We start from the raw sequence: 144179 nt of genomic DNA, 5'->3' as shown, positions 1-144179 counted from the left end.
CTCCAGGCAGAGTTGGAACCGGGTAAGAAATGGTTTTCCTGTTCAGTAAACAATTTTAAGAGTTCAAAAATGTTCTCATGTAGCATCAGAGCATAGCTGAGACCTTGGGAAATTTTTTTGAAAGAAAGAGAAAAAAAAACCAAACCTCTACATGTGCCTGTAAAAAAGTGCTCGAAGAAGTCAGCACAGCACAACAAGGGCTCCTGCGACTGAGACGTTTCACCAGAGTCATGGTAAGCCCTGAGACGTGATATGGGCAAATTTCCTTCTCCGTGAGACTTTTATTGCTTATCGAGGGAGGAACAGCTTCAACAGCAGGGCCATAGAGAGGCACCTCCAGCAGCCCCGGCACAAAGGACCCCGTCAGCAGCGTTTCTGCAGAATGACTTCTGTCCGGGCTGGATCTGAGATATTTCCCTGGGTAGAATTTAGTCAAAATTGGCATGCTGCCATCCAAAAGCTTCTGACACAAGGAATAAAAAAGCCCTTCTGTCCAAATGCTCCCCACTAGCTCTGATTGAGGTTCAAGGGAAGGACCAGACACTCACTCCAGCTGTAAGGTCCCAAACCTGACCTAACGCTGCAAGATCTCACCAAACCTTATAACAGAAAAATAAAAATGGCAGCTATCCTGGCAGGCACTGCACTCCCAGCTTTTCCAGAAGCCTAGGAGGGAAAAAACCCTTTCCTTTCTACAAGGATTGCCCTGGGATCCACTAGCCAACAAGTTCAAGTCATCATAATCACTCCAGCTTTCGAAAACAAGTGGTTGTTCAAACACACGTATTTGTTGTGACTTGCTTCCCAATTGCACAGTAAGAGCAAGGGAATGAGCTATTCAACAGCCAAAAATTCAAGGAAGTCTCTTAACACCGCTAGAACCCTGCTGTTGGTACTGCCTGCTGGTCTGGCTCCAGGTGGCCAGGGTCTGCAGGGCTTTGCCGAGAACGTAGCCAACACCTTCAAACCTGGAAAGCACCTTTTCTTTGGGCCAGGGGTGGGAAGTAGGAGTGAGGACCCTGAAACGGGCTCTAAGGACACATCAGGCTGTAAATCCTTCCTGCTTCCCCATGCCTGCAGTGGGGTGAGCACGGACAGTCACCCTCCAAACTCCCGACTGGTCACCACGCTGCTTCTGTCAGAAACATTTATTGCTTCACCTCTCACTTCTGTTTCTTGTTGTTTGAGGGACAATGTTTTTAAAACTCAAAAGGTCCCTAACGAAAGGACTCCTTGGCAGAGCACATGCCCTGCAGTCACAGCTTAATGCCATTTTTGGCCCAGGGAGAGCTGGAAATGGCAGAACTCACCAACGTTCCCAAGAAAAAAACTTCAAATGGGCTTCAAAAAGACCATGCCCACATCCAGACAAACTGTGTGTTCATGTATCTCCAGACTGATGGTATTTAATCTTTCCTCCCTAACGATCATTTCCCAGTTGTCTCTCTAAACTCAAACAAAGAAGGAAAACTGATTCTTTTAACAGTTTCCTTCAGAATATGATTGGTAAAATATATCTGCCAGTTACCTGTAAAAATACCCTTTTGTGGTTTCTATGCCAGATAAACCAAACACATTCAGGCTAATCAATGCACCCGAGCAAGATTGGAGTGGGAAAAAAAGGCCATGAGTGCTAACTATGTCCTTTCTGATTTCTCTAAGCAGGTATTATTGAATTGCACATGTACCAACACCCAGCACTGCAGCAGGGTTTGAAAAAAAATTGTTGTGACTTACTGTCCTGGTTTCGGCTGGAATAAAGTTAATTTTCTTCCTAGTAGCTGGTATAGTGCTGTATTTGGGATTTAGGATGAGAATAATGTTGATAACACACTGATGTTTTAGCTGTTGCTAAGCAGTGTTTACACTAAGGACTTTTCAGCTTCTCATACTGCCCTGCCAGCAGAGGCTGGGAGTGCACAAGAAGCTGGGAGGGGACACAGCAAGAACAGCTGACCCAAACAAGCCAAAGGGGTATTCCATACCATATGACGTCATGCCCAGTATATAAACTGGGGGGAGTTGGCCAGGGGACACTGCGGCTCAGGGATTGGCTGGGCATCAGTCAGCGGGTAGTGAGAAATTGTATTGTGCATCACTTGTTTTGTATATTCTATTATTATTATTATCATCATCTTTATTATTATTTTCCCTTCCTTTTCTGTCCTATTAAACTGTCTTTATCTCAACCCACGAGTTTTACTTTTTCTTTTTTGTCCGAGACTCTCCCCCATCCCACTGGGGCGGGGGGGAGTGAGTGAGCAGCTGTGTGGTGCTTACTTGCCAGCTGGGGTTAAACCACGACACTCACATCTCTATGTTTGGACCGTTCTGAGTTCAAATGCCAACATGCAACGCAATAGCTCGTGGATGCCAGCTCTAATGTGGAAACACATTTACTAAAACAGTGTCATTGCACTCATCCAGCTAAATGCAGGATCTCCAAACCCTGCAGCTCAACTCCTGGCTTCATTGTGCTGTCCCCAAATTCCCCTCCTCAAAGGAGGGATAATAGCACTTCTCTCCTTACGACAGGTCTACGAGGATAAAGAAGTTCAAGATCCTGGTGAAGTGTTCGGTTGCCACAGTGATGGGGCTGTATACATCCCCAAGAGATCATTCTTTCTTTCATGTGCAAGACAAAATATGTTGAGAACGGCAGAACCACCCAGGAGGTCACGGCTGATGAAACGGTGCTTTATTTATCCACTTACCGCAGGGTTGCCCGCGGTGCAGAGCGAGGTAGCTGGTGCACAGGAGGCACAGGGTCCTCACCGCTCACAGCGGTGGCTGCCGAGGTCGGTGGCAGAGGCAGCATGTAGGTGACCCGAATGATGTTTGAGTTGGAGCCAGCCTGTGAATCAGAGGCGGCTCTTGAGCACAGCAGGGATGTCAGCATTTGCTCCTGCCATAGCTTCTCCCTTTCGTTTTCACCCCCAGCAGCTCCTCTGAATCAAAAGGATGGAGAAAATACCTCTGTGCCCATGACAGGGACGCCAGGCCCTGCTGTCAGCAAGGGAGGTCAAGGGCTGGGAAAGTCACAGCAGGAGGACTCGACTGAGAGCAGGAGCAGAGCATTGCAGCAGCCCCTTGCAAAGCCCCTCTGGAGCCACATGGCCGCTCCAGCAGCCCCGGAGCCTGCGAGCACTCCCAGACCCTTGTCCCACAGGGCAGGAAGGATGGAGCTGGGCAACACCCCGCAGAGGAGTGTGAGCTGAAGCACCTTTCCATGCACCCCCTGGACAACAGGAGCACGGACAGGCCTTAAAGCATGTGGATTTTGTTTTGGATTTACTGAAGGTCAGCAACTGCCCAAGAAGCATTGCTAGAAAGATGTCACTTTGTTCCTGTGGCTCTGAGGACATTATATCTGCTTAAATGAATTCATGGCTGGCAGAGAAAGAAAGGTTTTTCCTTTTTTTCAGTCTTTTTTTTATGTTGCTACTGGATATCACACAACTTGGTGCTGAATTCCCTACCTCTGGCTTTCACTTTAAGTGACTCTTCCAGGCAACCTCCCAGAAAAAGGAAAGCTCATTTCTCAGATAAAATGCATGACCCGCTCATGCCAGCCTACCCCATTTCGTACCGTATCCCCCTTAGTGCGAGACATTAAGGCAGGGACAGGCAATCCAGTCCAAGATTTATTCTGCTCTAATCAGCCCAGGCTTTGAGAATCTCCTTGTGGATTTGAGCCTGTGCTCAGTAGCTCATTGACTGCTGTTTTAATACCGAAGCCTTTCCAACCCAGCTGCAGTAATTACCCCCACGGAGCATGAGGAATCTCAGTTATAAACTAGCTGGCAATCTTGCAAGAATATGTCTCCTAGAGGACTTCTGGATATTTCTTTCTGAAGTTAACCCTGTTAAATCATTCCTAAACTGTCTTCAAATAAAGAATGAACCTTCAGAGTAACCCTTGCTTTGGTTTTAAATACTCTCTTTTCCCTGTGAAAGTCAGCTGATCTTTGGAGCCTTCAAACCTATCAAAGCTATTTCAGTTAAATAATCTCTAATGTTCTCCTGAAATGATGCAAACATTCAACAGGAAAGCTTAGGAGAGACATTAAGAGCTGTTAGACTCTAAGTCAAAGCTTAACACAGCTTGTGCAGAGAATATGTTCTGTTATACTCAGCCAGGCAGGATACTTTCACTCAGTTTATATCAGAGAAGCTTTACTGCACAGTAAACATTACATCAAAGCCTTGGCCAGCAGATCCAAATTCAGCTCTTGGCATTCATGTTCGGCCAAAGTTGGTGCAGGTCTACCCCTGGGTAGAAACGGCACTGAGCTGTGGAGCCTCTCTGCTTTAGCTGCATAAATCCAGTCTGGCTCAGAAGTGACTGTGACCCATTTGATGACAACCTAGAAGTAGCTGTGGAAAGGTGTGATGCCTGAAGGGTAAGCAGCCAAGCGACAAAAGCCATGATACAGCTGATACCCTTGTTGTCACTCAAAGGGGAGAAGGGATGGGTGGGGAACACAAACCTGTATGATAATCTGAGTCCTGCAGTCTAGGAGGCAACTGCCTCCAGGTAAGCACTGAAACCCCACTGGCAAGCAAGAGATGATGCCACCCAAATCTGTGTTGTTCTTTCTCTGCAGAAACAGAGCTCTTGGAGGCACACACTACTTAGAAATGTGCACCAAAGGCTAGCCTGCTGGGGAGATGCGGGACATAAAAGGCAACTAGCGCAGAACTTCCTTCAGCGGCGATTCATACTAATAAGGACCTTTTTTAAGCCCTTTTCGCTGTGAACAAGTAACTAAAAGTTAAACAGTGTGTCACCTAATCCCATTGCTGAGTCTGATCCCTGCATGTATAAATTTGACTAGACTGGGAAAGACCCCTAAGCGCTCTGGTCTGCCTCCAAGCACCTGGCAGGAGGCAGTGGGGGCTCCAGAGGTGCCCATGGAGGGAGAGGCTGCACAGCAGAGGGTTTCACTGCCACAGACACTCTTAAGAATGAGCTGGAGATAAAATGGCTTCTTCCTAGTCAGGCTGCTTTTAAATCCAGTCATGGTGAGTTTGGCCATTTATATTTTCAGATTGTCATACAAAGAAATGGAAGCAATTTAAAATTGCTGTTTTCATACTTCTCCAAGTGAAAAAATTTCTGTATTTTTCAAAACGTACCAGTTAGTTAGTCACCGTTACAGCAAATTCACTAATATCAAGGCCAGGTAATGTTACTGTCTAATGGGGAGGTAATGTTATTGTCTTTCCCAATACACTTTCTTAAGCTCAGTCCCACAGCGTCCTCCACGAGCACAGCTGCCCCCTCTGAGTCTGGGCAGACTCCATATGGACCTGTGCATTTTTCTTGTTGGTGGACTCTACAGAGAGCCGAGGATGGGATGAGCGAGCAACACGAGCACTGGCACCGCTTGTGGGGCAGCCGCGGGGTGAGGAGCCTTAGGGCCACCTGCGCTTCTTATAGACCAAATTCAGACCTGTCAGGAAGTCTACAGATTTTTCCGAAGCAATAAGACCTATCAAACTGCAGATAAGAGGTTGATAGAAAAAGTCCTGAAAGGTGATTCAACTCTCTTACTTTGTGGGGTGTCCAGCAGCAGTTATCAAAGCTCTGTAGCAGGCAGTGCTGCTAAGACTGAACTAGGGAGGTAAGTCATGAAATCAGCCCAGTTAATTATCTTGGCCCTGCAGTCGCTTTTCGTCAAAGTCAGGAAGGTTTAATTCAACATGCCAAAACCCCTTTCTATGTCAAAGAACATCTATCCTGACCTGGAGGGATGGTAGGAAAGGGAAAGATATTTTTCAATTAAAAAAAAAAATACCAAAAAAAACCCCATATACACAAAGCAAAATACCTTCTGTGTGAATTCAGCAGTTCCTAAGAGACATCTTGGAGCAGCAAGGGAGCTGGGTAATCTTTAATAAGGGAATTCTTCAGAGACTGCAGCTTTGCTTTGGTTGCCGGCTGCCTCCTGGGGAGAGAAAACAGTACGGAAATGAAATATGACCTTGCACCATTGTGGCAGAGTATTTCCAGTCCTTTCCCTTGCCCGTGTGAGTAACCCTTCGTTGTGTAAGGAGCCCCATTTAACGGTTACCTGCATGGCAGTGCTTCATCACAGGTGACATTGCTGCACTCTTACCTAACACAGACAGACCTGGAAGCTCTAACAAAACTACTTATTTTTCCCCAAGATTTGCAGGATGTAACCAATCTATAGTGTTTGCTCAGGGCATCAGAAATTCTTCCAAGTCTGAGTTGTGACACGAGGCTCTGCTCCCTCTCCCCGCTCACCCACACCCTTCCCCGCCACTCCTGCACGGTGTGTCCTCCCAGAGCAAGCACGCACGGGGAGAAGGGTGTCACCCCAGCCAGCCCATGCCCGTGCTGCAGAGCTAACCCCAGTATTGCAGCGTGCCCCTGCCCGTCTCCCGCCAGAGCAGCATGGGAACCACAGTATCTGGCCCCGAGAAACAGCTCGGTGTGGACAGAAAGCCCCACCAGCACTCCTCCCCATCCTTCCCCCTGACACAGTCATTTCCAGCAATCTGGTTTTCTTTTTTTTTTTTAATCATCTTGTCTAAAATAATTAAAGAGGAAAAGCATTCCCCAAATAAAAATATCAACAACACCTGAGCTTCCCCACTTTAATCTGCACCCCTCCGCCAGCTGAGATCCTCCTATTAGCACTGTGCCGGTGTGTGATTTCATTAAACGAATAGCTGATTGTACAGTAATTACAATCTTCCCTGGCCTGCTGCTTTTTTTTCTGTTTGTTTTAATTTCAGTTTCCGCAAATGGTGGGAAGCCCCTTTTTTGTTCCTGCCTTGCTCTGCTGTGGTCTGTTCGTTCCCAATCACAGATTTTTCCCCCTGGTGAAGGGAGGGCTCGATAACACTTGGATGTAATTCCTGCCCCAGTCATGTGTAATTTGCTACAGAATGAGTAAACGTGCCTGTAATTTCGCCTTCGTTGCCGTGCAGCTGTCTACCGTCTGGATGGCAGCACCGTGATACCGTTACCTGTTTACCTCCTGGAGGTACAAGTACTGCTGGCAAGCCCCTGCCCATCGCTGTTTATGTGCGAGGAGTTAATACCATAGCATTACAGTGCCCCTTGGTGAAACTATAATTAGGCAACGGTTTTATTTTACTGCTCGTGAGCACTCCCTGACAGCACAACCACTGGGTGCTTTCCAAACTACTACAGTTTCAGGCTCCAACCTGAAATTCTCATTTAGAGGAGGATTTTTACTACTGCTAATCCCTCAAGTACCTCTCCAAGGGCCTGGCTTGCACAGGGGGGGGGCCGGGGCACGGGGCTGGACTGGGCAGGGTTGGCAAATGCCAGGGTGAGTGTCTCTGCTCCATCAGCTGTGTGACGGCAGGACAAAGCACCCGAGGTATACGGCGATGCTCACGGGCTGAGCAGGCGGGGCAGGCGGGGGCAGTGCCCCAGCAGCAGAGGTCCAAGCAGCCTGCTGGCCCCGGGAGCCATGGGCGCAGAGGCTCGGCATCCAGCAGCGCCGGTGCCGGCGGGTAAGGACTGTAGGAAAGGAGGAGCAGCTGAAGAGCAATGCCCTTTTTGTCAGGGGAGCTATTTTAAACCATCTTCTTTGTGGGTAGCCCTTTTGGCTCCTAAGTCTGGCTGAGGCAGAGGTGTAGAAAATGTTGGAGGGCAGAACATCAGAGCAGCACTCCAGGAGGACAAAGATGGTCTGTCTGTGCGGGAGTGCAGCCTTTCACAGGACTAAGAGGCACACTCACACTTGCTCATGTGAGACTAAGGGTACAAACATAGCCAAAGCTTCTGTAGCTACCTCAGAGCTCCTGTTATTTAGGCATTTATTCGGGGTTTTTCTTTTTCCTCCAACACCAAACACCCCTCTTCTTGCACAAACTCCATGCAAGCCACAGAAGGCTGTATGGCCCTGGAGGACACCAGCTCACAAGACCCTAATAAAACAGCACTGACTGCTCCAAACCACTGCTTTTAGGGCTACTCAGATGTTAGACAGATGGGCAAAGTATAAGCATCTAGGGATAAGAGTTATTGGCAAGAAGAGAGTCACTAAATCTGTTGTCTACAGTGACAGGGAGGACGAAAGCCAAGAGCAAGGCAGGCACAGACTGCATCCCCTGGGACCGCGGACAGCCCTGTCGTCTCAGGGGTTGCCTAGTCTTGGTGAAGCACCTCTGCCTCCTCACTGGGGCTCATGCCACCAGATGGGTATCTAACAGCCTCTGGCCAGGGCTGGAGGTCTCTCCTGGCTGGAAACAAGGGCTGGGAATTTGGAGGGAAAGGGCAGACCTGAGCCCTTGAGGGGCAGGAGGGCTGCCACCCCATGGCGCTGCCCGGGGAGCCCAGTCGCCCTCTCCCAGGGGATGCCCATGCCAGTGGGACATCTGCTTCCCCGTGGCTACACTGGGCACTGAATGCACTGACACAGGGCACAGGACCTTCACACATGTTGTAGTCCAGCTTCAACTACAGCCGACCTCGTGGCAAGCTAATTCCCAGCTTTCAAAAGCCTCCCAGATTGAGTTTCCTTTAAGCAATCACTCGTAGCAGTGACTTACATTTCTGGCATATGGGCAACATGCCTGGCCGTCCCAATAAAATATGCCTATGTCTTCCCGTCTTCAGCAGAGAACGAAGGCATTTTCAGCATAAGGCAGAGCTGCAGCAACTTTTGCCTAAACTAACATTTCATTTCCTTGCTACAGCTCACTTCTATTGTCATCACTTTCATGCCTCTAATTAACTTGCATCTGTTTCGTGTTTGAAGTTTATAACACTTGCCCACTTTGGCTACAGTAGTTTATAACCCAACGCTAAACATATGTTTATGTTTACTGCACACTAGCTCTGAATCCTTTGACTTAGCGTTGTATCAGTTCATTATGCCTTTAATGGAGAGCCTCTGAGACAGGGCTGAAGCCTTTAGTGGCAATAAATTGGGGAATCGTTTGGAGATGGTTGAAGAGAGGTGGCCAGTGAGGACATGCCTGGCCTGACGTCCAGAGGTGTTGAGCACTTGCAACCCATTCTGTAACCACTGGGATTTTTAGCACCTCCAAACATGAAACCACAACAGCTTTCAGCAAAAGTGTCATGTGGATCTCAAAGAAGAGACTTCTGTGCCATCTTGGCTCCAGAGGCGCTCAGCACATCCTACCTACCTTTAAACTAAGTGCCCATTGACTTTGCATTAGGGCTAATGAGAGCTTCAAAAGGGTTACAGATGGCCGGGAGGGAGGGGGGTTGTATAATGTGCCATATTACATATATAATGTATAGCATATTGCTAAGTAATACTTAACACCTGCCATAGCTGTAAGGTAACAGGCTGGTGTCCTGGCACCAGCTGAGGTGAATATTAAGGTCCAGTTGGCCATTCAGACCACATTCATTAGAGTCAGTGGAGCTACTTCTGTTTTCCACCAGACATGATAAATCATGCCAACATCTGGGTGAAGTAAGCACACCGCTTCTTCATAGCCTGAGCCATTAAGGTGATGCCTAGATAAATGTGTTTATTTTTCATACAGATAACAGGATGCTCCTTAGAGCTAATAAGTATTTACTTTCTCTTGCATTGCTATTATCTCCCTGATTGAGAACTGTAATTAGCATCATTGATCATTTGTGTAGTTTGCCTTCTAATTTTTTTTGTGCTATGGTTGACTGAAACTGCAATGTGCATTATGTCAATACAGGAAAAGTTATGTTTGATCTCTGCCTTTACACTCTTTGGACTGATCTACCTGTGAGCTGTGCGTGAGCTGTGCATAAGCTCTTCCTGTGACACACCACAATACTTTACATTGTACATCCAATTTAAAAGGGACAACCATACATTTTCCATCCAACAAAAATACCCTCCCTGCTAATATTATCCCCAAACACTTGAATTAGCTGCTCTCACTTCTCTCATGGTTTCTTGATGGGGATAGACAGCCAAATCCTGAGGTTCTTGCTGGGGTAAGCTTCTATCACCAAACCAAAGGGCGGGTGGCATGCAGCTCCTGTCTGGGGACCCAGAGACGAGAGGACCTTCCCCTTGCTCCCCCTCTGCACAGGCACTGCTGTCAAGAGATGGTTTCACACAGGACATTTTCTGCAAGCATGTGATCTCTTGCTGCCAATTAAAAGTGTCACAAGAGTCTTCCTGTTATTGACTATATGTACAGCAAGGAATGAATAAAACCACAGCCATGACGCATAAGGAAATGCCCACTCACAGAGCCTGAGATGCGGAGATCGGTGTTGTCTTGCTGAAGTCAATGCCAGAAAGCTGGTTTGCAGCAACAGATATCTGACCAAGCATCTCCAGGACTGCTGTTCTTCCTGTTCAGGAGAAAGCATCAGTTTACATCCATCTACAGTCATCCATTTTTTTTCAGATAGCAAGAGCTACACAAATCATAGATTTACAATAATAAAATCTGAACAGCAAATTGGCCAGGGAAGTAAAATCCTTTGCACAGCTTTTTTTTTTTTCCCCTGACTTCCATACACCCACATAGGCGTGAGCACACACTGACAAAGGCACGCTGTGAAGAGCCTCTGCTTTCCAAACAGTCTTTGAGGGGAAAAGCCATCCCTAGCATAACTGCCATTGCAGAAGGACCTCAGCACCCTCCTCGGAGTGTGGCTGGAAGGGATGTCAGCTCCTTCAGCATCCCCCTGCAGAAAGGGCCATCACTAACACCAGACCAGGCCAGCCACAGCATCACCTAGCCAAGGACGATCCAACCCAAAGCAATTAAGCTTTGCTTCCCCTCTGTACCTGGCTGTGTGTGCCTTACACCTGGACTACTTTTCAGTAAGCAGCAAGCTGGAAGAGAGTCACCCCAGTTTTTGCCACGTCCACCTGCATTACTTCCTAATCTATTAGAAATCTGGAATAGGGAAAGACTTCCTATTTCTTTTGTTTTGCTTTTCTCTCATCTTGTTGGGTAGGAAATGCCCAGACTCTTCCCTAATTTGGCAGAAATTCAATTCACCTAGTCTGAAACCTTCAGAGCAGAGAAGAATCCATTAAGCTCATTTCCATTTGTCCTAGCAACGAATCAGTATATGGAGACATGAAGAAAATGATTTTGAATTACTTTTTCCATTATCTAGTTCTCACTTGCTGCCATTTCCCGTTTGCCTAGCCTGGCTTCTTTATTCTCCTTGCATCCGGCCCATAGCAATTATCTCAATATCTAGGAAAAAGCATTAGGTTTTAAGATTTCAGGCTCCATTTTGACAAAGGCTTTGCACTCCAGAGACACTAAGGGGAGAGGATTAAACTTCCATCTGTTTGCCTTGAGGGGGCAAAGCAGAGAAATCAGAGAGAGGTTTCAAAAGATGCTCGCGTGATAACATTTCACACTCAGTAGGCAGGAAAGTCTCAGGTAAGACATATCTGCTTGGGAGTCATCCCAGTCACCAACTGGAACAGGTTCTTAAAAATTCACTTTATACACAGCAGGCTGGAAAGATTCCTTCAGATCCCTTCCTCCAGAGTGGCTGATTGCCTCTCTAGACCTGTGCCATCTGCAGCTGCAATTTTTCGGACAGGAGTGAGGAAGTGGCCCAATCCTCCACCCAGCTGAAGCACGAACTGAAACACCAGCGCAGCATCGCCCAGAGGGAGCAGAGAGAACCTGCAGAGGAGCAATCCCATCCCTTCGTACGGGTGAGCATCCCATCGCACAGCTGGGGCAGGAAGGGTGGTAGGACCACCACCTGGTCCCCTGTAGCACCCCAATCCTGGGGCCACTGTCCCCAAGGAGAGGGGGTGCAGGAGCTGCTATGGTCTGGCCCCTGCACCGGGTGCTGGCACCGACTTTCCAAGGACAGAGCTGAGTGCGGCCGTGACTCATTAGCCTCCACTCCCCCACCAGTGGCTGGTGACTAATTGTATTTACTCCCATTCTTTGTGTTTTGGGGAGAACAAACATAAACAGGCTTAGCAGTAATTGCTGCTATGTCTCTACTGTTTCCTCCTTCGGCCAAGTAGGGGGTTTCCTGACACACACAGTTTTGGAGCAGCATTTTAAGTCTTTTTTCTTGTTTTTAAGAAATAGTATGAACATTTCTTGGCTGGTGGGAAAAGAAGGAAGGAAACTCCAAGGAGTCATTTCTGATTTGGTGCAGACTCTAGGGAGAAGTTTCTGTAACCTGTCTACAGAAGAGGGCTGGTCCACTCTGGACAGCAAGCATTGCCACAATGCAAAGCAGATTGCTTCCCAGTGCCCTAGAGAAGTCCCCATCGGCTCTGGAAAGATCAGCTGTAAGGATGACATGTCTAAGGACATGGCCCAGAAACACAGCACCCTTGGAAACAGGTCTCCTGGCAGGAACATCAAGCATCTCGAAGGCTGGTCTGGAGAACCAGCTGCTGTCACACGTCCTTGCCTGGGAAGCATTTATGTTTGTACGTACCCACCTACCTATAGTCCCTTGCGCACACTTGTACATATGCAGATATCATTGCACATAGATATATTTAGTGGGAATCTGCAGCTCGTGTCTGGAAATGGACCTGAAAAGTCCTTGAGAGGTGAAGTCTTCTCCCTGACTGGAGAACATATAGATTGGCCAGAGGAAGCAGGGAGAAGAGCAAAGGATGAGTGTGCAGTCAACTGGACAGGGCACTCAGATAACTCAGGTTCTATTGAATATCTTATTAATTATATAAAAACGTTACACAATTATAAAATAAATTATATACTACCAATGCATAAATTAATTACATAATTCCAGCCTCAGCCAGAAGACTCAGACGATTTTATTTGTAAGTTTTATGAACACATATTTTTATGTATTTTAGAATATGCATAACCCAAAGCTCAGCAAGTAGGACGCTTTCCTGAGAGACAGGAGACCTTTGGTCAAGCTTTCACTTACGCAAAACCCAGAGGACTGTTTAGCGACAGCAACAGCAGTGACGGTGACAGTGCCCCAGCAAGGCAACCCGACCCAGACTGGCCCTGAGCACAGGCTGCCAGCCTCTGCAGCCTGCAGTTAGGCATTTAATTCCAAGTTTAAGCTCATCTCTGTGCTCTGCCTGCAAGCTGGCCTGTTTAAGGAGCTGAAATCCTGCTGCGAGAAACGTGCCCGCGCTGGGCACCCAGCGGCTCCCACCGCCGCGCAGCTGGCTCTGGCGATGGCTTTGCCCCTCTCCGGGAGCTGTGAGCTTCAGGGGGTGATGCCTGCTGCCGTGCCTGTGAAGCACTAAGCACCATGAGGCCCAAACTCACCCGATCCACAGACGTAACATAAGTGTAATACAGCATCATCAAAGAAAGAGCTGTATGTAATTGAGTTGAACCCTGTACGCTTCCTAACGCTGGCTGCAGCCGTCTCGTCGGACCCTTGCCCAGTGCAGCCATCCGCAGGCTGCGACCAAAGCCAGACCTTCATCCTCCGCATGGGCACTGAAGGCTGGAAGCCAGCTCATCCATGCTGTATTTCAGTGCTGGGATGGGTTCATTTGTTGCTTTTTCTGTTAATTTTGTATAGCATCCTGATAGTCCTGATAATGCTATCGCCCTCTTTACACGTCACATCACAAGGGGCTTGCTTATTACTACAGCTACAGTTGTGACTATTTTCAGGGAAGAAAATAGATTTTGCATGCTCTGATCTTCCTTTTGTGCCGAATCCTTCCACTTCGGCCCAGGCAAAAACTCCCAGTGACTTTCTCTGGCAGGACTCCACTGTCCTGTTCCGAAGCCTAGTGTTTCATGGCAATTACTCTCCAATTACTGCTATTCAACCATACCAGCTTTTTAGAAAGCTGTTGGAAAAAAAATCCCAAAAATCAAGAAAAAATGGGTTTAGTATCTGTAAGTCCAAGTAGGCAACTTTTACTCAAAGGAGGAAAATGGCTGGTTGTGGAGGAAATCAGTGGGATAAAATACTTAAGTAAAGTAAAGACTGGAAACTATACCTGTATATTGTATTTCTGATTCATTGTCACTGAATCATATAGGTAGCAGATCCCTGTAATCTTGCTGTTGGATGTTCCTATCAAATTGTACTGGGACAAAAACCCACCGAAAGCATCCCCAGCTGTGATTAAGCAGACACCAGGCCATCTGTCCTGCAGCAGCGCTTTCCTTAACAGCAGACGACTCAGGAATCCCAATACTGGCAACTACTTACTTACAAATTTGTCGTATGTAATGAAATACTCTGGAAACTATTTGCGAGCAAACAGTTCCCAGGGTGTTTCACTACTCATTACAAATTTGCAAATTGTTCATGAATGATCAAATATTAATATGTAGACAGGGTGCAGTATCAGAAGAGATCCACTGTTTCGATAAGAGATTAGCCATGTTCAACGGGCACCCGCTCGGTGCCGTGCTCAGGACTGTTACGTCAGGCTCATCGACTGCCATTTAAAAACAGGAAATGTCATTGAATATTTGGCCATGTATTGAAGATTACTGGGCCATTATAATCTGCTTCCTAAGATGCTGACAGGAGAAAGCTGAATGCCTCCCGCATGCAAGGAGACGCTCTGTGAGTACAAAGAGCTCCTGGAGCCCTCCGGGCAGCGGGCGCACTGGCACCAGCACGCATGCAACCCCAAGGTGGAGCAGACTATTTTTCTGATACCGTGTACATAACACTCCACCCAAGCCTCCCTGTGTAAATAGAAAATAAAGCCAAATTATGCCAGTAAAGAGTGGATTACACTGGTCACCGGGAGTGCTTGTGTATGTTCAGCCATAATCTACGATAAGGTGCTTGCCATAAAATGCCTCCTGGAGGCAGCTCTCCTGGAAGCTGCAAGATGCCAGCAGAACCACCAGCATTTCGCTTCAGCCAGTGGGGACAGTGAGGTGGGGACTGAGGAATGGGTCGGAGCTGCTCGGGACCCCAGAAGTCCCTGGGGCCAAGGGGAGTCCCTCTCTCTTGCAGGAGAAAGACAGGAGCGTTGATTGCCACCAGCAGATATAAGGGGACGAAGTTCATTTCAAAGAGGTAAAGGGTGACAACCTTTCTACAGACAAAACTGTCCCGCAGTCAGTAAAGCACAGCAGTAATTGGGACAGAGATAACAGAGCATATAATGAAGACAGAGATTACAGAACCCCACAACCAATCCATCCTACAGCAAAAAGCTGCTGTAAAGCAGTTTTAACGCTAGCCTATAAACACAATTAGAAATGTAATGCTGTGGTATAGTATGTTTTTAAGAACAAAAACTTATGGCAAGTTTCATTGGCATTGTGATAAATAAAAGTCTGAGCAGGTCCCAAATTTGATGCATTTCTTACAAGCAAAAAGAAGAAGAATTTATTTCTGTCATCCATTGACGCAGAAAAAAGTATTGTCAGCTTCTGATATAAAAGCTACATGAAAAATCACTTCCAAGAGAGTTGGTTTTATACTTTTTATTTATGAAGAGGAAGACCCCGGCGTCTGGACCTGTCCCATGCCAAGGTGAGGCTGCTCGTCGGTGGAGGCTGGCAGAGGCCAGCTCCGCTCGCCCACCCAGGAGCCCATCATGGGGGCACCATGCTCCCATCTACCCTCCCACCGGCTAGCAGGCAGGTGGAATTGGGTTGGAAGAAACATAGCTGTGGCTGTCCCTTACAATCCCCCTAGGGAAAAAAAAAAATCAAATAAGGGAAAGGTTATTGCAGGCTGATAACAGCTAGGGAGGCTGGGAACAGTACCTGTTGCCAGGGAGAGTTTGCTCCAGCGAGGCAGGGCCCCCTGCGCCTCTGGCCCTGCGGGGAGAGGTCCGGGAAAGGCATCCAGGGGAGGGAGGGAGCCGGAGAGGAGCACTGCCGCTAGATGAGGAGCTGAAGAGAGACTGCAGCCAGCCAGACCAGGGGCCCAGGCGGTCAGGGAGTGAGATTTGAGGAGGGGGTTTTGCAGGAAAACCATTGCATGCGTTCATGTAATTAAAACCTTGGTTGTCATGCATGTGCGTGAAGGAGGTGAATTATGGCTGAATGTGCAGCTTTGGGCACTTGGTAGCCTTTGAGAGCTGGTCTTCTGCAGGCTTAGCAATCATGTGATTTCTTGTGTGCAACATAATAAAAGGCCATAGGTGATGGAAACTTTTTGCAGAGAGAAATGGAAAAGAGCAATCCCGCCAGCAGCGAGATTACTGCAGAAGCAGCCGTGCTTCTGCACTTGCTGCTTTATGCTGCTCTCACTTGTGCCATGAGCACGCTCTGGAGAGAGCACAGGCCTCCTGCCTGGGGGGTGGGAGGATGGAAATGCACCACCCCACGGCTGGAAATCAGTCACGTAAAGCCGTGGCTTGGCCTGGGGCTCCCGTGCCAGTGAGGTGCCCGTAAGCACAGGGCAGGGATGGTGTGGATTTACCAGGGGGCATTGCTTTGGGTTTGGGAAGCTAAACCAGGTATGACTTCAAAACCTTTAAAAAGTGCCCCCTCCTGAGTACAGCCTCACCGTGCAGTGGAGCCAGCCCAGCACCCCGTGAGCACAGCCCTCCTTTCCTTCGGGCTGTCAGGGTGCTCCTCCCCACACCGCCTGCGGGAAGAACCGGCTGCAGCCCGGGACAAGGCTCCTGAGCTGGGTGAGAGGCTGCCCCCGACGAACACACATCCATGCTAATTTGCACCTCGAATTGTGTCCAGCATGGGCCTTCGCTCCCCCGTCACCACCCCCAGCCAGGGCAGCGGAGCCAAACCTGTGGGGAAAACACCAACCCGATGGCCACCGGTAGTGTGATTGAACGCTGGCTTCGCGGCATCAACTCTCAGCCCCCCACCACCAGGCTTTAGTAAAGCAAATGCCATGGCAAGAGGGACCCCCCCAGAGCCTGCTGCAGCCCCCCAGCAACGGGCCCGCTGCAACTGCAGGTGCCCAGCGTGGAGCTCAGCAAAACCCTGCCAGCTGCCGTGACAAAACACCCGCCCTGGGACTGGAGTGAATTATGCACATCCTTAAGTATTTGCAGGATAGAGGCCTTAGTTCACTGGGTTAAAATACCAGAACAATATAAAACACCTCTGCCTCTGGAACCCACTGCACTTCATAAAAATGCTGGGGACCCTGCTGGAGCTAAGCCATTGTTGATAGCCATAAAAAATTGGTTAATAAATCTTCTTCCACTGATGAAATAGCTACTTCACAGCCAGAACTAAACAAATTGAGCATTTCAAAGCAACCTGCTTGACACAAGCCCTGATTTGCACACAAATACAAGCATCCCCACTGCCCAGCCTGGGCAGGACCCTGAGCCCGCACTGTTTGTCCCTCCCCGTTGCCACAGCCGAGTGCCAGGAGGAGATTTACTGCACCAATATTTTCCTCCCGAGTGACAGGAAGGGGATTTACCTCTGCAACCCGCAGGCCGTTAGGGTGAAACGATCCCAAAAGCAGAAACCAGCCTTACACGGCGGCCACGCTGGCTACCCCCACTGGCACTGCTGGGCCGGTGGTCCCCTGCCGTCCAGAGCCTCTGTCGCAGACAGATGCTAGAAATTCATCATGATGCCACTTTTACCTTTTTTTGGTTGCCCTCCTTTTAAAAATGGAAATGTAATTAAAAGAAAGGCAAGCGCTCATCCTCCTGCTGCCCCACAGACACTATCCTGAAAGTTTAATAGGTAAAAAGGCAATCAAAGAAGAGGCGCCGTTCTTAACAAGCTGTCAGTATTTTTTAAATGCAGCCGATAGCCAAGGGGAGGGAAATAATACATTTCCCTAGCTTTTCCCAACTGCACAGTCGTTGATGTATTATAATAGTGTGATAACTAGAAAAATACTTAAACATTCCAGTTTTAATAACAACTTCTTAAAAAAGAAAATCTCACCCTAAATTCATGCCAGTGTCTTTTTTTACGAAGTCAGGGCTGACTTATTCTCTTCCCTTCTGCCTACAGGGAAGAGAGCAGGGCTGGGCTGTGGGGCAGGACCTGCTTCCAGGCAGAAATATTCAGTGAAAAGTTGCATCTAAATATTGATGTTTCGACAGAACTCACTATTTGCTTAACTGGATGTCATATATTTGGCTAGAGAATCACACTGGGGAAGAAAAAGCACATTTTTAGGCCCTTTTAGCAACAATGGATGACTTGGAAACAGTGATGAGCAAATCCTAAATTTTTCAAAGCCATTTGATTTGGAGCTCAGATTTCCTGATAACTTGTTAGGATCTGGGTTCGCGAGACAGGTGTTTGGCATTTCTAACTCCCTGCTCCCTTTAGGAGACATCAAACCAAGCATTAAACTCCTACGGTCTTGAAAGTTCAAGTCAAGGTGGTTTTTGTTTTGCTTTTCCCCCTGAAGGTCAGTTCAGGATTGAATCCTTTTGTCAAGGTTGGCTGGAGAGCAGAAGGCTCTGTTAATCTGCAGGCACTGCGGCTCCCTCCTGGCTTCCTTCCCTTGCAGTTTGTTTTACTTCAGGATTCACCCCCTGGGATTGTAAGGGCTGCAGACAAGGGCTAGAGGTGAAACAAAGAAAACGAGTTTGGTTGTTTATTTAGAGGGAGCCAGAATTCATAATGTTGGAGACACTGGGCCCCTCCCAAGAGATAACTGTAATTTTACAGCACCTATCCACAACTTCTTTTTTCCAGAAATAAAATACAGTGACAGATCCAAAATACCATTTCCCCGAGTAACTACTAGAACCAAAACAAGAAAGAGTTTTCTCCTGCAAAGTGACCAGCCACTGGAACAAAACAAACATGCTTCCATTGATCTCCACATGGGAAAGCATCTGAAAAAAGAAATAAAGACAACTTTGCCTCCGTCAGAGACCTTCTTTTATTCACTCAACTTGTGCCTTATTATGGAGGTCTTTTTTTGACCATAGAACTTTTTTCCTTGGGAGATAATCTTCTTATCCCCCTCCTTTTCAATGAGAAGGCCAAATTTTGCTGTCATTTATTTGCTGTGGAACCCCACTGACCGGTAGCTAACAGGCACATCCCATCCCACACAGGCAGCCTGGCAATATATTTTCCCAGTGCATACCTTGTTTTAATGATCACGACAGCAGCAAGGGAAGGCGCAGATGCATCCATTATACCTGAGGAAAAACCTTGCTCTTTCCCCAGGCTTTTCTGGGTGTTTGCCCTCCAGGGCAGCATCCACTTGCAATGAGATCGCTGGATTTACAACAGAGCAAGTGGTTGTACAACAACAAAAACTGGATTCCAGGGTCCTGATAAGAGAAGGTAAGCCGTCCTGCGACCAGAGCCTGGCCAGTCACCCGACCACTAATCCGGGGTGAATCTGCTGGCGTCAGTGGCTTTATGCTAAACACACACTGGGGTGAAAAATGAGAGTCGCAGCTCAGCTCAGGCAGCCCAGCTCCAGCACTCTGCTACCAGAAGCGGCTGCTTACTTTCAAGCTCTCCACACAGCCTGTAATCACCCAATATTGAAACCAGATTTACAAGCTCTTTAGAGGAGGAGAAGTTTGTGATTTCCAAAGCAGACGCATTTGGTATTTCAGAAAAAGGTCAAGCCCCCTGTGGAGTAAGGGGGTTTTAATAGAATCAGTTCAGCAGGAGTTAAGAGGAGACATACCAACCCAGCGGCTCTCGAAGCCCGGAGAAGCAAAGACATAAGAAAAGCCACAACCATTATTGTTTTGAGGAAAGAATCAGGGAGAGAGAGGTATGGGGGACACTAAATTACATCTTGGACGTTTGATTTCATTTATTCCGATCCGAGAGACTTTTTCAGTTAGAGAGGGTTGTCCTCCTTACGCTCCAGGGCTTGCAGGGGTTTCAAAGAAAGGAGTGTTTGTTATTGTCTGCAGGGGAAATCTGAGAGTGCCTAGCACAATGACAAATCCAGGCTCCTAAGTCAAATGCATTTTAAAAGGATAGCCATTGCTTACTGTCTCACCTCTTCGGCCTCCAGCCTCTGGCCAGGCTCTTCAGCTACTAATGTTTGTTCCCTGCCTCACTAGGTCGCGTGCAGTGGGTGTCTAGGACTGCCTTGTTCCACGCCAGTACAGCACAGCCGGGAAGCCCATGGATCATCACTAAGGTCCCCCTTTGTCACAAGAATACAGGTTTTCTAAAAAGCATAACTGACAGCTGGTGTTGCTGAGGTCTGCAGGTAATATAAGCAGCCACTACATAAATACTTACTAGCAATGCAGATGGCTACTGCTTGCTCCAACACCGTTCGGACTCTGCAGTCCATAGTTTCAGCGGAAAGATTTGGGGCTTGTTCCATAACTCGCATAGCTGCTGCCAGACAAGACACCAGCACTCATAACAGTTTCCTGAATATGGGCTTTAAAATAAATTGGAAATCCAGATTTCACCCTTAGAAGACTCACAGCCCAGAAACTTCTAAGCTGTATCAGCTACCACACCTAAACTATACGCACCACACCAGATAACAGAACAGTCCCAGGAGACGGCAGCTGCTAACCCGAGCGCCGTCCCCAGCGACTCCGGGGCCCTGCTCCCAGGACTGCAAGGAAAGGCAAACAATCTCTTTTCTTCTTTAAAACATCTCCACAGCAAGGGGCCAATTAGAGCACCCTGGTCTTACTAGCCTTTTAATGGCAAGCATAAATAGGCCCTTATGTATTCAAATCAGCAGCAAATGAGTGGTGAAGGTCACAGGATGCTTAAATGACTATACAACATGCTCCCTCAGATTTCTGGGCTTGAAAGGTTTAGCCATCAGATCTTCTAACTTGTCTAGTCATCGTAACTACTGGTGCAGCTATGCCTGACAGCCAGTATGACAGGTTTGTCTCTTGCAGCACCAAGCTCCCAGCCAGTCATTCCCAAAAATAATACACTTGGCAGAGCAGACAACTGCCCCAGACTTTCAGATCGGTGCAAAGGAAAGGCAGAGCTCTTATAGGAAAGCAGCACTTTGAAAGGTCAGCCAGGAGACCACAGGCCAGATTCCAACAGCAGTTGCAGCCACGTCATTTCTTAAACTTTAGCAGCAGAAAAAGGTAGAAATCAGAGAATATAGTTCTCTGCATAAAAAGCAACTCTCCAAGCACTTTGAGGAAATAAGAGTCAGTAGCTTGAGGTGCATACATGAAACTAATCCTTCTAAACTACGTTTTAATATTGCAAACATGGGCATGGTGGGACCTTGGCGTCCCCAAGGCTCTCACTGCACTCAGCCAGTATGAGTGTTAACTGTATGGGTAATTTGCAGTATCAATACCTTCGTTTCCACAGCCAAGTGACCAACTTATCTCCAACAAGCCTACCACATAGTTTAAGTGTACTTTCAGGAACACCAGCTTGTGACCTAGAGGGGCAGGTTTCCCTTGCTTGCATCCGTTTGCATTTCAGGCTGCATATCGCAAAGCAACCTACTATAGTAAGCAGTACACAAGATCAGAGCATTGCTGCAAGGCTGTTGTAACCCCGCTTGTGCCATCCCCTTTTCACTACTGGCATCAGCAGGGACTCAACTTTACAACCAGAACAGGAGGCAGAAGAATTTCTAAAGCTATTTAAAACATAGATGAATACTAGGCTCTTGCCAAGTTTCTTCTCCTGCAGCAGCATTTTGGACCCTTCTTTCACCATGATGTGGCATCCGCCTTTTAAGCAAGTCTATCTTAATTACTGCAACAAAGTCTAATAAAGCAAGAAAAATAAATACAATAAGCTCCTTGGATAATCCAGAGGTTTTGTTTGTTTTTAGCAACTAGGCATTGAATAAACAAAATGATCAAGTGAAGCCAACTAGCTGAAGGAGTAAGAAACAACTAAGTGTGCAAATACTGGCAGGGAAGAAAAGCCACCTATGCAAGAATAGCATCAAGGAGGAGCCAGACATTAAAGCAAGTACACTGTTGATTCTTCAGTCCCACACAAAAGTAGCAGCATGTGATACCGAGTTACACTATAAAAGAGCAAGGCAGATGTTTTCCACTGTGCCCAGAGGGGTTATCAGCAGGAAAAAAGATACATACACAGCAGAATAGGCATCGTGGCTTTGGGGTTTCCCTCCCCTTCCCCCTCCACCCCCCAAAAAAATTGAGTGAGAGGTACAAAAGGAAAAAAGATCACAGAGAACAAGAACTGTGAGACAAGGGAGGAAAACCAACTATGAAGAATTAGGAGCCACTTTCTGATACGTTTTGCACAGAGAGAAGCAGCACTTCTTCATTAACAGAGACGAAGAAATAGTTATCACACAAAGCTGCAGAAGAATTCACTGATGTTATGAGCAAAATGCAATAGCCAACAATCGGGGATGTGGGTTCACTGCTACCTGAAGTATTAAACAATAAAGCTGCCACCTTCCTTCTGGAATAACCACCTAATTGCCCTCACAGAGTAGGGAAATGGATGGTTTTCAGAATCTAATTGTTATGCATGGTAATGCCATGCATACCACCTGGATTTGTCCACCACCCCAAAAAAAACTGTTTTCCAAAACAAAAGTCACAAGCAAGTTTCAGACAAAATATATATATTTTAAAAAATCTTTACAATAAGTCAGGAAACATAGGAGCTTGCATACAGTTTATTATAATAACTCACTTCTCAGCTCCCTACAGTTCAGATAACCCTGGTGACAGTGTTTACAACTTCTAATTTTTGCTTTCATAACTTTAAAGCAAACAATACATTTGAGTGTATTTTACTCTGTGCAAATAAGACAACTTTTGGAATCCTTCAGAAGAAATATCCAAGATTCTGTTTGCAGAGGTCCTTTGTTTCTCAAAGATGATGTATGAGAGTTTTTGTTTTAAGATAAAGTGCTCCTGTCCAGCAGAACCCAAAGGCCTTCAAGAGTTCAGAGAGTAAGTTTAGCTCAGATTAAAAAATAATTGGTCATACAAATTCCAGCTTCCCATGTCCGCTGTACATTCCCCAGTGGACTAGTGAAAGAATTTTATCATTGCTGAGGTCTGAATGTCTCATTTTATCACAGGTCATGCAGCAGTTCTCATGACCAGTCACAGGCACCATGCATTCCAAGTCCAATTTTGCCACCTGCCCTTTTTTCGAATGATGTCCATGAAAACTATAGTGCAAACGGGAGAGCATTTGCTGTCGTTGATCTTGCAGTCTCTTATTTTCACTCCTGAGCATCCGCAAAGCCAGCATGATAAGGAGCACCAAGATTAGCCCACCAGCTATAGGAACAGCAATTACAGCTGCCCTGAACCATAACTCTTTTGAAGAGGTCAATTCCTGCACCTTGGTGATGAGATTCCTGCTGCTGTCATGTTGGTATCTGCTCCCTTGTCCTGCAAAGGGGAAAGATGCAAAGCTCATTTCAGTATCAACAACTGGTTTATATACAAGCAACTCCCTTAAACACCACACTGACAAGTTTAAGGAGCCACAGCTACACAGTCTTCAGTACCTACAGAAAATACTCCTATAAAGAAAAAGATGAGTTTCTAAGGCTGTTTATAACATGGAATTTCTTACCCTGATAGTTGATTTAACTAGGAACACCACTGCCATTGCTTCTTAGAAGCAATGTCAAGTTGGCAAGACAGACCTCTAATATTAACGCAGACAAAAAAGCTACTCAACTGATATGCTCCTCTGCATCCAGCCACCCGCTTCTCCCTCTGGTGTCTTTACTTACATTAACAACTAAATCAATACCAGACATAGAAGGTTTTGACTGTCACCAGCCTGATGGCCAGAAGAGAGATCTCCCTGAAGCTTCCATGCCCTACCTGAAGTATCGCCCCTGGAAGGAGACAAAACATCATGCAGTCCTCTGTAATTGCACATATCTTCGTGACAGCATTCCAATGTGGACATGGTGGTGGTGCCAGAGTGGTTTTGTGCTTGTTTGGCTTGGCAGATATCAACTGTGCTTGCAATAGAGTCCAAGCAGCCATGAGTAAGTGGGGAATGTGTATTCTGAGGATCAAGCAGTCTGGAGAAGCAGGCACTAAGCTCAGATTTGCACATATAGCCAGTTGCAACACAGTGTGCAGCATCACAGTAGCATCTGATTTCACCTGAAAAATAAAAATTGTGCAAGAAAGGTAAGAATTTGGTCCTTTAAGGACACCTCACTAGGTATCACCTCTTATTAGCCACAAGCATCACACAACCAAACCCAGTGCCAGTTTCGGGGTACTCCTCTACACTAAATCCATGAGAGCAGGGTTTTTTTTCCTTCCCATCACTGTACAGCACCTACTTCACTGTAACCTTAATCCCTGCAAATGCCTTGGGGCACTTGTTTTAATTACTAGTACTATAGTCCTTTGAATTAAAGCAAAACCATTTCACTAAAACAAGAACTGGGGGGGGCAAGGAAGGTCACAGCTTTTTTTTTTCCCCAAGGTAAATAACTAACAAGACCATTTTATAGCTACTTCCACTCGCTATCAGCAGTTGCATTAAACCACATTTAAAATGAAATCCCAGTTTTAAAAGCAATACACACCTTCAGTCCTATAAGGAAGTCACATCTATGTTTTAAAGCATTACTACAGGAACAGCATTCTATTTTTATAAAGGTAACACTTCTTTTAAACTGGGCGTAAGCACACAACAAAAATACTAGGTTTAAATATTTGTGTGACAAACAAACAAAAAAAATCGGAACTGCTGAATTGTTTATTACCTCTCAATACTGTGCCAAAATTTAAAAGGTTTAACTAACACCTTATAAAGCTATTAGCTAGAACCATTACCATCTAAGTCTCCCAGTCAGGAAAGTTTTTACTGTGTGAAACTGGGCAACTATTTGTAATTTCTCCAGAAAGAGAGAAATTCTTTAAGTAGCCATTCATGCAAAAAGGCTTTTTTATCAGTATTATAAAACAGAAACAGTGTAGTTTATAATTAATCTGTTCGCCAGAGTCAATGTTTCTCAACTCAAATGTAAAGTTATTAAATGGGGTGAAACTGCAAGGCTAAAAGCTCCCCCTTGCCCCTCCCCAATTTTGCACGCAATCCAACATGCAGTCAAAAGGGGAAACACTTAGACCAAAAATCCTCTACCAGCTCTATGAAAAATCTCTCAGGAAACCTCAAAAATTTCTGAAGGAAGCGATAACAAAGTTCCCTTCATAAAACTCTTCATTTTGTGCTTTCCAAACTGCTCTGGTACGAATTATACATGTCCTGTGCTCTAGGGAAAACTTACTCTTTCTAGGCAAGTTGCAACTCAAACATAATTCAATGTGCCATCGATCCAAGGTTTAGGATGAAGCCAGTTTTTGGAGCCATCCTTAGAAGAGTGGACTTAAAAGTACTTCTAATGTGCCTGGTGTACTTGCCATCGTAGTGGCACCAAGGCTTTCAAAGTCAACTGAATTGTCAGATGTCTTCCTTCTACAGTTGGCACTTCAAAAATCAATCTACAGGCTTCCCTGCTGCCACCCTTTCGTATGATGCTTCCTACCACCCCATACCTAAAATGTGTTCTGAAAGATGTTAAAAATCATCCCAACCAAGTTAGCTTCCCCTCTTCAGCCTACCTTAATACTTTCCCGAAAACGCTACTGCGGGCTCCAGGCCTTGAAGTTCCCGCTGCTCTTTAATAACTCTGCTTAATAGAAGCCAAATGATGGAGTGTCTCACTGTCTCCAGTCCAATTCCCTTGGGCTTTTAGACCAAGTAACCTAATTTTTTGTTAATTCACACACACTGTCACCCAGCGTGCTATGGAAAAAAGACTCAATCATTTTCTAAGCATTCTATGCGAGGTCTTCCCCCTACCCTCTCTGAAAAAATAATTTCTATCATTTTCTCACTGTATGAGAGTTAAAAATAAGATGCAAACAAGGAATAGCACCAGAGCTGACAGTCCTTTCATGAGCCTCAGCACAGCACAGGAAGAAAGTGAAACAACACGCATACTTCCATTTTAACTGTTTATACAATCACACTTAAAATTCTACATTTTATTGACCTAAGACAATCTTATAAACAAAATCTGACAGGCTAGTCATCAGGTTAATTCAACTGCTTTTTAATTAAAGCCACATTTTCAGTGAAACAGAATGGACTTTGTATTACTGTATTAAAACTGTATTTCTGTCAATTCATAAAGTTTCTTCCTGTGCTATGCAAAAGGCCAGAAAGGGTATTTAGTATTTTGAAACAGTGAACAATGCCCTTCTGTTCCCTCCTCTTTCTTGTTACTGTATGTAGCTATTAAAGAAAAATGTCTGCTTTTAGTCAAGATGGCTACAGGAGAGACTGCAGGCTTCTCTTAAAGCTTTTGAAGTCAACAGCAGCCAGAAGTCTGTGATCCCCTAATTATATCATTATCAGGCACATAGTTTCAGTATCTGCGACTTCACATCACTCAGTCACTCCCTGTTCTGCCCGCTTTGATGGGGCCAGCAGGCTCCCCCCTGCACGCTGCAAGGGCTGTTATTTAGGGTTAATTACAGCCTTCCTTCCAAAATAAATACCGTCGCACATCATCACCGCGCTAACTTATCCTTTAACCTTCTCCCCGGAGCACGGCAATTACAGGCAGCCAGAGGGTCGCCTCTGCCCCGGCAGGGCGCTCCCCGGGCGGCCAGCCCCCAGCGGGCGGGTGACAGGGCAGGGCGCGGCCGCCCCTCGGCGCCGCGGGCTCGCCCGGGGACGGGCCGCCGCTCCCGCTTTGGCAACCGCGGGCCCCCGCGCTCGGGCTGACCGACACCGGCGGCCAGGTGGGAGGGGAGGGGAGGGACGGGACGGCGCAGCCCCGGCGGCTCCCCGCCGCCGCCCGCCAACAAAGGCTCGGCGAGGAGCTCCCGAGACAGCACGGGCCCCCCCACGACCCCCTCCCGCCGGCCTCGCCTGGGGGGCGGCCGCGGCATCGGCCCCGCCGCGCTGACACCGCCGCCGCCCGAACGACTCGCCCCCGGGGCCGGCTCCCCTCAGGCCCCCCGCGCCCGCCTTCCCTCAGGCACCAGGCCCCCTCAGGCGTCCCGTCTCCTCAGGCGCGGCCCCCCTCAGGCGCCGGGTCCCCGCAGACCCTGAGCCCCCTCAGGCTCCCCCGGCCCCAGGTCCCCCGCCGCGGCCTCACCTCTGGTGAGCAGGACGGCCATGGCGCACAGCTCCAGTTGCAGCCAGATGAAGATGTAGCTGGAATGGCGATCCATTTACCCGCCCGCCCGACCCGCGGCGCGGCGCCGCTCGCCACAGCCCGCAGAGCAGGCACGGCCGAGCCGCCGCCGCCGCCCGCCCCTGCCCCGCCGGAGCACCGAGGAGCCGGTCGCCCACGGGCAGAGCCGTTGCGCGGCCACCGCTGCGGCGGGCAGGGGGGACGGCCGCGGCTCTCTGCCTTCCTCTCCCTCCTCCGCCGCGGCGGAGGCCCCGTCCCCAGGAGCAGCACCAGGCGCAGCAGCTACGACGCTGCGGCCCGCCTGGCGCTGCCTCACTGACACGGCGCCGGCGGCTCCCGCCCCGTAAATACCGCCGGCGCCGGGCGCGGGCGGGGCCGCCCCGCCCCGCCCCATTGGCTGCGCCGCTCGGAGGCGGGCGGGGCCGCCCCGCCCCGCCGCCCCGCCCCCCGGCGGCGGCGGCGGCGGGCTCAGCCCCGTGGCGCGACGTGCGCTCCCGCCCGCGGCGCCCCCGGGCGGCGGCGGCGGCGGCGGCGGCTCCGGCTCCGGCTCCGGCTCCGGGCGGGCCGACTGCGCGGGCTATTAACCCCGCTTAATTCAATGATGGGCACTAAGTGCAGGTCCCCGGCCCCGGGCTCCCCGGGGCTCTGCCGAGATAGCGATCGCTGGCGGCACGGAGCGCCCTCGCTCGCTGCATTAGTTTCGGGGCTCTCCGGGGGCGGGAGAGCGAGCTCCGCCGAGATCCCTCGAAATAATCCCCTTATGGAGGCAGCAGCGCTGAGTTTCATAAGCAAATGTAATGGCTCCGGCTGCAAGCTTGGCGGAGCCGTGTTTAATGAATAAACAGCACTGCAAACCCCTTGCCTCATGATGAAAGGCAGAGTCAAAATGAAACGAGGCTGAATCCTCCCCGTCTGCGCTCACTGCCCCACGCTCACGGCGCTGCCACCGGGCCTTCAGCGCGTAATTGCTGCCAGCCCTTCCCCTGCTTTTCTGCTCCTGACACTCAAGGCTATACGAGGATGAAAAAGTGTTGCAACTCCCGGGATGCCAGAAGTTTCACTGCAGCTGGGGTTTTTTTTCCAAGGTTATGAAAAACCTACGTTTGGGCTTGACGCGGCGCAGAGCTAACAGCAACTCAGTTGAAACCAGGGTGCGGCTGCGGTCTCCATCCCCCCGGGTCCACGCCACTCTCACGGCCTGGGATGCACCGTGCGGCTCAGGGGGGTTTCTGTGCCTCCAGCTCAGCCCCCCGGGGTCTTCCACGCTGCTGTCACGTCCACGCAGCAATGGCAGGCCTGTGGGTCAGAGCCGTTAGCAAGTACAGCCCGCGGTAACTCTATTCTCCCTCCAACATTTCCTTTCGAAAAACAGCTGTTGGGGATGGAAGCACAAGGTGATGTTCCACCACCGGGCTCTGACACAGCTCCTGTGTGTCATGTTTAGCTTGGACAGTTTCCCTTCACGTGTTGGTCCTGAAAACAATGTGCCCCATAGTTAAAATTTCTTTGCTAACTTAGTTTTCTCCTTTCTGTTCTCATTACATTTTATAAGCCTTGATTTCTACAGCACTTGCACACCAACTGTTTCCCATTTATGGGCAAAATACTTTAAATACTTGGGTCCGCAGCTAGTATTAAAGCTGTTGGATGATGTGTAGATAATAAGTTAATAGCAAAAATGACTTTAGAATTTTAATTTGAAGTGTTTTGTGAGTCTTTAAAGACGTTTTCAATTCAGGACGTAATACCTTGTGACAGAGACATTCCTCCCCTGAAAGAGAAAGGAGGAAATATGAAATCTGAGATTGAGATAACTCCAGTTTACTTTGGCAGAGAGGAACAGACTGGATCTCCAGCTAATTAGTGCTGATGCCATCACACGTTATAATGGTTTTACTGTGAGTCTTGCGATTTGCATATGTATAAGATAGATACACGTGTGCTGCACCGCAGTCTTTACACTTATGTTATACATATTTGCACTCCACCACAAAGTAATTTTCTAATTCTTGTTTCTGTTTAGAAATTACAAAAACAGCGAGATCAGCCAAGCCGTATCTCCCACTCTGGCACCGGCTATCAGACACTCATTTGCAAACATACAAAAATATCATTCATTATAACTTAGAATCATTACAGCAACACGTGCAATTCTGTTTCTTCTGTTCCTACCACTGGTGACAAGCGCATTTAGCAGATCTCATTTGTTACATGCGATACCGACAGACTGGAAATGGCTTTTATTCGTGGAGCCACATTACTGCGCTAAGTAACATGAGAGACTCCCTGAGTATTATAAACATCCTGGCTGAGGGCGCATGGACAGACTAACCAGAAGGCAATGTGCTCGAGATCAGTTTTGAGCAGCAAATTTCATTGACAGCTGTCAAGTCTGAATTGTGAGGTACAATTTACTGTAAAAAATTGCTAATTCTGTATGCTACAGGCGTGCTTGAAGTACCACAAGTGACGGAGGGGTGGCAGGGATCACTCCCCAGCCTTAGTTCCTCTCAAAGCAACTCATTTAAAGACCCTTTTGGGAACCTGTGGATCAAGCCAGGGTGTCAGGAGGGTTTGACTGACTTACTGTGTCTCCTCATTTGCTCGTACTCTGCTCAGGGAGCTGCGCAAGGATTGCGTGGGGTCCTCTGACAGCCCATAACAGAAACAAAATAATTCAGCTTCTGCAGCGCTAATTTGCTTTTGTTTTAGAGGCAAGAGCAAACAGGGCCAGATTGGCCTGTAAAAAAGGGACAGGAGACAGACCCAGCACAAAGCAATAATAACAACATGTTCCGCAACCAGAAGGAATGTGGGATAATGACTACAAGGAACCATCAAGGAAAGCGTCAGGAGCCCAAGGTCGCGTGACGTGTCTCCAGCAGCCATGGGAGAGCAGCCTGGAGCCTCCACTTGAACAGACTACGCAGCCCCACAGAGCACAGGGCTGCTCCCTCCCACCAGATACGGTGAAGCCCTTTGAAACCAACACCAACGAAGGACCTGGTTGCAAAATCAGCTTCTGGGCACCTCAGGGAAAGGGACTGCTTTGGGAAGCATCTCACAGGAGCAGTTCCCCTCTGCATCAGCTCAAAACTGTGTCACAGACAGAAAATTTTTTCTTTAAGAAGATGAAATTGCCAACCAAAAGAAGAGATCCATCTAAAGAGTCTTTGCAGGCCACTCAAATGCTGGTGTGGTTCTTTTACTTCATTTTACAAGCCAATAGTTGCAGCAGCAAGTTTCTGCCAGGAGGACCTAAGAACTGATGAGTTCTTCTTAAAGACCAGTTCAAACAAGGTCCTGAACTATTCCAGACCAGGACTTCTCCTATCAGGCAAGCAGCTGCTCAGCACAGGGCCTGCCTTCCCCTACAATCACATTCAAGAAAAGCCTCACTATTTTCCACCAGGAGCATGTGAGCAGTGCAGCCATGCAAGAGTCTCCCTCCCAACGTCAGCTGGTGAAATGCCTCCAATGAAATCCCAAACCACATCCACCACCTTCTCCAGAAGCTCCATCTGCGTGAGAGCCCCAGCACAGGCATGAGAGGATGACAGGCATGAGGGGTTTAGGTCTTTCCTAACCAAGGAGGAAAATAAGACAAGCCAAGACAGAGGTCAACCTGACAGCACTTTCTGAGTACATAACTTTGAACAAGAGAAGAGCTCCTCTCTGGCTCTGGGAACCCAGCTTTAGAAAATTCAACTTCCTCCCTTTGTATGACTTCTTTCATATATTCCCTTTCCCTTTTTCACATGAATTGACATCAATCTCTGTCCCTGCTGCTCCTGCCTACAGTTTATGGGCCACCAGCAGCAGCGCGCCTGAAAAACTGACTCAGTTAAAACCTCAGCCTGCAGGTGCCCCTGATTTAAGCAACTAGCCCTAGAAAAAAGGTTTGCAGTGAAAAGTAAGTCCTCCATCTGGCAGCTTTGAACATTATCATGAATTCCTCACCCTTCTATAAACTTGCCTGGGACACTGGCAACTCACCACCATTTCCCGCAAATGTTTGGATGTAACCCTTCCATTTACTTCTATCAAACAAGAACTATGTTAAAGCGGTATTCTCCGCTTGTTTGAACCTTTCCACCAACACACCTCCCCCCCCAAAAAAAATCAGGCAAAAATAGAAATGGATAACAGCTGCAATTTGGAAATCCATTCCACGTTCACCTCTAATGTCAAGGCATCACAGCAGCCCTGTCCTGGGGAAACCCACATTCCTCGGGGAGCTGAGGATTTGCATACTGCTGGATTTGCATGTGCACGCTGGCATTTGCCAGTACTGCCACATAAGGTGCTGCTTTCACTGGCAAAGAAAGGTTAGTACTGCTGCACTGCAGTCATTTCAAATCGGTGTCAAAAGCAACGTTTGCGCACCACATCCATTCTTTTTTGCACCTTGCAATTATGATTTGGCTGGGAATTTCTCATTTGGAAATGGTATGAATTTAAAAGCATTGGGGCTGTTTAAAGCAGCTTTGGAGCAATATTAATCAGAGTAGTATTTTTTTTGTTAACTGCTCAACACTAGCCAAAAAACAACTTTCTTTTTCCAGTTATTTTGCTAGCATTTTGAATATGATACACACAAGCTAATTCTACTGCATTACCTTTATTTATGCTGATTATTGCCTTTAAAAAATAATTAAGGCTTTAGCTAGCATAGCTATGCTCAACATAAAGCCCAGGGGGCAGGGAACATAATATGACTGTATGCAATTTCTTCGGCTTTCCACTTCTGGGGCTGGCCATGGATTTACTGAATCAAGTAGCCAATTCAGGAGCTAAGACTATGCAGAGCCCAAAGCCTGGCTCCTTCCCCAGCCGCTCCCCTGTGACAGACAGGCTGCCGAGCAGGTTCCCGCAGGTGAATAACTCCCAGGGAGCTTTATCCCCCGTAACTGGGGCAGTTCAAAGAGGTGGATGGAGGCCTGCACACTACACGCCTGCTGACTTTCAGCAGCATTTAGCACGTCCCCAGTGAAACTCAGTTACCTGCAAACTGGAGGAGGGGAGCTGTGTTCCAGAGATGCTCAGTGATACCTGTTCACATAAAAAACCCAGGAAACAAGGCTAGTATCTGCTTCGCAGGATCCACCTCTCCATGCGCATGTGATATATCATGCAGGGGGCACCAATCTGCATCCCCCCCAGATACAGGTCATGATAAAGAGACACTTTTTAAGGGGCCCAGAAAGTGAAGCATTTCCTGCCATGCTCATCAGTTTCCTTTTTTTCATTTAAAACTAATCCTCCCTCCCCCAAACGAGCTGCACTCCTACTCCTCCCAATCAATAGGACGATTTGCATTTATCCTCCTGGAGGCATCGCTGCGAGGACCGGGGCCAGAGCGATCCAATCGATAGGGGGAAGCTGGAGCAAGGCTGGAAAAGAAGCAGCAGAGAGATTACCCCAGGGAGAAATGCAAAACACTGGAGAGAGGCAACAATTATTGTAATTGAAGGTAATGAGGCCGAGGCGCCAGCTCCAGCTCTGCTTAACATCATTCAATACAAAGTGAGACACACATGAAGGAGACAGCCTGAGCCCGGCTTGCCCCGCTGCAGCCCAGCCCGGCTCCCTGCCTGCAGCCCGCATCCAGCCCTGCCCGGCTCCCTGCCTGCAGCCCGCATCCAGCCCTGCCCTTTGCCACAGCCACAGCCAAGCCTTATCTCCCGACGGCAGCCTCCTCGGCTACAACCCCCTGCCTGCTGCAGCACGGATGCTCCCGGGACGGGTCTGTCTCCTGTGTAGACAGCCCAGCAGCACTCTAGATCTGACTGGTCTTGGGGTCACAAGAGTCCTCCTTTTCCTTTCCATAGGAGACTCCCGTGTCTGTAGCATCTTCGGTGTATTTATCCTCACTGTGCACTGAAAGTCACCCACTGAGCACCAAATCACTCGGCCAAGGACAAATGTTGTCCTGTCCCGTGGCAGGACAACAAATTCAGCCTCAACCCCTTAGCCTTCAGCCCTCCTCTGCACACCCGCCTTTCTGCCATCCCAGCCCCTCTCCTCCGCAGCTTCCCCGGTGTGCAAGGAGGGGTGGGGGGAGCAGGCTCTCCCGGAGGCAGAGAGGGATGCTGGAGAGGAGCTTCTGCTGCCCTGCGGCTTTCCCCTGTGACTCTGCCTGGGCACGGTATAGGTGTTTCTGTATCTCTGACACTGTACCTGGCCTGCACATTCGCTGATGCTAGAGCAGAGCTCACATCAGCTTTTGGCAGGGTCTTTGAAGGAGACACAACTGCATTTTCGCCTTTGATTCCTTAGGCAGAGACCCCCTCGCAGCTTCAGTAGCCGGGGTGGGGGTCAGTAAGCCGCCAGCACCGTGACGGGCTTATAGAACCTCCCTTGAGATTCATGCAGCCGGGGCCGAAACGGAGTCAGAAAGCCGGTAAGGCAGCAGCAGCCCCGGCGGGGCCCGGCTCCGGGCGGCGGCTCCCGGCCGCGGCTCCCCGGGCCGGCGGCTGCGGGCTCACCGCGGGCACGTCTTGCCCTCTGCTGGCAAAGCCAACCCTAGCAGGGAGGTGCCGGAGCCCTCTCGTACAGCCAGCCTAGTAACTTGTCCCGTGCAAATGCAGGGCTAAAAGGTGCTAGGTAGAGGTACAGCTGCTTTGTGAATGTGGGGATGCAGCTGCCTGCAGGCGTAGCCATAGGTAATCCCACTGCCAGAACAGCTAGAGCAGTGCAGGACCCGGCGGTACACCAGGGCTCACATCAGCTCCTACCCCCGGCCACGTCCTGCGCGCGGGAGTTAACATCCAGGATTCAGCCATCACCTTGTGAAACATCCACGTAAAGGTGTTACATGTCAGAATTCATAAACTGTACCTAAAAAGTCAAGCACCACCTATATCAGATCCGAGTTATCAGGTGTCTAGAGGTAAGGTATGGCAAATATTAGGAATTCACTTTAGATCTCAAGCACGAGAAACCATTAGTTATGTCCTGACATAGCATAGCGTGCATGCGGGAGAGGAGAGGTAGCACTGGAGTCACAACACGGCCAAAAAACCCTGGAAATTGAATATCACTGTAACAGGACAGAGCATACAATTCAAGTAACATTTATTACAGAAAGCTATAGTTTGGGTATAGGACATCTAGTGAAACAGTCATGTAGGCCAGTCAAACCACAGCCTCTTGTGAAAAAAAGAGCCTATTGCCTTTCTAAGGAAGTGTCTCAGGCTCATATTTGCACATGCAAGACAGACTGTCCATGAGGTCTGATCACAGCTGTCAGTTCCTTGGAGGACTTACACCCACAGTCAAAACCCGGGATGCTCTGCAGGAGCTGCGCTGCAGGGACTGGGGGCACCACGAGGCTGTTCTCTGCTCTTGCAAATAACTGTTGTCAGCAGCCCCTCCACAACGGCAGCTCTAAAAGCTTTTGATGCAGATAAAGAAACTCTCCAGTGATATGTTACTCAGTATTAGTCAATATTTATTGCTCAACCTCTATTTTCTGAGCCGCATATTTCAGAGCCAAATGCCAGAGACAAGGCAGTCAATGCAAGTCGGGAAAGCCTATACACATTATAATAGACCGGAGTCTCAGCTACTTAAGTAGGCAGCACTCTGCCAGTTTACACCAAGCTCCAGTTCTGACAGGCATTTGCAAATGCAGTAGAAAAGGCCAAAGGCAGATCTAGATCTCAGAGCAAGGACCAGCAGCTTCAAGAAGACGGATATGTATCTTAATAAGACCTTAATAATTCAGCCCCAGAAAGCTGCTGTTTGAAATAGAAGTCAGCAGGACATCTAAGCACAGACGTGCAACAAGAATAAAAGCTTAAGTCTCACTTTACCATGAAAAGCAGAAGGGACAAGAGTATTTGTGAGACAGAGGACGTGAGGAGCTGTGAGTCAGTAAAGGCTGTGGACTAGCTTAAATTCTAGCAGCATGTGGTGGTGTGCTCTGGGCTGGCCAGGGAGGCCACAAAGGAAGAGCGTGGAGGCTTCATTCCTCTGGCTCTAGGGCAGGATCAGTACCTACATCACAAACAGCTTGTAATTCTGATAACTGGCAGTCAGAAAAATTGTAAAAAGGGCAAATAACAGGGCAAAAGGAGCTGCAGTGAGCTTTGGCAAACACGCAACAGGCGGGAGGCATTGAATGCCCCATATGCCAGGCAGGGCAGCATCTGAAGACCCAAACCCACCATTTCTGGTGGGTTTAACCAAGGAGGGTGAAGGTTGTCATATCCTCAGCTTTCTGCCAGCCCTCCCTGAGGGACTCCCACCCTTGTGGCAGGGACTGCAGAACGGATCACCCATCCCTGCCATCCACAGCCCGGCACTAAAGCACCCAAGGAACAGGTTTTAGTACTGTCCTGCCACCCTCTGACAGAGAGGATAATCTCAGGCAGAGGAGAAGGATACACAGCTCTTGCCAGGAACATTTCAAGATGCCACAGGGGTTCATCTGTAGGAGCACTGCGAGATCAAAGGCAGATCAGGCAGAGGAAAGGATGGGTGGAGGGAAGCAGAGCATTGGCAGAAAGTGATACCAAGTGGAACAGAAAATCAAATTCCTCACAGTCCAGGGCTGAGAGGCAGCGAGGGGGCAGGGGAGATGAGTTGAGAGAGCTGATAATCCTGGAAGGGGGAAGAAGTGTGGTCCCTATGTTTTCATAAGCATTAAAGGGAAGAGTGCAAGACATTAGAGTTATACAGGACTAAAAACAAAATTAAGAAGCCCCAGAGTAAGAAAGCAGTCTTGATTATTCTCAGAGCATCCTTTATAATGCAGAGTATTATATAGCAGAGCAGGACATTGAACTGAGGTCCTCCCCACAGGTAAAGGCTTGCAAGGCAGTAGTGAAACATGAGAGTTAAACACGCTGGAGGTGGGGAGCGGGAGAGTGCTGCCCGGGGCCCCATAGCCAGTGCTGCTGGGCAGCCATCGCTGAGCCTTGCCTGCAGCCTCTGGCTCCACATCTCTGCGCTGCAGAAAGCGACTGGTGCTTGCCTCCTCCAGGCTGCCATCGCCTTCCTCTGCCGTACCTCCACCATGCTGCGCTTCCACTTTTTTGTGTTCAGTACTGTCACACATTTAGGGAGGGAACAGTTTTCCTTCACTTATTATTCCTCCTTTTTGTTTATAGACACAACGAAGTTATAAAAAGGAGGTAGTGAGAGCGGCTCTGTTGCAGTCTGAGAGCCAGTGTGAGCTGGGCTGTGAGGATGAAGCTCCAACGTACCAAAAACAATGAAGAGGCTGAATTATGGCCTTTAGCAAATACACCAGTCTGCTATAGACTGTGAACATGCTGGCCAACTGCTTTGTCTTATCTTTGTTGCCTTTGATACTGATGGTAGCACTGTGCCGCCTGTGCCTGCTGCAGCCCTGTCTGCCGCACACTCCTACCCTGGCAGACAGGACCATGTGCTCCAGACCCATGACCACCTCCTTTTTCAATCAATTCAATCATAATCTAGTTCTCACTTTTATCTTCACTATCAGCATCCTAATGAAACAAAACTATTTCAATCTCTTTAAAGACACATTCAGCCTGACATTAGGTGTGTCTCTTTAGCTCTGCTTGGAGAGCCTGGCAGGAAGACTGATAACGCACAGAAGAATGTCCTTTTCCCTCCCAAGCATAGATTTTAAACTCATCTTGTCCTAACCATGGGAGTAACAGAAGGGCCGGTATTAGAAGCCCAATTAAGGGAAACTGCTGCTGAACACTTAGCGACTGGCTATTAGTGTGACAAAAATCAGACACAACAATCTGCATTAATTAGTATCCCTGTCGTTAGCTGTACATACTTGCATTTCTAAATAAACACAGATTATATTAATCTGAATTGCATTCCCATAAATAAAGCTGGACTCAAGCTCTGTGCCAAGGGAAGGAGGACACTGTGAGCTGCTATTTTCAAAGCAGGGGCGGCAGAGGGGAGCACTGGCACTGGCTCTGCCCCGTGTGCCATGTCCAGCCAGCACCATCTCATTTGACCCAATCAATTTGCCCTTCCTGAAACCCTCAGGTTAAAACAACATCGGCTAATTCATGACGCAAATGCCAACTGAAACACTTCTAATTCCAGCAGCAGGAGGTGCCACGATTCAGCCCCGAGGAGCCTGGCGCAGGATTTCTCTGCCTGTCCACCCAGCAGCTCCGCCTGTCCCCCTTGCTGCGGCAGCGATGGCACTCAGATGCCCAAAGTCACCTTGCGTGCACTAGACGACATTTCTGTACCATTAAAGCAAAAGGGGAGCTCAGTAGGAGAATGATGGAGAGACAGAAATAGGGGAGAAAGAGAAAGGAAGGTCACTCACGAAGATGAGAACAACGCCAGTGCCAGCTGAAGATGCTCGGAGGCTGCGGGCGGGAGGCTGGGCATCCTGCCAGGTGAGCCTTCCTCCGGTGCACCGCACACCTCCTCCTCCTCCCACTGCTCCTGGGGAGCTAGCAGACTGCTCTACATTTCATCCCCTACATCAAGTGATTTACTATCCAACTACTTCTCCCCTGGCATTCTAGAGGAGAAGCTGCTGCCCTTGCACCTTCACCCTACCCCTTCGTTCTCTGCCTCCAGAGAAATATATTGAAAATGTATACCGGGACTCTTGTGCCAGCTGTGAAGCTCTGTCCTGTAAAGCTGCATGTGATACCATTTCAGGCTGCTTCCCTGTCACATGGGGGCTGCGAGACATGCCAGCCAGCATGGACATGCTGGGCAGCAGCAGGGCTCCAGGGCTTTGCATGGCTCCGGGCTGCTCTTCATTCAGTGCCAGCCTTGTGCTTGGGCTGAGGCTGGGTTACTCTCCCCACCCTCAGCAGAGGGGCTGGGTAAAGTGCTGAAAATATTGCAGTGGTGGCAAGTGGTGAGGAGCTGAGAATAACTAGCCACCCCCTTCCCTGTGCTGGTGGGCTCCCATGTAAATCTCTGCTCTTCACCTATGGTCAGCACCAAAGGAGCTCAAGATCATCCCTACTGACATGCTCTTCAGGCCTCTCCCCAGAAATCTGATCTCACGTTTGCCTCTCTCGCTCACACTATTTTTCCCTGTATTTACGCATGAAGCTAGAACGTAGCAACGGCAAGATGTACTGAGCTGTTGAACAAGGCGAAGTGGAGTGAAAACAGGCCAAAATGGAGAGGAGTCCAAAAAGCTAGCAGGGAGGAAGGACAAGAAATGAGCCACCAGAGTGAAAAGCAGTGAGTGGATCCGAGCGTGAACCCCGCAGTGAGAAAAGCTGGCCCCGGCACCGTGCTGAAGGAACAAGGTGTGACGTGCCAGGAAAAAGGGATGCGGTAATGAAGGCTAAGGACATGCTGACTGACAGGCACTGACACCGCCAAACACTCACACGTGAAAATTTGTCCTTGCTGTCCTCTCTACTGGTTTGCAACTTGACAAGCCGACAAGCCCAGCTGGCACTGCGGAGGTGCTGGGAAGCACTGGGAGTGACGGGTAGGTGCAGAGAGAGCACAAAGAGGCTGAGGTGCACCTGAAGTCTGAGGAGCAGGTGTTTGGCAGGAGGGCAGGAGCATTCAGGGACACCCCCTGTGCAGGTCAGTGCTGTCAGGATCCCTCTCTCTGCTGAAAGGGGCCCTCTGCGTCCTTCTTGGCAATTCTGCAACAGCGCTCATGCTTTCATTCCTAAAACCTGGTACCTTGCTCGAGAAAAAGATCATTATTTCCAGCATGCCACACTCACGATTTTTCACTGTGCCCAGAAAACAAGTCTCCCTGTGGCCTGCTCCATCCCTGACCATCCTGCAGGAACGCTTGGATGAGGAATATCTCACTGTGGCTGATCGAGATTTTTCCTTTCTGATTTCAATGATGTAATTAGGAAAGCACAAATGACGTGGCTTTTTCAGAAAGCATGCTCCTTCTTTCTTTGCTGGCACATCTGGAGCAGTCCTCCACACTATGTTTGTGTCAGAGATTTACTTCATTTGTGTTGAAAGAAGGGGTTGTCAGAAATCTGGAAATGGAAACTGTGCCAGGGTCCTACCTTAATCCTTAAAACTACACAGCTGCCTCAGACTCCCTCAACACAGATTGCTTAAAGACGTGGTGGTATGCAATGACTTCCCACCAGCAACCAGTGGGGATTGGCAGGTAATATGTCAGGAGATACCCTTGGCTTATAAAGCCTGTTTCTTCCAGAAGATCCCCAAAGCCCAGTACAAAAAACAGCCAAAATGATTAATTCTCGTGATATTTGATTAAAAGACGTATGCCTTCTCAGCTGTGGTGTGGGTGACAATCCTGAATAGAAATGCACATGCCAATTCTGAAGGAAGTGAAATAAATGGCAATTGATTCTCTATAAATTGTGAAACACGTAATTCTGTCACCAGCCCCCATGGCTCTTATCACAATATTAAACTTCACTGGACCATTACCAAGAGCAATCCTACAGCTGATTCAGAAAGCACAATAGCTCGTTCACGAGCTTCTCGCTTCTTCCAACCTTAACAATTAAGACTGGGATTCTTCAGGGGAATTTAATGGCGCTAAGCTCCCGTTTGCCACAGAAACGCTCTTATGTATTACCAAAGAGTGATGGTTACAAACCAGGTCTGAACATGGCAGACGTGGGAAGCAGAGCAAGTTGTCGGTAAAAGCCAAGCAGCACCTACAGCCAGAACAAGTCGGTGAATTTGCACGCCCAGCAGTAACACTCATGAAAGTGTCCCCATTGGAAAAAAATCACACTTACTTCAACAGATTGTTTCCCCTCAACAGAAGGCAGTGTACTGTGGACAGAGTGTTATACTGCAGGAGTCCAGTAGACCTCAATACACAAGACCTTCTCTTCTCCTGGCTTTCTCTTGAACAGTGCCCTTAACAGAAAAAGCATTAGGAAATACTAGGCATATCCCTGTGGAAATCATCAGATACCATCTTGTTTGACCCCTTAAGAATAGAGGAAAGGAAGAGAAATTAACCGTATTTCTCAATCCAGCTTCAGAAAGCATTCAGTTATACAAAATGCTGCCCTACCCCGCACTGGATTCCTGCTCCAGTACATAAAATAACGTGTGAGACTTGTTCAGCATCCAAAATTGAAGCCATCAAGTTCTACAGATGTTGGAAGTTCATATATAATCATCCAGAAATGACAAGGAAAGAGCTGCAGGCAGCAATAAAGTATCCCGGCATACATTATCACTTCAGAACCGAGGAAAAATAAAAGTAATGGTTGATGAAAAAAACCAAACATAGAGAAATAGGGCTAGGAAGGACCTTAAAAGGTCATCAGGCCATTCGCCTTGTCCAGAGCAGGATCACGTCTCCCTACACCAGATACGTGTCCCACATGCTCTTCACTGGTGCCCAGTGCAGAGGCCCCACGGCTTTCCAGGGCAGCTCTTCCCAGCTCTTTACTTACTGTATCTTATTATAAACAGTAACCCAAGTCTTCCTTGGTGCCACCTAAGCCGCTTATCCCTTGTACTACCTGCCAAGGACACAGAACACATTTTTCTTCTCGCAACAGCCCTGTGTATATTTGAAGATTTGCATATTGCATGTTTCCCTCTTTCCCCCTTAGGCTTCCCCAGGCTAAGCTACTTCTGTATTTTCAGGCCTCTCTGGCAGGTCATGTTTTGGAGATCATTGTCCTTGTTCTCCTCCAGACCCTTTCCAAACCGCAGTCTACAAATACAGACATCACGCTACACCTCAGGCCCTCCTTCCCTGATTTTGTGTATCTTGCAGACTGGAACGTGGTTTGTAACTCTGAATTTGCTGCTTTTCTGCAACAGCAACACACTGGGACATATCCTGAAAAGCTCTCCACAACGAAGAAGCTAATCTCTCTGTTGCAAACATAGAGGCTACTCCAGAGGATGTTCCTGAATAGTTGTCTAGCTAAAGCAGTCCAAATTTCTTTGTAGGAGGAGACTCTGCTGGCTAGAGAGGGAGTTTGGGAAGACCGGCATCACTAGACCAGCCATGTTTGACAGATACACCACCAGTGATCACATTCAGCTCGTAATACCCAGGATGGACTCTCAGACAACCCGCGATGTACTTTCTGCAGGCTGCTCCCCCAGCAGCTGCTCCCCAGCCGCATTCCTGCGGTGGGCTCTCCCAACTGAATGTGCGCATTTGCTCTTTTCACTGATGAGTTTCATCCCATGTTTTTCCAGAAACCTACTTTTCACTTTCTGTACACGCCTACATTGTAAAAGAAGAGATCACATTTTAGCCAGTATTGCCTCTTACTGCTTTTTCTTTTGTTCGTCCATGCCGGAACCACTTCTTTTGGTATTCTTAGCACTTTTTTTATTATTATTATTTAAAGGAATTACCAGTTCTGCTTAACTCCTTTTTCCTTTAGGCTTCCTCCCTAAAATTACCTACTAATTCTGATTTTACTCAAGACTTTTGTCTTTAGTTTGCTCTTCTCCCACTTTGTATTCCTGAACAGTGCATACATTACCTTTTATCTTCACAGCCAAGCTGTTTTGTTCTACTGGTTAGACTCAAACCTAGAATTTCTTTTTTGATTACTTTTTATATATATAAAGAAGGTGGAAAAAAATTCATTTTCCACCTCATTCATATAGGTAGGAATATACACATATATGTATGAAACTCATCATGGCAACAAGCACTGGAATTTCTCACTGCTCTGCATCCCACTCATTCTTTCCCAGCAGACATGCAGATGATTATAGCCCTCCGTGGCCATCATACTCTGTGCTTTGGATGACATCATTGCCAGTTGCTGAAAGGCAATCTGGTCCACCTGATTTTCCTGGTGTGGCAGCCCGCAGGAACATGTACAGCCATAGCACTCCTTCTTCCCCCTTTTGTCATCACTGATACAGCCAGTAACCCTTGCGAAAGCGGTGGAGGGGCTCCCATCCTTTGTTTCTTCTTTGGTGTAACAGCCACAAACTGCACAGAGGTTAAGGTATGTGGTGTTTCCTTCCACACCAATGACGTTCGGTCCTCACTTTGTGTTTGGGCAACAATCTAGTCAATCTTCCCTACTAAGGAGCAGGTACAACCACCAAACCAGTGACTGCTTTCTCTTTGCAGAGCAGCGTTTCCTCTCTCATTAGTGATGTTGCTGCAAACCTCCAGCTCCCTAGCTTTTGCCTTTGGAGGCCTCTACATCCACCATATGTGGGTCTTCGGGATGACGGACCTGCCTCTGACAGGTTTGATGTCATCTGACATTTCTCCCCATCTGACCTTTCCTCCCCCAGCTCTTGCACTCTGCTTCTACAGAAACTTCCCCAGCACTACTCTCCACACCGGAGGATGTTGTTCCCCTCACCCTCACCAGCAGAAAAATGTGGAGTTCAGCCCTTGGTAACCCAGCCCAGGATCCAGGCTGAAGTATGGCACGTTTGTAGTGACCATGTGGGCCTGGCCCTCACAGCTGTAGGTCAAGGAAGGTCTCAGCTCCAGCAGCACTGTTTCATCATTCCTGCCTCGCAGCCTGTGACCCAGCCCCAGCTGCTAGCCGTGTGAAACTCCCCCTTGTTGCCCCCGATTCACTCACAGCTGCTGGGGCTGAGGGTTCACAGACCCTCTCCCAGCCCAGCTGCGTCCTGCTCTCTTATTAGGTTGCAAAAAGAGGGCAGAGATGCTACCTCTCATTAAACTGATGCAGCTGGAGAGGCAGCAGCAGATGGCTCTGGCTGGAGGGATTATACGGCTGTGCTGGGATTCCCTATAAACTCAGCTCAGTCAGACCAGTTTTCTCATGATCTGGAAAGACTAAATGAAAAAGTGTCTTAAAGCAGGTGAAGAGGAGGAGCATCAGAGCCACAACAACCCCCCTTCATCTGTTCCTGAACAAGGGAATTGCTTCTGGCTGCCAGTGCAGCTTGTCTCACAACAGAAATTGGGCTAACTGCACCAATTCTAGAGATCAGCTCTTTTCACTACAAGATCGTCTTGTCAGAAAGAGAGCTGAGATTCACCTTGGTGAGCTGGTCTCTCCTTTAAGTAGGCACCTGCATGTGGGTAAGAGAAGCCCAACATTTCAGAGAGACGTTTTTTTCCTCAGCGCGCACACCATCAGTTTTGTTAGCTGTTAGTATGTGTGTTAGGCATTAAAAACACTAACATTCAAAAGGACGCAGGTAAAAGTTTTCGTCTGTGTTATTTTAGCTATTTTTCTTATCCAATTGAACACATATTGCCTATTTTCAATATCTCTGAAAACATAATGAAGTTGGTTCTTCCTGTGTTTAACATTATGAAAGAGATGGTAACTATGTCCCCCTGTTTCTTTACAGTCAGTTCTTCAGACAGTTCATGTTTTGACCTACTTGAGGCCACCAAATTTCTCCAATCTCAGAAGGACTGCGTTAAGATCAAGGTTACGCCTCCCTAGCCAAAATGTGGACAGGTGGCCAAGTGTCAAGCTTGCCAAAACAGGGCTGTTTCCAAACTGTGTTTATCAGTTGATGCTTTAAAATCAGTGCCAAAGAAACAGGAATAAATGACTCAAGTTTGTGTCTTAATGTCATCTCCACATTGAAAGAAGCATTCCTACATATTTACGTCAAAAGACTTCTGTCAAGTCTCCACATTTTTTGACATCTCCAGAAACTCTTTTTTTTTTTTTTCTTTTACTTGAACATACCATTGAAAATATTTTGTAATGGACATCTGCACTTCTTCATGGTACCCAACACTGCTGTTTTGGTACCTGCGCTGCAGGACCTGGGACCTCGGAAGCGCTGAACTCCCAGAGGGAGGGATTGCTGGGGGATGGGGGTGGGATAGGAAAGCGAAGGGAGTTTGTGGAGATGTCACTGATGGGTAACTCAGATAAAGCTACATGGGCATGTGGGGTCAGCATGCTTAGATTAGGAAATCCACCCCAAAATTCATGACTTCGATGCATGCTCCTGCTGTTCCCTTAGAGGAGCAAATGATAGAGGGAATTTTAGAAAAGCTAATTAGTCTAATACGCTAAGTTGTTGCAGGTAGAGGCTTAAACAGAATAATAATCAAGCTAAGATACCTGCTTGTCACAGCAGCTTCCTCCTTCCTTTCCCAGTACTTTTAGCAGCTGTCAGTGCACCTTGTTTTATAGGAGTGGGCTGTGCAGAGTGAGGGCCGTTTCCTAGTTTCTGAAACACTCCAAATCCTTTTTGGGACTCAGAAGCAACTATTTCCTGTTCTCAACTAAAATTATGAGGACCATTCCCATAGTTCCTCCCAAGGCTAGGTGATTTTTTTACTCAGCCTGAGCACTGATCAGCTGTTGGCACAACCCAAAGCCACAGAAGACCCTCGTGACCCTTTCAGCTGCTACGGCATGGCTACATTTGACCCACGAATGAACAGGTAACGGATAGGATCTCCACCCAGGTCACACCCAGGAAAATGCTTTCTTAATGCTAGACGTGGGTTTGTGGTACAGAGGAGATATTTTGGCAGAGAGACCAGCTTGTGTCCAAGCAGATTTGGGAAGTCAAACATACAGGAGCCAAGTCTCGGTTTTCACATTAAAATCAATCAGTTAGACTTCTTAATCATCTCATTGCAACATTCTGGTTGTGCTGCCAAGCTGCACTGGTCAACAGATTTTGTTTTCCCTCCAGTATACACTGGGACTAGCAAAACAGGCTGCAACATCCCACCTCTTCTGGGAGCTGCCAGGGCCTCTTCCTTCGTGAAGACAGATAGATGCAAAATAAGGCCAAAGAGCAGAGCAGAGAGCGGGCAGTCACAGCATTCCCATCCTCTTGTCCAAATTTTCTGCCACCCAAATTGCTAAGGCCTGAAATAAAATGAGCTTATGCAGCCCTCTAAGAAGCGTGGGACACTTAGACAGAAATGCAGAGGAGAGCTGGTGTCATGGAGCAACAAACAGCGCTAAATGAGAAGAAATATCCAAGAAAACAGAGCCACCTAGCAAGGTCCAAGGGGACAGTCCCACTTTATACCCAGTATGGGTATTCATCAAAAACGCTTTCAAAAGCGCATATTAACCTTCCTTCAAGAAATGAGGAATCCCCACATAACTGCTCTCCTCCATGAATCGAATCACCTTGTGAAAATGTCTTTCTGGGAGTCACTCAGTGTGCAGTCCCCCTCTCTCACCAGCTTCGCCCTATGACAGCACCTCCAGCAAGTGCCAGCAGGAGCCTCACCCCGGCAGAGGCTGAGCACTGCCACACTCTGCCACCAAGACTTCCAGTTCTTACTCCACAGAATGCCTTTGGCACAGGCCTTTTACCATTGTGTAAGGCATTATTGTGTGAATTATCACTGCAAGCATCAATTTAAAAAAATGAAACAAATCAGATTGCAAAATGATGCCTATGGAAGAAAAAGGAAGGAAAGGTTTTCTTTCTTAGGTGGTGTTGCTCTGAGTAGAGCTCCTATTCAAAAAACATTTGGAAGAAAGTAGCTTTGGAGGCTGACCCTGCAAGGTCTTGAACAGCATCACCTCTCCTCAAAGCTGAGCAATAAGCCATAGCATTAGTATATGGCACTCTGATCAAAAAGTATTCCTCTGTCCCTAGACACCTTCAGCCCCACGGTATATCCTCTCGTGGTCAGAAACTATTAGCTTCACATCACTGTTTTTCGGCATGGCACCTCTGTAATGAAACAGGTCGCAGCTGTGCCCAAGCGTCTGGCTTAGCTTAGCACAGCGGGAGATGCTGGAAGCAGGGGGTTAACGTGTCAGAGTAACCACAGCCCTTCAACTTCCCCTTGCAGCCAAACGCAGAACCTGCCAAGTGCTGCGTTCCAATAAAACGCAACTCACACAATCTGTAAGTGTAATAAAATAGCTGTTAACAATTCTGTAACTCTCTTTCTTTAAGCTTGTAAAAGCCTGAAGGTCAGCTGGAAGTCAAGCTGCATTTCTTTGGCAAGAGGGCAGGCCAGTCCCGGGTGACCGGTTCCTGTCCTTTTACCTCGTCCTCTGGGGTTTCTGAAGGGCAAGTACTGCACCTGGAGGGGTTTTCTGCCTTACTCCCACTACAGGAGAGCAAACAGACCAGAAGGGTGCGTGACCGGAGGGGAGTGGGTACCAAAGGACCCTGCCGTTTCAGAGCTGCTCAGATCTGCCTTTCATCAGCGGTGACACTGAGCAAACATCTTCTCAGTGTGGTGGTTTGGGACAAACAAGCTGATGGTTTCCGTTCTCTGGGCTTGATGCTGGAGACTCTCAAGACGATGGTGTGAAAAGAGAAGCAAGTTCAAACCCTGTCCCTCCAGGTAGGAGCAAGTCTTAAAATCACATGGTGACCTCCAGGCTCACTGGGGTTTAGGACTGGGTACGCAAACCCAGGCACAGCGCTCCTGCAGTCTTGTGTGTCGAAACGTAAGGCCACTGATCAAGGGAAGAAAGCGGCTCTGCCACGTACGAAAGTGGGGAAGCAGGATGGATGCGGAGAGGGAGAACAAGGGTAGGGGAGGCAGAAAAAATTCATCACCATTCTCTCATCACAAGACACTCCATTTCTAGTTTGGCAAACCAAGTGAATTTATTCATCATCTCCAGGGTCAAAAGCCGCCTCATTTAATCACCGAGATTTGGAGGGACAGAATGTGTCGACACTTAGAGTAAAAACGACCAACATGAAAACAATGTTTTCCCCAGTAATTTCCCAATTGTGTCCCCAAGTATATCAAATTCTTGAAAGAAAAAGCATCCAGACAGTCCAGACAGTGGGCCAAGCAACACTGCTGGAGCAGCCCTGGTGAAATCAGCAGTTGTTGCAAAATGGCGTAATCCGCTCCAGTCAATTAACGGTAGCAAGAATAAAGCCGGCATGGCTGAATCCTTTTATTGTTTTAGCAAGTGCTATGTTATTATATTTCTATTATATTTTACATTGAAACTCTGTTTATTTGAGCTAAGAAAGGAGGGAATCAAAGGGGAAGATAAAAGAAGTGCACTAACCTGCAAAACCAATTCAAACACAGGCTTTAAGATCAAGCACCTTTTCCAGGGTGATATAGGAGTACCCAAAGCCCCGCTCCTTCCTAACAGGCTTTTGCTTGCCATTATTTTACGGTAGCTGAGGCCAGGGTCTCCAGGGGCAGATTTGGATGAGCACTGTGAGGAGGAAAGGTGAGGCTGAACACCAACAGCAGGCAGAGCATCGCCCTTCCCTCCAGGTGCTGCAAGCCCTTGTGCACAGAGGAAATTCTAAGGTATAGACATACCTGCAACACTCGCACACACAGAGTACTGACTTTTAAAATTTATTTTATTTTTAAGAAGCACCCGTTAGAAATCCCATTTAGCCAAAACATCTTTTGCAGAAAGGGTACAATGGCAGCTCAGGCAACAGTAAGAAGCACAAGCAGCAGAAAAGAAATCACGAAACACATTCAGTTTTTCACCCAGCCTTCTGTCTTCAGTTCAGCTTTAATCAGGAAAAAGTTTGGGTTCCCTGGGGGTTTGGTTACAAGAAACCAGCTGTAGCACTGGAAGAAGATGGAGCTTTTCCGGAGGGAGCTGGTGGGGTCTGTGCCTGGTGAAGAACTGCCGAAGTTCAAACAATTGGCCTCAAAACGAGCCTCTGCATGCTCTCTTCTGGGAAACACCATGGAAATACGATTAAGGTGTGGGTGGTGAACAGAAGGGGAAACGCACATCAGCTCAGAAAACAACCCCCATGACGCCCCAAAGAAGCGCTGGCATCCTTTGACCTTCATATACTAGCTGTCCAGGGGACACCCGCCCCAGCGAGGATGATGTCCTCGGCTGTGAGCTAGCACAGCCCCTTCTTCCGCTGCTGCTTCGGAGAACAACACTGGAAGAGGTGAAGCTTGTCCCTAGCGAGCTCCGCCAGCGTGCAAGCCCGGCGGGAGCCCCCGGCCCCGCGCTCACGCCTCGCCTCCCGCCCTGCCGCAGCCCGGCCCGCCGTTCGAGCGGAGGTGGCGGGCGCAGGAGGGGGCGACGGAGCGGGCAGGTGGGGAGGGGAGGCCGGTGGCCCCCCCGCCGAGCGGGCCGGTGCCCGGGCAAGCACTGACACCTAGCGGCACCCGCCGCCTCCCCGCTGGCTTCCGCCTAACGAGGAACGTTTCGGGTGCTGCCCAGGATGTCTGGGGTGCAGAGCAGCGAGGGCTGGGAGCGCTCCCCGGGACAGTCGCTACGGGGAGAAGGAGCTTTCCTTAAAGACTGACACCCACGCTGCCCGCTGAGTGCTCAACGAGAGATTCAACCGGAGGGGGGGGGGGGGGGGGGGGGGGGGGGGAATAAGGGAACTGCCCTTAGGCGACAGAAGGACCTTGGGTTTTACGGGACACCGACCAAAGGAGGCGAAGGGCAGCAGGGAAACAAAATTAGACAGAGGAAGACGAGGCCGTGACAGTCAAAACTTCAGCGTGAAGATCGATGATAAAATCCTACCTGGAAGAAGAGAAATTGCATGACTGAAATATCACAGCAAGACACTTCTGGCGCAGGCTCTTACATGGCCTGAAGAGGGGATGCAATCCGTGACCAAAGATGAAGATTCACTACGACAGGGCGTATCAAGGATCTTAAGAGATGTAAAAGCGGGAGGGGGAAGAAAAACAAGCCTCAAATATTAAAAAGGAAGAGTAACATTTCAAATAAAATGGCCTGCATGGTTCAAAATGGACAAAATTAGCAGGGTGGTTTCTCAGTTCAAGGAAGTCTCTTTAAAGCCACTGCAGCCTACTTCTGCACTGATTAAAATGCACTAATAATCTCTGAGTTTTAGATTAATATTGAAAAGCAGATTCAGTTAAAACTGTTTCTTGTAACAGAAATATCCTGTTACTCATCCCAGGAAATTCCACAAAATGGAAAAGCACACAGAAAAAATGGTATTTAATGAAATTGAATCCAACTTCACTGAAAACTTCAAGCCTGTGCAGAATTCAAGTGTGTAACAAAACGAACAGGCAAATCTGATTTCATTTTTAACTTTTTCCTCCCCTCAGGAAAATTATAGATTCTCACAGCTTTTTCTGAATTTAGGGTTTTTAGGATAGACTGTTTATGAAGACGTTTCTCATTTATGTATGCTTTGCTTGATGTATACAAAAAAGATCAAGGCATTACGAAAGTACATCACAACTATGTTAGATTCCTATGTAGAAATTCTCTCTCTTGAATAACTCTGTGTAAGTGAATTAATCCTTCCCACTCTAAAGAGAAAATCTCATAACATCTACTATGAAGAGGTACAAAATATGAGGTTATATTAATATTTCTACTTGTCAGCCAGGGAAGCCATTGCTTTAAAAATGTGTTTAACAAAATTTCCCTTGTGAAAACTCTTGCTATAATCCAAATCCCACCAGAGTTGAACAAGGTAGTACAAAAGAGTAGAACGTCATTAAAAATATGAGATTTTTTTTAAACGACTATTTAAGAAGTTAATGGCAGGTTTCTTTTAGGTCGTCCTCATCTAAAACTATGTACAACTGCACAAGCCTGAAGTAGGTTTAAGCCTCTCTACATCTCCGTGTTTTCACACTAGATCCTCCAAAATCTAGTGCCCATGGCTGGGCACACTGGATGTGAGCAGAAGTTACTCTTGTGATATGAATAGCTTACCTAAAATAGTAGCAGCTATTTGTATCAACGCATGATAATGGAAACCTGTTTTCAGACTGCAAAATGCTTAATAATCAATCTATAGCATGCCTGAAGCAAGTCTCCTACTAAGTGCTATCCAGGGATGATGTTTATCATCCCATTCTCCACTGCACAAGAAAGGTTTTTGTGAAACTCAGATCACCGTCACGCTTTACCAATGCCATGAAGATCAGTCACGTGAAACTGCGAAAGCATGTAGCAAACTCCCATGAATCAGCTACCAAAATACTGCCTTCTGTTCAAGAAACTATTCCAAATTATACCTCTAATCCCAAGTAGCTTGGAACAACTGCTGCCATTTCAGACAAAAAAAAAAAAAAATCAGTCAGAAATCTACACCTAACATATGAACTCCACTTAATCTTATATTGGTCAAGGATGATCAGTACTGAAACTGGGCACTAGAGAATTAAACAAGTTCAAATCTATTAACAATTAAGAGACAAAGCCATGCATGGTAGCTAGGAGAAAAATACAGAGATTTAGGGGCTTATACTAAAAAATTATTCTAGGTGGGATATCAGAGCCCCAAAATTGGTAACATTGATTTTTAAGCAAAAGGAACCCAGTTTCCAGAGGAACAGGGGTCTGGCCTAGCATTGCCAAAATTAGACCTGAGTTGGCCATAGTAACAGCGCTCGATGCAGTTCAGGTGAGTACTGACACCCTGCTGTGCTTTTCTGAACCTTCATTTTGGTGGTTCTGTTGCTCTGAGCCTCCAGGGTTGGATCCCTTGCGGGTGCCAGAGAGATTCCTGCACCTTGGAGCTTCCTCAGCTACTACAGCACTAAAAACTCCAATTGAGTAAAGAAGTGCCAGCTGAAGCAGAAGCTTTTTACCAGGCCATGCACTAGTCTCTCTCTGCTGAGCCACGGGTAGCGGTGGATCAGCTCCGATACTGTGTTCTCCCCCGAGCAGGCACCAAACACAGCCTCAGCTGCCACAGAAATGAGGCAGGTTGTCTGGAGAGAAAGCACACACAGAGAAAGAGCCTGCGTCTCTCCATGTACCAGCACAAGGCAGAGGTCTGCCAAGCACCCGAGCTGGCCCGCGAACCGTGGGAGATCCCCAGCCTGGCAGGCTGCGTGGGACCCACAGCGAGGACACGTGCTTGCTCACAAGGCTCCCGCAGGGGAGCCTGCAAAATCCTCACGGAACAACTAAGGAGTTCAGGAAACGCTCCAAACTCGTCAGATGGCAGATGAGGGCAGCCGAGCTGATTTTTCCTCGTTCTGGAGAGAGGTTTGGTATCTAAAGAAACCATCCAGGGCGAGAATAGCAGCTCAGTGTTAGTTTAACAGGGAGTAATAGTTGAAGAGGAATAGCATCTCCTTGGATACACTCTTCCATTTGTATTCCAAACCTATTAAAGACACACTGTTTGCTTTGGGATGGGTGCTTTGTTTTAAATATATTATTGAGACCATGGTTGATAATTAGACCTTTACTCATGCTTAGCTGAAAATTCATGTAGCAGTTAATATGGCAGTTTGGTTGTTAGGTTAGGATTTTGCTCACCTGCACAACAGGTAAACATTCAGAAAGATGAAATTTTCAGATGAAAGCATACATGCATCCAAACCTCAGAAAAACATGCCTAACTCAGAGCAGTCTCCATGCCCCGAGCCCTTCTCCCTGCACAAGTACCTTGGAGTTTTAAGAGCAGGTAGTCTTTACAATTTGAGCTTATTGCTGCCCCAAGAGTTACTCTGACCTGCCCTTCAATGCCAGAAGGTGCCAGCCCTGCCCTTGCTTGGCCCCTTGGTGTGAGCCTCTTCAGCCTGTGAAGTCAGCAGACACATTTACCAGGCAGGTTTCTGCTGGGGTTTTGCTCCCTGAACTGCTTCAGGGCTGGCAAAAAGGACTCAGCAGGAGCACATCCCTGGGAGCAGGGAAGCAATAAGAAAGGGTCTGTTCTTTTTGCAGGGAGCTGGATGTCAGATAAGCTCTCCCACTGTGTGAAGCCTCACCCTCACCAAGCAATTCTTTCAATGAAACCAACTATGAAGCAAACAAGAGTCCTTAAAGATCTTGTCCTATCACTATGTGTTACATACATGCACTCTGCGCACACAACACCCCCAACACATCTCTAATTGTTCAGGTGAAGAGATGCCAGGTGACATGAGAACAAAATATACAACAAATTAATTAATTTTTTTTAATTAAGTGAACTTCGGATACCACCCTAGGTCAAAGTGAACTCTGAGAATTTTTATCCTAAAAAAAGAATAGTATCAAGAGGTTCAGTTATCCATGCTTCTACTGGCAATGTTATTGCAAGCAGAAAAGGCAGTTCTATTTAGCAGGTGAAGACGGGCACATGCTGTCAGTGGTTTAATAGCTTTCCCATTTAAAAAAAAAATAGAAGACTTACTGTGGAATTGAATCCCCAACAAGAAGAAAAAGTTCGATTAAACCTTTCAAAATGTGGAAGAAAAAGCCTTTACTCCGAGGATGCAGAGCAGCAGCTAAAGGAACCTGGATAGAGCTGACGGACATCAGAGCCCCTTGGCACCATCAAGTAGTCCAGACTTGCTGACAACACATTCACCTTCTGTAGCACCATCTGCCACGGGCTTCGGTCACTTTGCCAAATAACTCTTCTCAGTACACAAGCTTTCTGCTGCTAATGAGGATGCATCTAGCAGAAGAGCAGGAACCCCAGTCAAACTCTGACAGCATCCCAATTACACCGAAAAAAGATCCAATCACAGATTTTTGGATAGAGAAGAATGTAAGATCTTGACAGCAAATCTGCCAGGCCAGGCAGGAGAAGGAAGCTGTTCAGAGCTCTGAAAGGCAATACGCTAACAGACCTCCATGTGCCAACTTTAGAAATTTGGGAGAAATAGAGGAAGGGAATCAATATAAGTGACTTGCACCATTCTAGCTACTGGTGCAGATGACTGTGATAGTATTATCCATAAATAATTGGATGAATTTTCTTGTAACATACAGTAAAAGGAAACATGAGCATAACCAACCATTCTGAGTTTCACTATATTAACGCACACTTTTCACTCAGCCCAAATTCTGAGATTTCAAACTGGAGTAAAGGGACTCATATTTGAGCATGGCGCTGCACGGAGAAGTAGATGGCATCCCTTTGCAAATGCTCTCTGGCACGTGTGACTAACAGGTGACAAAATACTGTCACACGTATTGAATAACTGCTGGAAAGATAAGGTTGTTCAAACCATGTTTGCAAACCTGATGTGCAAAGTCTGGTATATGGAGCCACGTAGTACAGCTGCCATACGACACAGCAGCTCCAAGCAGGACCTGTCCGGGATGCAACAAGACTTGCCAGGATGGTACTAGTTCCTGTGGGAGACAAAACCTGGCAGTTCATTCTCTAGACTAAAGTCCTAGATCAGACGGGTTAGTGTCCTTATTAGGGAGGAGAAGAGTGCTTCATGACTTCCAGATCCTCAGCTAGCTGGAGCCCTAATTGGTAGAAAGTCTACATCAGTCCTTTCCCTCAGATAGGATCTTCAAACAAAAGGCCATGGTTGGGAAATACAAAAATCTGTAGGAAGGAGCATCTTCTAGGAACAATTCCAGCCGAGTTAGTACAGCAGCAGCAACACAGACATCCAGGAAGGTTAGAAGAATAGAGCTGGCATCTACAGCTATGAAAGACTGAATCTTTCCAAATGCCTGCTGTAGGAGACCAAAGAGATAGAAGATGGAGGAACTTCGAACAGATACCTGAAAAGAGTGATGTGTAACTGGAATCCAAAACTGTATCACAGCTGAAAACAGTTTTCTTTGCAAAAGAAGTCAGCATATATACGGATCTCAGTTGCAAATGAAAGCTTTTGCTTCACTAACTGCAAAAAAACAACTGCCAAAGAAGTTCGGCTAGGCAAAGAAATTCCTCCTACATCAAAAGCTCTGATTCTTATGAAATAAAATAAATAAGAAAACCAAACCAAAACACAAAAGAAACCCCCACATATCATTAATCAGTAATTATGGGCAGAAGAGCAGTGCTACTGTCAATGAGATGGCACTTTAGCTCAGAATACTCCTCTGCAGGAAGCTTTCAAAAGTCAAGGCAGTATTTTTAAAACATCCAGAATTGCCTCATTATCATCTTACGTCTGTAAATGAGATTGTGTTTCAGTGAGCAGAGAGTATTATTCCAGGAACAGCAATAGGGATGACATATTCACAAAAACGTCCAGCTCCTACTTCCAAGAATGGACTTGAAATTCAACTATATATTCAGTAGTCACGTGGTAATTTAGGGTTAGAGTAAGCGACTGCCTCTTATGCACGGCTGACTCATGAGTACCCCCAAGGCACCGTGACAGAGTGATGCTTAGGGCACATCGCTCCTTCTTTGTGGCAGTATTGGCCGCTGCAGCCAAACTCACAGCAACAAAGGACTCTGCTTTGATAAGTCCTCAGGATGTCATCATAGGTGACACTGGAATGAAAGGGTGACAGTAAGATATGGTCTTCTTTGACCCATACACTTAGGGAACATGGCATAATTACCCAGTATTTTCTCACGTATCTTTGGGGATACTCCTGGAATGAGGCTGCTCCAAAAAGAAACGGAAATGCTTTTAATTCTCTCTGGCCTCAATTATAATATAACCTTTCTGAATATGTTTTTAACTGCAACAGTAAAGACAGCACCAGTGTCCACCAAAAGATAAGACGCTACTACCAAAGGAGATACAATTAATAAAACAAGTCTGAAAAGGAGACACTACATCACTGCAAGAGATCAGTCTAAGCAGGGAAAGTTGATCAAAGTTGAGCAGTTGACCACAGCATCTTAGGATCAAGGCCAGTGAAAAAAAATACGCAGACCTTCAAAGATATCAGAGGGCCTTAATAATAATTAAAAAAAAAAAAGTGCAATTGTAAAAGCATCAAACATGGGAGTCCCTTGGATCAGTCACATGGTTTTATAATTATATGAAGCCCCTCCTTCTGCTGGAGTTCGTGAGTATACCACCACAGATGATAAAATACTGTCCCAAGTGCACTGCTTGCAGTATGATTGCACAGGCTCAGTCAATCTCTTAAGCAATTCTAAAGACCGTTTCTCTATTATACTAAATAATTGCTTAGCAAATGCATAACAGGAAAACCAAGAGCAATATACGCAACAACAGTTCTTTCATCACTTTCTCATCACTGTTCCTTGAGCACCCATATCAAGTAATTAATATAGAAAACACATCCCACAACTCCAATAAACACTTTCTGAACACCTGCCTAGGAAGAAAACAAGATTTGCCCCAGGAAAATTCACTTGATTTGACTTGCAGGTGTAGAATAATCCAATAAGGCCCCTTTCATTAAACAATGTCAACTACATTTGAAAGGATAGCATCAGTTTCAGGATGGATAATAAATGATAAGCTGGTAATCTAGTAACAGGTCTCAGTGCAGCTGCCCATTTCTTTGTTGTCCAGCTTCAGATAGAGATTTGATAGGAAGGAGAAAAATCTGGGAATTCCCCCCCCCCCCCCCCAAGCAATATACAGAGGGCCAGTTTCTGCATGTCACTGAAGAGGGTCTCCAGATCACACAGTAAGGCCAAAATTGCATTTGTGTGTTCATGAAGCCATTTTGAAGGACATTAACCCAGACCCTGCCATTTGGTTAGTGTCTACTTCAAAGCAGTGCCTGCAATCCTCTTCCCCAACTTGCCTAATGCTACTGAAAGTCTGGCATGCTGTCACTCCTCAGCTAACAACAGCTCCAGGCTTTGGAAGGGTGTGGAGGATGGGGGAGGAAAGCTACTGCACGGTGAGCAAATACAGAACCCAACAAGCCTTCAGCATGCCATTTGATGCTGACAAAGAAGTAGCCTTTATTGCATTAGTTAGGGAGGACATTACCTGAAGAGAGTGAGTGTCTCTCTGTGTGATATACGTATATGTATGCATGTATTTTTAAGGGCCTGAAGTAGCATGTTAATCCTTGTTACTCCCAAGTTATCTGTGACCATTCGTACATTATGAAAGTTTTCATGTGACTAGTACTCTTTAGGCTGGAAGAGAGACTCTTCTGTAAAACAATTAATAATAAGATCAACAGGCAGCAGCTAAGCATATAAGAAAATTCATTCAAACCAGAGGTTTAAAAAAATAATCCAAAGGAATTTTCTACTGAACGAAATTAACTTGTGAAGCTCATGGATACAGGATGTTATAGAGGGCAACATATGAATCAAAAGGAAACAAAGTAAGCTCATGGAAAATAGGCCCAGCATATCTATTAAGACAGAAGGAATCTTTCTTTGTCTCAGCAACTAACTAAACAGCAAAATACCAGAACTGAGGACAACCACTGGTGAAAGATCACCTGGATGTCCATCCATTTCACATGCTATTTCCCTATGCTTGGGCAACCTCAAGACAATAAGCATTACAAGAAATAGGACGTTAGGCAAATACAAGTCTCAGGAAGCCTTCTGTCACTTGGCCTTGGCTCTCTAAAAACGCAGAAACAATGTATGTTAAAATTAATTCATTCAAGATTATTCTATTCCCATTTTCTGAGCAAAACCAAACATTTGCATCATATGAAACACAACAGCACATACTGGGTTAAAAAGCGAGGAACAATTACAAGTTAATCTATCCCGATTTCTCATTTGTTGTTGTTAGTTAAGGTATTTCAATTTGCTCCATTTGCAATGTGTCTTGTTAGGACAGAGCATTCAGCTTCCACTGATGAAAAACTGATTTTAAAAATCAGTCCAAGCCCACTCAACACAAAACAAGGCAAAATAAAAATCAAGGAAAGTTTCTGGTGCTGAAAGACAGTATTCTGTAGGAACAAAACATGCAGCATCACATGTCAACACCTTTATCATTAAGTTCTTTTTTTTAATCCATCACCTACAATCTTTCTTACTTAACAGACACACATCTGCAAATACTGAACTAGTACTGCCATCACTATTTTTGTTGTTTTTAAGCAAAGAAAAAGTCACGTTTATTTTGTAGTAGCAATAGTTTCTTTTTTATTTTTAATATACTTTAGGAAACAATATACAAAGCTGAGCTTTGCCACCATTTTCAAATGGTGGGTTGCTCCAATTACACAAATTCAGCGTTTTGTGATGGTTAAGAACAGCAGTCAGCACCAGACTTAAACAGTTAGCTACAACACAAACATCCTTCGAAATGAAATGTCGTAATATCAAGACAGGTAAACCAGGAGTTAACATATGACAACTGTTGGGGAGGTGTCTTAAATCATTCTTGTTGAATTTTATATTTCATTAAATATTTTATACACATTTTCCTGTTTACAAGTTTTAAACAAAACCTCCCTTGAGGAATTATTTAAGTACAAAAATGTTCAACAAGAACAGTTCTAATAAGGAGTCCCCAAACAGACCAAATTTTAATGTGTTGACCAAAGGAAATGAAAACCAGTGTTTCTTTGTTTTAACATGTTTATTACAACAGATACAATTCACATCTGACTAGCTTTTTTTTTTTCCTCTTTCCCCTCCCACAACCATGTTAACATGTTCATTGGGCTATTTCCTTATATTTGAGCAAGTAATGTACTTTCAGCACACATGCCCAGCAGTACTATAAGTCCATTCTTACAGGGTGCAAATGGAAATACGTTTCAATAATTTATACAAACAAGTGGGTTATGCTCAATCACTGCAATTTTAAGCTACTGTACACAGGAATGAAAAGATTATAGAAAAAGTGCCATAGCAACAGTGCCTTAAGAAAAGAGAAAATTAGAAGCATTAAAAAACTGATAAAATCAGATTTAGGATTTCACGGGGAAATGGAACACAGAAAATGAAAAACATTTCTCTGTAAAACAGAAATGGAGAAGCACTGCTCTCGATTCGGTGCAAGTGTGGAAACAGTTGTTTCATGATATTTTGTACATTACCCAAATTGTTGCAGCCTTAGACACAGATCGCCTGGCGCTTGCATTGAATTTTAGGAAATGCAAGACTTCTGAATGATAAATTAACTAAAAAAAAAAAAAAAAAGAAAAAAAAAAGAAAAAAAAAAAGAAAGCTAATTTTGCAGACAGGTTTACATGTAAAAGGCTAGGTATTTAGCCACCTCAGCATTGATTAGTTTTGGATGTCTAAGCTCTGATACACATGGCTTCCCATGGCTTCACTCTACAAAACATATTTACAACGTGAAGAATACATCTACAAGAAATCTACATTTCAAGGGTTTTACAAATCATTCTTGTATCTTTCCCCTGAATTGGACTCCCTCCTGTCCCCTTCCCCATGTCAACTTTTTTTCTGCCCAGCTCAACGGTCCAAAGTCTACTCAAATGCAGCTCAAAAGTGTTAAGACTGGGCATCAGTTTAATAGTTCCTGTACTCAAAACCATGTGCAATTGTTTACAACTTTTCACACCATGAAGGAATTCTGATTCTTTAGCTTTTCAAGTTCTTTAATTTGTTGCCTCAAAAATAGTATCCTGCAAGAGAAAAGAAATAAATTAGTATAAACATTTCCATTGTACAGAGATATTAAATAAGTATCTACACAAGTACTTCTACAATTTCAGTGAAAGATACCAAGCTCCTTAGCTCTATTAATAAAATTCAGATATTTTAAAATTAATTCCCAATCTGTTCAATCACCTACAAACACTGTACGCAGATGCAGAGACCTTAGTTCACAAAATTAAGTTGCTCTATTTCATTATGACTGATACACAGTTATGTTTAAGCCTGCTCTTCACTTGAATTTAACTCCCAGAAAAAGGACGACACTGGAAGAGTACGTTGAGTAACTGAATATTATGCCTGTGTCATGCCGTTTTCCAGGCTGTACAACAACCCAAAGCGCTCATAAATTTTTTTAAACAAGCAAGTTTTCTTCTAGGTGCAACACTTTTTTCCTAGTATTTGGCTCTGTGGCTAGTGGTAGTCTCTAGTTATGGTGAGCTCCAATCTCAAAATATTTGACCATTAAAAGACATCTAAGGAAAAAAAATTGTAACTACACCTGGCTTAGAAATAAATTATATTGCTAGCAATTCCTTTATACATTTTTCCTTCTACTAACTGACATAAAAAATTATTGTGATTAATGAACATTTGGATTACGTAACTGTTTCCCAGAATTTTTAATGAATAATTTGAAACGACTTTTCATGATGCTGAAGTGTAACGCAAGCACGTGAATGAATTAAGAAAATATTCAGGGAAAGTTGAAGTATCCTATAAATATTCTATAAAGTCCAAAGCAACTTTAATTGATGCCGAAAAAGCATCCACTTCAGCAGACTTTTGTAGAACACTTTTCAAATATGTGCCCAGTTCAGTAAAAATGAATTTTCTACTGAAAAGTAGGTGAAAAATGATTAAGATAGACACACTGAAAAAAACATTAAACTTAAAAGGTGTGGGCATATAAAATATATTAATGAAAAGTGCCTTTTCCCATGCTGTTAGTTATGGTTAAAACAATATACTCGCTTTGCTGAGAGATAAAGTTCCCTCTTAGAACAAATTTAAATAGTTCTCTTCTGTGCAAAAGCATAGAAATAATATCATCATTCAAATGTACTGGCTTTGATAATCCCATCCTTTGCAAAAGCCTCCCCCCACCAACTTGTTACTTGTGCCATGTATTCCACGTCTTTGGGATTGCAGCAAAAACAGAAGATACATGTTATCATAGATTCAAAATCGTAATAATCATTATCCATTGATAGCTTAAGGATACACAGTGTACAAGAAACAAGGTGCTATTTAGTGAGCTGAACAATGACATTTGACATGTTATTTCAGATCAAATGTGCAGCCAGAGACAGAAATGAAACCTTAGGAAATGAAACCTGTAAGAAACCAAGCAGTTCATTAAATATACTCCATAAATTGTAGATTTATGTAATGAAGTTATGAAATAAAATTTCAGAAAGAATATTTTCAATTCTTTATTAGGAAAGATTTACAAATATATTATAGCCTACTTCTGACTAAAGGGTTGTACTAACTGCCAAAAAGGAAGAGCTTCTATGATAAAACTAGCTATTTAAACAGCATGCAACTCTATTAAAGCAGCTTAAAATAGTAAATCAGAATCACTGTATTCAAACTGTAATGTGACTTAATAGATAGGGTAACATAATTCAAAAAGGAAACCGAATATGAAAGTAGATTCAGGATCATGACTACTGGTGGAAAGTTTCAGCATGTATTGTAAGACTAAACTTTCAATCTTGCACAACAGTCTTCAACAACGTGGTTGTGTATTGTTTCAGTAATAGACAGCCGCTATTACTGACATAACAAGCAGAAGTCTACTTTGCTGTAATCAACATCTCACTAAAGAACCCCAAGATCTTCTCAGACACCTCCTACCTAAGTAACAAACATTAATTTTTCCTTAGCTTGTGATATCAACGACACCTGTTCAAACTTGCTCTGGCTTTAGAGCTAACAAATGTCTCATGCAAACTGTAGTGTTTAAGACCAGTGTAAACCGTGCAGATGTGTACCTATGTGATCTATGCATCATGTATGGACAGGTATTTTAGAAGTATGCTGAACTAGTGTGAGTTAGTCAGTTTTTCCTAATGCACTAATGTATCTGGAAAGATACTTCTCTTCTATCTAAGTGAAAATACATACAGAAGTTGCATATCTGGTTCTATTCATTGGAGCCTAAGAGGTATCTGTGTGTGAAACAGGTAGAATGTACACAGGGAAGACAGCTTGCAAACCTGGCAAGTATTAGCATACTTACAAAGTCATCAGCAAAAAGTCATCAGTCATCAATTGCATGAGTCATAGCTCATGCAAAACAATACCAGAATGGGAATTTTAATACCACCTTGAAAATTACTATTTTGAAAATAAACAAAGAGCACACACTTACCTTTGCTCACGCAAAGTTGCTTGAATTTCACATACTCGAACTAAAGACCTTAAATTCTTTAATTCAGTACAAATTTCTGACATATGGACACTTCCCATGTTATGGGCTTCTTCACGTAATCTTGATGCCTGCAACAGTTACACATGAAGGTTAGGATTTTGAATCATGCATTGGAAACAACTGGCTGTAGCCAGAGGATTGCTGGATGAATGTATCTTGAAACAGCAAAGTACTAACTTGAAAAGGGAGTATTAAGTCAGAAGTACACTCAATTCTCTACAAAAGCCCATTTAGAATCAGAAATGAACACCACTGGCTGCCAAGGGATTGTCTAACCCAGGCCCATGCTAAGGCAGGGATGGTTTAGACTTCCTTGATCCTAACAAATGTTTACCCAGCCATCTTGAAAGACAGTACATGACAGGGCTCCAAGTTTTCAAAGTAATTTGTTCAAGCAGTTAAAAGTCTCCATCCACTATTTCAATGGCAGACTTAAATTTCCCATCTAAATCAAGCCTTAGTGACAAAAATAACTGAATGCCACCTTCTTTCCAGCTACCTTAAACAGGAAAAAAAAACCTTAGCAACCCTCTTCAGGTGTTCTCTTCCAGACAAACTCCACTATTTTAATATCCCTACTTAGCCAGGTGGAGACAAGCAGAAGTGTAAATTTAGAAGGCATGACCTATCCCCAATTTGTGCATTTCTTAAAGTCTTGTCACTGAACTGGATATATGACTCCAGAGAATGCCTCAACAGCACCATGGAGGCTAGTATAATTACTCTGAGGTCCTGTGTATCACACTGCAATAAGGAAAGAGGACTTCTTGCAAGTGGTGCACTGAAAAAAAAAATTATTTCAAATAGATCCTTCCCTGCAGTATTACTGTTTAGCAATGTTATTCTCTGCTGTACTGGGTCTGGCTGGGATGGAGATAATTTTCTTCATAGCAGCCCATATGGTGCTATGTTTTGGATTTGTGACCAAAACAGTGTTGATAACACTGATGTTTTAGCTATTTCTGAGCAGTGCTTACACAGCATCAAGGGTTTCTTCCTGTCTCTGATCCCCCCAGAAAATAGGTTGTAGGTGGACAAAAGGAAGGGAGGGAATGCAGCTGGGACAGCTGATCCAAACTGACCACAGAGATGTTCCATACCATACAATGTCACGCTCAGCAATAAAACTGAGGGGCAGTTTTCCAGGGGTTGCCATTGCTCGGGGACTGGCTGGGCATCAGTTGGCTGGTGGTAAGCGACTGCTTTTGCATCACTCCCCACCCCCCCCCGTTTTACTTACTAAGCTGCCTTTATCTCAACCCATGAGTTTTCTCACTTTTGCTCTTCCAATTCTCTCCCCCATCCAACTGGGGGAGAGTGAGCGAGTGGCTGTGTGCTGCTTAGCTGCCTACCCAGGTTAATCCACAACATCTGCTTAAGTGCTTGTATACTTGATTCTTCCTTCCCCAAAATAATGGTATTTAGCACAGGTCTTCATCAACTTCTGGCATTTCTCCAGTTCAAAGCAGCGCTTTGTGTTCTAATCCCCTACATTAAAAGTTTTATTTTCTGGAGTGTGTTGACATCCAGGAGTACCCTGGTCTCCAGTAGGACATCATTTCGCATGTCCTCCCTACACAACTCCAAAGTCTTGAGACTGACAGCAAACTATCAATAACGACTTTCAAAGTACTTCTTTTTAAACTGACCAGCCACCCATCTTAATCTCATTTAAAAGGCCTTAAAATAATTTTTGCATACAAGATTCTTGTTAAAAGGTGTTAACAGTCTTGCTGCAAATCAGGAGATGACATTTATTGCTCTCCCGTATTACCAAAGTCTGATATTTTATCAAAAGAAAAAAACCCCAAAACCTGACATAATTTCTTTTTAAAAGGTCCATGCTAACTATTATCAGCGTTTTCTTTTCAGGTGTTTGTAAAAAGGTAAATTCATTTTTTCTACTTAGATATTGTTCAATACTCAAAGTACCTCTACAATTACTGAGTTGAGACCACTTAAATTCTGTTTCTCACATTCCTTAAAGATAAGATAGTTATGTTGATTACTTTCTAATTAACCACATTACTGGATTGTTTTCCAGTTTTCCATATTAACTGCTTTTTATGAGTTCTGCGAGATAACTGCTAGTGGTTCAAGAATTGTTTTAGCTACTAATTACTGCACAGCACACTTCTTCAAGTCTGACTGCTTTAACAACATACCTGTCCTGGCTCACCTAATTTATTTACTTATTTATTGTTCAGTTTACTCTGGCATGTGTTCTTACATCCTAATTTCAATTTAAGCTATGCATCTGGTTAGAAATCTGAAGAAACCAAGGCACTGCATATTTTAGCCTCTCCACTTTCATCTAGCTTACCTTCTTCACTATGTATTGCACCTATACTTTCATTCACTTTTTCTTTTATATCAAATATCTGACTTAAGTCCCTCAAGTGGTACTATTCAAAACTGGTCAATAAACAACACTCACATGAAATCATCTGAAATAGTAGACAGCACAATACAGCATGTAACACTTGGCACAAAGATAAAAGTATCCAACTGAGTACATGATCACCTAGCATTAGCTGTTTTTTTTTATCTCTTTATTACTGATAGTGGAAAAATAAAATTACCTATGAACTGTATAAATCTATATTTTCTGCATTAAGATACACGTCAATTCAGTACACAGTGAAAATAACACTATCAAAACTATGGGCCGAGGACATACAGAGAAGTGGCTGTGCCGCACCACTTTCTTAAAAACACGTTCCACAGCAATGGCTCAGTCGTTTGACTCAGTACAGGTTGGTAATGTCTTAAAATTGAATTTAAAAAAATAATGAAAAGAAACAAAACAAGAACCCCAAACAGAGTCCAAATAGGGTATCCGTCTAGACTGCACTTCTAAGAGTCATCTTGCAAGTTACTACCCAAAAGCCTCCAGTGTAGGCTTGAGCCAGCATGCAACCACTCTTCAAAAGACCAAAGTAAACTGGGCTAGGTAAGATTAATATCCCATACAGGCTGTGTCAGACAGGGTTGCCTGTGAAAGGAATTGAAATAGGCTCAGTAACCAATATGGTTCCTTTGAGTAATACATTCCAAGCAGCTGACATGCATCCAGTTTCCCTGTATTACCACAACGGGACACGTTTCCTGCAGTTAGTTATAAAATATGGATGGCAATTCTACTGGATTTCCCATTATGTAAAAATAGCCCAAATTCAGTCTGAGCCCTCTACATCATCTTAAAAACTGGGTACAACAAACAAGGCAGAGTTCCTTTTTCACTGTGTAGAGCTAACAACTCAGTGACTCAAACTGTGGAGTAGTCTCAAATAGTTTAACTCTGTCACCTAATTCATAACATTTTCCACATAACAAAAATATCATTATTATAAAAATCTGTTGAAATTTATGTTCTTTGTAAATTGCAACAGAACTCTGGCAGTAAGAAAATAGTTATGAGGATAGCTATTCATCTGAGAGAATTTCAAAAGCACTGGTACTTTAAGCGAGCCCAAAAATACTCAACTGCTAAATGGCAATCACATGTAAAACCTGCAGGTCTGGCCTAATCTCTCTTCCCTCGCCTGTCTTCTGGCTAAGGCCAAGCATCGGGGGGTTTTTTAAATACTTTTAATTCCTAGAAAAAGCAAGCTGTATAAGAAAACCAGATTTTAAGCTACATATTTTGCACTCTCACAGGGAACAAAGCACAAGTATACTCACCTGCTTTTCTGCATGGTCTGCAGGCCAGCCTTGAACATGCTTTATAAGATTTTCATTGAAGTGTGCTGCTAGCGTAGGTGTTAATGAACAAGTCGGTCGTACAGATGTATTTTGCGGTGCAGGTGTTGAATTTGATGCACTAGTGCTAGAGGTATGATTTGGACCTGGTGATGGGCTTCTTTGACTACTAGAAGAAAGAATTAAAAAAAAGTGATCATTTAAAAACATATGTAAATCTATACAGAAATAAACACTTAAAATTCATTGCTTCCAGCCACAAAAATACATAAAGTATTTAAACCACAAGTAAATACTTCTGGTAGACCAAACCTGTACTACTTTTCCACAAACCTCCTACTTGCATGGGAACTGTTTGATTGCTACAATATAACAGGGTTTTTTTTTGTTTGGTTGGGGTTTTTTTGGTTTTTAACTTTGATAGCTGTTCAAGAGATGTAAGCTGTGCCTACATTTGTGTTGGATAGAGAATACATACTCGTATGTTCTTCCTTCAAATAGCTGCAAACCTAAGATTTTTCAATAATGATGTATCAGATGGAGTCAAGCAAGTTTATTCAACAGAATACTGGCAAGTGTCACAATAATCATTAAGAACAAAGCCTGATGTCCTGATCTAAAAATACAGCCATATGGGCTTTGAGGAGTATAACCATTTACTAATGCCAAAATACAAACACCCAGGTGACTCTGTGATACTGTACATCCTCACTTAAAGCACTCAAGAGAACAGAAGTATCACGGGAGCAGTATGTTTGTAGCTCCCAACTTGACTGCTTTACTGGAACATATTCATGCTGCTGTTTTTCAAGTTGGTGTGTTAACCTGTTGCTGGAGAACAGATGCATGGAGACATGTTCAGCTGATGTGTACTGTAAGAGGAATCAAAAACTCTGTGCCTTGGACAAAGCCTTTGACTGTCCTCTTTCAGATCTCCACATGCAAGCAAACACAACATTTACATTATCTGAACACTACCCCAATACACAGCTTTTCAAATTCTACTTTGCAACTATAATTCTTGGTCAAAAACTTTTCTAATATTTGCTAAAAAACTCTCATGTTGATCTTGGCATAGCAGTCTTTTGCCATCCACAGTGCTCAAGATTATGTTATCTAAAAAGTGTTCTAGCCATTGCTTTATGCAATGTTGGTTTGTTTTTGTTTGGGTTTTTTTTTTTTTTTAACTTAATTCCTCTAATAATTACCCTCTCACTCCACTTTACAAGACATCTTTCCTCTCTACCTCATGATACTCCTCATGTATGGGAAGGGCCTTCTTAAGAGTTCCTTCTTAAGAATCCCATCTCTTTTATAAAAGCCTATTCCTGCTGCAATGACTAAAAAAGGTGGGTACTGCTTAGGTAAATCTTTGTTAAACTGGTATGACTGACTAATCCACAAGGACTCTTGTACTCCCAATTTGCACATACTCATCCTCCACCTTACACTGGGACGGTAAGCTTTCTAGGTAAAGCAGGTTTTTTTGTTTCACTTGTATCACTTCTCTCAATAAAGCTATGATACACAACCCGAGCACCTAACATTAAGCCCAACAAGCTACAGAAGTTCCCCCAAACTATGTAAAAATCACTGATACTTAAATTTATTTTCCATGTGTCCAGAAGCCCAGGTACCAGGGCCAGCATGAACACCACACTCTCATATCGTATGGATCTAACCACATCTGCCAGAGCTGCAGCTACACAGTTCAGCTACTACGTGTACGAGTTCATCGCTGTTTTTCAACTTCTGTATTATCAGCAATAGACAACTCCACTGCAACTTTCACCAGCATCAAAACTGCTATTTGGTATATCACTGTTACCAAACGAAGGATCAGAACGTGGGGGTTTGCCTCCTCCTTGCAAGCACTGCTGTCCAGGTGATCTGATCTTCTAGGAAACCAGAACTTGTGCTGGGAGGGGTATATAATCCATGGTGGGGAAGTTTAGAAGCTGACGCTTCAGCACATGCCCTTTTCTACTCCCCCATCCCTTACAAAAACAAGGCCTCTACACTCTTACTTCCCTTTCCAGCATTTGTTCAATCACTGCCATCCTCCCCACACTCACAGACAGGGGGTCTCTTCTATTTTGCTGAGAAGAGGTGGGAGCAGCGCTAGTTATCCATGCGAACATGGACAAGAACAGGTCAGGATGAAAACAGTCTGCTCTGTCCTTTCCACCCTTGTAAGGGAAGACAAAGGAAGCAGTAATCTTGAGCAGGACAAAAGTACATCACTAGCATTGTAACAGTGATGGTACCTCACAGTTATGTTCTTTGGCACTACATATACTGAGAAATAGTAGTACTAATTGTGTAAGTACCTAGCCATTACTGGTAAGACTATGTTTACAATCACTCTCCCACTGGCAGCAGCTTTTCAACACAGGCCATAATTTCAGTCTATTTCTTAAAACTTTCTTACTACTTGCCTGCAGGTGATATAAAATAATATGAAGAAAAAACAAATTTGAGAGGAATCTTAATTCATCACCTAACCTACCCCCTTGAGGACTGAAAACATCCTAGCATAATGCAGCTATCTTTACAGTCCAATGCCCAGCCATTTATCCTAATCACTCACACTTGCAAAGAATTACAGCACATTTCCAAACAAACAGCCAACAAATTACGTACAGCACACTCCTCTGCAGCATCAAAGACTTTAACCTCATTCCTTTCAGTACCCCCAAACTTGTTTAAAAGCTTAGAATATATATATAAAAAAAACGCTATGCAGAAAGATTTTGGCAGGCAGCTTTGTTAAGAGTTGTATACATAAATTTCCCTTGATTTCAGGCAGCAGAAGTTGCAAAAGGGAATATATGATGTAACTGTGGGGGGAAAAAAAAGAAAGTATTCTTTGGGTTTTGTGCTCTGTGTTCTCTTCAGTAACTGGGTCAACTACTTCAAAACCACTTACAAGTGCAAACGCTTAACTGTAGAAATGTTCAGTTGATTAGGAAAAAAATGGCATTTAGATTTTGAAGCTGGAGTTGAAACTAGCCAAGAATGTGAAGGGCAACAAGGGCTGTACATCGGGGCAAATGAAAGGTTAAGGAACAGGTGGGTTGCCCCCTACAAGGCAAGGGGACCTAGAGACAAAGGATATGAAAAAGGCCAGGAGAGTCGCCAACTTTTTTTTGCCTGGGTTTTTATGGGTATGGTCTGCCCTCAGACCTCCCACATGCCCAAGCACATCAGCAGAGTCAGTGCGAGTAAAGTATTACCTACAGCAGAGGAAGAAGTTAAGGAGCAGCTAAGCCAACCGGACATATGTCCATGCAACCAGATGGTATGCACCCAAGGGTAATCAGGGAGCTGGCCAGTATAACTCAGATGCTGCATCATCTTGAAGCAGCATGGCAAGCAGGCAAGTTTCCTGATGATGGGGGAAAAAAGCAAATGTTAAAGCTATCTTCAAGAAGCACAAGGATGACAACCTGGGGAACTACAGGCCAGTTGACCTTAGTTTCTGGGAAAGTTATGGAGCAAGTCTTCCTGGAAGGGGTTCCAGCTACATGAAAGACTAAAAGGCAAAAAAACTGCCAGCGTAGATTCACCAAGGGGAAATTATGCCTGACCAACCTCACTGACTTCTATGATGAGATGACTGGCTCATAGGATAAGGGGAAAGTAGCAATGTTGTTTACCTTGACTTCAGCAAGGGCTGTGCCATCATCTCCCATAGTATTCTGAGAGCCAAACTGTTCACTTATCCAGTCCATATTTCACGTGTAAGGTGGGTGGAAAACCGAACAAACTGCTCGGCTCAAAGGCTGCAGTCAGCAGTACAAAGACCAATCGAAAGCCAGTGGCTAGTGCTGTGCTTCACTGATTAATACTGGGGCCAATACTGTTTAACATTTTTATTAAAAACCTAGACAGTGGCACACAGTGCACCTTCAGTGAGGTTGCAGATGACACCTACTTGGGGGGAGCAGTCAATACACTAGAGGGTAGGTTGTTATTCAGAAGGACCTGAATGGGCAGACAGGAACCAAGTTCAAAAAAGGCAATGCAAAGTCCTGCACCCGGGGTGGAACAACCCCGTGCAACAATACTGAAACAACCTCACGGAACAGCACAGGCTGAGTGCGTAGAAAGCAGCTTTGCCAAAAAGGACCTGAGGATCCTGGTGGAGAAGTTAAATGCGACTCAGCAATGTATCCCTGTGGCAAAGCAGGCCAAGCACATGCTGGGCTGTATTAGCAAGAGCGTGGCTGAAGAAAGTAATTCCTCCCCTCTCTTCAGAGCTTATGAGATCCACAGTACCTGGAGCACTGTGTAGTGGGGAGCCCAAAACTGGACAAGAATTAACCTGACACACCAAAGGAATCTGGCAGAGGACTACAGAGATGACTAGAGGGCTGAAGCACATGCCGTATCAGGAGAAGCCAAAAGTTTATTCAGTCTGGAAAAGAGAAGGCTGAGGGAAGGGGACTGAAGGATCTTCTTACTGTTTTTACTCTCCCCATAGGTAGTTAGATAGCCAGGCTCTTTTCACAGGTGCACAGTGATAGGACAAGAGGCAGAGCCACAAGTTGCAACAAGGAAAATTCTAATTAGACATAAGGAAAAAACATTTCACCATAAGGGTAGTCAAATATTAGAAGAAGGTGCTCAGAGATATATAAAAAAAATCACCTAAACAATGCCCTTAGCAATTCAAACTTGCCAGTCCTACTTTGAGTTGAAACTTGGACTAGATCACAACTAGAAGTCTCTTCCAACATAAATTATTCTACGTTTCTATGTATTCATATAGCATCAGCATACTGATGGTGCAGAGCAAGGCTACATTTATTAACTAAGTAGAATTGAGGCATCACCTTCAATGCTTCTTTACTCCTTAGTTCTAATAGGATCAAAGTTCCCCTATGACTTGCCTCCTCTCCATTTATCAACCTGGCTTCTCTGACTCCTACTTCATCAGTAAAATCACTCTAACACATCAGAAACGTTTCAGGAAAACAAATAAAATCTGTGGGTTTCTCAAAAATAAAGTTGAATCTTAATTATGAATAAAAACATACTGTCACAAAATATCCTAGCACTGCTATGTTAGCAGCAGGGGGAGCTATGAATGCAGCAGTGATACACAGTTCCAAAACTACTGCTGTATTTTTAAATGCTTCAATAAAGCCAAATACCTGCCTTAGCTACTGGGTGAGTTAAAGATTGACTATGCCACAGGTAACGGAATGCTTCCAGAGAGGTAAAAACATCTGTACAAGAGTATGAGAACAGGATGGTTCTGAAATACACTACTACAAACTACAAAATCTTACAACCTACAAAAAAAATGGGAGGAAACACCTCCCCCTCCAGCAGTTTTGCATTTTCCAAGGTTAATGAAAAATATTCCCAGCCCTTTCTGAAAATAAAGAGAAACTGGCAACCTGATGAAACTATTAATTATGGAAGCACTCATTTAGTTCCATTTTTAAAGCAGCCATAATTCATGGCATGTCTTTGGAATAATCTCTCACAAAAAGGCTCATTGTATGCCTACATTGCATTGATTTCCTAACTTACATGACTGAAATGTTCACAACTTTGAAGTTATCAATAGCTATTCACATATTTCTTAGACAGCGCTTCCTCCCAAACAAGTTAAAAATAATTTTAGCTCCATTCGCTTAAAACTTTTAATAATAGTAAAAGCAAAGGAAATGTAGTTGTGATTAACTTCTGCACAATGAATCTCTATTTAAGCTGTAGAAAAATGCAACCTTAACGCATAGAGTCTCTTTTTGGACCACCTGTCCACAGTTCAGGTTGCTAAGTTGTTGTTCATTCCTATAAAAAAGTAAAGGGAGGGAGCCCGAAAAGCAGTCCCCAATGCAACTGACTGCTTACACCTACAAAGGAACAATCTGTTCTATATCAATTCAGAAATACTGCCCAGACACAGGAAATCTTTTGCAGATCAGTAAATCTAATCTGAGCTGGTCCATTTTCATTCAACTCCACTGCACTGAACAGAAGAAAATACCAGTCACACAGGTTTTTCCAAATCACCTGTTCCTTAATCTTCCATTTTTTGCAAATGAGACACTTCCAAAGAAACAGAAACACAGGAACTTGTGATGCACAATATACCACAGTCACAAACGTGTAACAATTTGAGAGATATAGGATATTAAACAATACTAAAATTGTCACAATATCTTTGATACTAGCCTGCACACTCTCCTCTACTTGTGTACTGCCTCCTGCGCTGCCTCCTCCTCAAATATGGGACACTGCTACCTGCATGACCCTGCTGCTTCAGTGGTACAGTTGCTGGGACAAACTCAGCTTCCCTTCTCCAGCAAAATGCCGATGCCAAGCAGAGCAATGGTTTGCAGAGGGCCAGTAGATAGGGAATTCGATGTGAGTAAGGGTTATGCCAGAGTAGAAAGTCCTACAACCCAAAGGGAGGGTGGGATATGGATTAGCAGTCCAAATGCCCACCAGTATCACTTCACACAGACTCCAGGCCATGGTGAATGTTTCCAAGAACAAGACTATCTTCCTTAGCAAGATTTTCTATGGGGAAAGGGTGATCAGCAAAGGACAAAAGGGTCTGTCACTGAGAGCTGTTCCCCAAAACCTCGCTGCTCCTTATAAAAAGGCCTAGTCCCCTTATTAAAAAGGTTTAGCTGCTTGCCAAGTATAATTTGATTTTTGGTACTGCAATTCAGAAAGATTTAAACAGCACCATCCATAATTACTAGAGACGAGCTGGTACACTATGTCTTTATTCTGCCCACAGAGGAAAATGAGTTGTAGGCTAGACATCTGCCAAAGATTAGAATCAGGTGTCTGTAAGATAGCCAACATCAAAGACTCAAAAACTTCTGACTTGCTTCTGTTTGTACCCTCAAACTGATCAATATCACAGTGTCTCCAGTAAAGCCAGTCACTGGGACAGGACTGCCAAGCAAACAAACAAAAAAACCCAAACAGAAAACAACTCCCTTCTCCCCACAAAAACAGCAAAAACCAACACAGATTTGAAAATCTAACCATAAGCTGGTGCACTGATGACACGTAATCAAAGGTACCCTTTATTATTAGTCCCAGAAGGGCAGATAAAAGGACCTCACTATTTTATGATCTGGAAAGCACCACCATGTAGCTTCAGGTATGCTGACAAGGAAAGAGTGTTGGGTTTTTGTTGGTTTGGAGCTGGTGGTGGTTTGTTTTTTTTTTTTTTAATATCATACCACACACCTTATTCAACCACTCTAAAAATCTAGGTTTTAAGAAGTGCAACACCTTGTAGATTTACAGGAATCCACTGCAATGATGCACTTAAAAAGTCAACCTGCAGGAGTCTCCTCCTGCCACAGTTCTAGACCATGACTCCATCACAGAAGGATCTTATGACAGATCTTTGGTTACGGCCTCTGGAACCAATACGACAAAGTGCACAGCATCCTACACAATGAAAAGTCCATCTTCTCAAAAGAAAAATTTCAGACAAGATAAGATTCTAAACCCACCTTGTAAATCAATGGCTAAATGTTCATATCATGCAACAGGGTTGCATGATATGCTGCAATGTTGACAAAAAAGTCTGGGCAAGGAAAAGCATTTGTGAAACTTACTTCATAGAGTTAAAGCATTTAATCCCATAACTGCACAGAAAGAAACAAAACCTCCAAACTCAGAAATCACAATACAAGGAATCACTTCTAAAATTGACTCCAGAGTGACAGGGCAGAAATATGAATTCTATTTTGCTTCTGTGAATGGAAGTCTAGTGGTGGTCATAAAATGGAGTATCTACCACATCAGCTCTGTAACAAAGATATTTAGCTGCATCCTCTCAGTAGCAGCAGAGTTAAATCATATGTTCAATAAACAGGCCAAAGAAGAACCCACAAATTGCAACATATACAACACACACTGGATCCAGAGCAAAAACAGAGGACAGCACAGAGAAGTATTTCAATATACCTTGAGCGCTGAAGACTTCGTGGAGAGGCAGGTTCATGACCTGCCTGCTTGTCAGCTACTACCGGCTGCTGAGCTGCTGCCTGTGAAGCTGGTCCTTGTTTAACACCTGGAGTGGCAACCTGGAAAGTTCAAAACTTCATTAGATTTCCTCCACAGTAAAAATCAAGTGTAAGAACCAGAGGAAAACATGGAAACTAGAAGTTACAAGACCAGTGGGGTTTTTTGATACAAGATGTTTTGTTGACAGAATTTTTATACTCTTTACAAGGTGTTTTTTTTAAAAATCATCTCTAGTTCCACAGCTGTGATAGATAGCTTTTTTACTAAAATAGAAAGAGTACTTAATAGACACAACAGAAGGAAATTTAGATCCGACTTGCCACAATATTGCAAGTTTATTAGGTAAAACAGTTCAACTCAATTTCATTTTTGACCATATCTTCCATGTGAGCACCAAGCTCATTTTCAACCTCAGAAGAACTGTTCATTATCCAAATAAAAATTTTCGCTTAAAAAGTCAGAAGTTCCCTACCTGAAAATACATTACACAGTGTCAAGAGCAGAATTAGGTCATAACTGTATTATAACATCTCTATCAGAAATGGAAAAAAAAAATCTAAAGTGTATTTATCAGTCTGCTACTCCCCTTTTTTAACTGTTCTGTCAGTTCTAAACTAATGAAGGACTGAAAAAAAGTCACCAGTAGCTTTCTGCTTCTCTGTAGTACACATTCACATGTAAGACACCAGCAGTGAGATACGGTCTTTTTTCTGTGAATTCCTGAACTAAAACAGGATGAAAAGTTTGGGAATATACTAGTGTTTAAGTTACAGTAAATAGAGTTCAAGATACTTTTTTTTGCCCCATACTCTGCACACCTCTGTCCCTTTTAAAGTACATACAAGAGAGGAAGCAGCTTCAAAATCTACCCCCCGCTCTGCAAAATCAAGCTAACAATTTTAATAAAGAGGGAGGGAAGAAAAATGGGTTCTAGGGATTCATAAAGACAAAAAACATAATTTGGTAGCCTGTCTGGCATTTGCTGACATCAAGCTGGTGTAGATTACTAACTAGTGGTCATCTGAACCTCCAGAAACTCTCTCAGTTTCAGAAACAGACTTCTGTGAACAAACCACAGATGGCAAGTCAGACAGTATCTGCTAAAGTAAACTCAAGACATAACTTCATTTATTTAAATACACAGGAAATCTTAATGTAATCTCAAACCTACTTATATATCTAAGCGGAAAAGCCACCTTTTAAAATTATCATCAAAAGCCAAAAAAGTCTGAATAGCACATGAAAAAACCATGGTTATGAAAAGATAAAGCAAGATCATTGTAAGATCACTCACTGTGTTGAAATCAACAGCACTATACAGTTGAGGGGGGCAAAATAGTAGCAGTTCATAAATCGATTTCTGAAAAAATACTACCCGAGTATCTTTATGAAATGGATGACATGAAGAACTTTGCTATTAATGCCTGAATTTTGCTCACCCTGTGAGCAGACATAACTATTGAGGGTGTTCAAACAGAAGGAACAATTTCAAAAGGAAAGTCCATCAGAGATAATACAATCACCTTGCAGATCCAAACTGGAAAACTAACCAGCTCCTTGACTGGTAAAAATAAAAACAAAAATGGATTGTAAAGAAAAACTGGGATTGGTGGGATAAATGAGCCACAAAAACTCTTAACTATTCCCTGTTTTCCAAGTGTTTCAAAGACTGTAAGTAAGTGTACCAGAAACAGAAAAATAATAAGGGCTAAATAAAAAAAAAAATTCCATAAGCAACATTCTCACTGAACTTGACAAGTCTGTGTAACATGCTTTACAGAGTTGTTCCACAGAAATTCAGAACAGTTTCTAACCGTACAACACAGGCATAGCTAAATAGCAAAATGTGATGCCTAGTATCGTGGAGTCTGCAACACGTGAGCTGCCATGTGCATACAGCACACCTCCAGGCAGACATACCAGCTTGAGTTCAAAAGCAGCGCAATCGTGTTCATGCAGTCCTAAGTACAAGGCTCTACCGTGCAAATGGCACTACACTGTTCCCAGAGCCAGCCCAAGTATCTATGCACCTGGCACTGGGCTCTGCTTGCATGGTGCCAGTTCAGCTTTGTCTACACCTGCTGCATAGAAGCACCCTAAGCCAACGAGCTTGTGCTCTGAAACCAAGTGTGTCCTGGCACAGCACCACATCTTGATTATGCATAAATTTACCTCAAACTCTTAGAACTGCATAAGCTAACCTGACTGACATATCCAAAGGAATACTAAAACAGACATGCTCACACTGGAGCTATCACCACCTAAGTTCTCATTTCAATCCCATCTTACAGAATTGAATTTTGTGAATACAAGAACCATGGAGAAAGTTCTTTCCCTACTGAACTGGAAAAGTATCTGCTGCTGAAGCAGGATTTGTTACTTCTGGGACTAACACACAAACAATTCATGTTAATATTTCAACAGCTCTGTTAGCACCAGATTTGAGGAACACAAAAACCAAGAAAAGATCCTGCTGTCAAGCATTACTACTAATTCTGTTCAGCTGATCTGTGAAGCCACTCAAGGTACCTAGCAAATAGAAAGCTTTTATGGTTATGATATCCCAGTGTAGTAAGAGTTATACCTTCCTCACAGAGGGATGAGTGTAAAAACTTGCCAATGTATATAATAATGCACAACAGTCCATCAGGATTAATAGCATTTTGAAGCAAAGACATTGTATCTTAGAATAAGTAACTCAGAAATTTACTACACTTAACACTTTGATTGCAACCACATTATACGTGCTTCAAAAATAAACCAGATGTGCAATCTTAACTCACTGTGGTGCAATCTTAAGGAAAGATGGATTAAAATATAGTAATTTCAAAATGTGTCACAGTATGCTCATCAAAATATAGACGTCACCACTTTCAGAAGAACTTCTATATATGTATCAAGAAAACACACAATACCCTACTTTGAAAATACCAGAGGTGAAATCCTGCATGCCAAGTCACTAACTATAGGCAATCTCACAGAGCCCTGCATATAAGTGGAGATTCTCATATTAGACAAAGCATAAAATAACCAACACTTTTTTTGTTGTTTTTTTGAGGAGTGGCAGCCTTGCTGTAGTTATGACTTAAACTAAACTCAGATCAACTCTTCTCAAACCTGCATTTAGCCTTGAAGTTTTTTGCTTCTACTGAAAACCTGAAGGAAGGCTTGTGTCTCCAAAAGCATATTCAATTATACAGTTGGTCTACCAAGGCAGATTGGCCCTCCTGACACCACTTGGCTTGCCTTCACTTTCTCTTAAGACATAGTTTACTACCACACCACCTACTTCATAGGTATAACGCTGGCCTTTATACTGGGTTTTCATCAGTGGGTTCAAGTTTGTCTGCACAGTTCTAGGAAAACATCTGTAGCAGGATGATAAATACTAAAGAAGCTAAGTTTATAAAACAAGGATAAATGTTTGGGGGGGGGCGGGGGGAGGAATCTTGCTGAGCTGTCCTTCCTTCAAGTTTTCTTTCAGAAAACACTGTAGATAAAGAAGATCCCAAAGGATAAAGATTTTGTCATGTTTATAATGTAGCTGATAATCAGAACTTTATTTAAGTAGATCCAGATCTCTGGGTTGTAGAGACCAGAACAGATCAACTTCCAGTTACTGAGAGTAAACAACTTAAGAAGATTCTTTTTCATATCCCAGGATTTGAAAGTGCCAGACATCTTCCTTCTTTGTTTCAAGTCTGCTATTTCATAATTTCATTATGTGTCACCTAGCTATGGGATGTGACCACATAGATTCAGGAAGCACTCCAAGGGCAGAAACAAAGACAACAAGCAGAATCAGTACACACATGAGGCTTTCACAATTCATTGTACCATTGTCAATCACAACAAACTGGGAGAATCACTTGGTTTTCTTTGTACCCGTGAAAAAATTCAAATGTAAGAAAATGAGGCATTTAGATTAGAATGAGAAATGCAATCTGTCCTCCTGAAGATAAAAGTATTCCTTAAAGGCCTTCAAGATATAAGAGGTTCTCTTCCAAGCAGGAAATTGAATGAAAGATGCTTTAGCTAAGTGGAGGGATGGGGGTGTGGAGGGGTAGAGAACAGGTATTCTAGAAAAAAAAAGTCTGAGCAACATACTGATCGACTGGGTTAAAATCTGAGGGTCTCAATCTTGAATGAAAGATCTGTACAACAAAGAGACAGGACAAGCTCCCATTGCATAAAAACAGCAAATCTCTAGGAGAGGTCCAAATCCTCCTCAACGGACTTCCATTTTTCACAGCCAGAACAACACTGTAAACTGCTAAACTTTTGTTTTGCTTTTTTTTTAAACTTGCCTAAAAGACACAAGATTGTTATGCACTGCAGCTCCAACTATCACTACAAAACTATCTTGAATGTGAAAGGTTACTTTCCACCAGAGGGTGCAAATCAATAGCTCTGCCTTCAGTCCCCTTTAGTAACAAAATACTCCTTCATAATAGGTCCTTTAACCTAGCATCTCTTCCCACCCTTGCTCTATAATATGAATCACAAGTCTTTAAACAAGGAAAAAGAAACTCCCTTAAGGGGAAGTTCATCCTGAGCACCTCTAATTACACCTACTTTCCCCACCTGTACACAGCAAAACAGAGTCTCTGATCTGCTGGACAAAATAAATAAATAAATAAATAAATAATCTCAGCTTCAACCGTATTTATTCCTCAATATCGCCACTTGTAGGATATAGAATACTGAGCTCAGATTCTGCAAAAGACATTTTTCCTCTGAAGAGTGACCCGCTAGAGGGATCACACCCAAAAAAAAAAAAAAGTAAAAGGTAAAAAAGACAACTTTATGTTTTCTACTTCATCCTTAGGAAGAACCTTAGGAGCTTATTTGTTAGCTTCAATTAATGTTTCCTAGTCACTGATCCAATTAAGGAATTCTGAATGAATGAGGGTGAGCGGGTGGGAAGAGAAAGGGACATAATGTTATTGACCTTGTAAACACCTAGAACATTTCTAAACCAAATTTGAGACTACATCAAGTCAACTTCCCCAAGAATTTCTCTCCCATTCTAAAAATCTTTTATTGGCAAAAGTCTACAGAACTTTACCAGCTGTTGCCTTTGGAGTAAGTTTTTGTTTCCATTTAAATATGTTAAAATACTGATCTCTTGGTAATATCTCCAGACAGCATCTGAAGCGAGCACAAGATTTTCTTCAAGAACAGAAAAGTGTACTAGAAATCCATGCTAGAGTTGTACTGCAAAAATACAGCCAAGTAGTTGCTTCCAGTTGTTTCTGTTTCTATTGGGAAAGATAACATACATATTGTATTATCCTATATGTAACTGCTAGCACATGGATATATAGCAGCAATACTTAATATTACCTATAATAGTTTCTTACTACAACATGGCATAAATCAAAAGGAGCTTACCTTCTGCTGCGATGATACCGGTGGTGTAGTCATCAAAGGTTTAAGCGGAACGGTGTTAGTCTGAGGCGTGCTTATTCTTGGAGATACATATGATCTTGGCGATGAGGCGTCAGATGTTAAAGACATTGGAGACTGATTAGATGGCTGAGCTGTAAAGAAAAAAAAAAAAGATCGTTTTTAATAAAACCATATCCTATCTTAAATGTGAATTAGATTTTCTTTTGGCACTTTGGAATATGCTGTATTAGATAGTATACAAACATATTCACCTTGAGACGGTTGGGGAGGTGAAAAACTGGAATAATGAAATGTTGAACAACAATCTTAACTAAACAATTGTATTTTCTCCAAACCCTCCACTTCTAAAACTTGAGGGGAGGGGGAAAGAGAAGAAGCTATTATGCAATGCTTTTTACACATGAAGAGATTAAATTAGTTTCATTTGCGATTCCTATTTTAGAGTGCTCAATTCAATTTAACCAAAAGAATGCATGAATAGTTTATCTAGAAACCTATTCACCCATCCTAGGCATCTACCAACAGTCCCCTGCGCATTAGCATAATACTGCTTACCTACTCAATAACATGATTGCATTTATTGTTTTGGTTTAAGTTTCTAGCTTTAAGTTACAAATCAGAATGTATTGAAGATACCTGAAGGACTATCTTGCCTCGAAGCTGAAAAATACTATTTACAGAAGACTACAAAAAAACCCCCACCAGATAGAATAAACTTTCTTTTAAGAATTTAAGGCCTCCCCAAAGAGTCACAGTTGCACCGTATTACAAGAAGGGTGTTCAACCAAGGAAGAGTTGTGTTTTATATTGAACATTAAATAACGTCTAATTAAGGTTCAGAATAAATTGAGAGGGTCTCACACATGTTTCACTTTACTCATATAGAGTTAGTTAACATACGAAGAAAATCCCAAAAGGCGAGACAGAGAAGCACATTTACTTAGTTGCGTGTCAGCTTCCTGCTCCCCAAGTAACAATTTCTTCTTACCCTACCTTTGGGAAAAGAAGTCATTTGACATCCTCCACACCAGATAGCCAAAGATATGACAAGAGACAGCTTCTACAAGTTTCAATTGTATCAGCCTTTATAAAATGCAATGTAACAATTTTACATAAGTGAAAAGAAGACTCTGAATACCTTGCGTAGACAGTTGTGCAGCTTGAGAAATTAGGGAAGTGATATTGAAAGCAGATGGTCCAGCAGTAAGAATTTTATGGAGTATAGACTGCAGAGAGGCTTGTGTCACAGCTGCTGTTAGAACTAAAAACAAACATTCTGTTTTACTGAGAATTCTAGAACATCACTTTAAACTGTTCAAACTGGCTAAATACATTTAAGTTGCATTTTCTGATTTTGTTCCCATATCCACAATAGACCAAAAAGCCACCTGAACTATTTTTCAAAAACTTGAATTCAATTCATGAATGCTTGGCACGTCTAACCAAGTCCTTTATTTAGCAGTTTTATCTTTGAGACATACACTAAAAAAATTCTTTTAGAAAGTAACTTTAACTCTTCAGCTTGACCTTATGGATCAATAATAATTCTTGTAAACATAAAGAGAACATTTGTTCAATTTGTTATTGTAGTAAGCAGAATGTGTGGGAGTTTTTTAAACTACAATAATTTAGGAAAAAAAAAAAGCAGTATCACCTTAACTCACTGAAAGAGATGGGGGGAGTGGGGGGCAAGACTTCCTGTTCAAGGAAAAGGAAAAGATCTTTCAAGTTAAAAATCCAGACACTCAGTGTTTCTTCTTAAAAAAAAAAACCAACCAAACAAACTTATTTGTTCTGGGTTTAGCTGTCCTGTCCCTCCCCCAGGAAAAAATTAATCATTTTGAACCAACTGTTTTAAAACTGCACTACACAGGAAGAGCATCTTACAGCATGAGCCGATGAGACCCAGCTTCTGAACTAATCTATTCAAAAAGGTCTACAGGCTCTGTGGGATACTTCCTGAACATACACTACCCATGCACAAGTCTGAAAAAACTGCCTCACCAGCACAAACACAGAATAACTCTGCATCATGTGCACAGTAAGGGCAGTCCTGCTGTGCAAGGTGAAGTCACTGCCCACACGGACCTGCCAGCCAGGCCCTCATGCCATCAGAACAATACTAAACACTCTTGTTCCAAGACAGACACAGCTGCTGCTCAGATACAGCAAGACAAAACGACTAGGAACTTAAATTGTCACCTATCTAATAAAATACAAGTGGAGTCTTGAGTGGACCTTTCATTTTTTAAGCACAACCAACCACGATACTCCTACTTTTTTAGTCCAACCTAGTGCACTACAGTTTTAAAAGCTTCTCCTTGCACAGGAAAAACAATAACCTACTCACCTATTAGTACTGAATGAAGCCGTAATATTTGCCGATTAAAAGGAAGCCAATCGACAGCTTTTCCCTATACGTAATCGTAACGTACAAAATAGTAAAATTTTACGTAAAATTTTACTATTTTGACTTTCATGGTTTGCACTTCTAAAAAGTTAAAGATAATTAACTCTGGGCACTACATGTAAATGTTTTGCTTCCTATTTAAATTGGTGATCAGTGCACAAGAAGTTCAAAGAAGCAAACAAAAAATCCCACACCACTTTCTTCATCAGTAACCTGCCACATGCAGACACCACATTAGATAAAATTACATTCAAAATGCATCAACTCTACCTGTTCTTGCAGCAAAAGGCACTATAGCTAGTTCTAAACCTTCTTCTAATAAACTAGGCCAATGTGACAAAAACCTAAGGGATACACCGATTACATGCACAAAATTTAACTTGCTAGCAAAATTACTGATATGCTATCTTTATTCAGAGAGGCTAAAATGTTCTGCTAAAGAAAAAAGTTGATAGGCAACAAGATTTAAGAAGCCCTAGAAGTTTCAGTATTTGCAAACACCTATTATTAGAATAGCAGCACAAACTACAGAAAACAAAGAACGTTGCGTGAAACAAAAGAACAAAAAACTCTAACTAAATTTTGTGCAACAGATGAATGCTGATACAGCAATTAAGTCACCAGTCTCAATTAGACTGCTCACATACATCAGCATTTATTAGCTTAACAACCTTAAATGTTACTTGGCTAATTTAAAAAGGTTTAACAGAAGACAAAAACAAAAACAAACAAAAAAAAACCACCAAAAAAATCCCCACTTTATCTAGGGATTCATTTATTAACTTTTCATTTAAAGTAAGGCATGCATTTACTGCAGCTTAGTATCCAATAATATACTAATGTGTGTAAATAAGAGATTACATCAACTTTAAAGAATCCTTACCTTCATTGATTTTGGATATATCTACGCTAGAATTATTAAGCTGCAAGGTGGCTTGCAGAGCAGGCAGCAGCTGTCGAAGGAGATTTGGGTCCTGAAGTAACGGAGGAATTGGTGATTGTGGGACAGGTGAGACAGGAACTGTAGGAGCAGATGAAGCAGGCGCAGAAGTTGGATTCAGTCCAGAAGCAGAAGATGTAGAAGGAGTTGTGCAAGAATGGGATACAGACTTGTCCACAGATGCAGACTCTGAACAGAAGACAGATAGTAATTTTCATTTTCCCCAATATAACCTGACAACTTCTCACTAGTACAATATACATATTAAATTCAGAAGATCAAATGCTTAACCATTGTTATAAGGAAAAAAAAAACCAAAAAACATTAATATAACAAAAATTGAAGATATTTGATAGCTAGTGTAATTTATCCTATTGAAATAATATTTATTAGGAACACACACACACACAAATTTTCCACTTCAAGATACTGGACTGAAAGCTGCCAGTATTACAAACGGTAAATTTTTTTCCCCCTAAATTTTAGGACAAATGCAGGCCAAAAATTCCTTAGTGAATTTTTTCTTTTACTGTGCATATACTCATATTCTATGTTTTTACTCATGATACCAATATTTCTTTGGAAAATATACTATGAACAAAAACCTTGTAGTCCACGGACTTTACTGATATGTCAAATTTGAGGGGAGGGTATAAGCCATGCTTCATTTATTCAGAGACCAGACTACAAGAAGCTACAAAATAAAGACCAAGTCTGTCATACACAATCCAGCCACATTGCTCAGGATTCACAGTCAGGATAATGAGCTGTACTAGAAATGTAAAACAAGAGTTGTTAACATCCCCACAGCAGAGTGGAAAAACATCTAAAAATGTATCTGCCCACCATTAATTTCAAACTTGTCAGCTTCTCCTGAAGCATCAAGACCTATATCCTTTATTTTATTAATCTCAGTTTAGCAAATACCAACACTTACTATCCACAGAAATGTTTAGCACTTAAATTCAATTATACTATATGGCAATTTGTTCTAATTAATGAAAGTTATTTAACTAATTTTAGATTTGACTCCCAGTTAACATGGAAGTTTCTCCTCCAGTACTGTGAGAAATTCCTGCACTGAAAGTATTTCCATTTACTATAGGTGTACCATCAGTCACTTCAAATATCCTTCCTGTAAGAAGACTGGACCACCGTATTTCCATTTTAGCTTCCCCTTCTCTCATCCCCATTAAGCCCATCAGAGACCTCTGCCCCAAATTCAACCAAGACTAATGCCTCTACAGCACCAAACAGGTTGGATGAAGAGTGGAAAGATGGATATGGATCCAAGATCTCACCCAGGATGCTTGCCCATAATATTGAAGGCCTGGATTTTAAACCCATCTCAAACCGGGCAGAGAATGTCAACCTGGGTATTCCACATTTCAGGCAAAAATCCAAATGAAAGCTAAAATAACTGGCTGGGAGACTCCTTTTACTCTAAAGGTGTATTTGGTTTTTTTTTTTTTCTTTTTTCTTTAGAGAGATGGTCAAGCTAAGAAGAGGCTGACTTTTAGTAAAGAAGAAAAATGAAAAGGTCTTGTTTTGTTTTACTACGCAAGAATAAAATGTTACAAAATTTGTAAAAGCTTTCATTTTCTGACAGCCTTAATTGCAACTTTTGAGACTAATTTGGAGAACCCCCCTAAAAAAATAAAAAGAAAAAATGACTGAAGTGAGTACCAATACGTAAATCAAATGAGATTAGAAATCTCAGTGAAAAGAAAGGGGACTTCTGCTTCCATGCAGTTACAGTAGAAATAGTTCATAACAGGTCACAAATACTCCAAAAAACCTTTTCCAGTCAAGTAGCTGAGAAGCTAAACCAGAAAAAAAAACGCTGAAGAATCCAAATTTGACATCTTGCAAGGATGCAACAGCGAGGGCACACAGACATATTTTGACGTTTCAGGCAAACTTCTAAAAAAAGAGGCGGCCTTATCTAGTTACAAGCTCCTCAGGACAAGGGGTTGGCTTTCAATGTATCTGTAAAGGGACCTGGTCGTTTGGCCAGGAGCTTTCATAAGAAGAACTTACGAAGGGACAAGAAGTGTTACAAAGACTGAAGATGAAAAAAAGCAGTTACAAAATTTTTATATGGTTTTCAGTAACATGTGACTAGGACAGCTGATTAGGTATTAGCCCCCCTTAAAGCAGTAAGTCATTAGTAAAAGTCTTTGTTATAGAAATATTACACACAAAATCTTATGTTATGGTGTTCAAAGTAAACTTATTAAGACAACTGCAAGTCAAGACACATCAAGCAAACAAGAATCTTACCATACTAAACAAAAACATGTAAAGTTTAAACTGAACTTGGATCTGTCATAGTCCACATAAGGACAAGATACACTGGCAGACAAAAGCAAGGGAATTAAGCACAATGGGGCATGTTAGTACTTCTATGTACAAGTCTCCTACTCTACAGTTTTGAGAACCTTATTAAAAAAACCAAACAAACAAAAAAACCAAACCAAAAAACCCAAAACACCCTAATTTAAAAACAAACAAACAAAACAGAAAAAAAACCCCAATACTAAGCAACTACCAGCACTAATTTCAAAACATATTCAATATAGTTAGGCTTGTCTTCACAGTTAAATTATTTTAAGCAAAGAAGCAACTCACTACTGTATTATTAATTCACATAAGCAATACCTGAGCTTCAAACCACACCACCATACCAAACAGCTGGAAGGATTTTTCACCCATGCTGCAGTTTTGAACACAAAATAAACTGAATCAAAGGCAAACTCAAGCTAACAATGCAGTGAAGACAAACCTTAAGACCAGTTCTGGGTATTTACTCATTTCCTGAATAAAAAGCCTCAAAATATGCCATACAAAACCACTGAATTCCAAGAGGTCTGTAAAAGCACTTTAGTTTGGGTAAGCTTCTCTGCTATAAAAATGCAAATTGAATTACAACAAAACAACACAGTCCCGTTAATTCTTTTAGACAATACGGAGACACTATTCTGTAGCTGTATTATTGCAGGCATTTTAAGTATGTGTTAAAATATACCTGTGAAAGATATTTTTTGTACAATCACCCAGATTTCACACCTGGAGAAAGTGATGTGAAAAAAGCATGGTGTCTAATGCTAAGATTCTGATCTTTTGAGATGGTTAACATTACAAAACCAACAGTTCAAATGTTATGAAAGAATACATCTCTATGATCATGACTATCTACACGTACATTGTATTAACTCTGCGTTACTGAACATCATGGAGGATGCAGAGTAAAATGAATGCTCAGGACATCACTGCCCTTCACAAATTAAGTAATTTAAGTTATTCATAGTGAAATAAAGGGTATAAACCTGTTTCTGCCAAAAAAAGTTGTAAAAAAAAAACTTGTGGAAATAGAAGTATTTCTTGTTTGTATTAAGGAGCCTGCATGGCTATTTTCTTCTCTACAAAGGGAAACTCCTCTGTGATGAAAACAAACATGCTAAAAAATATAGACTACAGATTAGTTCTGTATAATCACAACTTCCATTACCTTAATTTAAACCAACCTATCTTACTCCATGGCTTCCAGCCTGGATGCTTGATTTCACAGAAATAAATCCAAGAAATATTGCCAATAAAACAAAGCCTCTAAATATTTACACATCCGTTTTTGTATAATATAATTACAAAGGTTTAAAACTGGTTTAATTTATGATGTTATACAGAACTTGCAAGTTTTGCCTTTAAAGCTAACACAACTAGTCAAAACTCCTCAAGATGAAACGTCTGTTTCACAAAAGTCCTCAGGTATCACTCACTGGCGTGTGTGCAGTTCCCCTGCTTTTTCCACAAACAGAAGCAGAAACTTCTCACTCCCTCCGTTTCCCTAATTCCCCTTTCCTGATCTGCTTTGAGAGACTGTTTCATTGTATATTTTGCCACACAGTTCAGTTTACTTTTCAACATTTAAACACTATTTCCTACTTTCTAAAACATTTACTAGGATTTTAAAAAAATGCTTAGAATTATAGAGTCCTGTAATTCTTAAATGCATTTGAAGCCTCAACCATTACGAAACACAGTCAAAATGAACACAGCATGCTGAAAAAAGTGAAGTATCTTTACAAATCTAAGTCCTTTAGTTTTACAACTCTGATACACTGGTCTCTACACCTGTGTCAACATAAGTTCATGCTCATTAACAAGCTAACTACAGTGTTATTGCAAAATAATGCTTTTGATTACATGGCAGTCAGTCATAAACCTAATTTGAACCATTAATACATCAGACTAATTTTGAACCTACAGTTGAAATTTCACAAATAGAAAATACAAATTTGATCTTATACAAAAAATATTCTTAAAGAAAAGATGCTATGCTGCAAGGCCTGAAAAAGTCTTGGACTATGACTGAAGTTGCCTGCTATTGGACAGGGCAACTCTACAGCCTCTTCACTGTCAACACCAATTTCCATACAAATGCTATGCAAATGACTCTTCAGCCTCACATGAAGTTTCAGCTATTATTATGAAAGTCCCAAGGAAAACCTTAAAAAAAAAAAAATTTAAAACCAAAAGCAGACCACAGCCTGCTACAATCTTCTGAACTGTTGAAAACTTTGTTAATTAAAATTTATGTTTTAACTCTTCCTCTGAATAAATAAAAAATTAGACTACTTTTTAAATTATTTCTTGTGATTTTAAAAATATAACTTTGCACCAATTTTTCCATGATAAGCTAAGCACATTAAAGTTTCAACTTCTGGAGCTTTTAAGAAAACTTCAAAAAAAAAATCCATTCACTCTGTTATGCCAATATGAAAATACAGTATGCTTTCTGACAATCACGTAAACAAGCTAATTAGATGCAGCCTACATATAGAACTACAATATAGAACTAAACAAGATTCTGGACCATCAACTTTAATCATATGGAAAAAAAAATGAGAAGAAATAAAGCCATCCAAAAAAAGAAAAAAAAAAAAGGAAAACAAAGCAATCAGATGGCAAACAAAAACAACTAGATGTGGAGATTAACTTAATGTGAAGCACTATTAATTGGTTTTATATTAAAATGGAATAGGAAAAAACCTTTTTATAATGAAAATAATTTTTGAAAACCACAATGATTAGGAAAGAGCTTTCTATTCATAACCTACTCTGCTGGAGTGTGACCTGCAATCAGATCTTTTGGACAAAAAGGAGAGAAGTCCAAGTTATAAGGCAGTATTCTCTATGACAAGAACCTGTGATGAAGGTGCATCTTTGTTGCAGGTTTCACAAAGAGGTATCTGAACTGAAGTAAACTGGAGGCTATTGCTTGCCCCAGAAACATCATGTCAACTCAGAATGGAGACATTACACCGCATATTTCCAAGCAGTGTGGATTTTTTAATAACAAGGCCAAGTAACCCTTTCAGAAAAAACACCACAGATCATTTTCAGCAGTTGTGCCACAATGTTCTTCAATTACAACCTAGATACAAGACAAATGCTTCGCTTCTCAGAGTTTGAGGCAGTATATTAAAATGCTGCTGAATCTTGCTGTTACCAATCTTTGCCCCTCATGACAAGAACCTTTGCTCCTAAGCAAACAGCTGATCCACTGGAGAATCTCATTCTGAAAGGCAATTCTCAGCCTAGTATGTTACAGTTAAAAGTTATTCAGACTACGTTTAGTACAGGGGGGTGAAAACATAGGTCTTTTGACTGTCTAGCTACTCTGTTTCAACGAAGAGCTCTTAACACCAATATTCTCACATCTCTGTTGTGCCTCAGTTACCCCATTCTACCTGCTGGAGTCCTTTAAGTACCTGTTCCTAGTAATTGCTTCTCGCAAGTACTAGTACACTCCCTTCTCACCCATGGTGTGCCGAGTTATTCAGGCATGTTAGCATGACAGAGAAGTGAGTGGGGAAAAAAGAAACAAAAAGAGGAAATGCATTTTTTGTGCAGTAACTTCCTTCACAGTCATCCTCCTGACAACTAACATACTAGTACTCCCTATACAATGACTAGCTTTAAAATACTGCTATATAGAGCTTGCTCTTATTCTGCCGCATACATGGACAGCTGATTTATTTCAACAAAGATTTTTATAATGACATGGAAATTACCCACTATTGTTGACTGGATAATTCCCAAATTATCAATGTGATCCTTTGAGTGTTCCAATAGCTTTTACTACTAATGTAATTTTTTTATGCCATTTAAAACAAAACCAATGCATTCAAAGTCCTTCAGATTCAACACTACAATATTACCCAATCACTCTATTGTGAGCTTGAGCTGTATCTTTGCTCTGCTAGCAACAGTCATGCACGCGTGCTCTCACAGTGTGCTCTGTGTGGGAGGAAAATTGCATTACAAAATTTTCAGAAATTCAATGCCTTATTGCCCCATAAACCTCACCTCTGCTATACTGATTAAACTACCACCATCTAGAATAGCTAACTGAACCACTTGATTTACTGCTGATGATTAAGAATCATAAAACATTAATCTGTGCTGAAGTACCTTAAGTGTACAGTCCACCAACTAAATTCTCTGAGCAGTGACAGTCACATTTACCTTTTTCACATAGTTCAGTTCTGATCTACTGAACTTAAGGAAAAAGCCTTCATACATATTCATGTATGAAGTTCACAATGTGAAGTTAAGCCTATCTTAAGCCACACCAAAATATATTTAAAAGCAATGCATTTTGTAAACACATTCAGCCAAACGAAAACTGTGGCAACAACAGTAACTGGGTTCTCAAATACACTCAAATTATCTAAAATACAAAAAATTCTGTATTTTTCTCATTTGGATTACTCCAGTCTTAAAACTGAATTTTCGTATTTTATCTCTGCTGCCAAAATAAATGTAACAGCAATGCTCAGCAAACAAGTATAAAGTACTGGAAGAAACCTCTAACAGTCTTGCTAGTGTAATTTTTTCTAACCACTGTATGAATTGAGTAATACACTTAAAACTGCAAAACTCAGCCCAAGAAGATGCAACAACACCAGGGGCAATGTTAATAACTGACTGCTAAAGACGAGCAAGTGTTACAAGTAAGAAAACCACAGGGTGAGAAAAGGATGAGGAAGAAGCTCAGCTGTCACTGACCAACCACTTTAACCTGGCAGCATCAGGGCCACAACCCACCCAGCACTGCACTGGCCAGCTTGCTGAGTTTTGTCAGAAAAAATTCAAAGTATTGCAGCACTAGAAACAGAAGCACTGCCTGATGGGACTTGGAGGAAAGGTGTGAGAAGAAGTATCCTACAGACAGACACACTGTTAAGATATGGACAATACAACATTTCATTCAGTGACTGAATTAGAAATAGGAAAATGTGATGTGCCCTACAGATAAAGCAGCCAAAAAGTAGGAAAAGCAACCCCACACTTTACCTGCATAAAGCACTCACAGTGAGCACAAACAGAAGCAGCAGATTCTGACTCGAACATTCAAACCAAAGGGTAGAGGTCAAATAGTTCCCCAGGAACTCTCCACTACTGCCAGCCATTGAGGGCAGAGGACTACCGCTAACAGCTGAGCTATAGTTCAGCCAGGGATTTTATTCAATCTCCTTGTGGGACTACAACATACCCCTGCAGCAAAAGAGATTGAGCTGAAAAAAGTGTTGTTGTTGGTTTTTGTGGTTTTTTTGTTGTTTTGTTTTTCACAACTATTACTGCATTAAAAATATACACTAAGAACAGAACTATTAAAACAGTGATACATATATGCTGGCATAAGGCTGCCAGGAACACATTGACAAGAAGCAAGAACTCATTTAGGCAAAGACTACTGTACATACTATTCAGTCATTTGGACCAAGCTATTTTTATAAGCAAAAAATACAGCTTTACCTCTTTTTAGAAAGAGAGAGGGACTAGCGAACAGAAAAAGATCAAAGTCTGGTTGCTTTACTAGCGTAAAAATAAACCCCTCAAACTATTTTCCAATTTTACAAAGATACTTTTAGAAGATTGTTTGAACTGAGTGTCTCAGGACAATTTTTTTATTTATTTTTTCATTTTGTATAACAGCTACAAAAAAATACTTTTAAATACTGCATACCGATAGTACTACAGGTTCACAGTCACCTCTGGGAAAACAAGTTAACAGAAGCAAACTATCCAAAAACATCCCAACGTACAGCACTGCTTCCTCCTTTCTTTTAAATTTAAATATGTAAAATGCTACAGAAATTATACTCGTCAAATTTCTAATAATAAAAAGTCCAACAGTCACAAAAAAAGAAAAAAGCAAGACTATTGAATACACTTTTTGAATGATCTCTTATCATAATACAAGCTACACTGAATTTTTCTGTTTCTGTAAGGACAGGTATTCAAGCAACACATGAAAACTCACATTTTCTGTATTAAGTATTTCAAGCCTAACATTCAAATTCTTCAATTACTTACTAACTTTCTGTAATCCACCCTGTCTGAAGCTCAGGAAGTATTGTATTTGTTTACAATGAAGTGCCATGAAACACTTATATCAACGAGGCAAGAACATCACAAAGAATCTATCCATTTAACCCATATAAACTTACAAAACAATACATAGGAATACAGAAATTAAGTAATTATTTAATATGGAACCATTCATGGTAACATGGATTCTAAAGTAAGATTTATAGTGTCGAGACTGCCCTGTATGATCATTTTCACTATTCATACTCAATTGTACGTTCTCAAATGAATGTTGTATGTAAGAAATACTAGAACTCCCTGCCAACATTTGAAGCAGTTGTCACAATGGGAAATTCCTTCAGTTGCAGTAAGATTCAGTTGCTCAATTTAAGTGGAAGCAACTAATAAAGGTATGCAGTAAAGCAGGGAAAGAATATATCCAGTTTGAAGTCTGATCACACACCAAACAGGAACCAAGTACATGCCAGAATGGTTTTCTTTAAGTATATTTTAAAGATAGTAATGAAAATAGAGAGGATACACTAAAAGAGAGAACACTTGACACGGATATTTTGCACTGTCGTGTTTAAAAGTGCATCAAACTGCAGTCAAAATACAGAGGCTGAACTGAAGCAGGTAACTATGGGATTCAGTACAAGAACCATGCATAAACTAGTACACTGTCTTGCTCTACTGTGTTGAATAGAAAAAGACTTGCTGAAAATCTTCTGTTCCTCTGTAGTTTATAGTCAACATTCTTGTACCAGGTCATGTAAAAATTGCACAAAGTCTCAAGAAAAACATATAAAATTTCTTTACATGCACAATTTTCTTTCATTGCAGTATTTGCCAATGTACAGTATTGTTTGGGTATTTCTGATGGCCAAGTGCACATCTCTGTCTCAGACCCGAGTCTTTTTGGTCTTCTTTTTAGCACTGCACTATTCTTCTGTAACTAGACAGACTTGCAAACATCAACAGGGCAACAAGCCATCTTTCAAAAAAGAATTCAGTGTCATACTAATTAAGCAATATTTTAAATTAAAAACAGACACTTTTATCAAAAATTACTTTGTCCTCTCCCAAAGCCCCCGAAATAGAATTTTCTTATACAATGTTACTCTCTAAGAACAGTCTAGAGCACAAGTCGTATGAGGAGCAGCTGAGGGAACTGGGGTTGTTCAGCCTGGAGAAAAGGAGGCTCAGGGGAGACCTTATTGCTCTCTGCGACTACCTGAAAGGAGGTTGTAGTGAGGTGGGTGTCGGCCTCTTCTCCCAAGTAACAAGCGATAGGACAAGAGGAAATGGCCTCCAGTTCGGCCAGGGGAGGTTTAGATTGGATATTAGGAAAATTTCTTCACCGAAAGGATTATCAAGCATTGGAACAGGCTGCCCAGGGAAGTGGTGGAGTCACCATCCCTGGAGGTATTTAAAAGACATGTAGATGTGGCGCTTACAGACATGGTTTAGCGGTGGACTTGGCAGTGCTAGGTTAACGGTTGGACTCAATGATCTTGAAGGTCCTTTCCAACCTAAATGATTCTATGAAAGTATCACACTATCCCTAATAACACACATCTCCATTCTCACAATCTTCTTGAGCTCTTCTTCCCTAATAATGAAGTAAATCCAATTAAAATATTGGATTTTTAGACTTTTGAAGGATCACAAACACCACACAGTAAAGTCTTGATCTTCGCTTGATGACTCTAAATCTTTCTGGTACGTATTATACAGAAATACAAACTTTCAGCAGCTTTAGAACTGAAGATCCAGCATATCACAAGACACAGATCAAAACAGAAGAATAGCTGTTACAGACATGTAGAAAACTGTGTTGCTTTCTGTAGGAATTGCACTTGTGTTTATTGAAAAGTTTGACACTGGCATTCCAAACAGTAACAGCAGTTCATAAAATATAATGGTCCAAAATGACTTTCAAGTGGTGTAACTACATCTATGTTAGGAACTCAAATAATGGCAAAGATCCAAAACAACATGAGGGAGGACAAAAATTGAAATGTGTCCTACTAAAACGCGTCTTTCAAATTATCATTTGAAATTATAATTTGCAGAATAAGCCAGTAAACAACAAATATTGCAGCGTCAATTTGAAGTTGTATAAGATACAGCAAATGTGGTTTAAAAGGAAATAAACACATCAAAACAGTAATAGGGTTCTAAGCACACACAACAGGAAAAATATCTTTAAATTCTAGAACTAACATACTTTGAACAAGCAACGCAAATGCAATGCATCATCTTAAATACTAGAAGGAATTTCATTAGACATACCTTTTCTCTCTGTTTTCTGTGCAGGGATGGAAGATGTGGATGTAGGCAGTTTTGATAAAGTAGATGCTCCATTAGCATCAAAGGATTTCTTTGGCTGGTGATCAGATTGTAGAGAAAATGGACTAGGAGGAACAGTGCTCGGGGTAGCAGTTGGATGAACCACTGGTTTGATGGGATGCTGTACTGGAGTAGAACTACTGTGAGTCTCTGCTCTTGGCAGTCTGTAGTCTCTGTCATTGTGCCTGCTTGTTTGAGATAAAATATTCTGTGGGAGCATACTACTGGCGTCACTGGAATGCTTGTCTTCCACTTTTTCAGGATTCCCCAAGTAACGTTGCAATAAGAAAAAAAGATTAAATTAGAAACTTGTCTAAGATTGCAGTGACTTTGATTAATACAGCTGCACATCAACAACTAGAGCTGATTGAACTTCTAATGATTAAAAAAACCCCTCAAGTAGATCAGCATCAAAAAAGGCAAAATTTAATTTTACTCACTGACAAAATGCATTTTCTCTGACCTTTGCTTGATTTAGAGTTCCGGTTAAGCACTGTGTTTTGATGAAAGGCTGCTTTATAACAAGTGTTACAGTCAAGTTAACTTTGAAGTCTCCTAAAAAATCTCAATCAAAATCTATTATTTCCATCTTATATTTAGCATGAAGAGATAATTCGTGCCATTTTTCTTTTGTTCGTTGAAAATCCTGAACATCGAGAATAATTTGTTTCAAATTCTAGCCTTTAAAGAATTCCACTTCAAGCCACTTAAGTACTACTACGAAGAATTTACTTTCAATTGAATTAATTCAAGAAACTATACTAAATGAGTGACTAATCTGCGTTTGTCACGTGATCACAGACTTTAAAATATGCTACACAGGGAACATACCAAGCTAATATAGACCAATTCTTTTTATTGATGCCTAGATTTTCACCTGTCACAAAACAAATAGTTACTGCAATATGCATTTCTGCTATCTTTTTGTAGCATACAGTATGTTTTAATGTATGCAGTATGCTTCAGCGCGCACAGAAAAACAGCCCTTTATACATCCCTGCCTTGTCAAGTCCCAAGCAAGGTGGGGGCGGGGTGGGGGGGAAGGGGGGACGGGAGGAAGATTAATACTTTGGCTTCTTTAAACCACCCTGAGAATTATGCTACAAATTCACCCAAACTACATCAGCATACAGAAAGAATCTCACAGTACAACCATTTCCCAGAAAAATTTGACAAAGATTAAAGCTAGGTATCAGGAAAAAAAATTCCAAGTAAGGGAAATTCATAGTCCGTGAAAGGCTTTACTAAGAGTATTGGCATGGTAAAAATATGCTTTCAGTAATGTACACAAGCCTCTGTGTACATTAAATTAGCTTATCATTTTCAGATGTGAAATCAAGGTTTTAGAAGAGACTTCTGTATCTCTATTTTTAAGCTCAGAATATGACATTGACAGGTCTCAATGATCGCAACAGTCCAACTATACCATAAACTGTGCAAGTTGTTTCAATAATTACCTATAAAGATAATTAAATTAGGCAGTAAAAGCTGCAAAAAGGAAGAGTACCATGAAAAGCATTAAGCAAGCGTTGTACTAGTAAAGGCTCAAAGTTATTTTAAGAAACAACATTTGGGAGAGCTGTCTGTGCTATCCGCTTTGGCCTTTTTATATAAAAAGGTGAGAAAAACAGCTAAGGAAAGAGATTTTTTTGTTGTTTTTTTTTAAAGTTTGGAAAAGAAAACAGTAATGCAAACAAGGCAAAAATATATTACTGTAAAAAACCCACATACTTCCACTGGCAAACCCACTGGCAGCTGTCGCCTGCATCACCTCTCTTCTGTAATCCCTATCTTTTGGAAAACTGTTAACTGACATTTTGCTTGCTTCTTTTTGTCTCTGCTCTCTGAAGAAAAGAAAACACAAGTTGAGTAAGAACTTACATCATCTAATAATATAACACTTTCTACAGGTGAAATTACATGAGATTAATTAAACTGTCCTAAGAGCTTGCTGCTACAGATGGGGTAGGCAAACTCCAGCCATTGCTTCCTTAGACCAGTGCTTGTCAAAGCCCCTGATACACCAGTTCAGCTCACATTGCAAAAAAACCCCACCCCCCAAAAAACAAAAACAAAATAAAAAAACCCTACCACCCCACCAAAAAAAACCAAAAAACCAAACCAACCATACTTCCCCATCCTGCTCTGGATCATCAAGGGATAAAATACGTGCCAGAGGTCATGATAAGGGTAGGAACACAGCAGACTTGGACCACAGTCTTTTATAGCAGTTATCGATTAGATAAGCTCAACTGCTCTTAAAAGAGCTTAAGAATATTTGTTCTTTATACAATGAAAACAGACACACACACACATACCTTTCCAGCCACTCTTTTGGTTTTTCCCATTGTGAAACTTCTGTTCGGCAGTTGTAGTAGTATTTTTTGCCTGAAGAGCTGATGTGTTCAGACCAATCATCCGCAGAATCATAAGCCTTTAAAACACAGTGTTGGACAAAAGACTACTTGAGAGTTTTAATATACAAATTCAAAAGCTTCCACCATTTTTAAAACTACACGGCGTCCTCATATGTACCCATATCACTGCTTTCCATTTACACCATCTCTAAATGCCTGTTTCATTTTGATAGTTTAAAGATGTGACCACTACGCTCCTGTTGCATTCTGCAATAGCTTCCTCTGTTTTATTCCCATCAACCCTGAAACAAAATCTAATAGCATGTTTAGTGGGATACAGTAATATCAATATTGATAACATTAGTTTTCTGCACCTTAAAACTTCCTCAAAAGTTAATTATCTTTTCAAAATTTTTCTATACTTCATAAATTTATCTATTCTGTTTTCAGTGCAATTTTTAACAAACACCACCCTAACTACTAAAACTTGGATAATAAAGTCACTAAAATTCACAATGTGCAATGCATCTTAAGTAAAATCATACTGTCTTCTCTAGATTTACCAACAAAGTTCATGGAATATATTTCTCTCTATATCTACTTCATTTAAATAATCTAGTATTTTAAAATTCAAGACAGGTACCTCAAAGCTCTAATGATTATCAATTAGAATAGTTTTACAACATATAACAACTGCAGCTTGGGTTTACAGAGTGTATAAAATGAAGACTGATGCTGGAAAACTCAATGAAGCAGGTAATGTACATGCTGCCTGTTTTAGACAAAATGATGAAAATACAGTGTGTATGAATGGGGTGACACAGGGATGAATACCAATCACAAATACTCACTGCATCAGAAGTTTTGCTTGGATTATTGCTGGGATTAGAAGAATGTGAATTTGAACTATGAAGAGCACTGTGGTTATGTGAATTTTCTTGTGGAGAGTAACTGGTCCCTAAAGGAAAAAAGAAAGACTTCACCATGTATGTTTTCAAAGAAATCAACCATCTGCATTCTAAGGTGGTGGAAGGGGAAAGGAGAGGGGAAGGGAGAAGGCAAATTGTTCACAGTCTGGACCACAGCATAGTTCAGATGAAGAAGTATTTCAGGAGACCATATGCATAGTTCTTTTTCACACAGCGTAAAGCTCACTCTGCCTTTCTAGTTACAACAATGCAGTATGTCCCTTCACTAGACTTACTCTCAAACTTCATTCCACTACAAACAAACTAGTAGCCTTTATATTTTTTAATGGTTGGAGGAGGCCTAACACGTCAATTCAGGAATTAAGAGACATTTTTTCCTCAACATTGAGTCAGAAAGTTTAAATGGGTTTATCAACAGCCTACACAGAGAAACAAAATCAGTTTTAAGTTCACTGGAGCAACGCTGTTTTCTTAACCCTTTTGAGACTACTTGAAACTGGTTCTAAGTAACTATTTCTGTTTATGCATATAGATTAAATTAATCTTCCTGCACCTCAGTCTCTGCAATATAGGCATCGACATCTAGAATACCAGAAGTAGCATTTCCCAAACCACCACCTGCTTCTGGCCTCCCTAACAACTGCTGCTCAAGGTAACCTGGTTTTCTTGCTGTGAAAACACTTGAACACAAAAGAACAGCTGGGAAATGAGAAGGGAGATAATTCTCAACACCTTTTACATCTACATTTGTGCCTAAGCTCAAGTCACCAATTACACCTCAACAGTTCTAATTACAATTATACAAGGCCATCCTTAAACCTTTTGCGATCTTATTTTAAATTTCCTGCTTTTAAGGCCTCCCATTCCTCAAAAATTTCTAAGCAAGTAAAAATTTCCATTCTTTACACGATCACCTCTTCCTTAGTTTTAAATGTTCACATAAATCACACCAAACTAAGAAAAATCATTTTCTTACACAATTCGGGGAAAACCCTAGACATTCCAAATACAACACTCTCCCCGCCTTTATTTTTCCTCTGCCTACTGAGAAGTTTCTACATACCCAGGGATACTACATTAGGTACCACTAGCTTCACATACTGTGTAACAATCTAAATATGAAGTCAAAGTGCTTTGCAAATCGCAAAGACTGTATTTTACAGGCAACTACAATAAAGAACAGTCCACTGATAGTGCACTGATAGGTGGGAGTGAATGGAGCCATTAAAACAAATATATTTTTAAGTCTTCTGAGAGCCACACACGCAGAAGATGACTAAATGATATATCATGGCGCAGAATGGGAGAGATTCTAATGTAAATTCTATCTTCTGAGCCTTCTGACTACACAAGCGTTGACAAAATTACTGTTTCAAACTTCTTCCTCCCCACCTCTAACCCTGCAGGTTAGAAAAACAGTCCATCACAAAAGCAAAGAGGTACACCATGACTAATCTGTTTAGTACCCTACAAAGGTTAAAGGCTGATTTGCACATGCATGAGTTACTGCAACCTAAACCATCAGTAGCTCTGAACCTTCTCCTACACTATTTTGGTTAAAACCATATGTCATACTCTTTAAAGATCGGGGGGGGGGGGGGGGGGGGGGAGGTGCAGGCGGGGGGGAAGTCTTCCAAAAGCAAGACAATTAGTCCTACACCAAAAGTATCTTGCATGCTCAGAGCCAGGTGGACTGACTTACCAGGGGGTAACTTAAGCTTGTCAAAGCAATACTCACAACATCACATGCTTGTGATGCACATGAACAACAACAAAAAATTGAGCCTCTAGTGAATGATGTAACTTTACATGTTATGTACGTTAGAAAATTCCAAAATTTAGACTTTAATATACATTTATAAAAACAGACACGCTTAATTCCCCTAAATGTATCAAGAAGTATATTACAATTACAAAACTGTACTCCTCAACCAGTCACACTAACAGTCTTAATTTTTTTTTAGACACTGATTATGGAGTGAGATAACTGTTGAATATTTTCATATTAATCATTCTGTTAATAGTCTTTATTTATTTATTATACCCTTCCCAAACTCTACTGAGATAAAATCATTAAAATTTCTTCATGTATTTCTGTAGGTTGCTGAACGCAGATATATTAGTTCATTTCTACTATGAGGTAAAATCATCTCCCTTTTTAAAAGAAAAAACGAGATGAAAATTTACCAGATGGCTTGTTTGAACAGTTTGATATTAGTCACTTCAAAACTTCAGAAAACACCAATGTAGTTAATTTACTGTAATCCCATACCACAGATGCAGTAACACTACACTTTGTTCAGCGTACTCAAGATGTAGTTGGTGACTTTTAAATACTGTAGTGGTCTAAATACACCGCCACAGTGAATCTAATCTGACACGCATTTTCCAAACATGAATTAAGCGCCAGCAACGTACGTATTAAATCAATAAAATCCTTTAATGCCAATTCTATCCAACCCATAAACAGACCCCTCAAACCCACTGAGCAGACTTTCAGCCCCCACATGGTCTAACAGCTCAGCAGCATCCCCTCACCATTTCACACTGTTCCCTGCTGCCCTGGTTCCCAGCCCCAGTACTGAGTCACAAAGCACCTCGAGCGAGTATCAGAGTGGCTGCAGCAGTCACACCCACCTACAGCTGGCTCCGATAGGAGAAACGCCTACTATGTGGCAGTGTCTTCACAAGGAGCCCCTGGGCCTCTCTGTGCTGAGCTGCAGTCCTCCTAGCAGAACTCCCAGGCTGCACACCCATGGGCTTGCCCTGAATCAGGGATCCTGCCCTACCTGAGCTGGCCTCAGCTGCATAAAAACTCATCATGGCTGCTCCAGCAATACCAATTGCCTCGGGTTGCCAGGACAAGCTACATGAGCTTTTACAAGGGCCAACCATAAATACATACCTGATGGTGTCTAGGACAATTACACAGTGTAATTACAGGTGCAGGTTCACCCCCATACCTCCATTTTATTCTATGTGTAATACCGCTCTGCGTTTGGATCAGTACCTGTACTTCAAGGGAATGAGCTTACGAAAGGGCTGCCAAACTGATGTTTGCTGTTGGGAAGCTTCCAAGACCAAAGTAGATGATGCTCTGGAGAACAAGAGTTTTAGGCACTTCATAGAAGTTAAGGGCTTAAAGATCATATGTAAACACCAAAACCGTATCACCAAATTAACTACGTACTAAAACCTTGCTGCCTCAGTATAAAAAGGTACATACCTGCATAGCAGTCACCTAGGAATTCTGACAACCCAGCCAGGCAAGCGTTGCCAGCTCAGGTTGCCAGGGCAAGTTGCCCAAGATCTTTAAAAGGCCACCAAGTTAAAGTGATATGCAGAGAGCAATCCGCAAGTGGAGGTCTACCTCTAGGAAGAAGGGGGGCTCCCCTTACTTGTATGGTAGCTTTCACCATTAGCAAAGCCTAACCCCGAGCCATTTTAAGGTGGCTGTGACTTGCAATCAGCTCTGTGTCTCCAAGCTGCATGCCTGGCAAAGTAGATTATGAGAACAGGATCACTAAGATTAGTGCATATCCCAGAAACAGGTCTGGTAAGGTAGACAGCACACTGCTGTCCCTCAAGACATTCCCTTATAGCACTTCTCACCCTTTCCTCTTACAGCGAGACCTTCCTTACTAGTCCCACTTTCTTCAAAAAACAGGGATAAAAAGACTTGTTTTTAAAATGCTTATTAGCATACCTTAAGATTTAGCAATTGCAAATATACATCTTTGATGCACCATAGGGAAATTCACATTGTGTTATAAATCCTCCAATTCAGTTACAGAACTCCCATGGAAATGTTTACTGCACCATCACTGTGACTTTCCTCAGCTTAATAATTACTTTGGAAGCAGTTAAATCTGGAAAGAGCTATTCCTAACTGGAAGATGGCCAAGAAGGGCATCAGCACTACAGTTACATAAAACTGTAGTGGTGCAATTGTGTGAGCAAGCCTTCAGTAACACTATCTCTAGTGATGAACAGGTCATAGGACAGGTCAGAGTCAAGGTTAAATTATCATAACTATCTTCAAGTCTTTCACACAAAAATCACGTCTTCCTCACTAATGCATGAAAATCAGCAGAAAGCACAAAAAGCATGGTTCTGGGAACCAATTCAAAAACCAGGCTGTGACTTAATGCCTACTACAGATTTGAGATTCTGCCACACCAAGACTCACTTTAACATTTTTGTAAGTAGTTTCCAGATCCAAACTGCTGAATCCAAGACAGTCTGAACTGCAACTAGGCTTCAACACTATGCTGGACTTGGAAAACAGACATAACATAGGGCGGAATAAGAATATTCCATTTTGCAACACAGTCAACTTTCTCTAGTAATTATCACATTTAATTAACGTCTCCACTAACACCACTTCAACTCTTTGAAATTAAGAAAAGTTGAAATTTGGAGTTAGCTAAGGATCAGACTGCTCTAATAAAGCAACTGATTTCTCTCCCTTCTCCCCTGCTGTCTTTCAAGAACAAGCTGAAACTCTTTCCTCTCCAAAACCTATACACCTATACTAGCAACTATAGCATCCATTTGTAACCAGCTAAAATAAATTTTCTTGCTGCTTGATTACAAGAGTCAAATACATCACTGTACATTCCACACTGTCCTCTGGCATCCAAATGTCTTAGCCTAATTAAAACTCTTCTTAGCTCCTAACATTACACAGTATCATAACCATAAAATCTCCAACTCAAATGCACTAATCAGAAGTGAGACACATTAGAGTTATCTTCAAAAGATAATCTACAATCCAGATCAGCAAACAGTACAAAAAACCAAAACTATTTTTCATCCTCTTCAAACGAACATACACTGAGAAATTAGGCAGTAAACAAGTTCACCACCTCCACTCACACCCAAGATTTTAGCCAGGCACAAATAGTAAAATTACAGTAGCTGCAGTAGTACAGTATAGTGTTGCACTGTACAATAGTTAACTTTATACAGTCCAACATAGATAGAGCATTTATGTTTCCTTTTCAGTCAGACACATACCTTGTTAATATCCTAACTCTCCTTTTATCCATAATAAAAAGTGTCAGTGTAGGTAATATAAAGGAAAGTTTACAAATGCTCACCAGCTGGGCTGGAAGCACAAAAAAATGCTCCCGAGCAATAATGAGTGCTGTAACTGGAACTCAACGGCAGTCCTCCCCTCCCCTCCCTCCAGAGGGAACAGGGATTAAGGAAGGGCTTCTTTTCTGTGCCCAGAAACCAGGCATATGGAAAGAAACATTGGGCAGCAGAAAAGCAAGTTCACTGAACTCATTTCAACTCCATACATACTGTTCTATGACTCCACGTTCCACCTCTTAGCTCATATGCAATCAAATTCATTAAACAAGAGACAATATTAGAACTTGAACTTCCTCAACAGAACAAATACTGCCCAACTGACAGACACTAATTATTTGTTAACAGAGAAAACTTAACAGCAAAATAGCTTATGGTAGTGATATTTTATGGGGATAACTAATTAAGATTTGTTTAAACAGTGAAAATTATAGTAACTTATCTAGGATAAGCCTAAATTAAAACATCTGAAGTATATTTCAACTGACATCTTTGTAACTTCAGTGCAAATCTTTGTGCAGAACACTTTATAAAGTTCTGCACATGGGAGGAAAAGTAGTAATACAATAGGAACACAATACCCAGCGTCTCAGCAGTAAATGAACAGCCTATCATGGCCATTTTTATTTGCCACATGTAAAAGTAATAAGACAAAACACAATTTTTCTTCACTGCATTTTTATGTGGCCTGCTGTATTGAAATAAAATATAGCTGCCTTCCATAGGCAACTAAAAGCATAAAAACTTGCAGTTTTTGTAGCAGAGCAACGGCCTCAGAGAATACACCAACTGCGCAGTAACATTTGCCAGAAATTCGTAACATACTAAGTTGAATGCACAGTGCTCTGCCAAAAGAAAGAAAATCTAGCCTGATCACTGTACTGCCCAACTGCCCAATTACATACTCATTATACCCCCCAAAATAACCATTTTATACCAGTCAACAAGTAGCTCTATGAGCAGAAGAGCTTACAAAGCCTCATTTCCTCCCCTGCCCTCCTCTCCTACCACATCTCCTATCCAGGACAGCAAAGTCTGTGCTGTTTTGTAGCGTTTGATTCACAGGATAATCGTCCCAATGTAAAGAAGTTTTCATCTTTTTCTCCAAGTTACCAATCACACAAAATTTCATGGAAATTAGTCTAAAATGTTAGTAGAAACAGACCAAGAGTCATACATACATGGAGTGGGACAAATGACCAATAAGGGATGAAAATGATACTGTAAGCATACAGTTTTCTTCATAATAGAATTTTTCTTCTAAAACAGTAGTAAGAAAATGACACCTCAAGAAGGAAAAGCCAGGAGCAGTAAACCAATGAAAGTCAAGGACTCGTATTGTTTTACTAATGAAATACTCAAAGAGCGCCAAGATATTACTGCTTATTAAAATGAAAAAGATTAGCTTCAAGTTTTATCTTACACATTGCATAACGTAACAGTAGTTTGCTATTTTGCTGTCGTCTGCTTACATTTTTAATTAGATCTGCCCAATTTATTTCAGAAACTGAAGTTTAAATTTAGGGCAAACAGTACAAACTGCTCTAGAAAGAAAACCAGTTATCTGCCCGTCAAAAAGGAAAACAAAAGACAGTAATAAAATGGCTCAAATTGAATTCAAACTTCTGAGTTCTCATGTAACAATTCAGTGATTTACTACTCCAGCAGCTAACAGGCCGACTGTTTTCCTAGGGTTGTATTTCAGTCTAAATAGATGTAACAGCTTGGGTTGTACTCACTGGTAGAACTGACACAAACTTATTTTTGTCCAACCATCCCCTTCTAGTTTGCTCCTTTCCTTGTTACAGGTACAGCAAAATAACTAAATAGTTTTGTGGTTGTTTTCTTCCTCCCCTCAGCCCACCTCCCAGTAGCAGTGAGAAATCACTTTTCAACTTAAACATAGAAAATTATGAGGTTCACTGAACAAGGTCCACTGAATCCACCGAGTTTCTGGAAGATCCAATACTCAAATGTCCCAAGTCATATCCTTCAAAAAAGCCTAAGGGATGAAACATGCATTTCCACTGCACTCTAGACAAATCCCTATCAACTTTCTTCTTCAAAAGAAGACCAGTATATCGGCAGTTTTCTTGATATCTCAACCATTAAAACAAAAATAAGCAAAAGATTGGACAAATAATTTTACTGTCACCTGTAAAAATGTTTATTTCTGAAGAGCAGTAAGCAATATCATTTGAAAGAATTTGCCTGTTTCTCCTAAATTAAGGCAAGTTCCAACCAGCTTCTAAATCCTTCTGATAAGATTCAAAGGTTACTAAAGTAGATACTTTTAAAAAAATTGAAATCTACAAGTTGAATTTACATGACATTAAGAACTACAGGTGGACAACAAATTCTTCAGATTTACATTTGCTATTTCCTCCCTTTGAGTTCAGGTCACCTAATAAAAAAAAATGCTAGCAATATCCTCAACACTGCTTAACATCTCTAAGACACCTACTTTATTTGAGATCAATCGACTTGAAAAAGCAGCTTAAGCAATTTTACCCATGGAAAAATATGAAAAGGTACCATGAACTTTAGCAACACAGAGTCATATTCCTAACTCTCTAGTTCATGACCCCAGAAGATCTCAATGTGTTAAATAGAAAACAAACTCCCTGCTACAGCATCACTGATGACACTCAATTTTAAAGTCTTTTTAATCTTGCAACGCTTATTAACATTATCACATTTGTATTAAGTGGAGTGGGACATTCCTCTAAAAAGAAACTAGAGGTAGTTGAGAATAAAGCCAAATTATGCTTTCATTCATGACTGTAGCTCAGAAAACATTTACATCTCTAAAACAGTGTAAGAGAGTGCACAAGAAAGGTTCCTCTGTCCTCAAATAAGAGCTTCATACAGAAAGGGGCTTTTTAATTATTATGACACGCAAGACAAGAACTGTTAAACTGACAGCCAGAATCCTTACCATGAACTAATAATGATGGTATCTTAACTCCAGCGTGGATCAGCACAGCATATGGGCAATAGACTGAATTTCCCCCTTCCAAGCGCTCCCCAGCACGCCACCAAGAAACCCAAATGAACAGCCCTCCCATGAACATACTGTAATACGGTACTAAGAGATTCAAGTTCGGTAATGGAAGTCTAACAGCACCACAACGATGCACTATCCTACCTCAGGCAACAATACTTCCACAATCCTGATCAACTTGGAGTAAGCAGAAGACTGTCTGCCACTGGTTCATGCCTCAGATTGGTCTAATACCTGCTCAAAAGGTAACAACTCCACTACATAAATACAGCAAGAAAGGTGTGAATAGGATTTCAGGTTATGTCAAATAAAGTATATTAAGGTTTTTAAACTGAGTCATAAGTAGAAACTGACTTTATGGCTAAGCACCTGATAATAAGCAGTTACCACAAAGACAGAGAAACTGTTTGCTTTAAAAGAAAACAGTGTATGTAAAAGTATGCTCAGTGCACATTAAAAAAAAACATTTCACCTCTGTCAGGTCCCCTGAATCTCTATTTCTGCAATCACTGATACACATTAAATGTCAGTAGATAATTCCAATTTTACAAAGATTTTCTCTCAAAACCCAAGAAAAAGAAAAACTAGAGAACTCAAGACATTTCTAAAAAATGTATTATTCATCTGGGATATTTTTAAATTATTACCAATAGGCACATGCTGATATGCTTTCTGAAAATTAGGCTTAAGGGTTACTAAAACTGGATAAACAAATCCCTTAACATGGGGGGGGGGTGTGTTTATAATTTTTTCTTTTCATTCAAGGAGCTTCCCAAAGAACATAAAACAAACACATTGGAAGAAACACTTATGTTTAACAACATACACCTCAGTGACATAAGATGGAAATTGCTTAAGTGCAGACACTTTCTAAAAACTAGGTATTCCAATGTTTTTAAGATTACAAACAGCACAGTAATACTATGAAAGACTGATACACCATAAACTGACATCACTGACAGAACATTGAATAAAGTCAGGGGTTGTGCAAAACAATTTCTGCTTACAAAGAGAAAAAAAAAGCAGTGGCCAGAATATAGCTCTGAGACTACTCCTCCATTTTCTATGTATCAACAACACCAAATTAGTACTCCCACTCAGAAGCTCTAACCATTTAAGCAAGGTACAACAACTTAATCTCCCTGACAAAATCCTCTGAGCAAAAATAAGATTAAATAAGAACAAGGCTATGTTGTTTAGCAATTCTCAATTTTCTTTTAATGGTTTGGGGATAATTTCTTGGGGACAAAGAACTTTAAGCAAAAGATTCTGTGAAGGCAATATTACTTACAAATTAACTTGCAGGAAGGTTTCCATGACTCAGTTTAAAATAAGGAAGATGAAGTCGCAGCTTTTTCTGAACATAGGTAGTGCTATGCAGCAACAAATGCTTGCAGCCTTAATCCCATCTTAAAAGTTTCCTTCATTTCAATTGCGCATACACCACACAGAATCAGCAACTCTACAAGTACATGGTGTTGTAGAATGATTAAAAAAGGACTCTCTATTACAAAACACTACTGCAATCCTGCAACAAGGTTAGTCACAGACATAACTGTCACACTTATATCCTTAATAAAAAGGCTGTGGCACAATCAATGCCTAACCACATTAAAAAAAAGGCAAGAACAAAAAAGACACTGTATATCTCCCTTCTTAAACATGTCTTAAAAATATTAACTGTAAGTTACATTATCTCAAATTTGTATCTCAAGATACATCAAATTTGACTACCCTCCAAAGGCATGCAGAATATTGTCTCATTCAGTTCTATTCTATTTTTATTTTGTAGGCTAACACAAGAAAGCCTTATTCGTCCTCCAGTTACTTAATAACCATATCTGACAAGAATCAAGCTCCACTTCAATACAAGATCACTGCTTAAGTGCTATTAATATTTGCCAGTTGAAGAGAACTTTGCTTCTCTTCTAAGACTACAGCAATGTCCATGAAATTTTTATAACTTATCACAAATGAGCAAGATAACTTGAAAATATTTAGTATTAGAAGCAGCAATTGCTCAATAAATTTTTACATGATAACTTGTGAAATGATTAGGCTTAGACAAACTACTCTTTCAGTTCAGGACATGCTATGCCACTGATGTATTTATTACAATATAGATACGCAACAAGTATAAGGATTTTAATTTTATACTTATCTAATCTTCAACTGGGAATTGTTTTTGAAAAGAAGCGATACTAATAACATTCTGAAAAAAACCAAGTCAAACCAATTTCTGCCACATAGAAGTTCTTCATTAAAAAAAGGAATGCTGGCCCAGGGCTCAGGGTAGGAGGGGAGTCGGCAAGCAAGGATCAACCTAAGAATTTTTTTATATATATATATATATATATAGTGTTGTGGTTTTAATAGGACAGATTCACAGCCTGGAATGTGTGCTGTCACATTGTGTGCTTTCACTGTGTGTGATTTCAGGCTGGATGTTTAGCTCACCTTAATAAAGGTATTGTGCAATAGGGTTTTCAAATATCTAAAGCACAGGAGGTGAGAAGACAATTCTTCCCTCTTCCCATTAAATAATTCTTAAATATATACTTAAAATTCAACTAGTCTTTCCTGGAATTTCCTTACTAGAGGAAAATATGCCTCTCCACAAAAGCTAAAGTTATGTTTACAAACTGAAAAATCTATCTTACAATTGTCTGGTTGCCTAAGTGTCTCATTTTATTTCCCTAGTTAAGTACACACTCTCAAAAGGACTATACAGAGACTGCAATCATTAGTATAGGCAGTGTTTTGCCAGTAAAAGAGGTGAACTTTACGCTACCTCAATTTGAAGAGAATAATAATATTTCTTGTATTAAATCAAGTAGAAATAGTATTCTTTCAAAAGAAATGAGCGGTCTTGAAAATTAAGTCTGTGCTAACCTGTCAGCGGCAGGTGTCTGAATCAGCAAACTACTCAAACTACTTAACTAGAAGACATCTGAACTCCCACTGATTTTATTCAAGGGGGACACCTGACATGAACACACCATCATCCAGAAGAACATAATTATGTGAAATAAAAACAGCAGAAAAAAAATAGTTAAAGCACATTACCCAATTTGTACAGAAGAGTTTATGCACAAATATGCATTATTTGTAATTATATGCCTTAATTTAAAAAGTATTCTTTGGGGTTTTTCCACATTTGGGAGTGAATAGGTATGTTTGAAACATAATCAATGAGATAAGCACAGCAGATCATAATTTCCTTTCCCTGTTTTTTCTACTGATACATATGAATAATTTATAACACTGTTACTCTAACAAACTCAGTAACAAATCTACCTAGGAAAGCACTGAGGAAGACTGTTGCTTTGGAGGACATAAAACAGCATGATATTTAAGAAATCTAGGAAACCAAGGGAGAGGAACTAATCTGTGTAACTGGGATGGAGTTGTAAATATTGGTTCTTAAAAATATTTTCAGAAAGCCCAACATGCCTAAATATAGCAGATTTCTATGATAATATGGTGAAATACAGAATGTTTCTCTTTCAAAAGGAAGAAACTTAAAAAAAATTAATCTTACTAGGGATACTGAAATTCTTACAGCAACAGCTGTAACAGGTTTGAAAAAGAGGCAGGAGGGATTTTTTGAAAAGTTTAACTATGCTGAGATCTTTTCCATAAGAAAGCGCCAATACTGGCAATTTAACACAGTTACTAGATTCAAACTAAGTTAAGTCTAATAGTAACATGCCCATTACTATGGATACTTTTTCAAATCATGTTTTCTTTTAACAAAAAGGCTGATCTTCAGATTCCTGAAATAAGCAGATTAAAGAGCGCTACTGTCAAAACCAACATCACTGAAATCTTCTCAAATCTTTAAGTACAGTTACAGAATAAATTTGAAGCTCTCACTTCACTAAAACAGGCCTGAAATTATTCACATTTTTACTAAAAAAAGTATATTATAACAAACATTTTTAAGTATTAGCTGATTGCATTTTGTTTCTGCAGAAATTAATGTGCATGTTGACAGTTTATATTTTCATAAGCTTTTCTCTGGTAGGCAGCTTCTCAGACAAAACAACTGTACGGAGTAGTGACAGTGCCAATTTTGAAGTACGCTCTTCAAGGGAAAATAGCAAGTAGTAGTAAATTCAAGATGCATGGTATTTGGGATTAAAAAACACATACAAAGATGACACAGTTAAATACATTTTCTTCCTCTTAATTTATCGAAGTGATTCAACATCATTCCCCTTTCAGGACCCACTAGGTAGGAACTTCTATTCTATTAGGTGAGCTCTATACACATGTAAAAGGAGATGTGCCTCCAAGCTCTATTCTTCCCCACAAACATGGCAGCATTTGGGGTTTTAATCACCTGCCCATGAGGAGGCACAGATGAGCCATTTTCATTTACACTTTGAGTAGCTATGTCAACTCTCTAAAAGTAAGAAAATGGTAAGAAGGAATTTCATGTTATCAAATGAACTGGACCCACAAAAAAAAAAAACCAAACAAAAAACCCCACACAAAAACCAAACAAACAAAAAAAACCCAACCCACACTGATTTTATGGTAGGAATTTCCTGAGCCACAAAATCATATGCCTTCAAACCACTGCCTCCTAAAACCAGAGGAAGTATGAACTGATTAAACACATGCAGCTAACATTTTTTAACCAAATATATAAACATACAAAATGACACAGTGTTTTCATAACATACAGCTTTTTCTGCATTTTTTAAAACAAATATCACAAATATTTAAAAAAAGGGGGAAATGTAATTTGACAAATTTCTTTAAAATTCCTTTATATTTTCTTCCCAGTAAGAAGCTATACTAGTTTAACTGTGATCAGGCTTTATTATTATTATTATTCAAAATGTTAGTAAAATTACTGCAAAAAGGATCTGTGACCAATTTCCATTCAATATTGGCTTAAGATTTAAATGAAACTGGTTTAATCTTTATATAAGCAGAAGTAACATAGTTTATCCTGCTTCTCATCTCATCCTGTAGCCATCTTAGTCTCTAAGCCCAGATCTGTTTCTCATACTCACAGCCAAAGCTAAAGCTAAGGACAGGAATCAGAAAAATGGATAGCAAGGAAGCAGATGTCACTGTCAAGCCCTCATCCTATGTCCAATTAGCCTCTCTGCTTCCTTTATGGTCACAATGAATTACAAGAAAAATATCCAGATAGGTCAGCAGACTTCATATGGAGCCACGGAAAAAAAAAACGACTACAGTTTCATTCCGTTAATTCATTGTGTAGCTTGACTTTATTATCTTATATATTTGAAAGCTGTCCTGGCAAAGACTGTTGACTATTTAAAGGAAGGCTTTATTTAATAAATGTTACAAGTTCTTTCTGCCTATAACATGGCTCTTCAAGAAGTTCTGCAAGACACAATAACAATTTCTGTTGAGTGAAAACTTCTGTATCAGAATTCAGGAGAAAATAGATTCTAAATCTGTTTTAACTCTCAGTACACTTAAACTAAAACCTTAACTGTAGTAAATAAGAAGAAAAGATGTGGAAATGGAAACAACAGAATTTGACAAACCTAAACCAGCTTTTAAATGTAACCCCATCCCTTTGGAGGAGGGGGGGGGGGAAAAAAGATAAGAGAATTTTAGCTTCTTTATTCTCTAAATTCACTTCACATTATCCTGCATAAACATGATCTACACACAATGAGTTTAAGGAGTACAGCATTTCTCTACCCCAAAGAGAAATCTTTATCTACAGAAGCTATCAATTACTCTCCAACTTTCATATTAACAAATTTAACTTTGAAATCAAATATATACTGGGAGGTGATGAGGGGGGAAGGGAAAGGCCTCATAAATCACTCTAAAAAGCGTGAGACAAGCATGTCAACCTTTCTGTAACAAGTTCTTCTGGCAAAGAAAACAAGACATTTAAGAAGAAATTTATGTTCTGTCATATGCAAATTCTGCAAATTCTAGAACAGCAAAGCAATTTCAAGATAATAAAGATACTGTCCAACTAGATGAAACTGTGTAGTTATGGCCAACAAACTAAAATCCAATCTGGTAAATATATACATCAGTGAAAAATATCAAAAGCCTGCATTAAAGTGAAAGTGTGCATCTCTGAAGAAATACACTTTATGTACTAAATCTGGTATAAATTGTACTGAACTGCAGACAAATTTTGAACAATTTAGATGGTAAGAAATTTCAGAGATCAGATCATCTAGATTATTTTCAATCCTAAAAGGGGTTTTTAGGATAGCTGCTCCTAAAAAAAAGTATGCACTGATAAAGCACACAAAACTTCAAACTGTACCAGTGCATCAGGCACCTGCAAATACTGAGTGCTACTGCCAATAGATCCATCATAGTTCCATCTGACCCCACAACAGCACTCAAAACAACATATTCTCAATGACCGAAAATCCTACAATGCAATATGAAACACATTCACAGGTTCATAATCCTCACATGCCGTGAGCCAAGATCAACCGCTTGGGGGGGAAAAAAAAAAAAGTTATCACAGGAATGCTACTTACAAAGTTAATTAACAATTTTTAATCCCTTTCAATTTGAAGTCCACTAATCTACAACATTTAAACTAGAAATATTCACATTACTGTTTTATCTATCAGTGGACCTCTGATCAACTAGTTCAACTTTCTGCATGAAACAAACTTTATAAAATTGTCTTTAAGTCACCCAGTTTCAAAATTTTCATCCCTGCAAAAATCATCACAATAAGTCACTCCAATTGTTACTAACAACATTAAAAATGGTGCCAAATTTCTATTTTCTGAATATTTAGGTTAAGCTAACTGGATCTTGCCCCTTTGTTTGCTACATTCAAGAACTCGTGAGTATGCCATTTCTTTTCCCTGTAATTATTCATCAAATAAACCCTTAGTGTTTTCTTTGTAACTATACCAAGAGCTCTTCAAGTCTCTCCTTCTAATGCATGAGTTTCAACTGCAGTCATTTTCTTGCCTCTTCTCTGAAAATCTGCAGTTTTGCACGCTTTCTGAACTGTGAGAATCAAAACAGAGATCATATTCCAGTAGCTGTCACATTAGCACTAAGAGGTAATCTCTCTAGTCCTACTTTATATTCTTCTGATGATATATCCTTTCTGGCTAACACTGCACTCAATATTTATGCTCTTAATTGTGTATGAGTTTCATGTCTGTTTTAAGAGTCATTGTTCTGCACAGTATCTACTTTCTGTAAAGTCTTACACTCCTTCCTGTGATCTCCTTCCTGTAACTTTTTACACAGTGGACCACTTCTACATTTTCCTGGAGATTAATTAGCATTTTCACTTTTGCATAACTTAGCTAGCTCTGTACTAGTGAACAGTTTTTGTTATTTGCCATTCAGTCTCAAATTACTGATAGTGTATGAATGATCCTATGATTTCTTCCTTGTAGATAAAAAAAAAAATGTTATTACTTAGGTCCAAGAGCAAACCTATGCACACTTAAAAAAAAAAAAAAAAAAGATTTCAGCTCATTTGATGATCACAAGTTTTATATTTTTGGGATCTATCAGTTACCAGTTTTTGATCTATAAAACATAAAATGTAAACAATGTTTTCTTAAAGATCTCAAAATATTTTACTCAGTGGCTAAGAATCCCCTATTTCATGTCTACCCAAGATAGCAGGTCAGAAAAGTCAGTTGACATGGATCAGAAAATTAATGATAAAAGTTTAGACAGAAAAAAGACCTCCTGAAGATTTCTGCTGCCCCTCAGACACTGGCAATTTAGCTCTGGAAACTAATTGTTCATATTTCTGACTGCCTTGCCCTTGTCATGAAGCACTTTAATACTGCATTACATCTCTTTTTTGAGTGATGACAAAAGCAGGATATTAACATTTTTATCATACCTCTGCTATAGAAATAAAATAAGTTATGTTTTAAAATTGGGGCAGAAAAAAATCACAACATTAAACTTTGATATACTGTTCCTTTGCAACTCTTCTCATTACAGTAGTCACACTAAGGAACAGAATGATTATCCCAAAGTACTACAGGGCCTAATCAACAACGGTCTTTAGGCCTCTTGTCTCCCATTCATTTCAAACACAATATAACATTGCTGCATGCATGGAAACATAAGGCCACAAAAGCTTACCAGACATTTCTTAACCCATCCGATAAAAAGAGTGAATAGTGAGGTCTCTTGTCAATTATCTGCTCAAAAATTTATCTCCCTGTCTAGTAACTTGGAGGACAGACTTTCCAACTGGACATTATTCTTGAACGCTGCTCCAGGAGTCTACTTCTAGTCAGCAGGCAAGTACAGTTTGTGCCTTAAAACATGCATCTCGCTTCACAAGTTTGAAAGCAGGAAGAAAAATTAAACACTGCCGAAGAGGAAAAGGAGGGATGCAAAAGTGTATGTAGGAAAATTCCAGGCTATTTCACTGTTTGGTTGGTTTGGGGGTTTTTTGCTGTTGAAGGTCTGAGAAAAAACTTTCTACAGCAGGAAACAGGTGAATATCAGATTCAAGAGATGTCTTTGTATAATTTAGAAAGTGTTTAAAATCTACAGGATCAGCAATTTATTTTAGAAGCTTACACTTCAGAAATTGATGCAATTTTGTTCCCTGTATATTCATTACCATAGACTTTCCACTTATTACAGATGAATGAATTTCAAAATACTGCTTCACAAAGCAACACTTTCAACAAAAATTTCACTAGAGAAAAATTTTAACCTACAGTGCAATTGTAAGATTACTCCCTGTGCATACAACCGCAGGCAGAAAGCTCTGATTTCAGAAAAGGGATAAAATATTCTGCAAAAAATTTGGTAAGCCACAATTGCTCTGGTTAGTGTTGTTTTAGTAGGCAAAAGTACTGAAAGGATACAGGTTCATGTCAAAATCTAGACATGAATTCCCTGTATGATTAGGCTAGTGCTTTCAAATGGAAAGCTACACTACTTCAGTAAAAAAGCAAACCTGCACAAAATGTGTAAAACAAGCAAAAGAAGCGCAGAACTAAAGAGCATTTTTCTGCTAGCAAAATATTATTGAGATAAAGGAACAACTAGTGAACTTATATGCTTTTTCTAGGGTAGTTTTATTGTTAAAAGCTAGGAAGTCTGTTAAAGGTCTTCAAGAAAGGAAACAGAATCTTCTAATACTGAAGTTACAGCAGGGAACACCTGCAGTCAAGTACAACAAAGTTTGGTGACCCCTTCATAATTCAAGAGAAAACATTAAGAGGATAACAATCTTACTCAATATAAAGAAATGCTTCTCTCTTTTCAAGCGCTACATTTAAGTCCAGAAAGGATTCATTTTTACCCTACAACAAACTACTGACAAATCATAAGCCTAGAAGCATCAGTGTTGAGAACTGCCTTTCATTGCCAGTACAATTTTTCTCCTTACTGAAGAACTATATAAGGAACAATTTCTCTGTACATTGAGAGGTTTTTCCCTGGAAGTGCCTATGAAATTGTATAAAAGCTTGACTTCACAAACAAATGTAGTTAACACTGCAAGTTGGGTGCCATTAAATTACTATTTTCCACATCAAAGGTATTACAGCATCACCTCCTCTCTCAGCCAAAATAGAGGCAGAGCTTTCTTTTCCAAGTTCTGCATAGTTTTAGTGATCCTTGGCTTGATACTTTATATAGAATAGGTAGAAACAGCAGGGAAAACAAATGTAAACTGTCAATAAACAGTATTTCCCTTCTTAGAAAGCAGCCATGTCCCAAACAGTGGTTAAGGAACTACCTTTAATGGGGGGCCATTAGAGAATACAGAGTAATCCCAGCAAAAAAAGCTACCTAATTTACAAATTGCAATCTTTACTATGGCCTAGCAGCAGGCAGCTCATCAGAAACTAAGTTTTCATTGCTTCTTTTCACCTTCAGAAAAGCAACCCAAAAGTCCAAGTTTAATAGGCTGTATATTCCATTTCTGCAAAGTCAGAGGCTAGAAGCATACGTTAAGAAAGCATGATGCTAAGTAAAAATCATTCCCTTATGATTAGCTTACGCACCAAAGATAAGCAAATTTAACAAATCTTGTATATAGCCAGTATTTTCCCTTTTCCAAAACCTAAAATAAGCTTACATACACGAGCTTACGAGGTCCAGCTATTAGACTGACTTGAATATATTACACTTACAATCTAAAAACTAAGTTTATGAGTTCTTAAAACACTTAAAGATACATATTTCCTTAAACAGATCAACCGTAAAGGGAAACCTTCAGAGGACCTATTTACAGATCTGTATTTTATATACTAGCAAATAGAACAAAGTAAGAACAGTAAGTGAAATTGGAAGTTCCCAATGTCAAAGTCCTAACAGCAGTGGATTTTGGGAAGTGGCTGCAGCAATAGGTTACAAACGAACAGCACTGCTTATTGCCATCTGCCGCAGCTTCCATTTCGGATAAAGTCTCCCATTAATACTTCTTTACTCTCACAACCTACACCAGATACTTGAACTTCATAAAAAGAAACACAGAGGACTCCATCCACCTAAATGCATAAAGACTTGGCATTTAATACTATCATATTAATATCACAATTCTTTCCTAATATCAGTAATATAAAATTAGTTTTTATATCTTACATCCTGTGCTTTTTAAAAGCAAGCTTTGCAGCTACTTTTCAAAAGCAATTTTGAACATTAACATTCTAAACCTCAAAATTTAAAAACTACATACACAAGTTATATCCTTTACTGTGACTCTATGATCACATACTTTCCAATTTCTTTTCTATTGGAGATCCTCACAGCAGAGTAACAAAAACCCCCCATGGTTATACAACTGATCCAGCAAAAACTCACTTCAGAAACATCACCGAATATACTGAGTAAATGTAAAGCTACTTTCTATCTAAAACTTCTAAACTTTTAAAGCAAACTTAAAATTAACACCCCCCCCAACTGAAGGTACTACTACTAGTGAGACTTGAAAGAAAGCTTTTATCAAAATTAGAAAACTACAGAAATCTACTTTTTCCATCTTTTTTTATTTTGATCCAGAGAAAAGCTTCTAAGAGGTGAATGGTCCTGGCAGCAATTGTATTTATCTTAAAAAACAAACAAACCACCAAACCCCACCTCCTTTAGAGCCATCCAAACAGCCAGCATTCAAGGAACAGGGGAGTGAATCACCTCTTTTGCACTTGGATGTTGGGGGGGGGGGGCGGGGGGGGGGTGTGGCATTCAAAGCATGTTTCATGGAGAGCTTACTCTCATTTATGATCACAGACTTTTCTCATCCCAGCTTTGACCATATAGTTACAGTGAGAAAACGGTTTTCATAGCAATGAATAATTACTTTAACATTAAAGCAGTTAATACTAACTAAATAATCTATTCCAGCTTCTTCCTCAACCCTTCGCTATGCTTCATTACTCTCAGACTTCCCTCTTTCCACCTACCCTGCAATTTCCTCTTTCCAATGCACATTGCCCAGGCAGCTTCCACTCTCTCGTACCTGCCCTAACGCCCAGTTTATTTCTGACTGCTGGTCAACGATCATGCTAATTTAATCAGTGGTTAGCCTCTTGTCCTCCTCTACTGCAAGGGCTGCTAAGACAGGAAAGCAAAGCTAGTGCTCTGTTTCCAGCTGTTCGCTGTCCCTTTGCTATGAGGACTCTGAACTCCTTCAGGAACCAGTGGAAACAAAACAAGCCAACACTTCATGACAGAAGCTCCCACCGCGACTTCGATAAAACCAGGAACTCATGATTTAAAATATTCCATTCAGTCTCCAATAGCAGTAGGATTTCGAATCTTATAACTGTATTACAGTCAATAACAGTGGTCATTGACAGTATTCTTAATTGCCAATTAAAAAAAAAAAACACCCAAAAGAAACATATTAACAAAAGTTCAGTTGTATTTTGGAATTTAAATATAACAAGTTATCATCAAATTTCATGAAAATAGCCTACATAGCACACAATTCAGCAAAAGATTGCATGCTGTGTACATTAATGCTCTCCATTTATTTTAAACAATTCAGTAAGATCATGGCATGAGGCAAACATACATTTGCAAAGTCTCTTAAACATAAATGTAGCAAAAAACTCAGTATTTTCTTCAGAAAAAGAAACAACTGAGTACACGTGGCTTAACTGAACTAACTTTTTTTGCACAAAGTTCTACTCTGTATCTTAGTCTGTCATTCTGCTCCATACATTTAAGTAGAAAGAAATATCCTTTTCCCTTTTCTACCAAGGGTTGCATCTTGCAATTTTTACTCCTAAATAATGTACCTATCTCCCTTACAGCATTCTCAAAGCTACCTTACTTATCTGACCTCTGTTTTCTCTCCTGTACACCAGTATCACCTCATTTATGCATTTAAAAAGACCTACAAGGATCATCTATGCTCTCAGTCTGTCCATCCTCAAGCATGAGAACCCTCACATCTTTGTACTTCCGTTTTTTCTTTAATGGAAACACTTTTCCACATCTACAAGGCCCTTCATAGTTCTATTCCCTGTAAACAATGCTAGCTTTAAGTCCCTATTTGTTACTGTTAAGGAACTTCACACTTGAGTTGGTCTCATAAGACTCCCTAATCTCTTCGAACTCCACACTTGCCTATAGCAGCTGACCTATAAATAAGAGATGCACTGAGGGGGGTAGCTGTTCATTATGTTTTAAATACTTGCATACAGAGACAATGTCCCCATGCACAAGGACCTGAAAGCAAAAACAAAGTTACTGCAGTTTTTTTGATACGCTGGATGTACAAGTACTCTTTGGAAACCAGGAATGTGACAAAAACTTGCAAGTACTCTACCGTGTTTAGTCCAAGGTAAACTTGGAAGTCTCTCTCCAGAGAGACAATTATCTCTGTACATAGTCTCTTTCCACAGAAACCATGCAGTAAGCAACTTTGAAAAATGCTTTTTTTTTTTGCACTGTATCAGTATGGAGGGCTTACCTGCAACACACGTTTTAAAAACTTAATTGAAAGCAATTGAATTTCTTACCATGGATTACAGTTTTACAAACACAAAAGATTTTGCCATGAGTATTACAAAAATAAGCTGTAACAACAAATACCTTTATACAGGTAACAACGGTATTCACAGGGGGAGGTTCTACCATTTTTGAGTTATTAATTTTCAATCAATTTAATTATAGCTCTTACATTTTATACGTGTACACTTAAATCTTCAAATGACATTTAGCCAGTTGTCTTTACCACAAAAAAGTGAACCAGTCATGACTAAATGAATCGCAAGTATCAGCATGCTACACCAGTGAATCTTCCCGTTTCACTTCAGAGCAAAAATCACTAAGAGATATATAGGAGTGACTTTTTAAACATTGACTTGAAAGGGATAGATTAGGTTAATTCGGCTTTACGTTCAGTAGCAATACTCCACATTTTTGTTCTGTTTTGTCTTCTAATGGATGAGAGAAAAAGAGATTGTTTGTTCAGGACTTTAATGCAGTTTGGGGAAATAAATACTGCAGATTTTTCAATGAGGTTTGTTTTGTTAAGTTCAGCTAGATCATAGGAAGGCACTAACACCTTTGTAGTAGTTCCAAATCAAGCACCACTGATTTTAAAATAATGAAATGCACAGCAACCACAAAAAAAAAACAAAACCCAACACCAAACTTTTTTCCCCCTCAGAAGAATGTAAAAAGAAAAGAAAACAAGCCAGAAAACTACAGTAGCATCAAAGCCAATTAATACTCTTCAGTCATATTAGGACTTCAATGAAAAATTTTAGCAATTTTTTTAAAATTGCTTTTTTCTTTTTTCCACTGTATGTCTGCAATTGCAAAACTAAGGGAATACTATATCAATAACAGTACCTCAGTGTAATTCAATAGACAGAGAACATGGTCAATTATTACATTATGTCTTTTGCATATTAGCAATATGCAAATGTCCATAATACCACAGCATTTCACCTATACTCTAACACCTACCATCAATTCATACTGACAGAAAGATTCAGTAAATCAGAGACAAAGTTGATATCCTGCCACTCACATCTGCTGAGCTTTGGTTTACTACATACAATACACAGGATTTAACACAACTTTGGTTGTTTTGAATATATTTTAAAAAGCTGAAACTGGGGCCAAACTAACTTTACTAACAACACAAAAAAAAAAATCATTCTTATTTCCATTAAATAGTACAAATGTTCATCTTTTAAAATCAGTAATTTCCCTCAGACTGTTGAAGACTACTTCCTTCTCCCAGTTTATTAACATATGATTTGCAAAGGACCACTTTCAGATCAGAATAAATGAAATTTTCCACTGTGTTAACAGCCTGGGGAAGGAGAAGGTACAGTGGGATAGTGTTCCCTCCACTTACAAAACTACAAATAATTCATTTTCCTTCATCGTTACTGTATACCTCCATGCTTCAGGTCATTCTCCAACTATTAAAGCCAGCTGGACTCAGTGAAAACTTCAGAATGTCTTTCCTATCTTAAAAACAATTCCAACACACAAATAAGCAAATACACTCCCCATATAAAGCCTCATCCTCCCGATGTTTTCATACATACTTAACTCCACTAAATGTAGCTCCACTGAAGCAGAAAGAATTACTGATTGTAGCAAAACTAAACAGAATTGCAAGAGTATGTAGGACGAGTATCTTTGGACAGGTGAACAGGAAATAAGAGAACACCTCTGTGTCCTGAAAAGTAGCACAGAATAGCAGCCTACTGGCCTTGCACATGCATTTAATTCTGAGATTATATCTGATCATACTTGAAAGCATAGTAATGAAAATGAGTGTACTAACAAAAGATGCAGGTTTTTATAATCCATCTATGCAATTATATCACATTATCAGTGGTCTACAGAGCCTCTGTATTCATCCAAAGAAGGAAAAACAAATAGGAACTGTAAGAACACTCAGGTACCATAAACACATTTGTGGTGTGGAACTAGTATTTCCTAAAAGCTACTTAATTTTACTTTAACTGTTAAAACAAGTAAAAATAGTGCGGCAATAAATATATCTGTACATCACAAGTTGTTAACTTTATATAGAACAAAGAAGCACTGATTTAAAGCTCTAAGTTCTCTGCTTGAATACTTCACTTTATAACTCAATACAGAGACTAAATGCAGTACTTATTTTCTGTAATACAGAAAACGTTTCCAAATTCAGTCAGTAACCGGGATTTTCTAAACTGCAACTGTTACCATTTTTTATTAAATGGAAAACCCTACTCTTTCCTTTTTCTAGGAAGCAGGGATAGAAAATAACAGCAGTTAAAAAAATATTGGGGATATTACTACTGTCTATAATATCCTGTAAAAACACAGGAGGCTGACTTGACTGTGAACATTCTTCTCTAAGCTCCTGCCAAGAAAGGCTCTAGTAAGTGCTACCTTTGATTATCATTTTCTGATTGTTAAGAGTTCTACACAGCAGCTAGATATGAAGAAGCTTTTTTTCATTTCTTATGGGGTTTAGTCTATGAAGCACATAACTACACAGTATAGCACCACATTACACAAAATTATTTTAAAAATACTCTCTAAAACAGGTAATATTTATTGTTAGTGAAACATCCAGAATACTATTTCATGTTATCAAATGTTGTAGTACATCTAAAGTGAGACATACCAGTTTAAAAAAAAAAAAGAGAAGTTTATTTAATTTTTGTGGTTATAAGAAAAACTACCGTACCTGTAAAAATAAGAAAATTAATAGGTGTTAAAATGCCTAAATGATTGTTTCCAATGAAACTTGCACTTTTGTTTCACTGCAGTCTTCCAACCACAGTACAAGGCACATTTAGTGTAACACTCTCATCACCTGAGTGATATAATGGCTAAATTTTAATATTTATGAGAAATTAGTAATTGCCTAAATAAAGGTTAATTAAAGATAACTCACCACCATCCCTCTCTCTAACTCTGTGAGTATGCACACTTTTTGCTTTACTGTGCCCTGTGTTGTCACCGTATTTGTTTTCAGGGCTATCAGAGCGCCGCAACATTTTATTTGGTGGTGAAGGATCCGTGGTGTCTCGCATCTTGTCATGACGGTGATCACCACCACCGGGGTGACTCTTGGATGAGTACTTAAGAGCCTGTAAGAGATCACAAAAAAAATAGGCATTTACATTAGATATGAAGTTACAGAACTGATGTTAAAATGTTATTTCTAAATTTTAGATCTCTCTCCAAAATGCTTTTTAAAGTTAATTAATTTTCATTTCCTATTTAAAAAAAAATCAGCATTAGCCTTTCTAATTTTAATTACCTACATTAAAGCAACAAGTTCTGTAATTAGAACTCAAACTATTCTCTCCCACTACTACATCCAACATAACACTTGCTGTTAAGAAAAACCTCATTTCTCTATCTTTTCACTGATGGACTACACACTTTCAGCAGTAAATGGGCCACAGTACTTCTGCACTTTTGGGAGAAGCTCAAGTCTCCACTCGTTATTAAGAACATAAACAGAAAGTTACACTGAATTAGTGTAAACTTTGAATATGTCCTCCATACTGTAGTCAAGGCCACTCAGTTTCACCACTACCTTGAACTTCTGCAACGTTTTTTCAGTACTAGCAACGCTGTAGCAGATGTAATAAAAAAAACCCCTAGAATTCTGGGGGACCAAAACATGTAATGTGACGATTCATTTTGAAGTATTTACCAAAATTACATGTTCTGCCTCACTTTGACCTGCTTTATTTTACAGTGTGAGCTTCTGAGTGGCAAGTGTTTACATTTACATGAACTGCCACTGACAGCTGCCTTGGACTGTCAGATTACACTTCGTAGTGATACAAATACACAGAAATGTAATAAAACAGTTCAATTCTGTGCCCTAAGGAGAGCAATATCACAATATACAGCATTCCCCAGATTCACGCCCTGAGAACTGTTTTTTTCAGTAGACACAGCAGAGGAATACAGTATCCACCTTACAGAAATTGAGATTATTGTCAGCAGCTTAAGGATTTGATGGTTTCTGAACATGCCTAGCAGCTGGCAACTGCAGAAATTAAGCCTTACTGGCAACCCCAGTTATTCAGGGTCTAAAACCATGCCCTGCTCAGGTTACAGTCCACAGCAGCAGTTTTGGGGAGAAGAAAGGACTTGGGGAGGGGGTGGGGGAAGAACAAGATGCCTTTTGTTTTTTAAAAGGAAAACACTCACCTCCCCCTGGATCTCCACTCCACTGCAAGTGACCCCGGCCCGCTCTCCCGCCCCTCGTACCGTACCCTCCCCGACTCCTAGGCCCAAGCCCTACACGGGTCGCAGTAGGCCTCTCCTCCTCGCCCCGGCCCCGCAGGCCTCAGAAGAGCGCCGGAGCCCCGTTCCCTCCGCTCGCGGCCGCTGCCGCCCCCCCCTCCGCTCCCTCCGGGCCCGAAACGGCGCGGAGGAACGGGACCGAGGCGTCTGTTACACCGCGGCCTGCGCCGGCGGCCGAAGCCTCCGCTGGAGTAGCTCCCCCCCCCTTCTCCTCCCCTGCTCCTCCTCCTGGGCCTAGCGGCCGGCGCTTGAGGTACCTGGTAGGGCTGCGAGTCCCCCCTGCGGTCGTGACAGCTAAAAAGAAAGCGAGAGAAAGAGAGAGACGTTAGCGAACAACCGTTACCGGCCGCCGGGGAAGGGGGCCCAAACATGGCGGAGGGGAGGGGGAGACCCCGCGGGGCCAGGGGCCAGAGGAGGAGGAAGGGATTTACCCATCACTGAGTCTCTGCTGTTTCCTCGCATACATTACCATCAATGCCCGGCCTGTGTGTGTGAGTGTGAGGGGACCAGGAGGGGACGGCCGCGGCCGGGCCACAGGCGCCGAGGGGGGAGGAGGGGGAGGCAGCGCTCCGCCTCGCCGCCGACCGGGGGCAGGGAGGGGGGAAGGGAGGGAGGGGGCGGCTCAGGCAGCTCGGCTGGGAGCAGCGCTCACGGGCCCATCTCCTCCGCGCACAGCGAGAGGGGAGACGCCAGCAACTCGGCCCCGCGCGCGCTGAGACACTCCGGGAGCACGGACTCCGCCGCCACCGCCGCCGCTGCTGCTGCTGCTGCCGCCGCCGCCGCCTCCTCCCCCGCTGCGCCCGCCGCCACCGCCGCCGCCGCTCCTCCAACTACATCCGGGAAACTCGGGCGACGCCGCGCTCGGTTAACGTCGGCTCTTTTCGGCTCTTTCCGACACGCTCCGTCCCCTCTGTCCCCTTTGCTCTCGGGCGACTCTGCCTTCGGGAAACATCGGCTGCCTTCGCCGAGCCCAACGCCCTTCAATCTCTCCCTTCGGCAAACATCGGCTCCTTCCGTAACTCTCCTCCCTCCCTCTTCCTCCCACCGGCCGGCCCGCCTCGTCCTGCTCTCCCGAACGCTACCTGTCTTCGGAAAACATCGGTTATTTCCGTAGAGATGTTTTCACGCTCCCGTCAGGGTGGCGCCGCGTTCGGAAACGCTCGGGTATTTCCGTGACCCCTCACCCAGCGCTTCCGAGGCACTGCCGGTCGGAGCAGCCGTTGGCCGGGCGCGCCTGGCTGATTGGCCGAGGGGAGCCCCCGCCGCCCGGGGGGCTGCGCTGCCGGCAGCACCGCGCCTCGCTTCCCCGCGCGGGCGGGCCGGGCCGAGAGGGAGCCGGGCCGCGGCGGGGCAGCCGGCTTTCTCGGTGGGAGCCGACAGGGCGGGAACGCCAGGCAGGTGGGGGCAATAGGGGGAATTGCGAGAGAAGCGGCGGGGCGGGGGGAGCGGCGCCCGGCAGCGAGATAGGAAAGGGAAGGTCTCCTCTTACCTACCCCCTCCTCCCCTTCCGCCCAGGGACTTGATGTATAGGCAGGAGCCATTTTGTGTACGGCTCGTCTTCTGCGAGAAAGCGCTCGGCGGTGAAGAGGTTGTTAAAATGTCCCTGGGGAGGCGGCAGCGGCGGCGCGGGTCAGGCCCTGCCCTGCCGCCCGGTCCCTGCGGCGGCGCCGTTTCTCCCGACCCGCGGTGGCGGGTTCCGCTCCCGGCCCCTGAAGAAACGCCGCCAGGCTGCTGCAGCCTCGGCCGCTGAGGGAGCGAGGCGCTGGCGGCGGAACGGCCCGGGCGCGGTGAAACCGCCGCTGTCGGGGAGGGGGGGGGGAGTTGAGTGAGGGGCGGGGGGGGGGGGGGGGAGTTGAGTGAGGGGCGGCGGGTGAGGGGCGCTAACGGCCGCCTCCGGCGAGCAAGCGGCTTGTCCGCGTCTCGGCACACGCGTGAATTTGTCATCCCGGCGCCCGTGAGCAGCCAACAGCGCCAGATCGGTTTGCTTCAGGTGGCCCCGGGCTCTCCGAGTGACGTGGATGCCTGGCGCTCAGTTGGCGAGGAGGATCCTCTTTGTCAGAGGCCGAGTGGATGCCGCCGCTGCGGGTGGTGACTGCTGAGCCTTCTCCTGGGAAAGGGCCATTTGGTTATTTCTGACCAAACCCTCGAAGTCTGAGGTACAAAGCATCATCTATTCAGAATGGTGTTAAGATATTATAAAATATAATAGAAGTGTTTTGATACCAGGGTTGAGCATTGCCATAAGGGTATCATCACAGGAGAGACCGGTTTTCTGTAAAGGTATAGTGTAGATGCCGAATTTTGTCCTGCCCCCTTCCTGAAAGGGGAAGAGATGTGGCGCAGCTCAGAACTAGCATCTTAACCTTAAACAGAGCATCTTTACCCATGGCTCTGCCTGTGCTAGCATAGCAGTATTCATGTTAACTCTCTTACAGAATTTTTCTTTCTGTTTTTTGTTGTGTGTTTTTTTTTTTTTTTAGAGTGCAGAAGGCTGTTGCTGAGAGGGGACTTCAGGGAGCAGTGGCAGAGCTCAGGGAGGGGAGTGGAAGATGACTCAGCAGGGAGCTGTTCTTCAGGGTTACAATAATGAACTAGTGAAATGCATTGAAGACTTATGTATGCAAAAAGAAGAGCTGAACAAACAAATCCAGCAAGCAGAAGAGGAAAAAAATAAACTCCAGCATGAAATCCAAATCCTGAGTGAACAACTGGAGTGTGTATGTGAAAACCTGGCCCAAAAGGTAGCTTCACGGAATGAGCTTGATAAAATTCTTGCTGAAACTGAAGCTGCTTACATGAAGATTTTGGATAGTTCTAGAACTTTACTTAATGTCCTGAAGAAGGAAGTGGGAACCTTAAAGCATACGCCAGAACTGAAAACCAATGTAACATGAAACGGTCAAATGTTTGGACTCCACAGTGCTAAAATTCCACTAGGTGAGAAATGTGGTTAGCCACAGAACCTTACAACAACAGTATAAGCAGAGAGGGATTTTCTTCCAACCTTTCTGTATGTTTTATTATTATTTTTAAATGCACTAGAAAATAGATGAAATAAAGTTGCTGTTTTGCTGTTAAAAAAGATCTAATTACTTAAACACTACAAAACTATGTTGCAAATAGGTAGTTGAGACAGATGTGAGACTGTCAGTTTTGACATGGTGATGCTTCAAGGCTATTCTGAAGACAAGAAAAAAAATTCGTGTTTTATTGGTCAGCTTTGGATGGCTACCAGTGAATTCCTGTTTGATTGAAAACTAGTGGATGCAAGTAGATCAGATACTACTTCTTTTCACTTTACAAATGCTTAGGCTTTACTGTTAGGGACCAAATAGAAACAAACTGTTTAACTTCTTCTAGGAGTTTGGAGTTCTGTCTGATGCATGCACAAAGACAGCCCCTGTTTACAATCATCTCTTGCTTATCTGGAATAATGGAGGGGTAAGGTGAGGAAACTTGACTAGTGCAGGGCATGGAGGCTTAAACTGTAAGACTATACATGGTTCATGCATCTTCTGAAGCTATACTCAAAAGCCTTGATTAGAAAGGAGGGACACTATAGTGAAAGGTTTTGGTGCAAGTGCATGCCGCCTGCGTGCAGGGCACAGCGCTGCAGGCAGCTACACCGTGTAAGCTCGGACCGACTAATCCACTTATGGATAAGGAAAAGATGACTGTATTTCGGTAGTGTCTAGAAGTCCTGAAAAAACTACTGGGGCTCAATCAAAAATACTAAGAGTTAAATACAAGGCCAAAGAAGATAATCTTAGCTAAAAGCCAATAATGGAACTTCTGGAAACCTTATTTTTAGTGCCCTTTAGCTCTATACTGATCTATTAAATAATTGTAATAAGATTGTAAAGAATAGTGAACAACCTGGAATGGTGAGAAATAAATACAAATGAAAGATGAAAGTAGAAAATGAGATTAGAAGTAGTTTGCAGCTGTCAGGCGTTCTTGCAGATGAGGTTAAAATAGAACCTAGTTTAGAGATCAGGGAGGAGGTAATAGCATGGCAGAAATCTCAATTTAATCCTGTTTTCTATTTCTAGTAGTTACTAAACCTCTCTCTGCTTGTGTGTGTGTGTGTACATACGCATGCATTTTGTCCTGCTCATTCATGTGTTACAGCAGTAACTTTAAGCTGTATCTTGTAGTCAAGTCTTCATTCTATACCAATTAGCTAAATTGAAAGAAGTGCAATTGTAATCTCCTTACTTGATAACTGTGTGTCCCTCAGGTGCACATATAAAGGGTTTGTAGATGTGAATAGTTTCACTAATAGCTCGTCACCAATAATATGAAGCACATTTTATGTTTTTCTGGTTGCCATGCTACATCAGGGATTAGTGTGACTGAGCTAATCAACAGTTTACTTGTATAGCATTTCCACTGGCTTCCCTCAAGTAATGCTGAAGTGATAAATTTAGATAATCTCAGGGGTACTGCTATTGTTGTAGTACCACGGTATTCAGGACCGCCTTGTTTATATTGAAGTGAAACACAAAAATGTTGCTATTTTTTAGTAGCAAAGAAGTGATTTATTTGACTGGATGTTTCTTGGCATTTTCTCTTCCTTTAGTCTGGTAGTAGTAACTAATTTACATCAAAATAGGAAGACTCAGGAAAAGGTATTAACTAAAGAGCAAGGACTTTAGAGTTGCATATGTAAACTGCTGCTGCTTATTATCTGGAAAGGAAGTTGAAATTGTCTGTGAAAAAAAGTTGTATCATAGAAAGCTCATTTATAGAGAACAGTGTAGTTAATTTCCTGTATTATCAGCCTCAGACAATAATTACAGGTTTGTTTGCCTTAGAATAATCATATATTATAAATAATGCCTCTTCTTACTCAGGCTGTTAAAACTGAAGAAGTTTTAAGAGAAGCCTTGTAAGTCTTTAAAGAAGTCTACTTCACAACCATTATTACTTCTAAGTGTAGCTATTACAGTGTCAAAACTAAAATACTGGAGATGTTTGAATTTTTTTATGTTATAAAACTAAGGGAAAAATGTAACTGTTGGCTAGTATTTACACACACTGGGGCCTCCCATCTTTCAAATAAAAAGTTGAAATGTTAGAATTCCATTCAGTGGTCCCAATCTGTAAAATTTCTGTTTAAATTCAGATTCACAAATGGAGAGCAATAATATATCTCTAGTGCTTGCCTATTTGTAGAATAACTCCCAGGTATGGCAGCCATTGTGAAGTAAGTGCACCTGCAGAGTTGTTGCTCAAAAATAGCTCTTACCATTATATTGTGTATTGACCCAAATGAACTTACTGTGGCCTTTTATTGAAGTGGTAAACCTTTTTCACTGCTTTTTCAGGTAGTATAAACCTTGACATAAATAGCTTTTCTTAAACAGCTTCAGTTTGTTTAGAATAGAAGATGTGCAAACTAAATTAATACACAGTATTATTAGAACAGAAATGATAATTTGCAGATTACAGCAGCTCTGTAGGGCTAGCCTGCAACAGCAAGTTTGCCTGAAATAAGGCAGGTTATAAACTTAAAGCATCAGACTTATTCCTGACTTAATTTTGTGTATTGATTTTTATATGACTGGGTTAGATCCAGTAATTTACTTGAGTGCTTACAGTCTAGGAGCCTTAATGACAAAAGTTCAGGTTACCAAATCGCAGTGCCTAATCTAAAGTGCTGTGTTGGGTATTTTGTAGCTTATTTGGTATGTGAGGAGACACAGTTTTTGAAACTCCTACCTGTGCTTGATTCACAGCTCCAGTGAAATGCATCTAGAGCACTGGTCTAATTTCCTGAATTTATGTAGTGGCACCTCCAGCTGGTTTCCAAATAACAGTACCTAACTGGAGGAGAGATGATTCCCAGCTTTTATAGCAACATTTCTTAAGTATGTACCTAGCACACACAACTCTAGTGATCAACAGGTTTTTCAAAACATTTGAGTGTTGACTCCTGCCAAGTAAACTAAGTTTATTATGTATGATAGAGTTTGGTGGTTACCAAAGAAAATGCTTGTGGGTGGTATGTTGAAGTAATTTGCTGTGTGGAGGTGATTATACAAACTACTGGGTGAAGTCCCGTATACAAGCAGTCGCTCACAATCCATAACTGTCTCTGCAGAGATGCTTACCCTTCAGTTCAGGTACCTCCCCACATGCAGTTTCTGCTAATCACCTTACAGGAATGGAGGTGCATGGACTGGGGTGGGCCCTAATTTTTGGGGTGGAGAATAAAGAGAAAGTATGGATGTGGAGTCCTGATTCAGGAAGGCTGGAGCATGAGGGGGTGTGATAGAGAGGTGGACTTCCTTTTAATTTCTGTCTGCTTTAAGTGTGCTTGTACTGAGCTACTGCCTATGGTTCCTGCTACCCAATAAATCAAATTTTAGAAATCGTTGAGGTTGACCTGAAGTCCGAACTTTCCCCCCCGCTCCTTTAAGTCCACTGACAAGTAAGCTACAGAGGCAACCTATGTTGTGCTTCCTCTTTCTGCCTTTTACTTCTTTCTGGCCGCGGAAACTGGCATGCTCAGCTGCACAGTGGCCAGTTCCAGCAGGAGGCTGTGGAATCTGAGCCTCCCATTTGCTTGGTGAGTGTACTGCCAGGCTCGCACAGGATGCGTTACTGTTGTTTCCTACCCTGGTAGCTCTCCTGTGAGCAGTCATCAGTGAACTACTTGGGCTTTATAAAGAACCATAAGTCCTTTCAGTGTGTTGGATGCACACTGCCTGTATGTCAGGTTGACCTTGGAGAATTTAGGCAGAGGGATGGTTGTTTTTTGGCTCTTAACTTGGTGAATGCAAGAGATTTGTTTCCTTCAGACTAGGAAGCCTTCAGACTAGGAAGCCTAGGCATCTTCAAACACACAAAGAATTGTCCATTCAAACAACGAAGCAAGCTATAATCTAAACCCAGGTGACTGGGTCTTGGATTGCAATTTCAGAATTAAGTATCTCAATTCCATCTAGCTCTTGTGGTATAAGTGTGTCTCACTCCAAATGGATTAAGTGGATTAAGCTAAATTGGAACAAGGTACTCTTAATTCTGGAACAAGAACATTCAGAAGATTGTTAGCAAAAGCATCAGCTGTCTACAGTTAATTAATTGTGTAGATGAGTCTTGCACAGAAGACCAATATCTATTATTCCTTAGATGATTTTGCTTGTTAGGAGAAATTTGAGTTAGAAGATGTAGCTTGTGGCAGTTGCTGAAATTATCCTTAAATTTGAGTAGATCCTGGGCTCTTGGGTTTTTATGTAAGTAGATAAAACAGTTCATTATTTTATAAGGGTTTTTTCCTCCTTTTCAGTAGTGAGTGAAGAAGTATCAATAGATGCTTTAATATTGATTTGTTTGTGTATGGTGGTTGTTTGGGTTTTTTTTAATGGATGGGTAGACAAGTTTTCCTAAAATCAGAGTGCTCATTTAACTTTGTGTTTAATGTATGTGTGTGGTTTTAAATATAGATATAAATATCTTCTTTTTTTCTCTGTTGAGGGAGGGACAGATTAGCCTTTGGTTTAGTTTGTGCACCAATTGTTGTGTTACGGGGGGACAGAGTCAGGCACTGTGGCCGCTTCTCGGGTGACTGTTCTATGCATTTTTTAAACTGGGAATGGGTTTTTTTTGTTCTTCGCCCCTTACTGCTTTATAAATCTGTCTTTAATTTCAGGTGCCCCAGAGTAGTCCTTGATTGTTGTCTTCCTCAATTGGTTTTCAGATGAAGTTTCATTCAATATCTAGCTGTAAAAACCAGATGTGTGCAGGTGACACAACTTACTTTCATGTTAGCTGTTAATAAAACATGATGGAGAGGTTCAGGCTTGCAGAAAAGGGAGCTATATATTATTTGGTCATTCATAGCTTTAGCTTATGGGATTTGTGTGAAAAGTAGTTCAGTGTTGTAGTTTGATTTTTACAAAAATATGTTAGAAGAAGTGGGGACTAATAAAACACTTTCATTTTGTAGTGGTTTCAAAAGTAGTTTCACAAGATCTTGTGGGGTGGAACAATCTGTATTTTTTTTTGTCTGTTTGTGCAAGACTAGACTATTGATATGCTGCAGTAACCACTACAGTAAATTAGTAAATTTTAGTACAAACGTGGATATCTTATTTAGCAGCAGCATTGAAAATAGTGGTTTCAAATCTTGGCATGTTGATTGTAGCAAGCCTATTGCTTGCTACATCATTCAAAGCTGGTAATATTTGTAAGTATACTTAATTTGAATGTCATAAATGGGAAAATGTTACTCTTGGAATAGGATTCATCCGTATTGGAGGAAAACGGGCACCTGTAGACAGATCACGTTCAAGAAAAGGCATTTGAGAAAAGTTGTATCAGGCTCGCTCTGGAGGTGGCATTGATCGTGATTCCAGTGACTGTGATGGGAGCTTCAGGTTCGCTCACACCTCACTTTAAGGCATATGAAGTTATGTGGGATAACTTCTGTCTGCTTACCACCACTCGTGTTTTATAAGAATATATGTACTTGGGCCCGAAGGATTTGTAACAGTGTTGAGTGTTCTTGTTTAGTATTTTTCTAGAGGCAGACACACAGCTTCCTGCAGTGGCCAGTCTAAATCAAGAAGACAGAAGTGTTAGGTAGAGACTATAAAACAAAGTAAGAAGCTGAACAATTTTTAACACTTAATTTTAAACATTTTTCAAAGTATGATACTGAATAGACTGGTCATGGAGCATTTTAAAGTTAAATCTTCATAGGTGTTATTTTTTGAGCTTCATATGCATAGGTTCTCATGCTCCAGTGAGAGCTCTTGTAATGAGCTTGAGGTTTTCCATTGATATGTGGTATATGGGAACACTTCTAAAAAATTATTTCCATCATAGTCCATGACAGATCTGTAACTTTTTTTAAACCACTTCATATAGTTGATTTAGTTGAATGTAGTAAAAAAATAGCAAATTTCTTTCCTAAAAGCTTTCAAATCTCCCTATCTGTATTCAGAATTAGGTCAAATTATTGTTTGTAGTATTCTCTTTTTGTTGTTATATGGCTATTAAGAAGTTGATACGACTTGGAGACCCATTCTGATCAGGCATGTGTCTCAGTTCCAGAGACTAAATCCTTTTCATGTTCTGCAAGCGTTAATTTTTTTAAAGCCTCTTTTTCCTTATACAGTAAGAACACTCTGAGTTGAAAATCAGCATGACAGACTCCCGTGATGTATTTTTTAATATAGTTAGTATTCAGGGCCGAATCATATTTTGTCAGGTGTTTGAAAACAAAAGAACTAGCAGTAATTCTTCATATGCTTATGCAGTTGTTCAATAACAGAAATCCTGCTAGAGATTTGTGCTGCTTACTGTCCAATAGTAGGTGGCATTACTTGCTGTAATTGATGAACCCAAGGTACTTTCATTAAATACTGGTCCTTCCTCAAGAATTGTTGCTAGCATGAAGGGAATGGAGACTTCATCCCCGGGTTGGGGGGGGGGGGGGAGAGCAGAGGGCAAAAGAGGAGTTGCCTTTTTAGTAGAGACCACCCACCTGTGGAAAGAGAGGAGCATCTTTGTTAGCCTGGCTCATGGTAAAGGGTTGTGAGACGATTCAAACCAAGTCATTATAATGGTGATAGTTTACTGGTGCAAGGTCCACTGAAGCAAGCTGAAAAAAAGCAAACCCAGTCCATGGTGTTAGTCACAAGGAATGTGATACCTGACCATGATCAGGTTATCTTTAAATGCAGGAGCTCAGGTACAGCTGGAAGCAGTGTAGCTGCTGCAGTACTGGGCCCAGCAAGGGTTAATTTGCCCTGCCAAAAAGCAATTGACCATGTGGACACACTTAAGAAATGTTGTGCACTCACGAGTCACTGGACTGGCTAGAAAAGTGTAACCTGTTTCTGTTCTTGAAACTCAGGGAATTCTGTCTTTTAGTTACATGTAACATTAGATATGACTCCATGAGAAGGATATTTATTTAAAATCCTGTTCCCTTCAGGGGCTTTTCTCTGAAGCCTAAAGTGTTGTTGCTTTAGATTCAAGTTGTTCAAGTTCAAAAACCTGTGGCCAAGGGGAAAAATACAGATGCCCAAGTTCCACTGAAGCCCACAAGCCTGTAAGTGGTTTGTATTCACTGTGTAGTACACTAAGTTCCTGGTCAAATGCTGTCTAATCCTTCTGTCAAGTTGCAAGTTTTGTGGCTCCCCTTAGTAGTTTAAATGATTTGCAACAAGTGTTGCTTGTTCAATTTGGAATGTACTTTTGGGGTTTTGTTTGTTTGGTTTTTTAATGAAGTATTCCATTGAGGCCTCCTGTGGCACTCTGCCATACACATTCATGTTGTGCATGTGAATATATGGGTTTTCTTTGGGAATGTCAGAAAGAAACTACCTGCACAGCAGCAATTTAACTGAAACAAGATTTGGGTTTATGCCATGCTGGTTTTATTTTTAAAAGTGTTTTAAAGTGCCGAGTGTGTACATACATATATTTATATAGGATATCTAAACAAGTGCTTCTAATCAACAGATCACAAAGTACCTTACAGAGAATGTTAGTATCTTTATCCCCCTTGATAGACAGTGACACTCAGTAATAATCTGCCCCAAATCAGGGACAGATCTGGGAATGGAGGCTTTGCTTTTTCAGCCTCAACTGAATGCTCTGACTTGGACTGCTTCCCAGGGGTTCACGTCCTGTTTGGTATTTGACATAAACCAACTGCATTATGCATTCTCAACCTGTGTGTTGGGGGAAGGGATAGATATAACTGACTAGATGCATACTTTTGTGCTATTACTCGCTTTACTTTGCATGCAGTGTCATGATGATGTTTAAAAGTATTACTCATTTCTCCCTGGATGCACCCCTTGTGACAAAGTATCCTAGCTCCAGAGCAGCTACTCTCACTTTTCAGACCTGGTCACTCCAAGCCCCTACTCACAGGTGTTTGGGAACTGACTGTAGGAGATGTGTCAGAGGAACAGAAAGAACTTTTAGTGATAGTTGCTAATTAATTACCTAACAAGCCTAACCTTGTTCAGATAGCTTGTCTTTACAGACCCTGCTCTTTTGTCTCATTTTCATCAGGCTTCTTATTACCTTATGCTAGTCTATGTAAGACCACTAGGTATTTGTACCAACACCCTTTAAGGGTTTTCTGGACATTGAGGCTCCTTGGTGTTTAAATACAGTGGAGGATCTGAATTCTAGTCCATCTATAACGGCATATAGACCACACAACAGCATTCTGACCACATATAACAGCAACAGGCTGTGTGGCAACCGTATTCCACCACAGCTCATTTTGGGTTAATGGAATTGAAGTAGCATGGCAAGTCAGGAACTGTAGAGATGTGGATGGATAGGGCTCTTCTATAGGGAAAAGAAGCTGGCTTTATGAATTCAGACTAAAAACTACTTTAATCTAGGGCAGGTAACACCTGACAGCAGTATTCTTTTATTTCACATATCACAATAAATATGTATTAAAATACATGTATAAATATATGTATAAATATACTAGGCATTTTATAAGTATAGAATGTTCTTGGTAGAAACCTGTCTAATATTTCAGTACTGTCTGCCATTAGAAAGGACAATTTAAATAGGCTGGTCATTAACAACTTGCATTAGGTTGTGTACGCTTTGCTTTCAATAGCCCCCACAGTCTTGCTACTATATAAACCCTCCTTTGTAGCCCTGTCCTCCTCTTCCTGCTGCAACAGCTGTTGTTGCCCCTGTTTCCTAGCTCCTTGCTTACCATGTTTTTAGTTATCCCAAGCTGCTGACCAGAAACACGCTGCTCTTCTGCCGTGTGGTGAGTCGGAGATACTTTCAGTGTCTTCGTATTGTCCAGACATGCTCTGGCACACTTGGAAAAATTGTTTGCAAAGGTAAACGGATTTCATTTAGTTTGATAGTGCCACAAAAGTTATGGTTGGACGGGGTAAGAATATTATATGGTAGAGAAACAACAGACACCTGATCTGAGAGGAGTTTTATCCTACAAAAAACTCATCCTAAAAAGACTTCTAGGTTGAAGGATGGATGGATGGAATGTGACGTTCCTGTTATGCTGTGGAGATTAAGTGACAGAACTTTATTATGTTTGTCAATGAGAATATCCTTGTCCCAGCAAATGCAGACTTCGTTTATAGTCTTCTGCAAATAAAGAAGGTCTATATGGGATGCTGTAATTTAGTATTAAGGCTATGTGCAGAGTGGCTCAAGTTTGTTCCAGAAATGATTGGACGGTGTTTGAGAAAAGACTATAACTTGAAATTAAAAAGAGGAAAAAGGAATAGAATCTGGAGCTTGCAGATCAATTATTTCATTGAGGAAGCCATTATAGGTCATCTATGTAGTTCTTCAAAGCTCTGAATATGACCTATGTTGCAAAATAATAAACACGTGCTGAGATAGTGGAATATGCTCACAGTAAGGCTACTTGTAAAAAGTTATGTCAAGGCATCGTATGTATTCAGCAATATTCTTTGTAATCCTGCTCTATTTTACAAAGTAATATATTCCCCAGTATGATGCGCTAGACATTCCATTGCCATTCCAGATGCCTTCATCTGCAGAGAGGAAGGAGAGGCAATTAAAAGTCTGCATGCTGTGAAATCTCTGGGTACCAACAGTGTCTGCACAGTTTTAGAACATTTTAAGGAACAATTGGTTTTCCTGCTGTCTGAGGTGACTGAAAGCAAACAGTTTTTGAAAGAGGACAGTAGCTCAGTTATTTTCACACAGGCTAAAATCCTGCTGGTTTGCATAAAGGTTTCTATTTTTATTTACTGATAGCAAAGCCTTGGTGACGAACTGGCTCCTCCAGACCAGACAAATTCTATTTTCTTTTATTAGCACGCATCATTTCGTCTCTTGACAAAGAAAGGGCAGACTTCTGATAATGTAGTGAAAGAACCTGGGGCAGAGCACTGTCTGGTACTGGCTTCCATCAAAGAGCAGGAAAAGCATAAAAGGACAAAATTGCTGGCCTTGGTCTGAATTGAGCGATGTTGCTTGCAAAAGTAGCAAGTGAGAGGGCTTTTTTCTTTTTTAAATTCGCTCCCTCCTACATCATTACTGAGCTGAGTAGGGAAAGAATTTTCTTTCTCTTTAAAGGTATGAATAAAAATAAATGGGATCATTTGCTCCAAGAAAAGCCAATTCCACAGGGGAGGCAGCTAAAGCTGCCCCATGGGAGCTCTATTTTTTCTTTCAGAAAAAAATTTTCATCATGCAAATTCTAAAAGCCAGCAGCCATTGAAGGGAAAGGAGAAACAAGAAAATGCTGTGTTTGCTCGTCATTGCGGACCGATTATTCTTCCAGTAGCTGCACTCCTGTGTGCAGTTTCTTGGTTGCAAGTACTGCCTGTCCAAAACATAAAATTTTGGTCTCAGACCTGTTCAGTTTAAATACATTTTTTATTTTAGATGAGCTTAATAAAGCAGTGCACATTGGTGCTTATATAGGGATGAAGTTTGTCTATAACTGTTAGTTAAAAGTCTTTTTCAGTGGCTTAGTATGCCATGTATTATTACACCATGTATTATTACACTGATGTAGCTAGAGTGAAGCTTGGTTCTCAGACATTAAGATGACCCTTTTAACTTAGATTGTGCCAATATGTATTTTATAGTTTCAGGTGTTGGTGAAGTCAGCAGCAAACAAATACAACGAAGTGTAACTTGACTTCTGTGGACTTAAATTAAAACTTCCCATATTGCCTTGCATGAACATTTTCATTTTAAACAACTTCTGCATTTGGTTGTTTGGTGGGAAAGCAGAGCCAAATGTTTTAAAGAGGTATCAAAAATCATTTGCTTTGGCTAACAGTACATTTCCTGGATAATCTCATCCAGGAGAGATTTTAAGTGCGGTACCTGTTCAGGGCCTGGACCCTCAGAGCACAGCACAGCTTCCATTTCCCAAGCCCGTGATTCCCACTGCACGTGAACGAGCCAGTCGGTTTTGCAAGGACCGTGGGACAAGAGGCCATTTTGTGGGTGCTGGGAGAGAGCAGGTGATTAAATAAATGAAGGCAACGCATGCTGTACAAAAACACCCCAGGCAGGCTCACCCTGAGGCAGTCAGAAGGACTTGGGAGTCACTTCTCTGTTTCTACTCTGTGTGAAGTGTAAATAAAAGTAAATATATGTGTGTGTGCGTGTATGCTGCTTGAGCTACTCGATGCTACCTCTGCTACAATGGGATTCTGTTACATTGGGAAGTTAGGGTTTAATTTGTAGTTAAAATCATCTCATTAGCGTGAGCAAAGCCCCTAAAACCAACCAAAGTAGTTGTGCAGTGTTACTGGATTTCAAAGCGTTGAATTTCCACATCTGTAACTTCCGATTCTAGTACTGTGTCCTGTATGGTAGCAAAGAAGATAACAAAACTAATTTTAAAATTCTGGAATGAGTTTTGACATAATACTAAGAATTTAATAAGTGCCCAAGAGGATTTTATACCACAAGGCTTACGGAAAGTTGGTGGGTCTTGTGTTCTGCTTGCTAATGCTCTGGACTTTAAGATTCAGGATTCTTGGTGCTTTTCTCAAAGGCCTGGCTCCTGAAATCAAGGCATTTTCTTTGTTCTTCTTCCCCCTCTGAAGTTATATTTCCATTCCTTGTAAAGAAAAGGTTGAAAACACAAAAGCAAGTAAACATGAAAGGCTCAGAAATGCAAATATAAATAATTCTGCATCTCTTTCATGCCCTTAACGACAGTCTCATGCTTTGTGCTTGGCCTGATGTATGTGTTTTTGAATGCTAGAAGCTGGTCATGGTCAAAGTCCTGTTGAAAATTTCACCCCATGTTATACTTCAGTCAAATAAGATGCAATTATGATGGCTTTAAGAAAGGCACTCTTGTAATGCATGGTTGTAGGTGCTGTAGCACACAACTTGCTTTCTTTAAATGAATATTTAAATTCCTCTCTTACTATCTTTAGCTACTTCACCCAGCTTTCCGCAGTCACTGTGTGTTACTCAGACGTGTCAGGGAAGCTCCTTCCAGTCCAGCCGCAACATGATCTGCAGGTGTCATGGAGCAAGGTCTGGTTTGGAGACTGAGCTCTGGAGCTCCTGGGCCAGCAGACGCTGGAAGCCCGACGGGATGGCAGGGGAAGGGAAGGCTGCCGGCTCCTGGGAGAGAGTGCATCCAGCAGCGGTACATGGCCTTTCTTCTGCCAGAAGAAATGTCAGCCTGGCATGACGCTTCCCAGAATCAGGAATGTTAGAGGAACAAGCAATTTCAGGGCTGAAAGAGGGTCTAGGGGATCTGCCAACATCACAGTATATTTAGCTCATGGAAATGAATACACGAAAGGCAAATGGGAAGATGACTGAAGAGGAGGTTTTTCTAATATTTACGGAGCTTTCTTCGGAGTCTGAAAGGCCAAAGATATGATCGCAACATCTAGCTGGAGACTGAAGATGGGATTTAGAAATGGAATAATTTATTAAACTGGAGCTAAAGATAGAAGTAAGTATGCTGTATAAAGGGCAGGATGAAGACATTTTAGTAAAACTGACACTGAAAAAGAGAGGATAAGCTGCTGAGAACATCCAGAGGAATTTTCCTGAGAGGAGAGCGTCACAAGAACGGCCAGAATTGACTAATTTTTCAAATGTTTTTTATTAAAACGTATAAATTTAGTATCTAACATGAAGAACGATTTATCACAATAGAAATAATTAAATCCTCAGCAAAATGAAGATGAATTTTGATGCCATTCCACAATTATTCTTGACAAACGCTTTTAATTTGGCCCAAACAATAACAAGGAGGCTTTGTGGGTATCATAATATGCGATCTAGACCTGAATGATTTGTTTCAGTCATCACAGAGAGGGGACGATGAGAGGGAACATGACAGAAATAGAGAAAACAATGAGTAGGGCTGCACATAATTTTGGCTCTTGTATTTTTATAATAAATCTCATGGTAGTTTGTGGTTTGCTTAAAGCTTCAGCTCCCAGATTCGTGTAGTAAATAAGAATCTAAGATTTCATTACAGAAAAACAATGTTCTAATTTTCACAATTGCAAGAAGACTTAAACTAATACAGAGCAAGAAAAGGAACCAAAATACATCTTTTAAGAGACAAATTTGTAGAGTTTTAACGCAAAAACTAAAATCTTCTTACTCTAAAAAAATCCAAAGGCATAAAGCTAAGCCTTGATCCTGCTATTAGACCTCAAGTTGGTATTTATAGTGCGTTAGTTACTCGAACAGATATTGCCAAGCCTTGTATCCCATCCTTTTCTTTCCTTAGCAACGTTCTCTGAAAGCCTTGAAAAACAACATGCCTCTGCCCTCTGTTTTACTTGCTTTTTCCTTCAGCAGATGCTGATGAGCCCAGCGTCTGATTTCAGTTCTGATCTGGAATAACTCCAGGGGCGTGCACAAAGCCATCGCGCTTCTTCCCTCCTAACCGGGTGGTGGCGAGGAGGAGAGGCAGGACTATTGTTCTCCCTCCCTGCATCCCTCCCGCAGCAGCAGCCAGCATTGTTCCTTTTTATTTACTTCCCTCTCTCTGTAAACCAGCAGGGCTCGCAGCAGAGGGACGCAGCTCTCCTCATTAGAATAATTAGGCTGATTTATGAGAGAACAACACAGTGAAGGAGAGCTCTCCTTCTGCAGCGTTCACCACTTGAGACTGAGCACCCACCCAGCGGCTGGCAGTGCGGTGCTGGGCCTCCCCACTGGCTCACCCTCTCACCCCTGGCTACCCAGGCAGGCTGGAGGGCCCCCAACTCTTCAACCTTTGCATCTCAGTGAAAATGTACAGGTATATGCAATAAACACTTTTTTCCTTCCTGTGGTATTCACAAGTTGTACATTCCAAGGTAATACGGAAAGTCTAATTAAAATAATAAAGGAAAGGGAAAAATCCCATGTTGGACCCTTCCTCAGCATTAGCTAAGTGGAAATTTTGGCTTATAAAACGCTCCTCGAGCAGGTTCGCTGTGTCACTGGAACAGTGAGAGCTGGTACAGCTTTGTTCCTCTCCTGCACTGTGGAAGTTTTGCATTACTTTTAGGAAAGGCTTATGTATGAGGAGTTAGGAAATTCCCTTCTTCCAGGGAAAATGTTACAAGTATCCTTTCTTCATCACATTTCCTTGGTATCTTCATGGCAAAATATAGTGTGTAGCTGGGAAGTTCTACTGCACTCTGGAAGACCCATTTAAAATGCACATAGACATACTTAAAAACACATTTAAGCTTTTAAAAATGTATTATACAAGCAAACAAACAAAAAAAAGATCATTGGCAATTCTGCCTGTTGTGTTTCTGCCAGGCACCAGAGTCAAACACCAAACTTGCAAAAGTTGCCAGCTGCCTGCACTTCCCAGTGCGATGTTTGTGGTCACCTTTACGAAAGAAACCGTACCCATCGCTTGTCTTTGCTAACAGGATGGCATTTGTAGTGCCTGAAAGGTTTCAAGTTTCAAGAGCAGTTATTCATATTCAATAGCCCTCCACATTGCAAACTCTGTGAAAAGCCTCAACAAACTTGGGGAGTTCACGGTATAACCAAGACAGAGAAGTGAAAGCAATAAAGAATGAAGTATATATTACAAACTGACATGAAAAATCTTATTGCAATTGTAATTACCTGTAACAAAATGCCTCATACCACCCATAGGAAAAAGCAAATCAGCATCCAGCATTTTCTGCCACCTTCACATTGTCTCAAATGCTCTCAGCATACTCTCAGCTGGAACATTTGCCTCTGTCTTTTGCATACACGGAAAAGCAGTGCAAGACCCAGTTTCACCTATGCAAAGCCTCGTGTATTTTTGGCTTAGCAAATTGGCAATTCTGACTGGCACAAAGTTGATCTTCCCTCCTTTTACAAAGTTGCATTCCAGAAACTGAGCAAGAACATTCCCCTTCATTTTCGAAGGCGTGGGAGAGGTGGGGAGGGAAACCCCTGAGACCTGGCCACCGCGCTTTGCAGCCGGAAGAAAAACTTTGGTGCTTATTGATACCTGCGTTCACCAGGAAACAGAAAACATCTAAAAACCTATCCAAACCACAACGTTATTGTTCAGAAGTCAGTGTTTCGATATGTAAATACATAACCTGATTTTTTCTGCCTCCAGACACAGTGATTTCACTGATGGACATGGGGCATTTCCACAGAAAGAGCTCAGTATTAGTGCTGCGGTGTGCAAGGGCGATCCGTGGGGAAGAGACACAGCTATAAAGTGGAGAAATGGTTAAAACACTATGCAGTGTGCCTCTCTCCTAAACAATCATCCTGTACTTGCTTTCCCTCTCTCTTCTCAAAATTGCTGCCTTGGGGAGGTAAAGAATTACCATTGCCATAAACCGTAATCAAGATCAGATGTGCAAAGGGAAAGGCCTTGCTCAAATATCAAAGGGGTCTTAAACTGCCAAAACAGAGCAAGAGAGAGAAATCCCGAGGGAATCAGAGATGTAATTTATGACTGACCTTCATTTTAACTGGGAAACACGTGGTCTTGAATGGCAATGCTCCCGTGAATGCATGTTTTGTTTTGTTTCAGCTCATTGGGAATCTTTGCTGCAGCGGTATTGCTCTAAGCTCCCGAACAATGAGCCGGGGATGAGGAATCACATATGCATTCCAGAAACATTTTTCTGTGCTGAACTCATCTCAGCAGTGACAGTACCCGGCTTTGTCGTCCCCTCTGCCACAGCGCTGCCTTCCGGGGCTCGCTTCTTTGTGTTTGCATCATCACTTGCCTAAATGACTCCACATTTTCTGCATTCTCATAACCCAGTTGTCTGGATTTGGGAGAAGAACGAGATGATAACTCTTCAAGGGGATTTTTGCTGCCACAGGAGCAGCTGATGTCTGGATGAGCTCTCCGTCATTCAAAGGCCAAGCATTACAAGAAAAAAACAGACATATTAAATCTTTGCAGTCAAATATAAAACCACAGTATCCCAGTGCCTCAGCCTCCCATGTGCTGCCTCCCTTTTTACATTTCACAGGGTAACATTTGACTGGGGACCCTCTACGCTTCCAAAAAGTTTAGATTAAAATCCAGTTCCAAACTTATCTTTGTAATGGACCCAAACTGCATACTGAACTTTGGGGAAATTCAGATCCACATTTCCATCTGTATTTCATGGCTCAATTCCAGCCATAGTTTAAAACAAAGATGCTTAGCTGCTGTCAGCTGAAGTCAAGTACTGTGTTCCCCTGGCTTCCCATCAGATATGCTATATTAAAGCAAATACTCATTTTCATCATCTCAGAATTATGTTCTGAATTCTTTTTAAATTCCAATTAAACACTTTGATGAAAAAGCTTATTTTCTAAATTCTACCTTACATTTAACATGAAATGCAATGAACAGCAGCACTTAGCAGGTACAATGAAAAGAACAGGTTGTCAGGAAAGCCTGTAGAGTTGTCCATTCCAAAGAAACCTCTCACCAAGACGGTAGCTAGTTGCAAAATACACTTCTTGTCTGACAATCAGAAAAAGATAATCTGTCATAAAAGTCACAACTCCTTCACAGTTTCCCCTCTCAGCTTCCTCTGTGAACAGCTGTCAATATGTGTATGAAACTAACTTAAAAAAAAAACCAGATAGATTTGATGTCTGATGCAAAATAAACTGATCTTTTGAACAGAGCTTTTTCAGGTAGAAAACCCTTTGGAGTTAATTGGATGGGAGTATTCAGGTTATTTTTCATCATTGCAACATGTTGTTTTGCAACACAAAATATGTCCATTTACAGTAAATACAGAGATGTCTGCAACAAATTAACTTCAGAGTTTTGGAAACACAGATGGTATTTCTTGCACTTTCCCAAAGGGCTACATTTGCTCTACAGAAAGCAGAGATTTTAGCTGTTCTGTTATTTTTAGGAGTTTGTTCATCCCCATCATTTCTACTTCACTAAGAAGAGATAAAGTCTGATTTACAGTTTATCTGCTGTCAAGCAAGGAGATTAAACAATTTATTTTGTCACTTGCGATATGTTTCTGCTGCCTCCAGCATTTAATTTTAAGAAACAGTACATTAGTAAAGGAAGTCATGAAGATTATGTACTCCAAAAGGGAAGTCTCAGCATTCAATACATTTCGGATAGGAAAAAATATGCGTCGGTGGTGTGACGTAACAACTACAATTTGCCCCTAGAGTCCCACCCTTCTCGAGTCCGTCCTTCGGGGAAGCCCGGGCTGGGCGGCTTGCCCTTGCCGCCAGGAGGTGGCACGATGCTCCCGCCGCCTCCCGCCGCCTGCCGGCGGGGCTCCCGGTGGGACTCCCGGTGGGGCTCCCGCCGCCTCCCGCCGCCTCCCGGGGGGCTCCCACGGGGCTCCCGCCGCCTCCCGGCGGGGCTCCCGCGGCCGGGGCGAGGCGCTGCCGCCCGCTGCTTGGCACTGCTGCCCATGTCGGTCCTGAACTTGCTTGCAAACGCTCAGGCCCTCAGCAACAGGACTGTCACAAGCTGCAGGTCGTTTCCAGCACCTCTTTTTTTTTTTTTTTTTTTTGACATTTACCGTTTCAAACAACTGAGACGGAGCTTACCCTCCGAAAGTGCTAAAGACAGAAGGCAAAATAGAATGGGACCAATCTTTTTTTAAATATTTAACATATATATGAATAAGCATATGTAACATTTCACAGCAACCTTTGTTTGAGCTTATGTTCATGAACGTCTTAAACAATTTTGGAATTTTCACCCCTCTTTATGTTGCAAGACATTTAATTCAGGACACTCCAGTGAGGGCAGAATTGCTGCGTCCCTTAAAGAGAAAGGGTAATTGAAGCATACAGCTTACAGTAGGGCCTGCATTCGTCCCACTTAATTATAGACATCTAAGTGAGAAGGCTAACTTAGAAGCCAGCTTGTCTTTGCTTCCCTCTAGAGTCGATGGATAGATCCAGCACCTCCAAAGAGTGATTCAGCACGCACAGCTATCAGAAAAATCCATGCAGTTAACCCTACACGCAGGGGAAAAAAAAAAAGATTCAGACTTTGGGGGCAATAAAATACAACATATTTTTTGTATACCCATAATTGTGATGCTTAACTCATTCAAACTGAACACTGTAAAGTAAAAATCACTACTCTTTCATTTATCATGTTAAAACACACACAAGGTGGCTTAAAGATGTAACTTGCCAGTGACCACCTGTTAAGAAGTGAGAGAAATATTCTTGTGGCAGAACTGTCACTGATTGACCGGCAAAACCTGCAACTGAACGCAGGGAGGAATTCAGGAATTCAGAAACCTCTCAAGCTGCAAATTCTTGCTGAAAGTAGACCAAGTTCTGCTCTCCTGAATTACACATTTCATTTAGCAATGTTTATAAGAAGCAAATGGTGACTTTGAGGCAAATATGAGGGCAGAGTGGCGACCTGTGCAAACTGCTCCCGCCTGGCAGAGCAGCAGCACTTCCCTCTGCCACCCTGCAGGTTCCTTTGCTGTCCGGGATTCCTCTGGCCTTCCTGATTTGACACTTTCCTTGCTGTTTCTGGGATCAGCGCAAACACATTTTAAATGTTCATCTTTTACAACTCAGTTCCTGTAGTACTGCATATGCTGTTAGGATCACTCACGGCCATAATCCTAAAGGTGTTCAGCAGCTCAATGAAATTGGCCCCTACTTTGTGGGAACTTTTAAAAGTCCTGATGGATGCCTACCTGCATGTGCAGGCACCTAAAATCCTTTCACAATCTGGTCCTTGCTTCGGCTGCTTGCTGCTTCATTCCTCCAGCGGATTGATGACAGTGAAGAAGCAGGATTCAAATCAGGTTTTAAAACTGCAGACAGCCTGACTGCAGTATCAAAGCACAGTCTTTTTCCACAGGTCCAGCATTTTTTCGCATTTCAGATTTTTCTGCCTTTTATATTTTGTCTTTTCTAGTTCTGTCCATAGATAAATTTGTTATTTCTCCCACTGAACAAATAAAAATAACAACTTGGCTAACTTAGCGTCATCCTCAGCGACACGTTCTCTGGCTTCCTCAAGGAGCTGTGTGGCACCCCTTGAATCCTTACCAACACCAAGTCAGGGGATGCAATGCAGTAATCTGCGTGGAGAGGAGAGAGAACGAGCTACCAGCAGAGCTGGTCCAACAAACCAGCAGCATCTCCCACTTCCTCCCCTGATGTGGGAAGCCACGCAGCAGCGGCTGTGAGAATGGCTGCAGGAGCTCAACTACAGCTTCCAATCAGCAAGAACAGGGGCAGATCATCAGGAGGTAAACACAATACTGATCAGGTTCAGAAATATTTTATTATTAGAGCCTACACTGCAGGTTTGGCTACAAGCACCATTGGGGGAATCACACCAGAGGAGAGGAAATCATGGGCAAATGGCCACTGCACAGTCCCAGTCAGTCTGGACTCGCATGCAAATCCAACATGCCCAGAATATGCCTGACTTGCTGCATCTGTCCTCGGCACAGCCTCTGGCTACTGGGATGGTGAGTTTAGCCACTTCCACGTGGTTGCTCTCAAGGCCTACTGAGGGTTTGTACATTAGCCTTCTTGCAGGTTCAGGCTTTCTTCCTACAGGCAGCACAGCTCTAGGGGGAATTCTCGAGGGCTTCGAGACGTTCTGGTGCCAGCCTCGATTCCTCAGTGCCATGGCTTGTTTGGAACGATCACTGCTCGTGCAAAACGAGGACACTGCTGTCCTTGGCGGAGATGTAAATTGGAAGACATTGTTCACTTGCCTTCATATTGCTCCTTCATATTTCATGTTTTCCACAGTAGCACATACAGACACAAATTTTCTTCCCAAGGTAACCGGCAAGCAGTGCTACATCCTCGTCCTGTTGTCACAGACCTGTCCAGTTGTATCCCATGCACGTGAACTCCCCCGTTACAGACTTTTGCAGCTAAGCCACAAACTTCCACCTCTGCTGTATCCCTCTTGCAAAACCGGATGGATCTTCTGATGTGTTGATCAGCAACATGTGGTGTATCAGGTAACAGAGCAAACTGCTCAGCAGGAAGGGGCTGTGCTTGCTGCGGGGCCCACGCTCCGACCGCCTGGGTGGTTCACATACTTCCCAGCTGTAGCACATAACTTCCCTGCCATGGGACCAAATGCATCCCATGTCGCAAGACCTCATCTCTTACGGCGTCAGATCTCGCTGTGTCCCACCGCAGAACAAATCTGAAGCACGGTTGGTACAGACGTGAACCTTGAGGTGGGCAGTTTCTTGTCTGATATTTGCCTTCTGGTTAAGGTAAGCATGTGCTATGCCACCAGAAGCAGTCACGAGAAAAGGAAAGCTGCACTTGGGCAAAATGGCAACAGGAAGTCAGAGAGGAAGTGGTCAGTATTTGCTCGTAACATTTGCAGAGCTTATTTTCGTTCCCTAAGTCAGGAAAAATTATTACGGTAGCTAGGAAAGGGAAATATTTCTTTCTGTTTCTAAGCATGTGAAGCAGTCTCCCCGCTGGCAAAAGCTGCCTGGTACTTTTTGTTCAGTGGTGTGTAGAGCCTGCAACTGTACATTGCACCAGGAGCACAATGTGTTGTATAGGAACCTGTGTAAGGGCCATGTGTTAGCTAAGTCCCATTTAGCTCCTGCTTTGTGTAAGCCCTTGTTTTCTTTAAAAAAAGGTAAATACCACTGGTATTTCATTTCCTTTTTTGCAAATGAGAAGTTTGGTGTTTTGAGGATGTGGTCGACTTCTGATGAAGAATGTTTTGATGATGAGTGCGACCATTAGGGAAATGACAAAGGTGGATAGAAAGAGGAGGACATGTCTCCCAACGACAGGTATGGTGTCATGCCCCGCACCTCACCAGGGAAGCAGGGGGCCGAAGGGCTGAACACTCACCAGAAACTGGCTTCAGTGACCTGCCAGACCCAATCAACCCGTCTTTCCTGGCTGATTACAAAGGCTCTTGCAGCTCAGTGTATAGGCATGCTGGAACAACTTTTGATGGAGCTCCAGCCTGTTGA

General features: G+C 42.1%; 3 protein-coding genes across 8 annotated transcripts; 1 reads left to right on the top strand and 2 right to left on the bottom strand.

Moving 5' to 3' along the window:
• Positions 1–22379: 22379 nt before the first annotated feature.
• On the bottom strand, positions 22380–27011 carry BAMBI (BMP and activin membrane bound inhibitor). The gene is made up of 3 exons (XM_050892130.1): positions 26936–27011; positions 23625–23915; positions 22380–23180 (listed from the first exon to the last, which is right to left on the bottom strand). Exons 1-3 carry the CDS (start codon positions 27009–27011, stop codon positions 22762–22764), a joined length of 786 nt encoding a protein of 261 aa, XP_050748087.1. The 3' UTR covers positions 22380–22761.
• Positions 27012–57845: 30834 nt separating this feature from the next.
• Positions 57846–120987, bottom strand: WAC (WW domain containing adaptor with coiled-coil). 4 transcript variants are annotated; one of them, XM_050892201.1, is made up of 14 exons: positions 120711–120987; positions 120537–120573; positions 118907–119102; positions 94878–94984; positions 93988–94130; positions 93401–93513; positions 91613–91921; positions 80882–81127; positions 78727–78849; positions 77571–77719; positions 72117–72235; positions 64143–64329; positions 60399–60526; positions 57846–57987 (listed from the first exon to the last, which is right to left on the bottom strand). In XM_050892201.1, exons 1-14 carry the CDS (start codon positions 120749–120751, stop codon positions 57918–57920), a joined length of 1968 nt encoding a protein of 655 aa, XP_050748158.1. In that variant the 5' UTR covers positions 120752–120987; the 3' UTR covers positions 57846–57917. The 4 variants fall into 4 exon arrangements, with proteins under 4 accessions (XP_050748158.1, XP_050748159.1, XP_050748160.1 ...); XM_050892202.1 differs by having other exon boundaries at positions 64143–64326; XM_050892203.1 differs by having other exon boundaries at positions 93988–94103.
• A 188-nt stretch (positions 120988–121175) lies between these two features.
• Positions 121176–125324, top strand: LOC127012955 (microtubule nucleation factor SSNA1-like). 3 transcript variants are annotated; one of them, XM_050891438.1, is made up of 3 exons: positions 121177–121677; positions 122270–122435; positions 122760–125324. In XM_050891438.1, the coding sequence occupies exon 3, from the start codon at positions 122829–122831 to the stop codon at positions 123171–123173; it is 345 nt and encodes a 114-aa protein (XP_050747395.1). In that variant the 5' UTR covers positions 121177–121677; positions 122270–122435; positions 122760–122828; the 3' UTR covers positions 123174–125324. The 3 variants fall into 3 exon arrangements, with proteins under 3 accessions (XP_050747397.1, XP_050747395.1, XP_050747396.1); XM_050891439.1 differs by lacking the exon at positions 121177–121677 and adding an exon at positions 121798–121867; XM_050891440.1 differs by lacking the exon at positions 122270–122435 and having other exon boundaries at positions 121176–121677.
• The last annotated feature ends 18855 nt before the right edge of the window (positions 125325–144179 follow it).

Source organism: Gymnogyps californianus, chromosome 2, assembly GCF_018139145.2.
Source record: "Gymnogyps californianus isolate 813 chromosome 2, ASM1813914v2, whole genome shotgun sequence".
NCBI lineage: Eukaryota > Metazoa > Chordata > Aves > Accipitriformes > Cathartidae > Gymnogyps > Gymnogyps californianus.
The sequence above is the reverse complement of the archived record's forward strand: the minus strand, read 5'-3'. Positions and strand labels throughout refer to the sequence as shown.

What these genes read in the sequence shown, in the direction of transcription:
- BAMBI (XM_050892130.1), bottom strand. Translation starts at nt 27,011, where the DNA reads ATGGATCGCCATTCCAGCTACATCTTCATCTGGCTGCAACTGGAGCTG. An exon ending in GGCCGTCCTGCTCACCAGAG is followed by an intron (nt 23,916 to 26,935) that starts GTGAGGCCGCGG and finishes TTTATTTTTCAG; the next exon opens with GTGAAATCAGATGCTACTGT. An exon ending in TTCCAGGGGCGATACTTCAG is followed by an intron (nt 23,181 to 23,624) that starts GTAGGGCATGGA and finishes TCCCCTTTGCAG; the next exon opens with GACAAGGGAGCAGATACCAA.
- WAC (XM_050892201.1), bottom strand. Translation starts at nt 120,751, where the DNA reads ATGGTAATGTATGCGAGGAAACAGCAGAGACTCAGTGATGG. An exon ending in ACAGAAAACAGAGAGAAAAG is followed by an intron (nt 81,128 to 91,612) that starts GTATGTCTAATG and finishes TCTTCTGTTCAG; the next exon opens with AGTCTGCATCTGTGGACAAG. An exon ending in CGAAGTCTTCAGCGCTCAAG is followed by an intron (nt 64,330 to 72,116) that starts GTATATTGAAAT and finishes TCTTTCTTCTAG; the next exon opens with TAGTCAAAGAAGCCCATCAC.
- LOC127012955 (XM_050891440.1), top strand. Translation starts at nt 122,829, where the DNA reads ATGACTCAGCAGGGAGCTGTTCTTCAGGGTTACAATAATGAACTAGTG.